At 33.7% G+C, this 144,179-nt stretch overlaps 1 protein-coding gene across 1 annotated transcript; it reads left to right on the forward strand.

Annotated features, from left to right (window-relative positions):
- The first annotated feature begins 11,884 nt into the window (after positions 1-11,884).
- On the forward strand, positions 11,885-112,906 carry LOC140449339 (uncharacterized). The gene is made up of 8 exons (XM_072542474.1): positions 11,885-11,986; positions 52,111-52,507; positions 70,002-70,272; positions 74,949-75,026; positions 101,470-101,545; positions 101,673-101,723; positions 106,096-106,383; positions 112,558-112,906. Exons 2-8 carry the CDS (start codon positions 52,117-52,119, stop codon positions 112,810-112,812), a joined length of 1,410 nt encoding a protein of 469 aa, XP_072398575.1. The 5' UTR covers positions 11,885-11,986; positions 52,111-52,116; the 3' UTR covers positions 112,813-112,906.
- The last annotated feature ends 31,273 nt before the right edge of the window (positions 112,907-144,179 follow it).

Genomic DNA, 144,179 nt, shown 5'->3' on the forward strand with positions numbered 1-144,179 from the left:
ATATTTTAGACTTTCCAGGGATTTGTACTAGATCCACTAGTCTTTCATCTTCCTCGGGAGAAAATTTAGTAGACATCACTTAATTATTACAATAATAATAAGTATATAAAAATACAATTATAATTTCGGTATGTGTACGCTGTGAGCTCAGCTAAACGTTTGCGTCCAAATCAAATCGTTGTTGATTCCAGCGCACACCGTCGACGTACACGGCTATCGGTCTGCAGTGTGCGCAGCTCAGAAGAACCTAACAAACCGTTCTCATATAGAGAACCATTTCTTTGATTTTCATGAACGTGCGCGGCGTCCTACTGACTGTGAGTTTATGCGTCGCTCACTGTTCTAACAAACCATAGCTTTATTGTCAAAGTCATAGTCAACTATACAGCGTTCCACGTTAAGAAAATAACATTGCGGAGATAGGGCCATGTATTTCTTATGGACGATAGAAGCGCAGCGATGCCACGATGAACGCAAGCACGATTCAGGGTTGTATAATTTGTATTTTCGTTTTCACAGACATGAATTAAATTAACGTTTTTTAACGTAATTGACCAAAAGTGCGCATTCGAAACAAGAGATGAAAAGTAGGGAAAATGATTTTAATTAAATAAATAGTATTTACAAAAGATAATTTTATTTTATCTTATTTTAATTATAGTAACGACAGTTTATTTGTTTTTCGGTAAGAATATCATATACCATGAATCATAGAAATCAGTAGAAAATATTGCTTAGTTAAATCATGCACTTTGCCGGCTATTAAAGATTTAAAAACAAATAAACACACCGCTTGGAATGTATATATCTAATTACTAATTGCAACTTAAAATAATACGGTGTGCGTATGTCAGCAATTTTATGTCGTTCTCTGAGACTACATAATGATAATAAGGCTTTGTGGTTCTTCAGTTGTTATTCTGACTTTACAGTTAAATGTTAATTGAAAATGGAAATTCGAAAAATATATCGACAATCTAGTAAACCGCATGCCTGAGAGTTTTGGCAACACTGATCTCCATAAGCCTAATGTTATTTTCTTAACGTGAAACGCTCTATAGGATCAGGTAAATGCTATCATTTCAAATCAGATGCTAAAGTTACCAGTGGTAACTTTAGCATCTTAAAATATAATACCAAATAATGTAAACCAAGTTGTAACAGATAACTTTTAACGGGTTTTTACCCTGATATTTAGTATCTTAAAACATAGACACTGATGATGGAACATGGATTCCGAAAACGTTTTGTCTTCATGACATAGCCCCTTTGGGTTTTTAATTTATATACCTTTTATAAAGGATTTTTACTTAAATTTTTTGAGATAACGGATGATGTCACTCCTCTTTTCAGGGAAGACATTGAAAAGGATCATGGAAGTGAAATGGATTAAGGATTTCATGTGCGAGGAAAGATCGTATGTAGGGATTTGTTTAGGTGAGTATACGGGTTGGGTTTATTTTAGGTTTTTGGGTTGTATTCTGCGGTGTGGACATCTTGGTTATAATGTGGGGTAGCCTCCATTACAGTTGGGACATTTTGGATCAGATATCTGGGGGCAAGCATTAGACCTGTGTTATTGTCCACAGAATGGACAAGTGAATGATTTTTCTCTGCATTCGCTGTTGAAATGTCCGCTTTTGCAACATTTCAAACAGTATTTCAGTCGAACCAGAACGGAATTGCTTGGTTTTGGAACCTCACAATTAAGCCGTTCTCCTTCGATCTTGATGCCATTCGAGAGTGCATTGGCAAAGTTAGTTTCGAAGTTCGTGAAAACTTTGATATAAGAGGTGGGTTGGTTAGTGGAGCGGGCAATTATGCGAACTATTTTGGTGAAAGGAAATTTGTTTTCGGATAGGTTATCTTCGACGATTTTGGGAAAGTTTTTTGTCGACGTCGGCAATGACTACATGAAAGATTTGAGAATCGTTAGGAACGGGTTGCGAATTAGGGGGTTTTCGGGATTTATATCCTGAGTTATAACAGGAAAAATATCTAGTTTTATTTTGTTAACGTATATGTTGCGTGCAATTTTCTTCAACCTAGTTGTTTTGGTATTTTATCTTATACTACATATATGTATATTAATATTATATATGTATATACGTATATTAATATCTTCAAGATATTAACAAGTTATCGGGAAAGAGCTCCGAAAGAGAAAGGTAATTGTTCAAAGATTATCATCCTATAGTTTATAACTCCGTTATAAATACCGGTCAACTTTGACCGGTTCGCGCGTAATTCAACTTTTACTAAGGCGTCTTTCCGAGTTTTTTCTCACACCGTTTTCTAATTTTAATTTAAACTAATAGTTACCGAGATATTATATTTGTTTATAGGCCAAAAAATTTTGGGAGTTTTGGCAACACTGATCTCCATAAGCCTAATGTTATTTTCTTAACGTGAAACGCTCTTTAGCTAGAATATTGTATGTATTAATGTTTTACTTTTTCGTACTTTGAATATACATATTTTTTAACAAACGGAAGGTGACTAACGTTACCTTCGTGTTCGATTTATTACGGCAACAATTTATTTATTACCTAATGACGAATAATATAATATTTATTCTAACACCTAAATTGACATTTAGTTATTTAACCCTTAAGTACTTACATATGAATATTGGAACACAATTACTGACATGTCGTCTGTGAGACTACCCTAAATAAAAAGCATTTTCTTGCACGTTTTTTGTGAAATTCAGTTAAATACATTTTAAAAGTTTTAATTACATTCATTAGCAATAACATTTTCAATAAATATCAAAAACCAACACAAAGTAATTGTAAAAAAATTATTACTTTGGAAACCGAAAAATATAAAGTGTAACACTTGAAAAGTTTACAGTAAAAAAAACTATTGTACCGTTTTTAAATAAAACGAGCGGTTCTTAATTTATATAAATATATTTATTTATAAGTTTACGGCACGAAAATATCTTATCAACTAAACTTTGCTAATATAGGAGCTACTTTAATTCGTTTGTTTGACGCTATGCTGATGTATCGTCTGACAGATTACGCCTAAAATTTATTGTCGGATAATTTCGGTTCAGTTCGGGATCTAATTTTAATATTTAGTAAATACGTTTGTTTTAATGTTATTTGAGAGTATACTGACGGAAAACTAAATATTTGATTAATTACGTTAGATATTACAGTTCTAAAAACAGCCGTAGTCTGGTAGACTACGCATCAGTACTTAAGAGTTATATATATACATCGGTTTAGAACGTCTTTCGACGTTGTCCGATACCTAAACATCATCTCTTCCTATCTTCGCAGTCGTTTGTTTTTAAATTTCTTTCGCTCATGGACTTGTTTACGCCGTGTTGCCATTCTAATCTGGGTCTTCCTCTTTTCCTTCGACCTATCGGTTGCCATTCTACTACTTTTTTGGGGAGTCTTGTTGCTGGCATCCGTTGAACATGCCCATACCACCTTAATTGTTTCTTCTCTATATCTTGAGTTATATTTCCTTCTATTCCCATATGTTGTTTTATTACATCATTTCTGATTCGGTCTCGTCTGGAAATACCTAAAGATCTTCTCATTGCATCCATCTCTACTGCTTCTATTCGCTTTTTGTTCTTTTCACTAATTCTCCATGTTTCAGCGCCATAAAGAAAAGTAGTTTTAATCATGGTCTCATATATATTAAATTTTCTTCCTTTCGTTATTTCTTTACTCCACAGTATACCATTGAGACATCCTAAGACTTTCTTTGCTTGAGTGATTCGTTTTTCTATTTCCCGTGTATCAGTTCCTGTATTGTCAAAGGCAACACCCAAGTAGTCATAGCTCTGACAGCAGGAAATATGTTGTCCGTTTTCGAGGTCTCTGTTATCTGACTCGTTTCCAATACAAAGATATTTGGTTTTTGTTGTATTGACATTCTTTCCCCAGTCAAGTTAAGAGTTAAATATGGGTAAAATCATGTCAACGGAGTGATATAAACATTGAATTCTTAATCACAACTTGTGTTAAATGTATTGGAGTATTTCGAATTAGAAAAAAATGAATGGAGGGCTTTTGCAGTCATTTTCACCTGTTCAACAGGTAACATATTGAAATGTACGTTCGTTTATCAAAATACATATTATTGAACAATTCTCTATTTAAGAGAGTAACGCCTGCATTAAAAATATCACGACGGAGAGTACGCTCAATAAATTATAAAAAGGAAAGAAAATAATCAAATTATTTCAAAGCCAGGTAAAAGTAGGCCTCGTTTGAAAAACAAGACAACCGATCTATCCGAGGGATCAAAAACAGTATTGCGTTATACAGTGTGTAACAACAAAGTAAGTACTCTAATTTCTTTAATCTGAAAATAAATATATTAATACTCCAGTCGTCAGAGACGAGAATGCCACCGAACCTCTAAAAATCATACAAACGGGTAAAAACGCAAAAAAAATCAATTTACCAAGAATTTGTAGACTGTAGAAAAAAAATGTTTCAAATTAAAAATTTAGCTGAGATAATTTTAAACAAAAATGTTTACGCATTTTTGCATGTCAGCAGTGGCGCACCCAGAATTTGTCTTAGGGGGGGGGTTTTGAAATTTTTTTATGCTACCTACCTCTATTTTGAGTTCCTAAAATTTAGGTTTTGGTTTAATTTAAAGTACTGAAGATAGCGGTGCCAAACCGCTATGCATTCAGGTATCTATTATCCTGCCTACCAACTAAAACCACCACTCTTACTTGTGCGCAGTTGACTGTCGCACGTACCGTACTCCGAAAGTGGGGTGGCCACTGTAAGGCTGACGACATTTTTGGAACACTCCCTTCTCTTATCTAGATCTTATCTATTGTTCTGAAGCTATTTTCTTGTGGCATTTTAAAGACATTACTATTTTAATGGGAATAAGCCACAATTGAAGGTTTTAATAAGGTTATTGACGTTTGAAATAAATCCAACTTGTAAATACAATACATTTTGAAGACGGCTATAGCCGTATTCCCGTTCTCCTCCGCCAATCCTCCCAGTCCAAGGTATGCTCCTCCTCCAAACCTCTCGATTCCATCGCTCTTCTAATTCCTTCATTCCATGAGCGTCGAGGTCTACCTCTTTTTCTTCTTCCAGGGGGCTTCCATTTGTGAAGTTTTTGGGGCCAACGTTCGTCAGACATTCTCAATAGATGTCCAAACCATTTTAAACCTCTTCTTTCTATTCTGTCAATGACCGTTTCTGTAGCATTCATGTTATTTCTTATAGATTCGTTGGTCTTCCTTTCCTGCCGTGATGTTCTAGCACTTCTTCTCAAATAATCCATTTCAACTGCCAACGATCTTCTCTTCAGGTCTACATTATTTGTCCATACTTCAGAGCCATAACAAAGAACTGATTCAACCATTTTTTGCCCTATTCTTTTATTGTTCCTTTTGGAAATATTGTGATCCCTCCATAAGGAGTTCAGACATCCTACAATTTTACGTTCCTGATTAATTTGTGTTTAATTTCGGTTTCTCCCAAGCTGTTCTTATTAATGAGTAGACCTAAATATTTAAATTTTGCCACTAGTTTGATTTACACGTCCTCGTCTATCAACACTTCAAACCTTGCATCTGAATTGATAACTAAGTAAATATTCTGTTTTCTTCATGCTGACTTGTAACCATCATTTTAAATATTCTCACTATAACGCTTTATCATAAATTCTAGATCAAAAGAATCTTGAGCTAGGATGACTTGGTCATCCGCAAAGTTCAGGGAGAACAGTACGTCATTTCCTATGGGGATCCCCATTCCCTGGCAGGGGTTTTTCCAATTTTGGAGGGCTGTCTCAATATATAAATTAAACAGTAAGGGTGACATATTGCATCCTTGGTTTAGTCCTTTAGTTACTTTTATTGGCTCTGATAGTCTATATCCGATTTTTAGGTAAGTAGTGTTATCCCAGTATACTTCTGTGATTATTCCTAAAAGGTATAAACTAATGTCGAGTTGTTGTTAAGCTTGCCACAATTTAAGTCTTGGAACTGTATCATACGCCTTTTCTAGGTCGATGAAGTTATCAGTGCAAGATCAAAGATCAACAATTCAAACGTCAATAAACTTATTTTAACCTTCAATTACGACTTATTTCCATTAAAATAGTAATTAGATCTTATCTCTGTCGTTAGCTCGGTTGGTGTTTCTCTTCTTCTTCTTTCTTTTTTATGACTGCTTGGATGTAATTGTGAACACTATTCCATCCCTCCGTATTTTCCGTCATTTTCACGATCATCTCTCTTACAGTCACAGGGTTCATACCTATTTTTTTATACATTCTGTTTCTTTCCACTGTACATCTATTACACTCCAGCATTGTGTGAGTAATAATGTCGGAATATTCGCAGTATAGGTATTTATCTGTATCTGTCTTTCTGAACCCATCAAGATACGCCCTAAAACAGACAATCTACCCAGTCCCTTAGGCTCGGGATCAGCATCTTTGTCCACTGAGCAACATCTTCCTTGTTGTTCCACTCTTCTTGCCATCTTTCCATTGATCTTTCCCTTTCTTCTTTTTTTTATAGCTGTTATAGCTGTATGCTTTCTTCTCCCATAGAGATGTCTCCTTTCTACTGCTAACACATGCAGAGGAATACAACCCGTGATAGTCCACAAGGCCGCCGCAGATACAGTCCTGTAGGCGCATGCTACTCGCAACAGACTCGTTCTGTCTACTTTTTCATAAGCCTAATATTAGGTATCGATATCTAAATATAATGAAAAATATTATGAATTATTGTGTATTAATACAATAATACAATAATTATTGTGTTCTACTTATTTAAAGTGGTAATTTAATTATTCAATCAGCGTTTTGGATTTTTTGTATTATGTGTGAAAGACATAAGGTACATTTTCCTACTATTCTTTATATATTGTTTACTTTATATGCCCTGTGGGGGGGGGGGGTTTAACCCCCCAAAACCCCCCCCCTGGGTGCGCCACAGCATGTCAGTTACGCGCGCGATATCAATGTTCAATAAAATTTGTATCAGCTCGACGGTAAAAATTCGATATATTTTGATCCAAATGTCCTATCGACAAAAATCAAGATGTATTTGAAAGGCAAAGAGTACAGATTTCGTATGCAGTTTTTGTGTTTTGCCGAGAATAAACTCAGTTTTTATAAAGGTGTTAAATAAATAAATGTAGCGCGATTTTTGTCATTTTTTATGATTTTCACGAGATCAATACAATTTATCCCTTTCATTGACTGGCCACTATGAAGTTTCGATTACTAAAGCCTAACCTTTAAAACCTATAGCATGCAATTTTAGGTTTGAATTTTGACAACAAATGTGAGGCATTTGAAATATGCTTAAAAAACGCTGGATTTAAACTTTCACACAACAAATAATCTAAAGCATTTAAAACTTTTTTTTTCAATTACGCTAGTATGTTTTTCAAAAAAACAAATTTTTATAAACTACATCTAAAACCGTCTTCTTAAATGCATTTTCCGTGACGTGTTTGTTTTTTATGTAAAACATTAAATTCTGCGTTTTTTATTCATATTTCAAATGCCTCATATTTGTTACCACAACTCAAAACTGAAATGATATATTATAGATTTTAAAGGTTGATCTCTAAAAATGAAAATTTTACTACCACTGGTCAATGAAAGTGATCAATTTTATTGATCTTCCGAGAATCGTAAAAAATGGCAAAAATCGCGCCAAGTTAATTTATTGAACACCTTTATAAAAGCTGAGTTTATTCTCGGCAAAACACAAAAACTGCATACGAAATCTGTACTCTTTGCCTTTCAAATACATCTTGATTTTTGTCGATAGGACATTTGGATCAAAATATATCGAATTTTTACCGTTGAGCTAATACAAATTTTATTGAACATTGATTTCGCGCAAGTAAGCAAGCGTTTACACAGCTGAACAGTTACCAGCTGAAGTCTGTTTGAAGAGGTTTACTCTCCGGACGCTGGAACTCAATTAAGGCACGGGTGTATGTTACCTTAAATAAAATTTAATTAAATATTAAACATCAAACATTAATAACAACATTATGTACAATCTTTGTTAACCTTATATATTTTAAAGGGTTTTTACCCTAATATTTTGGTGGCTCAGGCATGTTGTATTTTTAACCTGATGATGGAACTGTTGTTCCGAAAACGTTCGTGTTATTTGATGTAGCCCTTTTAAGGGTTTTTTAAATATACCCATTTACAAAGATTTAACCTCTTTTTTTTATAAATAAATTTGTTTAATTTATTAATGTTTTGTATTTTGAGAACGATTTCCGAAGCGAAAATCGAAACTTTAAAAATAAACTTATTTTAAACTTAAATTGTGGCTTATTTCTAATAAAAGTAAAATAAATGTTTCTCTAAAGGATTTTTCACTAAAATTTTTTCTTATTTTTAACATTTTTGGTATTTTTTTAAACGTTTTACCACTCGATTATAGTTGGTTCATCATCAGGATGTCTTGTGTTCTGCCAGATTTTTTAGGTGGTGTTCTTTAATTTAATTTTCTTTATTACACTTTGAGGGCAGGAGCTTCTGTTTTGGGTACTGACCAATAGTGCACAATTAATGCATTAATTCTTTAAATTTTTGTACCTAATTTTCCAATTCTTGCATTTTTAAGTAAATATTTCTGTATTATTCTCTTAGTGGACAATAAATCGCATTTATTGTAATTGACACATTTCAATTCATGATAGCAGAGTATGGGCAAAGAATATAGACTATATGCGTCTATATTCTTTGGTATGGGCCTCTTGAGGCAAATAGCCAGACATATCAGTAAGCGTTGAATCTGCATTACCGGCGCAGCATGGTTAAGAACCAATTAGTTAGGGTTGGAACCGATGACGTCATAGTTTAACTATTATGCGCTAGTCGGCGCCAGGTGTGTCAGGTGGGCAGTTGTGACAGGTGGGTAGATGTGACAGGTGGACAGATCACGTGGCTCGAATCACAGATGGACAGGTGCCAAAAACAAAAAGAAGAATAAGTGAAACCAACAATTGGACTTAGTGAATTCTAGGTTTTTACCCAACGTGACCGGAAGTCGATATTTGAACTCTTTGTGTAATTTGCTTCGATTGATATATTTTATGACTTCACGAATTTTGGGTCATATGTCAAACTTCCGGTCAAAAATTTTTAACTGAAAGTGATAAAAATCTGAAGTATATATTTGTTCTCGTCTTTCTAAGGCGCGTCGTATAATATATCGCTTGCACTATTTCGGCGACTTAAAAAGAGCTCTCGTAACTTTAATACCATCTTTGGATTATAAGCTTTCATTCTGTACATCATTTGTCATTCTGTCTGTTCCAATAACGGAGAAGCTGGATTTTATTGTTTTGAAATTGGTGAAAACAAAAATATAAATAAAATAAACCGATGTAAATCAAAACACCGTAAAATCACGAAGAGTAGATTGTTATGCATATAAAAAGAAAGAAAAATATTAGTTTTTTGAAGAGAATCAGTGCCAAATTTTTGCGCTACTTAATTTATTTTGTTTTTAGAATTACAGTGGGTGATCAAATTATTATGATCAGTCACAAAAATTTAAGTTTTTCAAATATGTTCAAAAATTTTATAATAAAATCATATGCCGATTAAGATATGCCAATATATTTTGTCACCAATAACCTTACTTTTTTGACGTTTACAGCTCTAGAACTGTCATTTGTGTCAAATTACGTGACAACATGCACATTGTGGTGAATTTGCGCTTGGAGTTTACAACTAAATTTGTATGTTTTTGTATTGCTTTTAAAAGATTGTGAGTGAAAAAAAAACAGTTTTAATTTTAAAGTCATTTTTAAAACATTTCGATTTTTGAGAAGAAAATCATAATGGGTAAGGCTAAAGACGTCCCTGTGTGTAAAATGGTGGAGATAAAGACACTTTTATTGAATACAAAACTTCCCCAATGTCAGATAGCTCAACAATGCCAAGTAGCACAAGCAACAGTGAGCAATATCAAGAAAAAAATTTATACCAACAAACCCCTGACTCACCAGCGTGCCCAAAAATGTGGTCGAAAGCATGTCACTACACCCAGAGATGAAAGAAAAATGAGGGATCTTCGTAAACAATAGAAAGAAGCCAAGAAGAATCCTCACGGGACTTCCCTCGTGAAGCTGGGATGCCAGTTTGTCATGACAGTCCGCAGAAGGCTTGCTGAGCAAGGTTTCAAATCATGTCGCCCTGCCAAAAAGCCAAAGTTAACCATCGAATTGATGAAAAAGAGACTGGAATGTGCCAAAGAACACCAAAATTGGACAATTGAGGATTGGAATAAGGTAAATTACATCACTACTAAAGTTTAAATCCCTATAACCACTGTTTTTATCCTAAAACAATATCTTATAGTTTTTTTTATTCACAGGTTTGTTTTTCCGATGAGTATACAGTGGAGATACTCAAGGATAAGTCGGCCTTCGTCCGAAGGCGAGTGGATGAAAAATATCACAAGGATTGCATAGTGGAGCGAGTAAAGCATCCTCTTAAGATCATGGTATGGTCTGTGATCAACAGTAAAGGCGCAGGGAGGCTGTACATTGTGAATGGAATGATGAATCAACATCAGTATATTGAAGTTCTGAAAAGAAAGCTCATGCCAAAAATCAAAGACTGGTTTGGCGAATCGGAGGATTTTACCTTTATGCACGATTCAGCACCGTATCATAATTCAAAAACAGTAACATTGTACCTGGAAAAAAAGAAAATTAAAGTACTGAAGTGGCCAGGTAATTCCCCAGACCTCAATCCGATCGAAAATATATGGGAGTTTATGAAGAGGGGGATTGCCCAGACAACTGTCACAAATAAGCAGCAGTTAATTGAGAGACTCATTGCCACCTGGCACAGAAACGATAAAATAAAAGAAGACTGCCTGAGAAACATTCAAACCATGCCAAGGATGATCAAAGCTGCCATCGAAGCTAAAGGAGGTCACACAAAATATTAAAAGAAATTGTTATTTATATATTAAATTAATATATTTATTATATATTTACATTCAAGGGGAGAAAGAAAGAAAAAAGATCAAAAAAAAATATTTTAAAATTTTGTAAAATAACGTGTTTATGATCTATTTTTATTATTTTTATATTATATTCACATCATTAGACGCTTATATACAGTTTTATTCTTTATTAAACAGCAGAATACAAAGTTTTTTGAATTGATCATAATAATCTGATCACCCACGGCGACTTAAAAACAGCACTCACGTAACTTTAATACCATCTTTGGATTATAAGCTTTCATTCTACACATCGTTTGTCATTCTATCTGTTCCAATAACGGAGAAGCTGGATTATTGTTTTGAATAGGGTGAAAACAAAAATATAAATAATATAAACCGATGTAAAAGCAAAACACCGTAAAATCACGAAGAGTAGATTGTTTAGGACCTATAAAAAGAAAGAAAAATATTAGTTTTTTGAAGAGAATCAGTGCCAAATTTTTGCACTGCTTAATTTATTTTGTTTTTAGAATTATGTAGTTTAAACTGTATGATTTAGGATTGTAACTTTTATGCCATATGCTTCTAAGTCCTCTTGCACTAAATCACTGAATATTGCTGTAGGAGAATATGGCATTTGAAGACGTATAACAATAGTAAAATTCTTGCGCAGTGAACAAAAGCGTGATTGTATTCATGGAAAGTTCAGTCACCGTTAAATAGTTTTTCAAACCTTCCCTTAATCAAAGCTTACAATACAATACACACACACATTGGATTTTTTCTTTAATTTACGCAGAAAATAGATTCCCCGATTTTCGTTTTAAAATATCGATTATAAAATACAAGAAGCAATAAACCTTACATTTTTTCATGAGAAAATCTCCGAAATAATCAATAATAAAACCATACGGAAAACAGCATGCGCTGGTCATTTTTGTTGGCCGCGTTACTGGACAGTGGTCAGTCGAATTACAGCTATTGCCACGTGGTAGTTCTTTAAGTTTTACACCGGCACTTCAGGTAATTACACTTGCACTAATTTATTTTATTATATAATTGGTTCTACGATGTTTTCAGTGATTTATAAACTGTAATAGATACAATTTTTAGTGTCTGTTTACATTCATTTAGTAGGTACATATCTTTATGGCATAGTTTACGCGGTGATATACAAATACAAAACTTAATTAACGAGTTTTAGTTTTTAATATTTGTGAGATATTCATCTTCTTCTTCTTCTTCTTCCTCTTTATAAGCAATTCTGCTTGTTCTGGTGGATTAATACCTCTATGGAAGGTTATTACTCCATCTTTTGCGCGGTCGTCCGATACTTCTTCTGCCGATTGGTGACTTATCTCTTGCTATCTACCCCATTCTGCTCAGGTGGTTATTCCATTCTTTTTTCTATTTTGTATTCATTCATTTATACACTGTACGTTAAATTTTCTTCTAATGTCTGCACTTCTCTTTCGATCTCTGAGCGTATTTCCTGTAATTCTTCTCAGTACTCTTATCTCTGCCGTTTCCAGTAGCCTTTGCGTTATGGCTGTGTTGGGTCTTGTTTCTGAGGCATATGTTATTATTGGTCTTACACTGGCTTTATCAGTTCTTGACTTCATCTCAGTGTTAATGTATCTATTTTGCCTTATAGTGTTATTAGGGCATCCTGCCAGTTTATTTGCTTTTTGTAGTTGATCTCTCACTTCTTTGTCCAGTTCTCCATAGCTGGATAATTTAATTCCCAGGTATTTTATTTCCATTACTTGTTCAATACTGATGCCGTCAATTTCTATTTTACATCCGGTTGGTTCTTTGCTGACTACTATTGTTTTAGTTTTCTGAGATGAGATTGTCATATTAAATTCTTTTGCTCTTTTGTTAAATCTGTGGATCAGTCTTTGCAGACTATCTTCATCTTGGGCTATCAATATTGCGTCGTCTGCGTAACAGAGTATTTTTATTTCTTTGTTTCCTATTCTGTATCCTCTTGCTTCGTCATTTCATCCATGAATAAATTATTCCTCTGCCTATTTCTATAGGTTCTGTAAGTTTTACATATATTCTGAGTGTTTTGGAAGATGTTTTTGATAGTTTTTATAATATTTAGAGGAACTTCTCTATTATACAGAAGATGGGATACATCTTTAAGTCTTACTCTGTCAAACGCTTTCTTTAGGTCAATAAGACACAGAAATGCTGGTCTATTACACTTTAGTGATTTCCCAGTAATTTGCTTTATAACGAATATTGCATCTGTACACGATCTTCTACTACAAAAACCCTGTTGTTTATCTGCTAAACTTATCCTCTGATTTATTAGTACTTGTAAAATTTTAGTTGTAAGTTTTAGGGTAGTATTTAACAAGTTGCTACCTTATTTTTATGCTCGTATCAGTTTCTTTTTGTAATAAAGATGTGGTTCTCAGATCTAGTTCCAGTTGCGTCGATTAAGCTGATCTTATATGTATTTCTTATATTGGTATTTTTCTTTGCGCTCATGTATTTTTTATATATTATTTCTTTATATATACACCAACACTCCGCCATTTTTGCCGCTATATTTGCCTGTTTCTTTACTATACCTGCTCTTATGGTCTCTCCTCCTCTGTCATTTACCTTTTGTAAAAATTCAGTGATGTTTTCCTATTTGGTTGCCTATTTCTGGTCATTCATCTCTTTTTTTGTGCATGTTATTTTGCTTCTCAGAATAAGTAATAAAGTAACATGTTCTTTATTTGGTCTGATTATGGCGATGGAGTTACTCTGCTAGCTACATGCCCTTCAACTATCATTTTTTCCATACCTTATCTTCTTTTACTTATATATACAAAGTATCTCAGTAACTAATCCTCAGCGAAGGTGTGGTTTTGTATTTTTTGTACTGCTAGCGTCTTTCAATATTTTCGTGAAATTAGTATTTCCGTTTTTATGAATGAACATTACATTAGTTTTCTGAATATTTATTTTGAAGTTATAATCTTTGCTTGATACGTCAAATTAACTGTCAAAGTGGTTTCAGTTTTTTCGGAGCTTTCCCAAAAAATATTAATTTTTGGGAGTTTTTGGTAGATTCCAGTCGTGTTTCTACATTTGAAGGCATCGGATCTACGTCGTGTTTTCAGTGCAGTATTTACTAATAGAGTCTACTTTATAGCAATTAGTGAAAAGTTGTGTTTAGGAGACAAGTCTATTGTATAGACCATGGCAGGTTACGGGTGGAATGGACCTGGTCCACTCTCTATTAATATAAATAAGCATAATGATAGTTTAATGGATACAATATCCTCAAATATAAATAATTATTTAATATTTAAATGGGAATAAGCCACAATTAAAGGTTAAAATACATTTATTGACGTTTCAATTTCCACTTCGGAAATCGTTCTCAAAATACAAACATTAGTAAATTAAACAAATTTTGTTTTTGTTACTTAGTGAAAAATTCTTCTAATAATTTAATTTTATCTGACTCATCTATATTGACAATTCAGACATACATTATACATTTTAAAGTAGACGACTTTAAAATGATATTGCCAATATTGTTGAGTTGCGTTCCTGGGACGACTTTACTTATAAGATAGTTCATTCGATTACATGAAACCAACTTTAACGTGAGAATATCCGTCAGAAAAAATCATAACATGTAATTCGTCTTTAAAAAGACAAATACATGCCATGATGACAGTAAAATTCTCCCGTTAGTGATTCCATAGTAAATTATGAGGGAAAAACCAGGAAAAAACCTCATAATACTATCCCGACATGGTAAGTATTTGATCTTGCATTTAGTTTACCTTCAATAAATACCAAATTCCGATTTTATATGTTTGTTATTTAAAAAATATAAATGATGTATTCTTTATATGTTACTGACTTACCAATACTGGTATTTTCCTTTTAATAACTTCCTCTTTCAATATGGGTAACCAGATCCTACTACATTCTGCCGAGGAATTCGCGACGCAATTGGTCTCATTTAGCATAATTAGAGCCGCTTCTTTGATTTTTCTCTTTTTACCATCAGTTTCTTTTAGGACTATATTTGAATCATTCCATTGAACCCTATGTTCATTATCCCATGCATGTTTACATATTTGAGATCTATCAAATTCTCTATTTTTAATATAGGATTGATGTTCACTTATTCTAACATTTAATGGCCTTGATGTTTCACCTAAATAAAACTGATCGCATTCACAAGGTATTTTATAAATGCAATTCTTTGTCCTTTCTTGTTCATTATTAGGTTTGGTTTTGGACAAAATAGATCTCAACGTGTTTGTTGTTTTGAATGTTGTTGAAATGTTAAATTTATTTCCTATCCTTTTAAGCTTTTCCGATATTTTGTTTTTATTAGTAAATTAAACAAAAAAATTTGTTTAATTTACTAATGTTTGTATTTTGAGAACGATTTCCGAAGTGGAAATTGAAACGTCAATAAATGTATTTTAACCTTTAATTGTGGCTTATTCCCATTTAAATATTAATTAATTTAAAATGCCACAAGAAAATAGCTTCAGAACAATATTAATAAATAATTATGACTTTAATAATAAATATCAACTAACTGATTCAGGCCCGTATCGGGTATTTTTGGAACATAATAATGATAAAAACCTCGGTCGCTTTGTTCCCATTATAATTGGTTTTTATTTACAACAAGAAATGAATTTGGAAACGATGTTATTGATATTTATTCTATAGGTTTAACATGTGTTAAGGTTATTTTCAGAACATACAAAATTGCTAATTTATTAATTAACAATGAAATACTTAAACAAAGTTAATCGCCCATATACCAAAATTTTTCACACATTAAAAAGGCTTAATCCGCATTGTTGATACCTTTTTCATTGAGGAGTACTCAAAGTAGTCAATTAATTCCAGTGGCTGAGGTGCGAAGAATGAAACGAAAAATAAATAACACTGAAACTAAAAAAGAAGATTTGGAAGACAGTTGGTACTAATCAATTTTATAGGCAATAAAATTCCGTCCTACATTAACATCAATATGGTTAATTTCTCTGTAGAACCATATATCCATCCAGTTGTACAAGGTACAAAATATTTGCGTTACGGTCACAATATCTCCCAGTGCAAAGGCATATTTCGTTATTCTCGATGCGCAAATGACCATTCTTCCACTGCATGTAATTCTGAGTTCCAAATGTGCATTTATTGTAAATCTTCTAATAATCCGTCAATATCAAGAGATTGTCCAATGTACAAGAAACAACATTACAAAAAACGGTAATAGCTTTCGAAAATAAGAGTTTTAAGGATGCTGAATCATCAATTAATAATACAGCTTACTTAAAAATTAAAACGAACAATAGGTTTGATATAATAAATACTGCTGGTTAGCATCAGCAAACAAAATAATTTATTATGCTTCTATAAATAAACCAAATATAAAAGCAGCTAATGCAACCGCGTTAGAATTAAAAACAAATAAAAGGCGGAGAACACAGGCTCCTCTCCAGACTACAAGTACGAGTTATCCAGAATTTGAAAATCCCAATAAAAGAAATAAGTTTTTCTTCCTCCTTCTTCATCCCCAACAGAACAGAATAATTTCATATTTTATCAAGATAAACTTTTCTCAGAGATATATTCACCAATTACAAATATAATTAATAATCAAGAAAATATTGAATTAAATAAGATCAGAGACAATATTATTTCAATTTTCCATAATAAAGAAGATAATTTAGAATCCGTTCTTACAGATAGTGAAAATGGCTTCTAAAAATATTCCAAAAATCTAATTATATTACAATGGAATAAGCTTTTCTCTACGATAAGTTTACCAATTTCTTTAGGATCTCTATGGATCAGTTTAGATAAGTTATTCCACGTAGCGTACTGACTAAGGAAATTTACAATATTATTTATCTAGTTGGGAATTGTTTTTTAGTATGCCGTTAATAGCTATTAAAAATAAAGTTGCACTAATCGTTTGTTGATTCGCAAATACTTCATTGCTTTCAGATTCAAAGTCAATTAGGTTATCGGTAGCGAATCTGTGTTGACGTAAACCACTTTGTTCAAGAGCTAGTAGTTTATTTTGCTCAAGGTATCAGAGAAGTCTACGGTTTATCATTTTTTCCATAATTTTACATATGATGTTTGTTAGGGATATTGGTTTATGAGTTTGATTTTGTTCTATGTTTGTCTGGTTTTAGTAAAGGTATTATTATAGCATCATGTCAACTACTAGGAAATACATTATTGGTCCATATGTAATTATACATATTTAGCAGATAGTCTTTGCTTTTATCAGAATTTTTTTGTAAAAGATAGCCGGTATATTTAAACAGTCAATAATTACAAATACCTTCGAGCTATAATAAACGCGGCAAGTGATCAAAATATATTTTAATAATATATTATTATCAAAACGTATTTTAATTGCTAGCACAATTTTCGTAAAAATGGAGAAACTGTTTCTTCTTAGCCTTCTATCGTCCATTTTTGATAGACCTCTTCCATCTTTTTCCATCTGTGGTTGTTCATTAAAATTTTTTTTATGCTACCTAAGGTTTTTTTAAAGATACTTTTTTTTATCTTTTTTCATGTTAATATTTATTTTCGCTCTAAATATACGATGGTCACTACCAGTTGATATGTTGTTAGTCTATTTCATTTTTGGTAGTTCCGTTAGATACGATCCATGTTCACTTTGTGTTGGGTTTCTTTTTGTAAAAGATATTCATAGCATACATGTTTTCTTCTTCCAGGAATTTCATAAGTTTCTCTTTTGCGTTTCTTATGCCGAATCCGACATTTCCAATCTTGTTTTCGGAGGCTTCAATCTTTCTTTCAATTTTGGCGTTAAAATCTCCCATGATTGTTGATCCGTTGATCCGTCTCCGTTGATGTTGTACACCATATAAAAATCAACGTTACGAGATAAAGAAAACTATAATATATTTTTATGAATACATGGAAAACACATTGGGGTACATAAAAAATATTAAATAATACAAAATATTACAAAAATTCAAAATTTAAAGGGACATCATCTTAAACAGTACAAACAAAGAAACTGCTACAATAATGCTAAGAATTAAAAAATTTAAAAACAAGCTGTACGCAACAGTAAAATATTTTTGTAGGTATTCCACTAATCGCTGTCTTCATGTTCATCGTGTGCTTTGCTGCATTCTGGACAAGCAATTTTGGTAATCGCATGTTTTTTACAGACTTACTGCAGGTACTACAAATAATTATGGTTACTCTGTTTACTCGTCTCCCACAAAAACAACAGCTTTTTCTTATTTTTGCTGGTGGCTCTTTATCAATCTGTGGATGAGATATTTTACATTTAGAAAGAAAGTTTTGAATATCAGATGGAAAACTTTTCATTTTTGCCTTTTATGAGAGATGGTGTCATCAGAGATATAGCTAAAGCTTTTAGGTAACATTGTTCTCAAGCTATTTTCTTGTGGCATTTTAAAGTAATTATTATTTAAATGGGAATAAGCCACAATTAAAGGTTAAAGTACGTTTATTGACGTTTCAATTTCCACTTCGGAAATCGTTCTCAAAATACAAACATTAGTAAATTGTTTAAATAAATTTACTAATGTTTGTATTTTGGGAACGATTTCCGAAGTGGAAATTGAAACGTCAATAAACGTACTTTAACCTTTAATTGTGGCTTATTCCCATTTAAATAGTAATTACTTTTAGGTAACGTCGTCGGTATTTCTGTGGATTTTCATGATTAACAGCGTTTTATAAAATTTGGCTATTTATACCGAGTATCTTCTAGACCTTCGAGATACTGAATCTGACCCACACATATGGACAGTATCAACCCTTGTTAGAGTTAAAGTCCTAAAATAATATTTGGTTTGTTGGTATCGAGATCGATAGAAGAATCGTTGTGCATTGTGGAAAGCAAGCCTTGTTTCGTTTTGGGAGGTACTTCTTCTTCCTATGCCGTCCCCATTAACGGAGGTTGGCGACCACATTTTTAAAGGCTCTCTATCTTTTGCAACGTGGAATAATTCGTCTACAGTCATGTTTGTCCAGTCTCGAATATTTCGCAGCAATGACTTCCTCTTTCTACCTATTCCCTTTTTGCCATCGACTCTACCCTGCATGATGACCTGCAGAAGACTATATTTATTATTTCTTAGTATGTGTCCAAGGTATGCAGTCTTGCGTACTTTTATCGTTCTCAACAATTTTTTGTCTCGACCCATTCTTCTCAGCACTTCCTCATTGGTGACCCTGGCAGTCCATGGGATTCTCAACATTCTCCGGTATATCCAAAGTTCAAAGGCTTCAATCTTTTTAACTATTTGCGCTTTTAGTGTCCATGTTTCTACCCCGTACAATAGTTGCGACCAGACGTAACATTCAACAAACCTCAGTCTCAGCGCAATATTCAGATTTTTGTCACAGAACAATTGTTTGAATTTTAAGAACGCTGCCCTTGCCATTTCTATTCGTACCCGGATCTCTTGGTCTGGATCTAATTCTGTGTTGATGTAAGCTCCCAGATATTTATATTTTGTCACTCTCTCTATTTGCTGTCCACCAAGAGTTAGTTGTTCATTATTTATTGGACTCCTTGATACTATCATAAATTTGGTCTTATCTGTGTTGATGTCAAGTCCCATTTGAATGCATTCACTATTTATTGCATCTAGTAAAGTTTGTAGATCTTCTATACTCTCAGCCATAATTACCGTGTCATCTGCAAATCTCATGGTGTTTATGATTTCTCCACCAATTCTTATTCCCTCTTTTCTTCTTTCCCATACGATACAATAGAAACATCCTTTTGAAACCTAAATATAGATTACCCTGTAGATCTTTCTTTATTTGGTAAAAGATCCAATGGAATTTCCCTCTTATTTTTTTACTGTTCCAATCATTGTTTTTTCTTGTTAAAAGCTCTTTTCATAAAGATTAGTTTGTGTACCAGTTGTCGCAAGTTAAGTTTCTGTTTTTGCCTGCCCATAGTTCTATCAAGCTCAGTGTAATAGCAGTTGGACTATTGGATTTTTGATATGGCCCTTCAGGCTGTTTACTGCAATATATTTCAATATCATTGAATCACATAAAACAAAGGCCTTAATACCATTTTTGGCTGGCTTACTTGGTATAAATTAAGTAAATCAGCATCTGCCCCGAAGAGAAATTAACATTTCATCTATTGTCATTGGTGCACTTAGGCAGTAATTATTTTAACAGTTATCTGCAAAACGGTCAAGGATAAAACAGATAGGTGCAAGTCTATCTGTTTTTTTTTTCTCAGGTCTCGTTATCCTTTTCTCAAAACCAAGTACTCTAAAAATAAATAAAAATCTGTCACAACCCATAACAGCCCTAAATATTATCGATCCAGTTCCATCTTTCGTCCATAATTCTAGAAAATGAATATGCAGATAATCATCTAATTGCAGATAAATATAGCAATCTTAAAAATGTTAATAACTTACTCTAGATATAGATTTTGCATCTCGGGGTCTATCGTAGTTTGACCGTACATTTTCTACCTCTATATTGGTCTTCTTCTTCTTCTTCGCGCGACTAGGATTACTCCTGTTTGTCTGCCTCTTATTCTGTTTCAGTCGTTGTTGACTGTACATTATCTTTCCACCTTTTTGTCGGCTTTCCAACGGGTCTTCTGCTATACGGCTTGTTGTTTTTACAGATGTTCGCTAATCTATCTGGTCCCATTCGGTTTACATGTTCGTTCCAGTTTTTTTTCTTGTTTTTACCCACCTGTTAATATTTTGAATTTTGCATTGTTCGCGTATACTTCTGTTGGTTTGTCTGTCTCTTAATGATATGCTCGCTATTGATCTTAATACTTTCATTTCGATATTGTTGATTTGTTGTTTCGTCTTTCTTGTATCGGTCCTTGTCTCCGCTGCATATGTTAGGATTGGTCTTACTGTTGTCTTGTATACTTTAATTTTGCTTTCCGTGGTCAGATATTTGTTTTTCCATATGGTTTCTCGAAGGCAGCCACTTACTCTTGCCGCTTTTGATGCTTGCCTTGTGGTCTCTGTTCTTCCCTGTCACTAGTGATCTCTACTCCTAGGTAATTGAATTTCATTACTTGTTCTACAATTTTGCCGTCTATTTCTAGTTTGCATCTACGCGGCTCTTTACTGATCACTATACATTTAGTTTTTTCTACTGATATTCTCATATTAAGTTTGTTTGCTGTGATATTGAAGGTGTGGAGCTGCCTTTGTAGGTTATCTTCGTTATCAGCAATTAGTACTGCATCATCGGCATAGCATAGTATTGTGATTTTATGCGCTCCCATGTGGTATCCGTGTCGTTTTCTTACTTCGTAAATTATTTGATTCATCACCATATTGAATAACAATGGGCTGAGCGAGTCTCCTTGGCGGATTCCTCCTTTTAGTTATATGCATTCTGTTTCCCATGTTGGCATTATAACTCTGGTCTTGTTGTTCTTGTTAATTTCATTAATATTTCTCTATATTGGTGCATTTAACAATTTGTTCAAGCATGTCAACGGTAAAAAGTTTCTCAAACGCGCTTTTTTCATCGGCAATATTTCGAGCACATTATATTGGGCTAGGAAATATTCTTACAATATTTTTCTTGCAGTTTGGGAATATCTACTATTAATTGGGTGCTTATTGCAAAGTGTTACCTTGTCTTTTTCTATAAAATAATCCTGCTTATTTTCAGTATCGCTATCGCTGTCTGACACCTCAATGTTACAACGACAATGACTTAGGCCTATTCCTGCTCTGAGGCTGAGCTGTGGCCACTATTCTCCATAACCTTTTCGTCCGAAGTATCTTGTTCTCCACTTACTTTCTCTTCACAACTCTCGTCGAATATAGCTTGCGCTAGAACCTGAAGTTCATCATCTGTGAGCCTATTTAGATTGTTTATTTTTACTCGGTCTCTAAAAATATTTTTTTATTATTTATATAGTTATTTCCTTTAAAAATAATGCCCAAAAATGCATATACAGGGTGGTCCTTAAGTAATTGTACAAACAGAAACAGTAGATTCTGCACTTTAAAATATTACGATTTAAGCCAACTTGCTTTTATAAAATGTTGATAGTAAGAAAGATACAGGGTGTTAAAGTGGAAATTTAAAATTTTATTTTTCACTATAACTTTTAAGTTTGTAAATATTTTTGGACAAAAATTTACAGTTGGATGCTTTTGAGTAGGATAAATTATAATTTTATACTTACTTTAATGTAACTAATAGAGGGCGCCACATATCCGACATGTGTGGCATAAATTTGCGCTGAACTTTTTTGCTCTTTAAACTAGCTCTATTTGTCTTCAAAAATATTAAGGATACATTATTTTTACAAAGAAAAGGTATACTTGATAGTAACCTGAAAATTCAACTGTTTTCGAGATAAATGCATTTTATAAGTCAGCTGCACAATAATTCTTAGTTTGATATTTGTGCGGTAAAGCACTGAATACCTGTAGATAAGCATAATTCATAGTTTATTCTTATTAAAACAACTCAAAGATGATAATGTAACATCACAAAATGCTATGTTATATGTGCTAAATGTCTTATTAGAGAAACGATATTTCATCTTCTTCTTTTGGTGCTGTGTTCGTATTCAGACGTTAGCCGTCATCATGTTTACAAGTTCCCTTTGCTATCGCTTCTTAAGTTTCTATAATGGCGTTGTATTACTTTTTCTCTATTGTAAAATGCTAAAGTCAAAATATGTGGTTTATGCAAGATGGTACACAACCACATTCTAGAGAGAAGGCAGTTAGAACATACTTAAATATAATGTTTCTGAACGTTGGATTGGTCATGGTAGTCATATTCCTTGGCAATGTGGTGAGATATTGATACATTTATTTAATTCATAAAAAATCCGAAAAGAATACTTTTTGTTTATTACGTAAATTGTTTACCCATTTTTATTAGGACAAATAGAAACTAGAGCACAGGTATTGAATAACACATATGTGTCCTGTTTCATAATACTTTTGCTACAAATCTAACCTGAAAGACTTAGCATTTTTACAAAAACATCACCGTTGTCCTAATAACCGATATTGTTATATATAGTAAACACACAGGCAATTTAGTTCAGCATAATATTAGTTCGTTAGTAAATCATAATAGTCCATTTGTTCGAGATGTAATTATACTTACTCGTAAGCTGGAACGTAATCATATAAATAAGTAATGTCATCGATATATTCATCCATTGTACATTATAGCCACCACATAGCCCCGAATTTAATCCGCTTGATTTTGGTGTATGGGGCGCATTAAAACAACGTGTCTATAAGAATCCCCTAAACATTCGCAACCAACTATGGGAAGAAATAAATACTGCAGCAGTTTATTTAGAACCAATCATGCTATTTAATATGAGACGATCTTTTATGGAATATATCTTTCTTAATATCAACATTTTATTAAAGCAATTTGGCTTAAATCGTAATATTTCAAAGTGTAGAATTTACTGTTTCTTTTTGTACAATTACTTAAGGACCACCCTGTATAATTAATAATAATATAATAAATTAAGAAATATAACAGGTAGCTGGTATATTTACATAATTACATGCGAGCTGTATTCTGTTCACCGTGGCGATCGAAAATACTTAACAAACGACGTTATTCACACAGCACTAAAAGGTAAACTAAAAAGCATAGAACTACGAATACAGAGAAGCGAGAGTCCTTTGAAATTTCGTGGCCAAGCCACAGTATAATGCTAAAGAATTATTTAGCGATATACTGTGGCTAAGCCGCGAATAACATTATCACAACCAGGAGAACTGAGAAAACACTAAACTAAAGTATCTACCCTAAGAGACAAAGCACTAATAGTCAGTAGGCATATCACACAATATTAATTCTTAAATAAAATTAAGCATGTCATGTTTGGGCTTTAGTATAAACACTTACTTTCAATAGATATAAAATAAAGTACTACAATAATAATAAATGAAGTTATCTATTGATGAATATGTACTTAAGGCAAAACTGTTAAGTTGGCATGGATTAAAAGCCACTGTGGAATAACTGGAAATGAAATAGTAGATGAATTGGCAAAAAACGCGGTTACACAAGGAGTATTAACTCATTATCTTTGTACATCTAGAGATATAGAATCAGACATATACAAAGAGCTTAAGAAAGAATGGAAAGAAAGGTATATTAATGAGAATATAAATACAGGAAACCATTACAAAGCAATCAGAAACTATATTACGGATAAATCTTGGTTTTCTAAAATGAAGTCGACAAAGGATATGACAAGAACTATATGCAGAATGAGATTTAACCACTGTCTTACACCATCATATATGTTTAAAATGAACCTAGCTGACAGTCCACAATGTACTTGTGGTCAGATAGGTAACCTACAACATAAAATTTTGGACTGTTCTCTTATATCTAATAAGATTAATATTTTTTTAAATTCGCTGTATTCTTTTACCGATGTCCACCATCCCATTAATTTAAATTATTTATTAACATTAGAAAACAATGAGTTTTTATATAGATTATTGTATAAACATGTTTTAGATATTAAACTCAAATTGTAATTGTAAATATAGAGTAAGTATTTCTTTGTAAATTGTTAGAATAAAAAAAATTAAAAAAAATAATAAAAAAAAAGAAAATTAAAAAATAAATAAAAAAGTAAAATAAAAAAATATAAGAAATAAATAATAATTAAAAAAAAATAAAAAAAAATAAAAATAAAAAAAAAATAAAAAAATAAAAAAAAAAATAAAAAAATAAAAAAAGAGAAAAAATGAGGAACTTCGACAGTCCACAGTAAAGTAGCTATTGAATTAAGTAGATAGCTGCAGAAGAGTTTGCTGTGGAACTCTGAGGACCTCATCACCTATTTTATATATAAATAACTAAAAAGCACCTGATAAAAAAAAACTAGAAACAAATTACCAAAAAAAACGACTATGTATTAGAGATCAATACTACTTATTAATAGATTTAGAATAATATTGTATAAGAAACAATGACTAATGAAAAATGAGTAAAAATTGTAAGATTGGCGAATGGATTTAGTGTCCGCAGTCATATAAACCCAAACAAACAACAACAATATGTACTTAAAAATATTAATTAAAAATTTTGTAATATTTTTCTTTTTCTTTCTATTTTATTTTCTTTATTATTTTTACTATTGACGTCGGGTTTACATTATTTCCACTCTGCTGTCTAAGATGACCAAAAAAATTTTCAATACAGTCGGTATTGAGACATCGAGTTTTCAAATATTTGAAGTTTTGTTTTGAAAGATTTTCCCATAATTTTAACAAACTGTTAATAGTTTTTCTCCATTTACTCCATTTACGGCCCTGGACACTGCGACATTTTGAAGTTTTAAATAAAATTGCTTGTGTTTTGGAGGGATTAATGTCACTCTCCATTTATTGCACCACCTAATAACTCTATCAATGTAGTTTTGTGCTCTGTCGAATACAGACATCCTGACGTGAGGAGGGCAGTGTCATCTTAGTTAACTAGTCAACATCAGTTGTAAACTGTGTATAATATTGGTGCAAGTATTGAGCTCTGGGGTACCTACTTCAGCTTTTGGAGTGAATGGTGTGGATAAGTGGTCTGCTACTTTGATCCTGATCGTCCGATTAGAGAGATAGAAATTAAATGGCTTAACGAAAATCGTGGGCAGTCCAGCAAGGTGGAGTTTTTCGATCAGGCCTATGTGCCAGACCTGATCGAATGCCTTCTGGACGTCTAGAAATATGCCTATGATGTGGTTCCTTTCGTTAAGTGATCGTGAGATGAAAGTTGTTGCTTCAACCAATGCATTTTGCGTGGAATGTTCCGCCCTTAATCCGAATTGGTAGTCTATAATGGCAAAGTGAGAGTCTAGGAATTCTACGAGTCTTTTCTTGAGGATTCTCTCGTAGACTTTACCTAGGGTGCTTAGTAGAGAAATAGGTCTGTACGATTCAGGATTGGTGAGGGTTTTCCCTTGTTTGGGAATCATGATTGTACTGGCAGCTATCCACGATTGATTGTACTGACTGTACTCCGGTCGAAGGTTACGTGGTGCGGTGTTGCCATTCAGATAATTTTCTGGAAATTTATGGCTCATTTTCTGCACCACCGCGTGTAGTTATAGGTTAAAATACTTTTATTATATTACCACTTGTTTGCAGCAGGTAATTATATTAAAATTTTCTTTTTGCTTAATTTCAGTATTCCAAATTTAAAAACCTCAAGAGTTACATGTATATTATGAACATACTGACCTAAAACATCTACCTAAGTCGATTATAATGAATTTTTAATCAATGTTTGCACGATATTAGCATATTTTTCATAGGTATCAATTTAAAAATCTGATAAAATTCAAGATAACTTTAATATTAAAGGTTTAAAAATGAAAACATGTTTTTAGTACAATGTATGTTGAAAGATGTAAGGAAAGAACAAACACTAAAAAAAATATTTTTTGCGTCATTACATATTACTCGAGAGAGGCCAATTATAGTCCAGTTACTGAGGCTTAAAATATGGTAATACCTCCGAATTTTTTATAACTGCATCGATTTCTTTGAAAATTTCAAATTAAGCTTATTTTACCCTCCACTTCAAAAGTTATATACGCTCTAGGTGCGCTTTTTGTTTTTAAGGGGTGAAAACTACCCCTAATTGAAAAAACTGGGAAAAACAAGGATTTAATTATTTTATGCACTTAAATCTTGTTTATTCGCATAAGGTAAATATTGTAATGTGTTCTCTAATATTAAAATTAATTATTCATAGTTTTCAACCCTTAAAACCCTTTAAAAACCCTTAAAAGCTACTACTTTTTATAAAAATAATATAAAAAAAAAGTGGTAGCAGCTTGAGACATTTAAGTTATGTATTTAAATACAAATAAAAATTAATACCCTAGCTGTACAATAATATTTTATTTATTGGAAATTTTCAACCCTTATGACAAAAATGAATTAAAAATGAATTAAAAATGAATTAAAAAATATTTTTATCAGTTTGAAACATTTCTTGAGTGCATTTTATTTAATGAAAATTAATTTTTTGCATATGAAATACAGTAGACTCCCTCTATAACGAGAACTGAAATGGCAGACTAATTACCTCGTTATAAGCGGATCTCGTTATATCCAACAACAATAATATTGTGCATACATATGAATATGTAGTTTTCTAAAACATTAACTTTCTATAGTGAAGCCATTCGGAGCAATATAAGATGCTAATAAATATTGTTTGAATGGCATTTTTAAAACAAAGTTGTTTACTTTTATTGTCAATGAAATAAATTAAAACAAAAAAGAGTTGTTTACTTTTACTGTCAATGATATATGTTAAAACAAAAAATTTGTATTCTGTAAATATGTATAAAGCGTATAAAGTTATTTTGTCATTTTTGACTGCTTTAAATTGTCCAGTATTCTATCTACCATATTTTCTAAAGATGTGAAACAGTTTTATGCTTCTTCATTTGCGTTTTGTCCTTGGATAAAGTTTCTGACAACCTTTAAAACACTTTCCACATCTTGTCTATTAGGACCATTATTATTAGGTGAATGGTCAACCCAATACAATGACACTTGTGAATCATAAATTTTACATTTCCGACTAACAATCATAAATTGTAAGAAGTTTATTGCGGGCGGCCCTCAGTTAAATTGCGGTATTTATTTATAGCTACGGCCGGGCCAAAACGTAAAAAACACGTTTTGCAATCTTATTTTCTCTCGTTATAAGCAAATTTACCTCACTATAAAGGGTTATAGTTCAATAGAAATTTCACGGGACAACTAATGTACCTCGTTATAAGCGAAACCTCGTAATAACCGTGTTCGTTATAAAGGGAGTATACTGTAACTTTTTATTATAATTTCAACATTTCATCCCTCACATCCAACCCCTTTTTTAAAAAATTAATTTATTATATTTTTATTGGTCTGAAACATTTCTTGAGTGCATTTTATTAAACAAAAATTAATTTCTTGCTTATAAAATAACATTTTATTATAATTTCAACATTTCAACCTTCACAACCACCCCCTTTGTCAAAAATGAATTAAAAAATATTTTTAATGATTTGAAACATTTTTATAGTGCATTGTTTGTAGACAAAAATTAATTTTTTACTTATAAAATGAGCCTACTTTTTTCAACCCTTACAAGCACCCCTTTTGATGAAAATAAAATACTTAAATCCTTAACTTAGACATGGACATAAATAGAAAAAATTTAGTTTATAATATATTACAATTTTTTATTTTCCAAAAAACTAAAAATAAATAATATTTATATAAAATTATAAAATTTTTCCATGCTCCAAAATTTATTCTAAAAAGTACTATTGGTTTTTTTACAATAACTCGGTTAATTTTGATGCTACAACATGCATACAAAAACGATTTTACAGGTAATTTAACGGGCTATAAGTATAGGAATGTTAAAATATTCTAAAGTCCTTCATGCTTAAAGGGTGAAGGGTCAAAGGGTCGGAGACCAGTGGTTCATGCGCTATAAAGCAAACTTCAACCAACTATATCTCCGTTATTTTTTAAGCTACAAAAAAAAATTAAAAAACGAAAATTTTTGTTGAAAAAAAAACCTATTTTTTTGTATTGTGTCATTTTTTACGTATCTTTTATAGTTTTGAAGTTATTATAAAAAAAAGATTTTTTTTTTAATATTTACAAAAAACATGTAATCATACTTTTTTCAAAAACTGGGTATTCTAAAGTGGCTAAACTTCTGGATCATACAAAAAGCACTAAAATAAAGTGAATTCTATAAGGAAAACAATTTATTTCAATCCTAGTGAACATGACGTTAGTTTTATTGCGATTTTTTTACAAAAATTTGAGAAACCCATCGTTTTTTTGATCGTATCTCACGTACAGTTGGTGCAAAAAACCACCACTCATTTTAAAGGTCTTTTCAAGCTCTTTTTAAAATATTATATGAGTTTTTGTCGAAAAATGTACCCTTTTCCGTTATTTAACTTTAAATACTCGTATTGAAAGACAAAAACAAAAAGAAACCTTTGAACAGCCATAACTCAGTTAATATTGAACTGAAAATATTCATTAAAAAGCCTTTTTTTTTGTTTTTTTAAGAGCTTTAATTTTAGTCGTTACACTTTTTTTGATAAAACTCCTAGTTCCAGAGCTATTCTTAAAAAAACCTTTGAAAAACATTTTTTTTTTAACGAAAAACGTCACTTTTCAACAGCGAATAACTCAAAAAGTATTGATCTAACGAAAAAATGTTTACCACATTTTTTGTTGGAAATTTGTCATTCTATCGAAGAGCGTGGTTATTTTGAGTGAAAAAATTTCCACCCTCGAAAAGGGGTGGCAAACACCCCCAGGGTGGAAGTGCACATCGGGACTATATAACTTTTGTTCCTTGAGTAATTATTTACCAACACACAAAATTTCAAATGAATCGATTCAGTTATAAAGAATTCGGAGGTAAAAACCCTCAGTAACTGATCTATTAAGTTACTTTTTACTCGTCACAACTGTATAGACGGGTTTGACAGTTAAAACTTGTAGTATTATATATCACAAAAAGACTCTCATCTAGGGATTAATTATTTTTAGTGGAACTATTTTAAATAAATAATCAAAACGTCAAACTCATTATTTTGCTCATAACTTAAAAATTTGTCTATTTAGGGATTTGAAAAGCTAACATGTTTCAAACAATCAAGATTTTGTTTCAAGAGAGGTGATCATAATTTCACAATAATCCATTCGTCGGACTGGATCATCTTCCGTTAGTTTTTGAACCATTTGCAGTTTATATGGATGGCTATTTACTTTTTCTGGTATTTTTAAAACTGTTTTTTGACAGTCACTGCAATCACGAGCTACACTACTGCTTGATAAGGATGTATCTACTACGAATTGTGACAAGAACATTTATCTGCGTCTTCTCTAGTGTCTTTTGTACTAGAGCAGCTCTTGTGTTGAATGCTGAGAGTTTCAAAAAATTTAGAAACAATGGATCTAAAATAATATCTATCAATTTGACGGCACTTGCAAGAAAAATAAAAAATGATCCCTGGGATTGCTTTTCGAAAGAAATGGAACATGATTTTTACGGTCTGCAAATGGAAATATGGCGCTTCATAAGAGGTCAAAAAACGTAGGTAAAGGAACTAATAGAACCAAAACACAGAGAAAAGGATACGTGGATTGACTACCTAAAAAAGCTCTATGCAGAGGAAGAACAAACAACGCTAGAATCGAAAACACCAGAAATTATCACAAATGAAGAACTTAATATAAATGTACAGGAGCGAACTAATTTTACTATTTAAAAAAGGAGATAAAAACAGCCAGAAAACTACAGAGGTATAAACTTGTTAACTACTACCCTAAAACTTTACAACTAAAAACAACTAAAATTTTACAAGTACTAATAAATCGGAGGATAAGTTAAGCAGATGAACAACAGGGTTTTAGTAGTGGAACATCGGGTACAGATGCAATCTTCGTTATAAAGCAAATTACTGAGCAATCACTAAAGTATAATAGACCAGCATTTTTGTGTCTGATTGATCTAAAGAAAGCCTTTGACTATAGTAAGACTTAAAGATGTAATCCATCTTCTGTATAATAGAGAAGTTCCCCTAAATATTATAAAAACTATCAAAAACATCTACCAAAACAACAAAATGGGAGTCAGAATAGATGGAAAACTTATATAACCTATAGAAATACGAAGCGGAAAGGGACAAGGGGACTCATTAAGCCCCATGCTCTTCGATTTAATCATGGATGTAATCATCAAACGCGTTAACAAAGGAAAAGGATATAGAATGGGAAACAAAGAAATAAAAATAATCTGTTACGTAGACGATGCAACATTGATAGCCCAAGATGAAGATAGTCTGCAAAGACTGGTCCACAGATTTAACATAATAGCAAAAGAAATTAAAATGACAATTTTATCTCAATAAACTAAAACATTAGTAGTCATCAAAGAACCAACCAGATGTAAAATATAAATTGATGGCATCAGTATTGAATAAGTTATAATAATAAAATACCTGGGAATTACACTGTCCAGTCATGGAGACCTGGACAAAGAAGTAAGAGATCAAGTACAAAAACCAAATAGACTGACAGGATGCTTTAATAACACTATATTGCGAAACAGACACATTAACACTGAGATGAAATCAAGAATTTATCAAGAATTTATTCAAGAAGCCAGTGTAAGACCAATAATGACATATGCCTTAGAAACAAGACCCGACACAGCCACAACACAAAGGCTACTGGATACGGCAGAGATGAGAGTGAGAGTACTGAGAAGAATTACAGAAAATACGCTAAGAGATCGAAAGAGAAGTGAAGACATTAGAAGAAAATGTAACCTATAGTGTATAAATTAAGGAACGCGGAATAAAAAAAAAAGAATGGAATAACCACATAATCAGAATGGAGGAGACCCGTGTCGTCAAAATAGCAAGAGATGTCACCAATCGGCAAAAGAAGTATCGGATGACCGCGCAAAAGATGGAGTGACAACCTTCCATAGAGGTATTAATCCGCGAATGAACAAGCAGAATTGCTTATAAAGAGGAAGAAGAAGAAGAATTTGACGGCCAGAAAATCGTTGATTATAATTCTTACGGCTTCGTGGTAGTTCCGGCCTGCCCCTTCAAAAATAATAATTGGTTCTGTTTTACTTTTTGTGAGTTTTTTAGTAAACAAATAGTAGACCAAGTACATAAAGTAAAATAGTATAGGTCAAAATGGTACATATATTTTTTTAAAGGATTATTGTCGTTAGTAAAGAATACTAGAAAACAGGTTAATTTTTACTATTTAATTAGTTAATACACTACCGAGCATAAAATTAGGGTCACCCCGTAATTTGAATTTATTTTAGAAATTATTATTCTGTTTTAACTATTTTCGGTTGTAACATAGTTTACTAACGGATTGCTTAAAGAAAACAACGTTTTTGTCGTTTAAAGTTTATTAAAAATAATGGAAATGAAGAATTTTCCTTTGATATACTAAATATTGAAAAGGGACAATTTTAATTTGATGTGCTTTTTGTTGAAAAAAAGAAATTTTAAGAACTTCAGTAGCGAGTATTTCCTCGACGAACGACGAGGCATGCTTTGGATCAGATTCTGGATCACATTCTGCGGAAGATTATTCCATTCTTGCACCAATATGTCGCGAAGCTCTTTCGAATTTCTGGGGGCCGGCACATGACTCCGTAAACGTCTTTTCATCTCATTCCAAATATGTTCTATGGGATTGATATCTGGACTGCGAGCAGGCCAAACAAATCGTGTGATTTGAATCTCGTCAAGATACTCAGTAACTATCCTAGCAGTGTGGGGCCGTGCATTATCATGCATAAATGTTGCGTCGTCTCCAAGAATAACCATAAACGGTAAAACATGGTCTTCCAGAATCTGTGTCAGGTACCTATGCGCTGTCAATGTCCCATTCTCGATAAAGACTAACTCCGTGCAAGCATCAAACGATATGCCTCCCCATGCCATAACTGACCCTCCACCAAATGGAAGACGCTCGGCAACACATGCTTGAGCATATCTCTCGCCTGGACGTCGCCACACTCTTACACGTTTGTCTGAGCCCGTAAGACAGAATCTCGATTCATCGGAAAACAATACACGACTCCAATCCTGCATTGTCCAAGCCAAGTGTTCTCGTGCAAAATTCAATCTGGCAATTCGGTGTTCACTGGAAAGCGGCGGTCCAGTTACTCTAGTTCGAGAAGATAAACCAGCAGCATGAAGTCGTCTCCTAACTGTCCATTCACTAATGTTTACATTTCTCACTTCTTGCAGATGATTTCGAAGAGAAACTGCCGTGACCGTTCGGTTTCTCAAAGCACTAGAAACGACAAAGCGGTCATCTCTAGCTGTTATAATCCTGCCTCGACCTGAACCAGGACTTCGAGTATGCAGACCGGTCTCTTCGTACCGTTGCCATACTCGTTGCACACTCGAGAGACTTACACCAACGTTTCTCGCAGTTTCGCGCTGACCGTGGCCATCTTCTAACGCCGCCACAATTCTTGCCGCCACAACAGAATTTATGCTGATTGCAATACACTGACAGTGATAACAATACACAAATAATTTACAATTGACGTTAAAACCATAGAAACAAAAACTGAGCTGATAACAGTTTTTAGGAATTAGGCTAAGGGGCCCTTTTTCTCTTAAACGCTTGTCGAAACAACAACGACAACATTTTTTTTTTCAAGAAATCCATTAGTAAACTATGTTACAACCGAAAGTAGTTAAAACAGAATAATAATTTCTAAAATAAATTTAAATTACGGGGTGACCCTAATTTTATGCTCGGTAGTGTATATAGTTCAGGCAAAAAGGACAGGAAGTTAAGTCCTCAAAATCTGCTAAATTTGATGCCATTTATACTGAAGACTCTAGAAAAACTGCTCGATAAACATACGAGCGCTGGTGTATTGATTAAAAGTCCGATAAATCATAAAACATATTAGTATACGGCAGGATTCTCTAAGGAAGCGGCACTGGACCGTCTCACACAGTGTGTGAAAATCCAAGAAGTGACTCTGGAAAACCAATAAGTGATGTGGATCCATTTCTTGATATATAGGAAGCAATTCACTACAAATTCTATGAAGTAATTCATTGCAAGACGATTCTCTAAAAGGAATAGCAGAAATAGAGTGCAAACTAAGTAATAGAGTAAGAAATAGAATAAGTAAGAGAGCAACGACTATGTTAATGGTAGCCAGACGTACTCATGGAAAATAAAAATGGATTGAAGTGAAGTCATATGTATTGAATTTATAACAAGGTGGTAAAATCAACAATTACATATGCATTAGTGGTACGGCGGCTAAGAGTACAGCAAAAAGAGCTATCCTTAAACTAAGCAACTAAAACTTGTTTGTCTTGGAATCACAGGGATCTGGGAGACACGCTAACAATAGATATGAAGGTGCTACTGGACCTTTCTCTCCTGAACATCCTTATAATGTTGGAAGCGAGAATAGGATAACGTATGGTCCTAAAGTTTTGGGAAAAATTTCACCTGGTCTGATTGAGAAGCAAAATGCATTTAACAAAGAAGGCCATGAAATTGAAATGTCATCAGTTATTGACATTTAATAAACAAAGCAGAATATTTTGGTTTGTGCTCTGCAAAATGTCTTATAAAATTGATATTCGTCGAGGTGTTTATAATATGGTTGGGTGAATGTCGAAACGAGATATTATTAATATTTATCGAGATCAAAACATAAGCAAATTGACAATTTATCGCACAATCAGAGAATGTGCAGAAGGGATACCATGTGTTAACTTGCGTAAAAGTGGCCGACCGCGGATTTTGAATCATATAAGAGAGGCAAGACTGATTGAAGCAGCTAAGAACAAAATTGGGGTCTCACAGCGAAAAATGGCCAGAAGATCATGTTGGAAAGACTACAGTATACAGGAGCCTATCGAGTAACAATATTATCTACCGGAAAAGAAGGAAAGCTCCAAAATAAACAGAGGATCAATTAGAGAGAATTCCGAGATATTGCCGCGCGTTAAGGCGAGTGCATTTCGTCAACAAGTTGATCGTGATGAACGATGAAAAATATTTTACTTTGTCCAACTCTGAGATGAAGGGTAACGATGGGTTTTACACGAACGATTACGAAAATGTACCTGATGAAATAAAATTCAAAAGTAAGAAAAAATTTGAGGACAAAATTTTGGTATGGTGTGCAATTTCTGAGGCTGGCTTTATCTCACAGCCCTACATTGGTGTTGTTTGAGGCGAAGCCTTAAACGCAAATATTTATATTCAAAGATGTCTCTCTAAATTGCTTCAGTTTGAGAACACACATCATGCAAATGATCAAATAGTCTTTTGGGCAGATCTTGTTTCATGTCATTACGCGAGGATCACAAGGGACTGGTACGAAACTAACAACATTACCTTTGTACCGAAAGCAGACAATCCTCCCAACCTACCTCAGGCTCGTCCAGTTGAAGAGTTTTGGGCAATATTAAGTCGGAAAGTCTATAATAACGGATGGGAAGTACAAAATCAGGAACAATTAAGACGCCGCATATATACAAAAATTAGAGAAATTGACGCCGAGGTCGTCCAAAGGATGATGCAACGTGTCAGGGGAATTATTAGGCAAATCGAAAATAATGGTCCCTTGTCTGTCGTTTGAATTTTGATTTATAATAAGGATAGTTAAGTTAAATTGTTAAATAATTTAATAAAAATATTATTAATAAGATTATTGTGGTCAGAGTTATATGCTTTTGAAATTTTTCCCAAAACTTTAGGACCATACGTTAATATAGGTTGCAAGAAAACCTGAATAACTATATACGGGCCTTTGTACGTGAGCCTCTGCCCACAAGAGGGATGGGACAGAAGAAACACACAACCCAGATTGCAGGATTATACCTTTTTTAGAGAAAGGTCTAAAATTGTAAAAAGATTAAATGTAGGAATAATTAAAACTAATGGAAATGTAAACATTTCTATTTTACTAGGAAATATACCTCTGTATTCCAGACAGAGGTTTGTGCAATCTTGCATTGTACAAGAGAAATTAACACCAGAGTTTTCGAAGTTAAGTAGAATTATAAATGAACAGATAAATATTCCACATGCAAAATCCACGATACCAAATTAAATTCACAAAAGGCATCAAATATAATGACACTTGTTATGGTAAAAAGAAAACGAAATATACAACTGAATATATTAAATTAAATAAACTCAGAAATTCAGACAATTTCTGTCGTTCAAATAAAAATTCTTAAAAAATATTTTTTATGAAAACCTTTTATGAAAAAGCAATTTAACAGAAATATTTAGAAATCGATATTTCCTAGTAATAGTGGATATAAAAAAATGATCGATGACTGAGAAGTGAAATTTGTTTTAAAACTCGTTTGCCGTGTTTATTCTCAATCTGCCATCGAATTTTCATTGGTTACAAGTTAAAAACTGACTCTATTTGAATTCTTTACAACCTCCTAAAAAAGAAACCTCCTCTTTCTTGAGTTTCTAGATATAGATTCCTTTGGCTTACAGTCTCCCTTGAGCTTCCAGAAGTAGTCAGCTAACACAGTAGTATTCTACCTGCCTTGATAACCTTGCTCTATTTAATATCTTGATGGAACCTCTCATCCTGCTCTTCGCTGTAATTTTTTAAGTTAGACCTTGAGATAGAAGATGTAAATAAAGTTATTAAGAAGATGAGAGGTAGTCACGAATAACGGCTTCATAGTCATGTAAACATCGAGGCTATCCAGCACCTCGATAATACTGGGTTAGAAAGAAGACTCAAACGAAGAAAACCATTTGAGTTAGTGTAAAGTGTTAAGTAGTGTAAAAGCAGAGCATAGTGCTGTGTTGTGTGTTAGCATAGTTGTTAGATAAAATAAGAGGACTCCATAGGGTTAAGCTCTTATAATTTACGTATGATTTAGTAATTTAAGTCAAAGAAAAATTGATAATTAATCAACTGTGACCAGATTTCAGTGGTATTAACGCAGCTTAGGTATTTAATAATAAAAAGATAGAAGATTAGAAACCCTTACTAGTTCAGACCGTAAATTTCAGAATTGAAGGTGAATATTGTTCTGAAGGTGAATACATCAAATGCGTGCAAATCGTTCGTGGAGTTGTAACGAAATTATTTTGCCTACCTCAGGGTAAGAATATGGGGTAGAAAATTGGGGACAGAAACTATGGGGGCGAAGATAAGGCAAGCAAAACAATCGTTACTAGTGCGAACGACACTCAGTTGGTTGTTGGAGAGCTGGGGTCGTGGATAAGTTGAAATAAATGGGTCGGGTTGGGGTATCTACACAATGAATAAAATAAAAAGGTTACTTGCATAAATCTCCTGGACAAATGGGCAAAAAAAGACAAGAAGAAATACCTCTAGCTATTTAAAAGGGACGCCGCTTCGAGAAAACTTCCTGCTGGAGGAAAGAAAGTTTCTTCCTTCCTAAAAAGTAAACATACAAAAAGGTTAGGAGATTTTCTAAAATAAAAACAAAAATGGATCAGAGAAACAAATCAAAACGTTTATTTTTGTCTCATACAAACAGTTATCAACACATAAATGGCATAAAAAATATACTATATAAATAGTTGCCAAATACAGAATAAAAAAACTTACATGTGTCCGTTTACAAACTTCGTTTACAAAGGGGTTGGAGATACTACAAAAACTTACAAATATTACCGCACAGAGATTAACCTTTTCTTTTAAAACAAACAAAACAAATAAATATCGAAACAAATGAAGCTAGCTGTCATATGTTAGCATTAAATTAAAAAAAAAACAATTAAAATGACAACTATGTTAAACCATAAAATTTACAATTTATTAATTATTACAAAATCCTTTTAAATTTTAACGAAAGCAATTATTAATAATTATCAAAAATAATGTTTGTCTTTACTTTAAAATTAATATGTTAAATGTTACCTTGATTTCACTGTTTAGCACTTAACTTTCAAAAAAACTTGTTAACATCTATGGGACTCTATCTGGACATATTCTCCAACAGGGACAAAGCAAACCATTTCCATACTCAGGGACGAACAATCAATAGATGTAAAATTAGGTTCTGTGGAGGAAGCTAGCCGACAACGGGGGCATCCTATATAAACATTTTAGAAAATTTCTTCAGTGCCGGTTCACAAATCTTATGGTGATTACTCTGTTCTAAACTGCCATATTGCAACGAGTATTATCACCTTAACCGGTCTTAAAACATAACACAAAGAAATAATCGACTCGCAATTCTTAATTACTCAAACATCTTTCTACTCTGACTTCTCTTGCTTCACTCCATTGTAGCACGTCTGCTCTGCTTGGGGCTTAAATGTCGACTCCTCAATGCCTTACATTTTACAAATTTCAACGCAAAATAAATTTCCCTTTACGTCTTACAGCTACTTTTTGCCTACAAGCTTAAAACAAACAATCTACCCTTTTTTGACCTCGTTCTTAGCAACGAACCAACAAAAAAACTTCTTGATTATTTACTTTTAAATTGGTTAACTGGAAATTTTTTACCCCACAATACATACAGAGAATAGGGGAATATTAATGTAAACAAAGACAAAAAAAATATTCTCAGTTAATACGTCTTAGAAAAACCGTATACCTGACTTGCAATATTATATTAGGAGACTCGAAACAACTTTTAAATATTCCAGTTTATTGCGTTTTAACGACGAAAGACAAAAACAGCTGAATACCAAAACTTGATATTTAGAATCTCAACTTAAAATGCCATAATATATTGATCGTTTTAAAATTCATTTGCAAACAGAAAAACGAAAATATTCCACCAAATTTAAAACGCTACAGAGTAAGGCGGGGCTGTATTTTGTCTCTAATGTTCAATCTCTACACTAAAAGAATATTTAGCGAAGCTTTGCACGAAACTGAAAAGGTATTCTACTGGACGGGTACGAGTTAAACAATATCAAAATCTAGATGACGTATTACGCAAGACTTTTTACAATTTTATCTATGCAAATGGTAGCTGCAGTTTGAAATAAACGCTAGTAAGCGATGAAAAATTAATTGTAAAAACTTCAAAACGCTCTTGTGAAAAATGTCTCTTTTGCATTTATGCCGGTTTGATTTAACCCCTAAATGACTAATTGTGGTTTGAATTACTATTTGGTATTTGAATTCCACCTATTCTCCAGATTTCTATCCTTCTGACAATTGTATATTTTTAAACCTCTAGAAATTAGTAAACGAAAAGCATTTTTTTTTAATATAACCTTATTTTGCATTATTAAGCCGAGAAGTGTCCGTTTTCTTTTGGTACATCCCTTTCTTTATCTCAATCCCTTTGCTCCCTTGGTATTATTTGAATAATCAATCTTTCCCTGATATTTTATAGTATTAACTTCTATTTGTAGATTGCCTCAAAGTTAAATTACTAAATAATAAATAATCAAACTCTTGACAAAAGTTCGAAGCTATAAATACTTTCCAGAAATCAATATCGTAATTAAATATTAGAGAACTATGAAGTATACTTTTAACCTGAATATATAAATGTGAAATCCTATTTTTTTGTTGAATAAAAAAAACTTTATAACTATAGTTATTATTTGGATTTGAAAATAATATATTCACGGCTGTGTTTCGGAGTTGATAACCTTAATATAGACCGCTAAACTATTGTTTTGTAAGATTGATGAGGGGTATCTGGCCTTAGAGTCAATCAAGGTTATTATAAACTACGTTTAATATACTAAGTGACATAGAAATCCGAACACTAAGTTTAAATGATTTTAATTTAATAAAGTTTTTTTATAAGTATTTAATGAAGCATAATAAGTAAATGATTAAAATTTCAAAATGATTGCATTGCTTTAAAGCCCTTTTATCTTTACTAATGTGTGGATGTACCCCGATGTGTTACGCATTCTCCAACGCGCCTAGGCATGCTTCTGATCAGGTGGTCAATGTCCTCTTGTGGTATCTCATTCCAGGCAACCACCAACTCCTCTCGAAGTGCTTGTAGAGTCTGAGGAGGACGTTGCAAATTGAGCAATCTCCTACCCATCATATCCCACACTTGGTCAATTGGTAATAAGTCGGGAGATCTTGGTGGCCATGCTAACAATGTGACATCATTATGTTGAAAGAAGTCTATTGTGACTCTTGCAACATGTGGTCGGGCATTATCTTGTTGGAAAGTTAGATTTGCCAGGGTGTCAAGATAGGGTAAAAGGTGGGGTTCTAGAACTTCTTGGATATAACGCTGCGCGTTCATGTTACCTCTGATGAAGATTAAAGGTGACCTGGAACCATAAGCTATAGCACCCCAAACCATAACTCCAACAGTGTGATGAACATGTCTTTCAACAAAAAACTGTGGATTCCTCCTTTCACCACGTCGTCTTCTAACCGACGACCGTGCACGCTCGACCATCGTGCATGCCTAAACAAAATCGAGACTCTTCACTACAGACAATACTGTTCCATTCCTGATTCCAGAGTGACCGTTCTCTGCACCACTGAAGGCGATTACGGCGGTGTTCTGGAGTTAAAGGGAGGACCCAGTGTGGTCGGTATGAAAACAGGCCAAAACTTATCATTCGTCGATAAACACTTCGCATGCCAATAGGTCTTCCGTGTTATGCAAACCATTCATTTGCAATGGAGCTGGTAGTGGAGAAACGGTCTCTTAAGGCCAATAATCTTAGGCGGCGATCTTCACGGTCTGTTGTTCTACGGCGGCGTCCAGTGCCCCTTTCTCTTTGCGTACGGCCTTCTTGAAGCCATGCCTGACAACACCTAACCACGGTGTCTACACTTCTTTGCACTCTAACTGCAACTTCCCGAAAAGAAAGTCCAGCTTCCCGAAGTCTCATTATACGGCCCCTATCAAACTCACTAAGTTGACGAAATCGTAGAGGTCTCTGTACTCTAGGCATCGTAACCAATTGTAAAGAATGTCAAGAACCACAATCCGCCAAATTTGGATCTTTACCGCGGCTGAAATATTCATTTTTAGATTGTTAGTGAATTTAAAAACAAAAAGTATAAAAACCGGGATCTCCAACTGATAAGGCTAAAAACTTTATCACTTGTTTTTTTTTCAGTAAGATAAATAAATTACACCAAATTTTATTAAAATAAAATCATTTAAACTGGGTGTTCGGATTTCTATGTCACTTAGTATATATTGGAAAGTGTTAATGAACTTTTGAAAAGGGAATTAATTTTAACAAATATTACTTAAAAAAAAAAGGATTTCAAGAAGCGCTTACCAAAAATACATACAAACATAATTATTATGCTTCTCCGACAATATACTTAATATTTCTCAGAATTTAATCATACCTAATCAAGCCCCGAGTGTAATATTAAACTAAAATACTGTAATTCATTCACTAGATTAAAACGTTTACCATTTAGAATCAGATGACCCAATCGCCAAATCTAAAGTCCTCCTAGAAAATTTCATAATTTTGGACTTCTAAGGACTTATTTTAAACCCCACTTAGTCCAGAAAATGATTCCTCTCGTTAGTGAGTATAGCTATCGGTCCATCTGTAACCAGATTCCACAAGAGAGGAGATAAGACCTTTTCTGCGGAGAGCTTCTGGTTACTTATGCAGACACTGTATTCCGCAGTAACGTTGCGTATATTATACAGCTCCTCAGTATGAAGTCTATCCATATCGTTTCGTCTATTCTTTTTAGACGAATCGAAATCATCCCTGTGTCGAGTGCTCCGTCTATATCCAGAAATGTACTCAATATAACCTCCTGGTTTGTACAAGTTACTCCACTCTCTATACGAGATAGTGCATTCCTAATGTGTCTAATATCATAGCCAACCGACTAACACATAAGTTAGATTTCTATCAACCTATCGAGCAGGCTGGATTCAGAAAACATTTTAGTACCATAGACCACTTGCATACCGTAAGAACACTGCTAAAAAAATGCACCGAGTATAATGTTCCAATTCATATGGCGTTCGTCGATTTCCATCGAAAGCATTCGATTCCATCGAATTATGGGCAGTGCTTGAATCTATAGAAAATGCACGTATAGATTCAAGATACACTAACATAATTAAAAACATATATGAAAATGCCACCATGCAGATAAAGCTGGACGAAAGCACAAAAACTAATCCCATAAGACTACAACGGGGAATAAGACAAGGAGACACCATCTCTCCCAAACTATTTACCCTTGCTCTAGAAGACATTTTTAAGAAACTAGAATGGAACAACAAGGGTATCAACGTCAAAGGATCATACTTAAACCACTTGAGTTTCGCAGATGACATAATTTTAATAGCCGATAATATCCAAGAACTAAATGCAACAATTAAATGCAGTTTTAGGAGCGGTAGGCTTAAAAATGAACTACAGTAAAACAAAAATACTGAGCCGAGACCAGACAAATATAACAATACAAAATTAGATAGAAAATTACATAGAAAATGTTGAACATTATGTATATTTAGGTCATGTCATCAAACTAGGAAAACCAAATCAAGATGCTAAAACTAAAAGAAGAACACAACTGGCATGGGACGTTTTCGGCAAACTAGCATATATCTTGAAAAACACCTCCATTCCTGTAAACTTAAAGAAAAAGGTGTATAACACATGCATACTACCAGTTTGTACCTACGGCTTGGAGACAGTAGCCCTTACCAAAAAATCTGCTAAAAAATTAGAAACAACGCAAAGAGCAATGGAACGAATCATGCTTGGAATATCACTGAGAGACAAGATTAGAAACACCGAGATAAGACGTAGAACGAAGATTAGGGATATTGTGGAAGAAGTTACAAAAATGAAATGGCGCTGGGCAGGTTACGTAGCCCGATATAATGACAACAGATGGACACGGAGAATTCTAGAATGGAGACCAAGGACGACAACAAGAAGCATGGGAAGACCTCAAAAAAGATGGGTAGATGACATAAGAGCAGTGGCAGGCAAACAGTGGATTAAATTGGCGCAAGATAGAGAAAGATGGAAGCAATTGGGAGAGACCTACATTCAGGAGTGGATGGAAAACGGTTGACAACGAGAAAGAGAAGAGAATGTGTCTATCGAGCAGTTTTTCTGTACGAATTAAATCAGGCTTATCGGCCTCGGGACCTTTTAATGTTCGGTTTTGTGAGGTTTAGGTATAAAAGTTTCGTGTATAAAAGCCATCCTTACAAGCCTCCATACATTTGATGTACATCAGTCCTAAGCTATGCTGTAGTATCATACATTTTTTTTCTACAGGTAATTTTCCTTCTTCCTAAAAGTAGGTCTCTCCGTCCGAACTCTGTGATTTAAGTAGATAATATCAGGGGATCTGAATTCATCCTCTAAATCACAACCCCTAAAATCGAAACCCCCGGTCGTAGATGCCAAACGGCTTAACGTAGGATGACGTGTGAGGTACCGTTAAAAAGGAGATAAAACATGTAGTTGGATGCAGTATGTGTCGTGCTCATCAGCTGATTGCTAATAACCCTGGATAACCACAAGAACGTATAAGCGACCTAAATGCAGCTAGCAATGAAGTTGGTCTAAAAATGAACTTGCTAAAAACAAAAACCATGTACAACGAGCTAGTTGATGTTCAAGATGTAATAATAAATAACACTGCACTTGAGACAGTAGATGAGTATGTATACCTGGGACAACTAATACATAAATACTCTAAATCAGAAATCAATAGAAAAATGAAACTGGCTTGGGCATCTTTTGGTTGAAATGTAGTTATATTCAAATCTAAAATGCTAATCTACCTGAAGAAAAAAAGCATTCGATTAGTGTATACTACCAATCATAACATACGGCTGCGAAACTTGGACACTAAAGAAAGTGATAATATCGAAACTCAAAGTCACTCAAAGGTCAATCGAGCGATGCATGATAGGTGTAACAAAGAGAGATCAAAAAAGAATAGAATGGATCGGACAGAAAACCAAGTTTACTGATGTAATCCACAGAATTAAATATTTCGAAGTGGGCGAGACATTTAGCGAGAAGAACTGCCAATAGGTGGTCCGCTAGAATTTCATTGTGGTATAAGGTAAGAGGTGTCAAGAAACCAAGAAGACTTCCAAATTTAAGATGGGACTATGACATAAGGAAACAAGCCGGTTCAACATGGCACACAAAATGCATGGTTATAACAGCAAATTTACTAAGATGTAAATTGGAGCTGGAAGGTCAGATAATAGAACAAGCGATGGAGTTTAAATATCTAAGCATCACATTATCTAGCTTCGGAAAGCTCGAAACAGAAGTAAAAGATCAAGTGAATAGAGCCGCAGGTGTCTGAATGAAAGAATATGGAGAAATAAAAATATCGGGAAAGAATTGAAAGACAAAAAATTTACAAAACAGTCATTATATAGAGCAATAATGGCATACGCGGCAGAAACATGGCCTGACACAGAGAGGACACAAGGATGTTAGAAACATCAGAGATGAAAACACTTAAAAATCAGAGCTAGAAGTACAGATATTCGAAGTAGATGCAAGGTAAAGAACATCAAGAACGGAGTAAGAAATAAAAGAGTAGAATGGAACTATCATAAGACGAATGACAACAAGGAGTGTAGTAAAGACAGCAAGATACGGTTCCCAATAGGAAGACGATGTTGCAGAATTGAAATATCTGCTTATGACTTCCTCTCGGTGTGTTTGCAAAATGTAATATGAGAGAGGAGGCTTGAGAAGCAGATGTATTGCCTTGGTATATTTCGAAGTCGAAGTAGTCATTACAAATTTTTTCAAACCCACAGGCCTAGTTGTCTGGTAATTGTTTATCAATTGAGTAATTTTCCTGTGGTCTTTTAATTTCCCTACATCTTTTTCTAATAAAATTTATCATGGGTTGCACTTTACCCAATTAATTATTTTTTTTGTTTTCGTTGGAGATTCTGTTTTTATCTTTAACATAGAAGTTTGTGCATAGTGTAAACAAACGAGTTCTTGACATCGCATCAACTACAACAGGAAATCTAAAATTTGATTGCCAATATTTACGTATTCTTGGATATTTGATGAGTCTAAGAACTGCATGCATTCCAAAAAATTAACATTTGGTTTTATTAGATTATCATTTTTGTGTACGTAGTTGTAGATAAAATTAGTATCTACACAATAAAAAAAAAACATGAAGAATGTCCTAAAATGAGATAGAGAGTATAACATAGATTGCTGGTTACAAAATATGAGAGCTCTTACCTGTAATATAAGAATGTCTTAAACACTAATGGTTGAAAAAGCTATCCAAAGGTACAAAACGATTTATTAAAGAGAAAAAGAGAGAAAAACAAATAGCATAAATAAAATCAGTACAAATACATAAAGAACTAAACAAAATTCCTACTATTAGATACTACTTACTAGTTAACAAGTCTTTCAAAAGTGTATGTACACTATTGTCTATCCAAGTCACTATCACGAAGATCCTGGATCAAGAGGCGGAGATGTGGTAACCATGTGTCAGAGGCCACCCAGAGAACCATGCGAAAAAAACTTTTAACACTTCTAGTGTATACAAAAACGGGCACAACTGTATGATAATCAATATTTATATATCTGTGATTATAATTGATTGTTGTTATACCAACAACGGGACAAATCGTTGACCGATTTGGAGAGCACTGTATACTTTTTGAGGATTAAATCCTTGACAGATTTTTAAGGACTTCTGCCAAACAGAGATGTTGCCTCGTCCAGGTCTAAATTCGTTCTGGGTTGTAGGCGGGGTGCCTGATTTTTCGGGGAGTCTTTTTTGGAAGACTTTTAAGCGCACAAAAAACTAACACTAATAACGGTTGACAAATGTTTGACAATAGTTTGACATTTTTCATTTTTTTTAGAGTAGGTGCATTTTTGTCGAAAGTGAAGTAAAATACTAAATTAAAAATATTAATAAATAGTTTTATATGTTCGAATGGATTTATTTGAACGGTAATATTGATTTGTACGTACTGCGGCCAAATCAAAAAATGCTTGTGGTAAATATTTATGAAAATATTGAAATGGTGACAATATTTCTCAAATAGCCTCAATTGCTTCATTTAAAACATCTATTTGGTGAAATGTTTTTTCTCCCATATAAAACTTTGCTCCCATTTCTTGTTTCTATTTTCATGTTTTTTGCGTTTGAATTTGAAGCAATACTTGTTGAAGTAACATTTCCATTTATTGAATTATCATTATCAGAATCACTATTTTCTGATTCATAACAGGACATGTAGGTTCAAGTGTAGGCTGCCACTCATAGTCGTCTTCATTTTCGAACTCAAAATCAGAATCAATATGATCCAAAAGGTCATAGATTCCATCCGGATTGGCTCGTATGTTGTCTAAGTGAATTTTGGAACTCGATCCTGTAACAATTAATTGGTTTACACATATTTAGGTAAGCTACGTAGTCGTTGCGACAAAAAGATCATAATTGTGACACTAAGGCCGGTTCTGTGAGACCATATTTGAAACTTGTTATATGTTTTTTACAACGCTGTAATTAATAACCATTTTACAATATTTATATCTATATCAACACTAAAAGTGAATCACTTATTTGAGAAACACCATAAGTCACAAAACTAAAACTTTCGGAAAACGAGAAAAAACTGTGTGACGAAAACACAAAGACTGCTACATGTTAAAAACTGTCCTAATTCCATTTAAAATACACATAGTACTATAATTTATATTATAAAGTACAAAAAATATTATTACAACTCAAAAAAAAAAACGAAAAGTGTGATCATTCATCTTCTTCAGGTATATTATTGGTCGTGGTGGGCCAGTTGAACAAATTCATTAAAATAATCCTGGATATTTTCTTCATCTTGTATATAACTTTGTAGTTTTTATATATCAACAATCTTGTAAAAATACATGAATTGGCTTATTTTTAGTTGAACCTTCTGATTCCTTGGAATATTTTTGCCACTGGATTCCGCGGATAACATGGTTTTTTTGTAGTACTCTGGCCACCAACTTTTGTAATCAATTACGTCTTCAGCATTGACCAATACCACATTAAAGCGGTTATTTTTATATGAAATATTTATCAGCTGTCCATATTCTTCCATTGTGTATATACAGTCTACTTTTCATTTAATCACCGCAAAATCCCCATCACAGGGTAGGGAAGGAATGATCCCTAATAGGAAAATAACAGTAAAATAATGGGGTAAAAAAACTTAACACAGTGTGTTTTTTATTTTCCACTCCACAATCGTCAGAGAACACATGAAGATATTTTACTAACGGCATGTTCTATATAAATTACCTCATTAGAAATGAGCAAACTTCATTCAACCCCTTCGTACCGTTCCCCTTATGATAGAGAAAAAACGTTGCTTTTTCTGTTTTATTATTGTTGATACAAACAAACGTTCACTGTTACCTGGTAAAGACAGAAAACTTCTTGCACCGGAATTTGTGGCAGTTTAAGATTCTGCATAAAACACAGAAATAATCCCAATTTTCTCGCTAGCCTCGGTCCTTTCTTTTACAAATTTCATTTGAGTTGAAAATTTCTTAGCTTGACGTAGATGAATCATTTTTTTGGCAGCTACAACTCTCTTTGCATTATCGTTCAAATGTGCACTATTTATTTTCAATACAAGCTCCTCACACACACAACATATGTCTACCTGAGGTCTTCCAAATGATAATTCAAAATCTTCTTCAAAAACTTTTCTGTAGTATAAATACTTAACAGTGGCATAATCCGGAAATTTTTCTGTCGACATTTTGTACATAGGAATGATATATAGTTTCTCATTTAAATAATACTTTTCCTTGCTAGTATAGTAAACTTAGCTTGTGGGATATAATTTAATATGTTCACGAATAATATCTGTAATAATACCAGAAATTGCATTGCCTGGGGTATTTTTTTCGCGTTTGTCGAATGGTGATTTTTCTGCACTTAGAAAAAGTACAAGCTGCCTCACTCGGTCAATTGTTACTCCGTGAAGAAAACAGAAGGCTAATTTACAAACGATAATTTTTTTATTAGAGGTTGATATGGAGTATACATAGCTACTACTTTTATTAGGTTTTGAAGACTCACCAAGTTCTTTTCTTCTACATCGTTGCTTAACTTCAGTTGCGGAAATTAAGCTTTTTAAGTAACAATCTTACTCATTTTTTTGTAGTAAGTTTCCTAAATCGTTGAATAATCTGCATATTTTCATCGTTACTCATAAATGAAAAGCAGTTTTTCCTCCACATAAAAATTAAGTGCTTATTAACAAATTTAGAATGACCAGACAACAAAAAAATGTTTTCAATGAAAACTTTTTATTAGAAAAGAACAAATTATCAACTTACTTGCAATCTTTGGAGGATGGAGAAGGAACTGCAGGAACATTCTTCCCCTTCCAATTGATTTATTCGTTTCTTTTTACTTTAGCTCGTTTTATTATTTCATTTCTATATTCGTAGGGTTTTTTTTATTCCTTTCTTTCTCTGATTAGGCTAAATTAATATCGTTATGATCACTGTCGCCTTCACTCATTTTAAAATATTTTTGTCTAGATATAATACAAATAAGTAATTCACAATATTATTACTACTGTATTCGTATTCACTACACATTTATTTATCTACGTGCATTCACGACACAAGCTTGAACTTGACTGAAAATTATTGGCATTATTGCGCCAAATTATAACGACATACGCGCTGTATAGGAGAAACGCCGTTAGTCATGGACTTACAGTGTTTCTCTAATACATCGCCAAATCATACCGCTGTAAATAGATTACGAATGCACTGACTGAAGGCGTTTAAAAGCCCATATTACTGATGATTTTGGTAAAATTATGACTATGAAGTTTCTCAAATAAGTGATTCCAAGTCCACGTTGAAAATTAAACAAAAGCAGTACTTACGTTTTAATGCCATGACAACAATAAAACACTATTTTTAGAAACATATTCTTCGTTGCATTTGCAAACTAACGACATTTTCGCCCAAAAACGAAAGTAGTGGGTATATAACAAAATAGTACGATTCGTGTCTGAACCAAATCATAAATTATTTTGACCATTTTGACCTTTCTATAACTTTTAATAGTTTCTCACGATTGTGAGTACAGAGTCTCTAGGGGTAAAAAGTTATAAAATTGCAAACTTTTTAAAATTTTATAAAAATATTAAAATTTTTAAAATTTAAATTTTTATAAAAACATTCAGATGTGTTGACATTTTTTGTCATACTTGATATAAGCCATTCCTATCAAGGACTGGTTCGGAGAAATATTCGCCAGGCAACCAGTAATACAGATATGCACTACAATTGCTGCCTATCAGTCGAAACTTTATTACAAGAAAATCAAAAATAGTTACTTTTGACTACATGAGTAACAACTTAAATCAATGTTCTCCTACAATTAGCAACACCATGTCTGGAACCAACATCATCAGTAATAATCCAAATTCATATGCAACTGCTACTATGTCAAAACCCAAACCGAAATATCCCAATATACGGCGAAGATCAAGCCGTATTAATACATGCTGAACCAAACTTATTACTACTCGACTACGTCAAAGCCATAGGTAACATTGTTAGCCCCAAAAACATATGCTTCGCCTCAAGAATTTCCAATAATCGGATATGCATGTACTTAACAAATCCTGAACTTGTCGAACATATTTTAACAGAATACCCTACGATTACAACCAACTCTGTAGAACTACCCGTAAGAAGACTGGTTACCCCAGCCAAAAGACTAATAATCTCCAACGTCTGTCCATCAATACCTCATGAAATTATAGAAAAGCACCTTCAAGATCTAGGTCTTTAACTTGCTTCACCAGTGTCATATATTAAACCTGGAATCTCTGATGATGAATTTACGAATATTAAGAGCTTCAGAAGACAGGTATACGTTACTCCAACCACAGATAGCCTCGAAATTGAAACTTCATTAATAATTCCATATATATATATTTAGGGATTCTACAGTATTCACTGCCTTCCCTCGCTCAACCGTTTCCATCTCTCTCTGTTGTTCCATTCTCCATCGTTTAGTCCTCTCTTACTCATGGCGTCGTCTACTTCGTTCCTCCAGGATTTTCGGGGTCGTCCTCTTTTCCTCCTTCCTATGGGGCTCCATTCGGTTATTCTTTTTATCCATCTGCTGTCGCTAGCTCTTCTTACATGTCCATACCACTTTAGTCTTTTTTGTTCTATATATGTTAGTATGTCTGTTTCTATTGATGTTCTTTGCTTTATTTCGTCATTACTTCTCCTATCCATTCTTGTTACTCTGCAGCATCTTCGCAGGCATTCCATCTCTGTTGCTATTATCTTACTGCTGTTTTTCTTGTTTATGATCCAATTTTCGGCCCCATATGTCATAATACTTCGCACTAATGTTTTATAAATCTGCGTTTTTGTCTTCATATTTAGGTGTCTATCCCACCATACTGAGTTAAGTTGTCGGATTGCCGTTCTTGTTTGTCCTAATCTTTGTGTAATTTCTTCCTCTGTTGTTGCCTTTTTCGTGATTATAAACCCCAGGTATTTGAATTTATCCTTTCCTTTGATTGTTACGTTGTCATCAATCTGTAGATCTTCTATGTCTTCTTCACTTGTAGATAGGTACTCTGTTTTCGCGAAGTTAATATCTAGGCCAGCCTTGGTATATTCTTCTTGTAGTTTCTTCATCATGTAGCTGAGGTCGTCTTGGTCTTGTGCAATCACTACTTGATCGTCTGCAAAACTTAACGTATATAGGTATTCGTTCCGTACCGGTACTCCCATGCCTTCGCATTTTCTTTTCCATGTAGTCAAGGCTTTCTCTAAGTCGCTAATAATTCCATTCGACAATAATTCGTACAGAATATTTCTCTCCACCGACAAAATGGTATGGTTTCTATGCAAAAAACATGGACGTATAGCAAATAACTGTCAAAATCCCCCTACAATCCTTTCCCAAATGAACAATCGTTCCCAGCTGACCCCATTCCTGCTACCCCAATATCAAACAATATGGCACCACCAAATACAACAAAACATACGGTTTCCAGTCAACAGATAAAAATTGTCGATATATCCACCACTTCTATTGCCGCAAAAATGAATTTCTTCCTCCTACCACTAGTCAGAAACGAACTCGTTCTGACTTCAGCGATTCTACCTCCCAAGAAACAAACACATCTACTAACTTACCCATCAAAGACATAAAAATGCAAAAGTGCATAAAAAGAATAAAACTAAAAAATCCAAGAAAGTCGCACCCGATCAATCTAAATTAACCGCCTCCTCTGTTCTCACAATCAATAATCTTTATCAAGAAAATCCAAACTTATTCTCTTTATCGGTTGAAAATTTTCTTTCCTTTCTGGAAAACTCATTCGGCAGTAATAACCCTCTTCAAAAAGCACAGCAGTTCACTTAAAATGTTCGATCAATACTCGAGGACATGTTTAGAATATACCCTTCATTGGAAGATAGAAAAATCAAGAATAGATTTACAAGAGTTTCTAAGAAAATTAAACTGCAACTTAATATAGACAATTCAGAAATTAGAAGCACAACATCGCAATTTACAAATAATGATGAAGATTATCTAACCGACTCTTCTCTAACCTCTCAACGATCTCAATGTTAAATATATTTTAGTGCAGTGGCACTGCGATAGGTTCTACCCTTGCTTAGAACGCTTACAACAATTAATCAATAATATAAAAACAGATATCATCTGCCTTTAAGAAACCAATTTCAAGGAAACTCATAGACGCGATCTTAAAAATTTTGAATGTTTCCATTTCCTTCGGACTACGTATACCAGAACAAGTGGAGGAACATATATCTTCGTGTCTAATGATTTATTTTCTATACAATATATCCTAACTATCAATTTAAAGGCCATAGCAATAACTGTCTGGTGTCCCGACCAAATAACCATATGCAGTACATATATTCCACAGAAACCGAGTTTTTTTTTTGAAAGACATTCAGTTGTTGAACAGAATATGACCCCTTGTTTTCCATGTACTTTACCTTTAACTTATAATTTAGTGATAAAACTATTGTATTATTTAGTCATAGGTTCTAAGCTTATAGATTAACTGTAGCAATTAGTAACATGTGCTTTTTGTAATTATTGTATACAATATTGTTTGTGTCAATGGTCTTTGCAGCCGAGACACATTAATTTAAAGTAAAAAAAAATAAAACTTTAAAATTTTATGTATGGAATACTATTTAATATACAAGGTGAGAACTTAAAAACTTCTCAACTTTCTTAAAATGGATCACTCTATCTATTGTGACGTTATTGGAAAGAACTTTAAGATTTATTAGTTAATTCCTCTACCTAAATCTAACAGTTATGAAGATATTTAGATTTAAATGTTTATATTATAATTTTGATTACTATGGTATAGCGTGTCATGGAAATAATTATAGCTTGCCATGTAGTAAAAAGGCGTGTTTATTATGCTACTTTCATTGCTTTATAAACTTAGTTATAACATAAAATATTAATGATTGACTTGTTGACTCACCAACACAGTAAATCTAAAGACTTTATGTACATTTTTTTAACAGATCTGCATGACCTCACCAAGAAAGATGGCTCCTACTCTTTCAGAAACTTCTGGAGATGAAGACCAACTAGCATTTAAGGTTATAAATCAAGACAATTTTCCAATAGTAGTAGTAGGTCAACCAATTTTAAAACCGTTTGACCAATCAGTTCAAAAAAACAAACCTAACCTCATAGTACATCCTATTCGAAGGATATCCAAGACAGTAGAAGATGCTAAGCAAAAAGTTACTGAAAGGCCTACTGGATTATTAAGCAGTAGTAATGAAAATACCGTCAAAGTGCGCAAAAATCTTAGCTCTTCACATGGAAATTTATGTCATAATAATAGTACTGTTCAAATGAAATTAGAGGATTTAGGGAATCAACTAGAGTTAGAAAATTTTAACAAAATATTAGGTTAGTACTATTTGTGGTTATTAATGCTTGCCATCTTTACTTTAATGCTTCTTTTATTTCAACAACAATTATTTCCACCTAAAAACTTTCTTTTATATATATTTTAATTCTTATTACATCTTTATGCCTGATAATTTTTATATTTATTTGTTGTACACGGCTTTCCTATAAGCTTGATTGCACACAAATCTTAAACTTTATGTCGTCACTGCTAAACGGCGTTACTACATTACCAAAATAACGGTCGATGTAGGATAATTAACCCTCTATTGCATGAATTATTGCAAACATAAAATAAAAAATATTTTTATGTATTATGATTTTTATTAAGGGTAAACCCGTGTATGGTTTCATATGTAATAACTACAAACTGGAAGATTTTTCGCAAATCCATATGCGGTTTCGCATGCAATATACGAACATATTTTAATAAAATGTTAACATACAAAAATACATGAGTTCTGAATTTGTGATAGATAATTCCTTTTTTATTATAACATAAACATTTTTTACACTTAGTACATTTGGTGTTCGTAATAGCGAACGAGCATATAAAGGCGAGTATAAAGCAAGCAGCATTCGAAGCCCTTGGGGAAAAAGAACATATAACAAATAAACAGCACTATTATGAAATAAATGAACCAACAAAAAGAATAATTGAAGAAAAAAGCAACTATACAGAAAATGGCTGACTACAAACAACGACGAAGTTTATAAAGAATATAGAGAAAAAGATAGAGAAGTGAAAAAACAAATAACACAGCAAAAGAATGAAGAATGGGAAAGAATCTGCTTAAATATTGAAACATATATAGGAGGTACAAGAACTTCGGAGTCATGGAAAGTACTGAGAGAATTGAAACAAAACTCAAAAGAAAAAATTAAATTGGGAAATATACAGGACAAAGAATGGAAGGATTACTACAAGGAACTATTAACAGAACAAAGACCACAATTCATTGGAAAAGAAAACAGGCGAAGACGAAGCAGATTCCCACACCTGAAATAGAAATAACAGATAGGGAAATGAGAACGGCCATAAAAGCAATCAAAAATAAGAAAGCACCGGGACCTGGAGGCATCTCACCTGAGCTTATAAAATACGGATCAAAAAAATTACACCGGATGATACAATGGATATTTCAGAAAGCCATAAATGGAGAACAGCTCCCAAAGGAATGGACGGAGGCATATATGACATCTATATTTAAGAAAGGAGATAGAAAACGATGCGAAAACTACAGAGGAATAAGCGTAATATCATCAATAGGAAGATTATATGGGAAGATACTGCGAGAAAAGATAGAGCAAGCGATAAAAGGCAAAATCGGGGAGGATCAGGCAGGCTTCACGGCAGGAAGATCATGCATAGACCACATATACACACTGGAACAACTGCTGGAAAAGAAAAAAGCAAAAAATAGAGATATACACTTGGAATTTGTGGACCTGAGAAAGGCGTATGACTCTGTACCAAGGTCAGAACTATGGGAGGCAATGTACAAATTAGAAATACAGACGGAGCTCATAGAAGCTACAAAAGCTCTATATAAAGAAAATAAAGTGTCCATTAAAATGGGAACAAGAATCATAGGAGACATCACCACAACAAAAGGGCTCCTGCAGGGTTGTTCCACATCTCCAACCCTATTCAAAATATACTTAGAAAAAGCCTTGACTACATGGAAAAGAAAATGCGAAGGCATGGGAGTACCGGTACGGAACGAATACCTATATACGTTAAGCTTTGCAGACGATCAGGTAGTGATTGCACAAGACCAAGACGACCTCACCTACATGATGAAGAAACTACAAGAAGAATATACCAAGGCTGGCCTAGATATTAACCTCGCGAAAACAGAGTACCTATCTACAAGTGAAGAAGACATAGAAGATCTATAGATTGATGACAACGTAACAATCAAAGGAAAGGATACATTCAAATACCTGGGGTTTATAATCACGAAAAAGGCAACAACAGAGGAAGAAATTACACAAAGATTAGGACAAACAAGAACAGCAATCCGACAACTTAACTCAGTATGGTGGGATAGACACCTAAATATGAAGACAAAAACGCAGATTTATAAAACATTAGTGCGAAGTATTATGACACATGGGGCTGAAAATTGGATCATAAACAAGAAAAACAGCAGTAAGATAGTAGCAACAGAGATGAAATGCCTGCGAAGATGCTGCAGAGTAACAAGAATGGATAGGAGAAGTAATGACGAAATAAAGCAAAGAGCATCAATAGAAACAGACATACTAACATGTATAAAACAAAAAAGATTAAAGTGGTATGGACATGTAAGAAGAACTAGCGACAGCAGATGGATAAAGAGAATAACCGAATGGAGCCCCATAGGAAGGAGGAAAAGAGGACGACCCCGAAAATCCTGGAGGAACGAAGTAGACGACGCCATGAGTAAGAGAGGCCTAAACGATGGAGAATGGAACAACAGAGAGAGATGGAAATGGTTGAGCGAGGGAAGGCAGTGAATACTGTAGAATCCCTAAATATATATAAAAAAAAACATTTAGTGTAAGTTTTTTTTGTGCATATTTGACATTGTTTGCGATATTTTTCGTTTGCAATGTTGTCCGTACGCACAAAATTTAACGATATCTCTTGATGTAAAGCAGAAGTTTTTCTTGTTCTTTTTGTTGGTGTTGGGGTTGTTCCATTTTTTAACACAGGTGGAGTTCCTTGACGACTAGACGTTGGAGTTCCCTGATGACTAGACGCTGGAGTCCCATTTTGTCCTACTGGATGACCTCTCTTTCTTGGTAGTGACTTCCCAGATTTATATAAATGTTCAGAAACGGCTTGTTTAAAATCACATAATGCCATATAATAATTTGGTTAATTTGTAACAATAAAACACTGAAAACTTTGTTTTCAAAACTTCCACAAAATTTATTTTTATAGAAAAACAGATTCTACATACGCATTTCACCTTCTAGATCATAATAATTCTTTTAATGACGAATATAAAATTCTCCACATTCAAAATAAAGGCTTTAAGCTATCTGTATTAGCATCTATGGAAATCAACGAATTAAAAAACACAGATATAATTCTGAATGACCAGCTTGAGACAAATAGTTCTCCCCTCCTCAACCTATTTCATTAGAGACTATGAAGTGTAACCCCATGCCAAAAACAGATCACTTGAGAAAGGCAATCAGCCGAAACATTGTAGTGATAAGAATTTAAAATAAATTTTGTGGAAGTTTTGAAAACAAAGTTTTCAGTGTTTTATTGTTACATAAAATGAATTTCCATCAAGTAACGGTCGAATCCTTCAATTATTTTGTTAATTTTTTCTACTCCAAAGTATCTATGCAATCACAACACATAGATCCAACATATGAAAAAACATTCGTTTATACCATTTTCTTGATATTAGATAAATTCTGTAAAGCCCCAGCATCGACTCTAATAAGTCCACTCCTTCCATCAGCTGATTATAAACTTCAACAGCTTGTGGGCATGGAATCTCTTTGTATGTTTTTTTCTTTTCGGAAGTACCTACGTTTTGTGGTTCTAGGTTCACTACCAACGTAAGTTGATAACATATTTACTGGCTTATTATCGAACTAAGTTATTAGACTTATGTTGTACGTCTTCAACAAGGGGAACTTTTTCTACAATGAAACCACTAGGTTTTATAAACAACAAGATTATAGAAATCACCAAAGGCTACAGTCCTAGGCACGAACATTAACTAATTGAGGGTAACGGACGGACAACAGCAGGCAACGAATCAAAAATACGAACATAAAAAGAATATACAGAAGGCCTCTTTCAAGATGATAGACTTGGTCCAACAATATCAGAAGAACTAGATAGCGGACCAATAATAATAAATGACGAGGTACTTAATACGCTAAAAAATATGAAAAATTCTTTATAAGCAATTCTGCTTGATCATTGGCAGATTAATACCTCTATGGAAGTTGTCACTCCATCTTTTGAGCAGTCGTCCAATACTTCTTCTGCAGATTGATAACTTATATTTTGACGATACGGATCTCCCTTATTATGCCTATGCGGTTTCTCCATACTTTTTTTTATTTAGTGCCCCTTCGTTTATACACTGTACGTTACATTTTCTTCTAATGTCTTTACTTTTCTTTTGATCTCTCCGTGTATTTCCCATAATTCTTCTCAATACTCTCATCTCTGCCGTTTCCATGAGCCTTTGTGTTGTGACTGTGTCGGGTCATGTTTTTGGGGCAAATGTCATTATTAGTCTTACACTGGCTTTATAAATTCTTGACTTCATCTCAATGTTAACGTGTCTGTTTCGCCATATAGTGCTATTAAGACATCTTGCCAGTCTGCTTGATTTTTGTACTTGATCTCTCACTTCTTTGTCCAGGTCTCCATAGTTAGCCAGTGTAATTTCAAAGTATTTTATTTCCATTACTTGTTCAATACTGATGCCATCAATTTCTATTTTACATCTGGTTGGTTCTTTGCTGATTACTATTGTCTTAGTTTTCTTGGATGAGCTTGTCATGTTAAATTTTTTTGCTCTTATGTTAAATATGTGGATCAGTCTTTGTAGTCTATCTTCATCTTGGGCTATCAATGATTAAATTAACGAGCGTAGGGCAGTGTTCCGCTGTCGATTTCTATAGGTTCTGTAAGTTGTCCATCTATTTTGACTTCCATTTTGTTGTTTTGGTAGATGTTTTCAATAGTTTTTATAATATCTAAGGGAACTTTTCTATTATACAGAAGATGGATTACATTTTTGATTCTTACTTTCTCAATGAAAATGCTTTCTTTAAGTCAATCATACACAGAAATGCTCTATTATACTCTAGTGATTTCTCAGTAATTTGCTTTATGACGAATATTGCAAGTGTACACGATATTCCACTACGAAAACCCTGTTGTTCATCTGCTAAACTTATCCTCTGATTTATTAGTTCTTGTAAAATTTTAGTTATAAGTTTTAGGGTAGTATTTAACAAGTTTATACCTCTGTAGTTTTCTGTCTGTTTTTTATCTCCTTTTTTGAATAGTAGAATGCTTTTCTGTTCTTCAGCTTTTCAAGTATTTTACGAACTCCTTGTTTATTTATATTAAGTTCTTCATTTGTGGTAATTTCTGGTGTTTCCGGTTCTAGTGTCATTTGTTCTTCCTCTGTATAGAGGTGTTTTAGGTAGTTAATCCATGTTTCCTTTTCTACGTGTTTTGGTTTTATTAGTTCCTTCACCTCCGTTCTTTGACTTCTTATAAAGCGCCATATGTCCTTTCGCAGACCATAAAAATCATGTTCCATTTCTTTCGAAAAGCGTTCCCAGTGATAATTTTTTATTTTTCCCTTAAGTGCATGTGTTTCGTTTCTTATTGGTTTGTAATTATGGTACGCCTCTTGTGTTTTGGTTGACATGTATTTCAGGTAAGCTTTTTTCTTTTCTGTACATTTATCCTTCTCTTCTGTACAAAACCATGGAGTTCTTCGCCTTCCTTGAAGAACTTCTTTGGCCGAAACTAAGATATTAGACTTGATTCTTGCCCAACTTTCTTCGACCCCATCACTTTCTGTGATATATGTGTTTCTGCTTTATTCGGTTATTCTTTTTTGGAATAGGTATCTTTTGGAGTATTTTAGTAAGCTTTCGACTCTTATCTTTGTTGTGTATTCTGGTATTTTGTTATCACATATATGTGTTTTCATTTGAATTTTGCGCAATACTAATTTATGATCGCTTCTTATTTCTACTGATGTTAGTGCTCTTATATCCAAGATTTGAGAGGGGTGCAAATCTCCATTCGACAGAATATAGTCTGTCATAGATCTTTGTCATATTGTTTTCAAAACTGTATTTTTATTGTTCTTTGTGAATGAAAAACGTATTATTAATACGTATTTGGTTTATGCTGCACAGGTCCGTCAAAAGGTCTCCGTTTCCATTTCCAATATTTTCATTATATCGCTGATTTATTTCTGGAATTATATCATTGCCAACACGGCCGTTAAAATCACCCATAACAATATAATATACATAGAATATACATGTGCTTACTAAACTTTTTAATACAGTTTATGAAACAGGAGAAAGACGAGATGACTTCTCGCATTCCCTAAGAAAAACAACGAGAAATAATGTAAAGATCATAGAATAATAAGTTTATTCAGCCATACGCTGAAATTTTAAAAATTATACACAACCAAATTTATTAAACAAGAGCAACTAGACAAGTGAGATATAATAATATTAGAAAACTTATATTATAACCAGACAGCGCACAGCAAATAGATAGCAACTGGAGAACATCAAAATTAAAAGAGGGGTACGGCAAGGTTACATTCTCTATCCATTACCATTTGCCTTTTACTCGAAAGCTATTATGCAAAAAGTACTAGACAATGAAACCTAGAAGAACCGGGATGAACAAAATACCAGCTTCTGCATGCAGGGAAAGATTTTAATAAAGCGTTTTGTTGGAAAGCGACATCGTGGCTGAATAATCTCAGGGAGTGGTCAACTAAATAGCTTTTTAGAGAAGCAGTGAATAGAGTTCAAATAATTAAGATAATCTCCAAGCTTTTTTCTTCTTCGTAAGAAGAAGAAAATCATATTCTCTTTTTATTCAGTAATTATAGAAAAACCTATATATTATCAACAAAAAGGGACAATATTTTGGAAAATATTAACGTACCTTTTTTGCTATAAATATAACAGTTTTTTCTCTTGAACATTTTCTGTTAAAATATTAAAAACTCTATTTTGTGTTAAAAATAAAATATTAAATATTTTTTTAGAAAATATATGCTGTGACAATCAACCAAATAAAAATAGAGAAATCAACTATAGATATTCGGTAAACATAAACTGTTATTTACATAATTTTCAAGCAGTTTCGTTGTATTAATGTTATTGGGTCCGGATGTTATGTCATGTGTGGAAAATAAACTAGATTCTACGTTTCGAACAAACAACCATTACTATGTTTAAATATTCAACCATGTTTATTGATTAAGGAAAGTAGAAAATGAGGATTAGAGACATAAAAAACTAATAGATTGTCGACTTTTTCAAAGCAACTTCAATTTTCTAAAACACTTAAAAATCGATCAGTCAAGAACTAAATAAAAATGACCTACTCACTACTAATGCATGTTATTTCACCTATAAGATTATTTTTCTATTTTCTAGAGAATAATTAGAAAAAGAGGCTAGAGAGAAAATGTAGTGAAGATAGATGATCCGCATCTTCTTCTTTTACCTTTACCTGGGTGCATCTTTGGCTATTTGACTCTATTCAGATATATCAACTGTACCCTTTTTCTTCATCCTATGTTGTTTCTAGGGTTTTTCTTCCTAACCATATTGTTGTGGATCTTTCCCTCTTTCCTCATTCTTTCAGTTTCTCTTGATCTTTTTTTTTATGTAGATATGACTGTCTGTTTTTTAATGTGTCTCCAAAAAGTTGTTGTTCCATCGTTTTCTTGATCTATATCTATTGTTGTAACCATTCCTATAACATCGGCTTCAGTAGAAAGAAATTTTTTAGCACTAAGAAGAATTAAAACTTAGAGCCGCAATTCGATGAGTCAAAGTGAATTGAGTAATGTATCTCTTTTTTCAATCGAAAAAGAGTACGTTAAAGAAATAATATCCAATTCCAAATCAGTATTTTATGACGATGTGATAGACTATCTTGCAAACTTAGAAAAATGGAAAAATTCTGCTTATTTTTAAAACAGAGTAAGTGTTTTCCTAAAAATACATGAATTATAGATATTAGTTTATTTTTAATATAACAACCTTCTCCATGATCCACAGAAAACAGTGATGACTTGACAAAACAGCAGTTCTATGAAACACTAGAAGAAAATGCCGAGAATATCCCTGGAGAAAATATATTAATCCTTATAGGAGATTTAAATACCCAGATAGGCAAAGAAAATTGCTTCAGAGGGGTTGCAGGTGCAAATTCACTACATGACACAACAAACGATAATGGAGAAAGACTATATAAATTAGCAGCGGCATTAAACAGGACACAAGTAGCATAAGATATAAACAAAAAGACATACACAAAATAACATTGATGAGATCTGGAGTCTGGAGGGAAATCAAATAGACCATGTACTGACTAAAAGAACACAAACATCGTTAGATCTCACAGAGGAGCCAACATCGATTGAACCATATGCCAAAATGTAAAATAAAAACAACGAAGACTGAAAGACCAAAAACACAGAGAAAATTGAAAGACAAAGAAGTAAGATTTGTATAAGAAGTAAATACACAGATGCAGTTCAAAGAACAACAAATGGAGGAACAGTGGAAAAAATCAAACAAGGAATAAACAATGCAGCAGAGAAAGTGGTTGACAAAATGGAAAATAAAAGAAGAAATCATTGGTTTGACGATGAGTGTAAATTAGCGGTGGAGAAAAGAATAAAACAAGATTGAAATGGTAAAGCACAAGGCAAGAGCAATTGAAAGTTTTTGAGAGGAAGATTATCAGAAAAATACTGGGACCAAAGAGGGACAACAAAGAGAATGCAAGACAATTGATGACTCACGAAATACAAGAATGAATGGGTCAAGAGAACATAGGTAGATCAATAAAAGTACAAAGAATTAGATGGTATGAACACAAAATGAGAAGAGAGAAGAGCAATCCGTTAAGAGTTATAACGGAATAGATACAACTAGGTAAAAGAACCAGAGGCAGACCTAAACTGAGATGGAGACAACAAGTGAAACAAGACTACTTCTTCGGGAGCATATAGCTTGTATATAAATATGTACTCCATGATCCAAGTTTTTACCAGAGATACGTTATTTTTTTTTGAAATTTTGCTAAATAATTATGTTTAAGTTTTATTTTTATTTTGTTATCTATTTTATTACACTGAACGTTATGTTCAAACAAGTGTCCATAACCAAACTTTTTACCAAAGAGAATTATGCTCGAGAAGATAATGCGATTTTATCGTCGTGTGCAATACAACATTTTTTTCTATAGCAAGTTCAGGTGAAAAATAGAATTTCAAAGAAAATTGTAATTTTTAGCACAAAAATCGCAATTGTGTTGCTCCGTTGCTAGAGATATGAATTACTCTGTCAACAAATGTCAAACAAATGTTACGTTTTGGTTTTTGCGGAGAATATTGTTGCATTTAAGTGTTTAAGCAAACGAGTACAAGTTGTGATGCTCCAAAAATAGATATTTCTAATAATGTTAATTGTAAAATTTCAGTTGTTTTTAATCCTTAATGTGTTTGAATTTGTAAATTTTATTGAATATAAAAAAGTTAAAACATTTTCTTCTCTTGCTGTTAAAGTGCCACTTTATCTACCCTAGCGGTTAAAGTGATACTTTATCTACTCAAAACAGTTGTTATAGCAACACTTTAACATTAGCTATGGAAAAAATAAAATTAAGTGTATAGTATTTTAAGTGATTCCTTGTTAATTGTTGCGTTGTATAATTAATATTCCGACAAATTACAAGTGCAATAAAGAATCTTGTTTTCAGAAAGTTGTTATATTTGTAGATTTTGTATTTTTAAAATATATAAAAAAAAGAGCGGGGATATGCTTGCATTTTTTGCTGAGTTTTAAAAATTTTGAAATGTATACTTACGTTAATTTTAGATTTAACTCTGTTTTTATAAAGTTCTTTTAATATCAATAATCCTAATAGTACCAAAAGTAATTACAAAGGCTATTCTACATCAGTTATCAATGCAAGCATGAGGTAAGAGGGAAGGCCCCTGTAAGGTAAAATTTAAATAAATTTATGCTTTATTTAAATCACAGTAAAATTCCTCTTTCATTTCTGCATTCTTTTCCTCCGATGGTGCGTCTTTGTTCACAAGTGAAATCGTCTCAAATTTACTTCTAATTCTAAAAATAAATACTCTTTCTGAAATTGCTTTTAACTCAAAAATTAACCGCTTTAATTGATTGTTTATTAGAAAGCCTGTTTCTAACATTCTATTTGTACCTCTATTTTTATAGTTTCCTGTAAAGCTATAATATTAAAATTATATTTATTTATTTCTGCAGCCAAGTATTTTAGCTTTCCTTCCTCAAACTACCCTTTGATATTCCACGTCCCTATCTGTATATACTTTCCTTTGCTATAGTATAAGCGAGAGTTAGAATGCAGTGTAGGTCTTACGACGCGCATCAATGCCTCTCATGTCGGCACAGGGGTAGGTGTGTGGTAGTTTCACGATAGACTGAGAAATCAGCACCGTACGTGCTTCGTTTCAAAAATCTTTACTCATTAATTTAACTAAGTTAAATATTAGAACAAACAAAAAAAAAAACAAATTAATTCTATAAAAAATATCTATATACATAAAGTATCTAATACTTCGTAAATACTTAAATTGATATATACAAAAAATGCAAGTAGTTTACCCTATACGATACGATAAGTATATATACATAAAATACACAAGATCATAACTTAAATGTACTGTACGTACATTACTAAAAAAAAACAAATTAGCATTAAATCTGAAATATTTCTCGTTAATTAATACTAATCGGAATCCATATCTAAATTGTCTTCATCCTCTGAATCATCTCCTATATTCATTATCACCGGTTCAATATCTTCCTGCAAATTATCCACCGGAAACATTTTTTCTTCAACTTTCTTGACGTGGTGTACATAATAATGCCACTGCTCTTTAGATATGTGTTGGTAAGCTTCTTTTATTTACCATTGTACAGTTTTTTCTTTAAAATCGACGTTGTTTGATTCCACATACCATTCACTTCACACCATCTTAATCAGGTTCAGCTCGCAATGGTAAGACGGCAGTCTCAAAATCTTAACGCCATATTTTTCCGCAATTGCTCCAATTTTGTACTTGTCGTACTTGTCTTTAAATGCGGCCGCAGTATCCAGTAATTTACTTTTTAGGTAATCTTCCTCGAAGAAAATATTTTTTTCGATTAGCCAATCTTTGATTTGCATTTTGTTTCACAATTTTTTCGGGAAATTAAATTTGCGAGAGTTTTATGACGCGTTATCCAAAACGACAACGTTTTCTTTGTCTTTCGGCAAATTTGGAATTAACGTCTTCTCAAACCATTCTTCATATAGATCCCCGCCCATTTCGTCGTGGGAATCAGCGGTTCCCTTCTTGGCTAAGGAAGTTAGTTCGGCCTATGCCACAAAACCAGTTTCGCTTCCAGCATAAAGAAAAACAAACCAAGGACCTCTTTGGGTTGGAGCTTTCAGTCCAGGAGAGAGCCCTTTTATGAAGGCATCTCGTGGATTATTGATCGTTGTGTCCCTGCAATCCGTTTTGATTGAAGCACCGACATTAGTCCCAGACTCATCTATATAAACAAGTTTAACATTATCCTTCTTCCTCAATGTATTTATTTGTCTGAGTTACTTGTATCTCCAGGATATGATATCTTTTCTTTCCATCATTATCGAATCTCGACCTCTTTTACCATATTCAAAACCCATGTCATTTAGTAGCCTACGAAATGTGGTTTTTGAAAAAGCTGTAGGTCCTCATTATTCTTCATTCTGTTCATTATGCTGTGAACGGTTGGTGGTATGATTTCCAAAAAAAAAATTATAGACAATTTTCCTTATTCAAGATTTCACTCCCTCATCGTAAGTATTCTTACGTGAATTGGACTGGAAACTGTTTTTCTTCCTTTTCTGTACCGGTTTCAGTTCGCCTTGCTGGGCCTCTTCTCAGATGTTCTAAATTTTGTACCCGGCACATTTTCGAAACTTTTTTCACAGTAATTAGTCAAGCTGTCACAATTTTTTTAGTTTAGATGATAGTGCAATACATTTACCACCACAAGTTTGACTTGCACGCTAAGTTTACCTTATTTGAAATTCATGACAGATACTGGAAACAGCTCCATGATGTAGGTATTTTCATCCGCTTCTGAAAATAAAATAGTACTAAGCTACATAGTTTTTGCCAACAAGTTTTTGGTCTAATGGCCAGTAGCTAAATCGACAAAGAGACATGTTTGCTTTTCGTGGACAATGGGGATCAAAACTGATTCACTTCTTCTAATGACTTTATAATGATCTTTATTTCCCAAAGAATGTGTTTACAATCGGAGCTATTGAATAGATAAGCTATTGACAATGAGTTTTTGATATATTTTACTTTTTGTTATAGTATTCTTCTTCATGTTATTGTTTAGTTCGACAATGTGACTCTCTTATTTATACATCGATGATTGAATCGGGCTTTACCCTACTTACGGTACTTGCACTGCATTCTAATTGTGGCTTCTACATACTATAGACTGTTTTTATTTTTTGAACAATATATGCTGCTCGTTTTCCTTTTCCATGCCTTGTCGTTACCGTTGATTTGTCACTTTTTATTTTATTTGCTAGTTTTTAAACAAATTTTGCTTATTTTTTCCAGTCTGTATTTTTCTCGATTCCATTTCCATATTTTATTGTCGATAAATATCTTTTGAAATCGAATGTTAATACGCTTTCCTTTTGTTCTTTCGTCCTTTGTTTAGTTCCTGATTTTTGCATGTATATCTTTTTCTACTTTGGTCATATCTTCGTTTATATAGATCTTTTCTTTTAAGTTCTTCGATTAATTTTTATTTTTCATAATTTATATAATATTATAATATTATATGAATTATAATATAATTAATTTTTCATAATTTTTTTTCTCTACTACTTAACTCAACCAACCATGTTTTCTATCTCAATTTTTTCGATACATTTACTGTTATTTCAACTCCTATTTCTCTCCTGATAAAATTCTTCGTTGTCTCTCGCAATTCTTTCTGCATATTATGTTTTTATTATAAGTCCTTATACTATTATAATGTTTACTCGTTTTTCATTTTTTATTTTTTTTCACTTTTTCTTTCGTCAAAGCGAGCTTTTTTTTACTTGCTCCATTTCTTTCATTGCTTGTTCATTAACTTACGTCAGATCTTTTATTTATTTTTTTATATTTTTTTGTTGTTCTTTAATCTCATTGATGTCTTGGACTATATTTTTTATATTTTCACCCTGTTCAAGTATTTATTCCTTTATTTTCTTCATGTCATTCGTTAGCTGTTTTATCATTTTCATCATTGTCTCTAATAAGCTTTCATTTTATGTTTTTTTGGTGTTCTTGGTATCATTTTTGTTCTTTTAAATATATTAAGTTTTTACTCACCTATTATAGTAGCTTCCCTCATACTTTCATCTGTCATGAAATCATCCAAATTCATTTACTTGTATCGCGATAATAACCACTGCCCAGGTCGACCCTACAGACGGTCGACTTTCAGGTTTTCTTTTCGGGTTTCTTTTCAGTACTCTTTGTTATCTAATTTACTATAATTGTTTATTTTTAATTACAATTGTATATTTTAGTTATTTATTGTGTACTTATTTTTTCCCGGTATTCACTGAGTTAGTCTGTACATATTGTTAATCAATATACAGGGTGAGTCATGAGGAACTTTACATACTTCTACCATATGTAGAGTCCCTCAGGGAGCATATCATGTGGCCACTAAAAAATGTCAACTCCTCTTCTTTATTAATTAACAGGGTGATTTGTGTAATTGACCATTTATTTCATTTTACTGTAGTGTTTATACGTCTCATTTGATTTTTTTAATTTTTGCATGATACAGTACACTACTATCAAGCATTCGACTGGTATTAGCTAAACTAAAAAATTCCAGGACTGGCTTTGGAAAAATTAATTTAGGGATTCGTATTAAATATTACACCCTGTATATATATTTTTTAAAATGCAATAAGTTATTTTCAAACTACATAAATAGCCAATGAAAACGACATATGCGACAATGTTGTCGCACTTTTATTAAATTTTTAGTGAACGATCAAATCTTACCAAAAATAGAACAACCATAATAAGGTATCAAATAATTATAAGGGAATTAATTTAAACAAATCTTATAAATTTCAAACATTTTAATTGAAATGATAAACTGAGTCACTGCACAATAAAAAACAGTAACTACTAACAATAACGAAGAACAATTAAAAAAAAAAACTAAAAATATCTACATAGTTATGATAAACCCATAAATTAGAACTGGAAAAGATACAATAACAGTAACAAAATAAAAATAATTTAAAATAGATTTTCGAAATGGAACCCTGCAGCGCCTGTACACATTTTTGTTGCCGAATTGTTAATTGACGTATTGAATTATGGATACTCTGGGGATCGTTTCTAATAGTATTACAACAATGTATAATTCTATCAATTAATTGTTGTCGGTTATTAATATTCACTGCGTAAACTAGTTGCTTCAATCGTCCCCAAATATGGTAATCAACGGGATTGAAATCAGGGGATCTTGAAGGCCACGAAATAGGACCTGCACGTCCTATCCACCTGTTGCCATAAACATTATTGAGATGTTGTCTCACTGCCAGTAAAAAGTGTGGGGGTGCCCCATCATGCTGAAAATACATCCCTCGGATAGCAACGTTCGCGTTGGCAAGCAAATTTGGCAAAATATTTTGTAGAAAGTTCAAATAGACCTGCCCTGTTAAGGGATTATCAAAAAAGTGAGGACCTACTAATTGGTTATTTATGACACCAATCCACACGTTAACCGAAAACCTTAACTGAGAACGACGTTCTCGAATAGCATGGGGATTTTCTTCTGCCCACACATGTGAATTTCGTGAATTATTTATCCCGTCTCTGGTAAATTGGGCTTCATCTGTAAATAGTGTCCTGTATAGCGTTGGTCGATTATTGTTAATCCATCTACAAAATTCCAACCTATCGATCTCATCTCCAGCATGTAGTCGCTGGACCATTTGGATGTGATATGGGTATAGATTATTTTTTTGTAAGACTCTACTTACTTTTGATTGAGTAACATTGAGTTCTCGACTTACTTGTCTAGTGCTTATTGTAGGGTTCATAGTAACGGCGTCCATAATGTCATCTTCCTGCGCTTCATCTACATGTCGCTCTGTTGTTCCACTAGGAAAAGTGCCATTTTCTCGCAAATAATTAAAAACTGACCCAAATGTTGGATGACTGGGAGTTCGACGATTAGGAAATCTCCTGCGATATTCTCTACTAGCAGCCCTACCATTCCCATTACAGAATTCATAAACAAATATTATGTCATACAATAATGGCAATGGGTATAAAATATCAAGAAACGTCAAACGGTCAACGCCAACCTTCATTTTAAACTTCTTTAGAATTATTTTTATTTAGTACAGTTGATGCAATGTATTATTATTTGACATAAAATTTTAATCATTTACAATCAACAAAAACTAACACATACAAGAGGTTTGACTTTTTAATCAATTTAATTTATTATTTATCGAAAATAATGCCCCAATACGATCTATGAGTAAAAATTTAAAATTGAAAAACAATTGATTCTATCGTAGAGATAATACAAAGTGACAATAAAGATGTTAATTTTCTACGTATTAGATCATGTTGTAGGAACTCATTTTAATTAAAATGTTTGAAATTTATAACATTTGTTTAAATTAATACCTTATAATTTGATACTTCATTATGGTTGTTCTATTTTTGGTAAGATTTGATCGTTCACTAAAAATTTAATAAAGGTGCGACAACATTGTCGCACCTATGTCGTTTTCATTGGCTATTTATGTAGTTTGAAAATCACTTATTGCATTTTAAAAAAAATTTATACAGGGTGTAATATTTAATACGAATCCCTAAATTAATTTTTCCAAAGCCAGTCCTGGAATTTTTTAGTTTAGCTAATACCAGTCGAATGCTTGATAGTAGTGTACTGTATCATGCAAAAATTAAAAAAATCAAATAAGCCGTATAAACACTACAGTAAAATGAAATAAATGGTCAATTACACAAATCACCCTGTTAATTAATAAAGAAGAGGAGTTGACATTTTTTAGTGGCCACATGATATGCTCCCTGAGGGACTCTACATATGGTAGAAGTATGTAAAGTTCCTCATGACTCACCCTGTATATTTAATACTTAAATTGCTAAAATATATTTATGTTTTTTACTTATTTCTATACGTTTAATCACAATCACTAGCTGCTACTGTGCGTTTAAAACACTCATAATTGCCCAAAAATGGAGATACACTACGGAGTGATTTTTAAATACCTTTTTACTTTGATTAGAGATGGTATGAAGATGGTGTTGACTTAGAGCTGAAAGTGAATCCGAATTGCAAACCGAAATGGAATGGTCATAAATCCTATTTTGATTTTCCTATTTGATTTTACGATTTGTTTGGCCTATATAGGATCGGGAGCAGTCTGCATAAGAAAGTTCATAAACTCCGTGTTGTTCATTTAGAATGTTGTCTTCGATTAATCGGACAAGAGATGAAAGTTTTTGTTGGGGGTTAAATATTGTCTTTATTCCTCTTGATTTAAGAATTTGTCGATTTTGTCAGTGACACCTTTGATGTAAGGAAGAAAAGCTTTTATGTGATGAGGGTCTGAGTCTTTGGATTAAGATTAAGTGGGAGATTGATGTCTGTGGACGCTTCTATTGATGTTATTTTAGCAGTAACCGTTTTGGATGAGGACTTGTTTTAAACTAGAGAGCTCATTGGGTCTTCTTGCATCATCCCAAAGGCGTATTGATCTGGAGACAAGGGTATTATTGACTAAATTAATTTGTGAAGGTGAACGATGAGAGTTGGCATGCAAGTGACGATTGGTATGGGTTGTTTTTTAATAAACAGAGTGATGAAAACCTTTGGATTAGTTTTCTTTATGATAACGTCGAGAAACGGTAGGGATGAATCAGTTTCCTTCTCCTTCGTGAACTTGATACTAGGATGTATGCCATTCAGACGGGTTTGAAAATACACCAAAGCATCCCCACCAGTGGGGCCGAATGACGAATGTGTCGTCATCATATCGTAGCCAACATGTGGGTTTGATGCCAATATGTGGATAGTGCTCGGGTCTCGAAGTCTTCCATAAAGATATTGGCAATTACTGGAGATAGTAGGGAGCCCATTGAAACACCATTTATTTGTCTGTAGAATTGATTTTGGAAGATGAAATAAGTGTTTTACATACAATATTTAATGAGAGATAAGTGGTCTTCCTGGATACTGTATTTAAATTTCAGAATATTTACAATTTCGTTTATAGAAATGTTTTAAAAAATAAAACGATATCGAAACTTACTAGAATGTCTGACGGTGATATAGGGAATTGTTTAAAAAGTTTGATGAAGTGAAAAGAATTTTTTTTTGACGAAGGATGAAGCATTTTTTTGGCGAGAGGTTGTAGAGTTTTGGCCAATGGTTGTTTAGGGCAGTTGTATGCATTGACAATAGAATGTAGAGGAATATTTGTTTTGTATCTCTCGGAACATATATATATATATATATATATATATATATATATATATATATATATATATATATACATTCCTTTTTACGTAAACATACTAGGGTGTTAGCTTGAAAAATTCATTAAAAACTATAAAACTCTCCGTTTTAGATTCCAAACTTAAGAGACTGCAAAAAAATGAAAATAAACAACAAAAACCTTCATATTCGGACCCACCAACATCTAGAAAGCCTTTTGTAACAACCGTTAAAAAGGGACAATTTCTAGAACCGCCGCCTGAGATAGCATTACTCATGGGGGTCAAAATAGAAGAGCCAAAAGTTGTAAAGAAAAACCCAAAAGAGTTAAAAAAGCTGTATGCTTTTGCCAGTCAACCAAGACTCTTAAGTCGCACTCCGCCTAGAAGTGTGCATCAGTCTAGGTAAGTAATATCAAAACGGTAAAAGTTACTTTTCTCTGTTTTGTGTTAAACACCAGTTTTTTCCCACTTTTGCTTTGATACCCAACTCAACACTATTATGTCCTGTATAACAGATAGCCATTCGGGATTTAACTAACCACGCAAAAACTAGTGTAGCTTTAATGATTTACTGGTATTAGGATTCCACAGTCGATGTGCACATCTATTTAAAAACAAGGTAAACCACCATCTCCATCATGTCACTATAGTGAGGTCATTATCATAGTCATTCAATATTCGCTTGTCCACTGCTGGACATAGATCTTCCTAATAATTTTCTATCTGTTTCGATCTTGTGCCTCTTGCATCCAATTTCTGCCTCGTTAGGCATCATGTCTTGGTCTTCATTCCAATATCCGCTTTGTCCATCTCTTATCTGTCATTCGAGCCACGTGACCCGTTCAGTTCGACGACAGTATTGCTATTCTCTCTACAGCATCAGCCACTCCTGATCTTCATCGTTGCTGGTGGTTTGGGATCTTGTCTCGTATTGAAACGCCCAACATAGCTCGCTCCATCGCCCTTTGAAGCACACGGATCTTTTTTACTATTTTCGTTGTCATAGTCAACGATTCCACTCCGTGAGTCAACAATGGTAAAATACACTGATTAACAGTTTTTCCTTTAAGACATATTGGTATGTATATATATGTATATATATAATGAACGATAACGGGGAGAGATTGATTGAGCTATGCGAAATAAACAACTTAAAGATCACAAACGGCTTCTACAAACATAAAGACATACACAAATACACTTGGACACAAGAAACAAGAAAATTGAGGTCTATTATTGATTATGTTATAGTAAATCACGAAAGCTCGATAAAAATAAAAGACGTGAGAGTAAAGCGAGGCGCAGAATGCGGCACAGATCACAAACTAGTAATCGCTTGGATGGAATTCCCCTTCATATGGACCCAACAGAAACCGACCCAGGGAGAGTCTGACCAAGTTACGGCTCCGGCTACACCTGTCAATACGTGCTCAACACAAGAAAAGAAATTCAAAATCAATTTATTAGAAGAAGACTCAATAAAAGACCTATATAAGCGAAGATTGGACCAAAAGCTAGAAGAGTTTCGGTATGAATCATTAGAACAAACATACGAACACATAAAAACCTGCATGAAGACAGCAGCCCTAGAAGCTCTTGGAGAAGCGGACCAAAAATACACCCACCAAACTACGAAATTAACCGAAGACACATTAACATGCATAAAAGAGAAAAAAGAACTTCATATAAAATACCTGAACACAAAAAACTATGAGGACTTGGAACTATACAGGAAAAAAAATAAAGAAGTGAAAAGAAAAGTAGCAAATGAAAAAAATGAAAGATGGGAAAAAACATGCACAGAGATAGAACAGCACATAGGAGGAACGAGAAATTCAGAGTCATGGCGCATCTTAAAGTCGCTCCAAAGAAATAAGACAGAGAAAATCAAGATCGGTCAAATCAAAGAAAACGAATGGCAAGAATACTATAAAAAATTGCTAACCGAAGACCGCCCTGAATTCAAACAATCAGAAATAGACGGAATAGAAATCTATACACATGACGAAATCGAATTAAGCCTAGCTGAGGTAAAAAGAACGATCAAAACTCTAAAGAACAAAAAAAGCAGAAGGTCCCGGCGGAATACCAAATGAATTGATAAAAAACGGATCGGAAAAGTTATTCCGTATGATACATAAAATGTTTGAGAGAGCACTGAATGGAGAAGACTTACCGGCAGAATGGACCCAAGCATATATGACATCAATATACAAGAAAGGAAATAGAAAAAACTGCGAAAACTATCGGGGAATCAGCATTATATCGTCTATAGGCAGACTGTATGGAAAGACCATAAAGGAAAAATTAGAAATATATGTACAAGATAAAATCGGAGAAGACCAGGCAGGTTTCACAGCGGGGAAAGCATGCTTAGATCACATTTACACGGTCGAACAACTAATAGAAAAAAGAATGGCCAAAAATAGATCCGTCCATCTGGCTTTTGTTGATCTTAAGAAGGCATATGACTCAATACCTAGAACCAAGCTATGGGAAGCAATGGAAAACATCGAAGTTCCACGAACATTAATAAACGCGGTAAAAGCACTCTACAAGAATAACGAAGTAGCTATCAAAACGGGCAATAGAATATGCAGTCCATTTAAGACGACAAAGGGACTACTACAGGGTTGCTCCACATCCCCCACCCTGTTCAAAATATTCCTGGAAAAAACCCTGAAACCATGGAAAAGAAAGTGCGAAGGAATGGGTATACCAGTAAGGAACGAATATCTATATACGCTAAGTTTTGCCGACGACCAAATAGTGATCGCACAAGACGAGGATGACCTCAGTTTTATGATGAGAAAACTGGAGCAGGAATATACAAAGAATGGGATGGAAATAAACCTAAAGAAAACTGAATACCTAACAACGGAGAATACAGAAATAAAACAGCTGGAAATAGACGAAGGTAAACAAATCAAAGGAACAGACAAGTATAAGTATTTAGGTTTCATAATATCAAACAAAGGAACAACGGAGGAAGATATAAAAAATAGACTAGGACAAACAAGAGACTGCATACGAAAATTGAACCCGGTACTATGGGATAAGAACATCAGCATGAAAACAAAGAAAAAAATATATAATACCATGACAAGAAGTATCCTCACTTATGGGTGTGAAAATTGGACAATAAATAAGAAAACCAAAAACAAAATAAGAGCAACAGAGATGGAATTTCTAAGGAGAAGCTGCAGAGTAACAAGAAGAGATAGGATAAATAACATGGAGATTAAGAGGAGAATGGGCATGAACTCCGACATAATAGACTACATCGAACAGAAGAGGTTAACCTGGTACGGACATGTCAGAAGAGCAGACCAAAATCGGTGGATAAATAGAATAACAGAGTGGAGCCCGATAGGAAGAAGAAAGAGAGGCAGACCCCGAAGATCTTTCAGAGATGAGGTGGACGAAGCAATGAGTGGAAGAAACCTACAGGAAGGGGACTGGCTAAACAGGAAAAATTGGAGAAAACGGTTGAGTGAAGGAATACAGTGAAAACTGTGGAAATCCTTGTATATATATATATATATATATATATATATATATGGTATATCAGATGATTTGAAAATGTGGTTCAACTTGCCAAAAGCTGCCCAAGTTTTATATGACAGAGAAGCTCAACTGTTTGATTATCTTTTCCTATGCAAATCTCGTGACCTAGGTATTTACAGGCCATTACCTGGTCTATGGGTTTTGTTCTTACGCATATATCTTCGTTGACTACAAGATTTGTTATCATCTGGTTTTAGATATATTTATTTTCAATCCCTCTTCTAGCGGAGAAAGGTAGAGGTGATTTAAAAGTTCTTTGGTCTCATCTACCCTATCAGCTATTAGCACAATATTATCTGCAAATCTCATTATGTTTATGTTTACGCCCTTGTCGGTCAGTTTTGCCCTTTTACATATATATTCCAAAAGCGCAGTGAACGGTTTCGGTGTCTCCCCCTGACGTACTCCACGTTATATCGGGGATTTCTCAATTTGACGATCACCCACTATAACACTAGCTGTTGCGTTTTGGTATATGTGTTTAATTATATTTATATACCTATAGTCAATTCGGAATTCTGTCAAGGCTTCCAATATTTTTTGTCAAAGACCTTTTTATAATCCACAAATATCAAAGCTAGTGGTTTGTATTCAATACATTTTTCTTTAAGATTTTTTATTACCAATAAGTGATCGTTTGTTCCGTAGCCTTTTCTAAAACCCGCCTCTTCTATGGGCTGATAAAATTCCAATTTATTTTCTAATCATTTCATCTACTATTTTTGTAAATTGAGTATAAATATGGGCCTGTAGTTTCTGAGGTTAATAACGTCTTCTTTTTCATGAAGTAGGATAATGTCTGTGTTATCCCACTGAGTTGTGTTACATCTTCCTGCAGACCTCTAGTAAATAGTTGAACAAGGACCTGCTATAATCCTTTTTCATCCACTTTCTCGGCATCTGCCCCTATTTTATCGTCTGCAGGGGACTGTTTTATATTTCTTGCACTAACCTTCGAACTTCATTGGCTGTTATGCCCGGAAAAATTTCAGATCCCTGAATAATAATCTTTGGTAATGATCCACTCCGGATACATTGTTGTTCTTTGTATAGTTGGCTATAAAACTCTCTATAGTTTTCATAATTTAATCTCGATTCTTAATGATTTGCATCTGTTCATTTCTTAAGTTGTGGATGTTTTTTCTTTTTGTTTTCTTTTATAACTCTAGTTATTTACATCGCATTGTATATAGTATCAGCTCCTTTCTAACCTCGTTTTTAATTGTCTTGTTTATTAATGAGTGTGAGTGATGTACAAACATTAAATATTATAGAAATTATAAGCATAGAAGATTTCCATCTTTGATCATATGAAGATTTTCTTCAAGATTTTCTGTTTTTTTTTGGCATCAGAGTCGATAAATCGTATAAATCTCGATATGTGTAAATTTAACAAGATGCTTATTTTATAAAATCTAAATGTTAATTTTTCAAATTTATTAAAGATACTTTGAAGTATGTCAAAATGCTATAAGTTCACTAAATAAAAAATATCTCTTTGTATGTTTAAGATGCGAAGCCGCAGCTTGGGCAGCAGCAAAATTAGTAGGTACAGTTGTTGGCGTTAAGAATGAAAATGAAAAATTCAGGTTTGTAAAATAAATTTTTAATGGTGTTTTGGTGTTTTGAATTTGATAAGTGTCCTTAGCTAAAATAGGGTACGTTGATTCTGAATGTGAATTTAGTTTGAGCCCATCACGTGAAGATTTTTCACAAAACTAAAAAAAAACGCTGTGGGCTATTTTATACTAGAGCATAGACATACCTTATTAATATTTCGTAAATTGCATTAAAATTATGTCTTTAAAATGCTTGATAAATCGATTAAAAATATTTTAGTATAATATTACGTTTATTTCATTCCATGGCAACACTGCCAATGCCGTCAACTTGGCGGCATCGGCAGTTGTCTACGAAATAGTTAGGTAGCGCCAGTTGTTTATAGCATCGAGTTGTATTTTGTTTTCTGAGTGTTAATACATCATAATGTCACCGAAAAAGTGTAAAATCAGTCCTAATATATTTTTGTTACATGTATGGTGTTTTAACGATAGCAAAGCATCAACAAAGTATAACAGAATTTATCAAGAAAGCTTATCACACTTACTTCAGTGTAAAGCTTGGTGATTAGGACAATCCTTGGGCTCTACACAAAGTATGCTTTTACTGTGTTGAGCTACTGAGAAAATGGACACAAGGTACAAGTAGCTCTTTACCCTTTGGCATTCCTTTGGTATGGAGGGTATCAAAAAACCACGAAGACGATGCTCCTGCGATGTCAAGGGTTTCAATTTGAAAAGTATAATACAATTCAGTATCCTGCTTCACCATCTGCTTAATAAACTGTACCCACGGACCAGGAATTCCCATTGCTCCACCTTTTCTTTATACCATTCAGATGAAAGTTAAAACGAAAAAACCGACGAAGATAAATTGAATCCTGACCAACCCCAACAGTTTATCCAAGCTAAACTAAATGACTTTGTGAGAGATTTGTACCTATCGAAGGATGCTGCGTAACTATTGGGATCACGAGTAAAAGATAAAAATCTGTTGGCTTCAGAAACCACATTTTCGTGGTATAGGCAGGTATATATGGTAGCCATCGTGAAAAAGAGTTCGCAGAATATTTCTCTCAAGAGGGCTCACTGGTGAATTTTATTAATATTCCTGAAGTAGCCCATAAAACTGAAAGCTGACAATTGCGATACCACATCATCATATCGATTCTTCTAAGAGAAGTTTAAAGTGTCTTGTTGCACAATGGTAATATTTATGCCTCGGTGCCAGTTGATCACTTTGTGTATTTCAAAGAAACGTATGAGAATCTTGAGCTGTTGTAAAATAAAATATAACAATTATTGTTGACAACCCTGGTAAGACCTCAAAATAATATACATGCTTTTGGGGCAGCAGTCTGGATTCACAAATTATCTATATTTTTAGTGCGAGTGGGACAGTCGAACACGAACTTTAAATTACGTTAAGAAAGATGACTACTCAGAGAAAGACTTGTATCGGGACAAAAAAAAAACTTTGCAGCGTGATGCAATAGTTGACCTAAAATTAGTTCTGTTTCCTCCCATTCACATAAACTTAGGATCTATGAAGCTGTTTGTCAATGGCCCAGGATGAATCTGAAGCATGGAGTTCTTTAAAGAAGTCATAAGCCGTTTCCTTGAAAACAAAAAGTCTCCAAACTACAAAGAAATTGTAGCCAACATGGTCGAAATTTATAAAAAACTGGGATGTAATATGAGCATCAAAATTCATTTTCTGGATTTTCAAGTTGACTATTTTTCCAAAAATCTTCTGCTTCTTCTTTTTATATAGACATGACTCTGTCTGTTTTTCAATGTGCCTCCAGTAAGTTGTCATTAGTAGATGAACAAGACAGCCGTCACTATAGGTATAGGGAAAACAATGTGTTAGAGAGAGAGGTGTGTGACGTCACAGCATATAGGGAATTGTGTGTATTGGAGAGAGAGGTATGTATACGTATATACGTATATACGTATCTCCGTTGTTAGTGGTCCGATTTTAACAAACTGAGGCTCATTTGAATGGGGGAGGGGCAAGGAATTCAAATATGACGACGTATTGCCAAAAGGGCGCACGGCGTCCGGACGCGTTCCGGCGTCCGAGCGCTGATCGGTGCGCGAACCAGATGTGCGGTCGGTACCTTAATTTTTCAACGTCCGAGCGGGCGGCATCCGATCGGTGCGCGAACCAGATGTGCGGTCGGTACCTTAATTTTTCAGCGTCCGAGCGGGCGAGCTGGCGACGTCCGAGGGCAAGCTGGTGATGCGCAAACCAAATGTGCGATCGGTACCTTAATTTTCCATGGAAAGATCTTGGAATTTAAATAAAACTATATTTAATTTTTTATTAATTTTTATTAATTATAAAAATTATAAAAATAATTATCAGAACAATCTTTATTCGTATATAGTTACAATTTTGTTTAACAAAGTTTTTAATTGTTTTAATAGACCGTCTTCAGGACAGGGTATTCCAAAAAGCCCCCAACTAAACGTTCCTGCTGCTACAACTTTACGTGTGTATTCGCTGTACTTATAATAAGTATTGTTTTGAAAAAAGTAAATAAACCCATCTGTGTACCGGAATGCTGATGTTATTTTATTTGGTATTCCGGGGAAGAGATAATTTAATGGTCCTCGGTTTAAGACATCTCCAGCTTCATTAAACTCAATGTACGAATTATCATTGTATAATAAATACATTTGCCCTCCGTTTGTTTGAAACAGAGCATTTATTTTTGTTCTCATAGGTATAGAAGGAAACACAAAACTTTTTTGAATTTTTAAATTAGGGAAAGATGCGGCGTAATACCGATTATTGCTTAAAGTTATTAAGTGTCCATCGGAATTCTGAAACACATGGGAAACTAGCGTAGACCTCAATTCTTTAGGAAGATAATCGGCAATTAATTCTGGATATTTTGGGAGACGCATCTCATTTAAATCAAACTTCCATAAATATTTGCCGGATCCAACGTACATTCGATAATTTGGAAACTGAGGAGATGTAGCTAGAAACATGACATCAGGATACTGAATTAGGCATATATTTTTAGGCGTCAGAGCCTGGTGCGAAATTGTTGTTTGCGTAACTGGTGTCGGTGTCGGTGAGGAAGTTCTTTTTTGTCCATATAGCTTGCTCATTGCCTTTTTATCATCATCACTTAAACGTACATCTTGTTGATACCAAGGATACATAATAGACGAATCAATATTACTATGTTCTAGTCCGAGGGAATGGCCAATTTCATGCATTAGGACTGCCAAAAAATTGGTTTCGCCATCAGGACTCCTGCCATTTCCTACATACCACCGTTCAGTAGCATCAAGATGGATTTCAATGCATTCGTTTGCACCAGGATAGTATGCGTGAGCTAATACTTTTCCGGGACCGTCGAAATTAAATGGGCATTTAGAGTTTCCTTGACAACTTGCTCGAAAATCATGATTATTTGGTACCACAGTTATAGTAATATCAGGCTTCGGAGAAGGTATTATTATTTGTTCAAATTTTAAATTAGATATGTTCTCCCATCTATCGAAAGCTTCTGAAGCAAGATTTATATAATTAGGATTACTAATAGCTTGAGGGAAATACCAACGCAATTTCGTCTTATTCCACTTCGAATGAATTACATAGTTATTGGCAGCAACAGAACATCGGGGCTTATTCCTCATCATATTCATAGTATCATTATTTAATGTTCCGGTCACCGGAAGATTGTATTTTTCTTGAAATTCAACTAAGATCATATCTATACTAGAAATGGCATTACTTGATGCATTTAGATATCCGAAACGCTTAAGAAAAGAAGTAGCATACTCTAGAGTGCTATTCTCTGCACAAACAGTTACAGAGAGCAACAATAAGACATGTAAACAGACAAACATCTTGATTTATACTAATGCCCAAAATTTTTAATTGAGTTATTTATATAAATTAAGAAAATATTTGAAAAAACATTAAATAATGAATTGTTAGAAAATTATCAGCCCATATGTATAGGAAATTGCGGGCTGGTAATCTCAAAACACTACTTTGCAATTTTGTTATCACACCGCATTTTGTCATTGAAATGCATTTTTTATCACGTGCATGGTGAATGCAGGTTTTTTCCAAGTCAAACACAATGATAAAACTGCGTGGATACAAACATTCTAAAACTATGTCATAGGGTGGGGCACGGGAACCTATAAATTAGAAAGTGCACCTCGGTTTGGTCTATTCCATGCTGTTATTGTGCTTCCATTTCCATACTGTTATTGTGCGTGTTTTGTCAACTAGTTTGCAAGGTAAGTGTTCTCTTAATTCTTTAAAATATTTTTTGGTGTCCGATTTTGAATAAAACTGTTTTTCTGCTATAAAATCTTGTGTCTACAAAGCAAGCATTTTGCACTTATTCTTTTTACTTTTTATGTTTTTTTCATTATTGTTTTATCCGTTTTCCGTGGAATTTGCAGTAACTACAGAAGCCAGCATTTTCGACAATTATTCTTTTTCATAATTCTTAAATCTAAGGAATTTGCAGTAAATAACTGAATGCAAAAAAGGTTATTTTGAATGCCATTCTTTTTGTGTTTTTTCAAGCCGGCATTTTGATAATTATTCTTTTTCGTAATTATTCTTAAATCTGTTTTCCGAGGGCGGTGCCCCCCTTCAGGAGAACTCAGAGGAATTTGCAGTAATTGCAGAAGCCGGCATTTTCGGCAATTATTCTTTTTTCATAATTCTTAAATCTAAGAAATTTGCAGTAAATAACTGACTGCAAGAAGATCATTTTGAATGCCATTCTTTTGTGTTTTTTCAAGCAGGCATTTTGATAATTATTCTTTTTCGTAATTATTCTTAAATCTGTTTTCCGAGGGCGGTGCCCGCTTCGGGAGAACTCAGAGGAATTTGCAGTAACTGCAGAAGCCGGCATTTTCGGCAATTATTCTTTTTTCATAATTCTTAAATCTAAGAAATTTGCAGTAAATAACTGACTGCAAAAAGGTCATTTTGAATGCCATTAGTTTGTGTGTTTTTTTTTTTTTTTCAAACCGACATGTTGATAATTATTCTTTTTCGTAATTATTCTCTTATATCTAAGGAATTTGCAGTAAATAACTGAATGCAAAAAAGGTCATTTTGAATGCCATTCTTTTGTTTTTTCAAGCCAGCATTTTGATAATTATTCTTTTTCGTAATTATTCTTAAATCTGTTTTCCGAGGGCGTTGTCCCGTTCGGGAGAACTCGGAACAGTTCGGTAAGTCAATCTTCGCAAAATTAACAAGATCTTGCATGTCTATGCAGATTACGTCACCAATATTTTAGGCATAGATAGTGGCGTGGGCAAAATTATTCACATCTAAGGTGTTGTAACATTCCTTTATTCTTGTTTTCCTTATCACAAATCTTTTCAATATTTCTCTTTTTTTTTACAATTTATTTGTTCTGCTCTGTTAGTTATAATATTCCTCATTTCAGATGGATTTAACTAAAATTAATGAAGCATCTCTGGTTGCAGAGAGGAAACCAATCAAAAAACTTAAGGACCTGCCCCTCAACATTCCGGTGCCGATTAAGGAGGCCAGACTAGTCGAGTCAAAATTTGGTCAAGTCGTTCTTCTGGATGTGGGAGAAGAAGTGGTTTTTTTGCCCGGAAGAGTGACAGAGACCTATAAGCCGGTCATCAACGAGTTTGCTGGCGGCAAATATTCAATAATATTTCAAGGTGTTGTGGACATCGGAAGCAAGTACCAGCCCCTAGCATCCTTCAAAATAGTCTAATTGGAAATACTGAAAGAGAGAGGTAAGCATTATGGATATTGTTAAACAATGCGAAAATTTATTGTTATTCATCAAAAGAGTTAGAAAGATAGTTTTTGATAAATTTACAGCTAAAGACAAAGAAATTTGGTTGAAACGCTTAACGAAACAAATCAAAATTTGCAATAAAGTAATAAAAAAACGCAATTTGCCTATAGGTACAATTAGAAAACTGCAAACACATATAGGACATTTTAAACATTTTAAACAGATTATTTTAAATAGACATGTAGGTATGGGTCTAGACAACAAACTAAAACATAGAGTTAAATGGGAAAATGTAGTTTCCGCGTTTAATAGTCGAATTAAAACTGGAATTATAGTTAATTTATGGCATAAGGACTTAGCACATTTCCTAAATGATTGTTATATTATTTTTAAAAATAAAATCAGAAAAATTTTAAAGGTAGATAAACTTGTTAAAGTTAATGTTTGTTTTTGTGGAGAATTTATTAAAAAATCGGGGGAGAATGAAATTGTGACTTTTAAATATTTTAATACAAAAAATGCTATACTAGACATATCTGCCGATACAGAGCGGTGGTTTTTTGAAAATGTTAAAGATAAAATAAATCTTAAATTATCTGAGTTTCAGGAAAAAGACTCTGGTTTTGCATTAAATAGAATAATATCTTTAGAAGTAAATATTAATCGATATGAAATTGGAAATGGTTCATCTTATATTAAACTCCCAGAGTCTATTCAAAAAAAGCGTGCTTGCATTAATATAAAAAATTCAGATCAGGCTTGTTTTTATTGGGCAATAGTTAGTGCCTTCTATCCGGCTAAAGCAAATAAAGAACTTACGTCCTCATATCCATTTTATAGCACAGTATTAAAAACAGAAGACTTGGAGGCACCGATGCCGTTACATCAAATTTCAAAATTTGAAAAAATAAACAATGTATCAGTCAATGTATATGCTTAAGAATTGATAGAAAATAATAAAAATTCCTTTTTCACAGTATACCCAGCAAGATTAACTAAAAAAGTAGTTGCCAAACATGTAAATCTTCTTTTAATTCAAAATCACTATTTTCCTAAATTAAACGATTATGAGGCACCTCCAGTGGATACTGATGATTCTGAAATTAAGTACCACTACTGCTATATTACTGACATATCTAGATTAGTTTCTAGTCAAGTAAATAAAAGGAGGCGCAAATTATTTCTTTGTAATAGATGTCTAAATTATTTTTCAACTGCAGAGAAATTGTCTGAACACGAAAAAATGTGTGCAGATATTAATAATTGTAAAATGTCTTTTCCTAAATATGATGTTGTTAGTTTTAAAAATTATACTTATAAACAAACAACGCCATTTGTCATATATGCAGATTTTGAGTGCATGTTAGAGAAAGTTACAGACCACAAATCACTTTTCACTAAAAAATATCAAAGACATATTCCGTATAGTGCTGGATACTATGTAAAATGCAGCTATGATGAAAAGTTGTCTTTTTTTAAAAGTTATAGAGGCAATGACTGCATGGAGTGGTTTGCTAGTGAATTACCAAATTTAGCTCAAAGTATTAATTCAAAAATTAAGACAATAATACCAATGGAGGAAAAACCAAGTACCTGTGGGGCTACAGTGTGCCACATATGCGAAAAATGTTTTTCTTTCACAGATATCGTTGTCAGAGATCATGATCATTTTACGGGGGAGTTCAGAAATTACGCTCACCAAGCATGTAATTTAAATTTTAAAAAATTGTTTGTTGTCCCACTTATTTTTCATAATATGAGCGGATACGACGGCCACTTTATAATTTCTGAGTTAAGTAAAAAAGGAGATATTAGTCTACTTCCTATCAATAAAGAAAAATACATTTCATTTACACTTAACGATAAAGTTACTAATATAAAATTTCGATTTATTGATTCATTAAGATTTTTAGGAGCTTCTTTAGATGAATTAGCATCAATATTAGATAAAAATGACTTTAAAATTTGCAGTCGAGAATTTAGCAGTTTAAGTAGCGAAAATTTTAAATTAATAACTAAAAAAGGGGTTTTTTGTTATGATTTTATTGACTGTTGGGAAAAATTAGACATTACCGATTTACCTCCGATAGAGGCATTTTATAATAAACTAAACGATAAGAATCTTACAGATGAGCAATATACTCATGCTAAAACAGTTTGGGATGCATTTAGCATTGCAAATTTAGGTCAATATTCGGATTTGTATTTAAAGACTGATATTTTGCTTTTGGCAGATGTTTTTGAAAATTTTCGAAAAAAATGTTCAATAACTTATGGTTTAGATCCCGCATGGTACTACACAATGCCTGGTTATTCTTGGGATTGTATGTTGAAATACGTGGGGTGTAAGCTAGAGTTATTGCGTGACGTTGACATGATACTGTTTATTGAGAAAGCAATTCGTGGAGGAATTTCAGTATGTAGTGGCAGAATGTCGGAGGCTAATAATAAGTACATGCCTAAATATGACTCCACAAAGCCCTCAAAATACTTAATGTATTTTGATGTTAATAATTTATATGGGTGGGCTATGGGAGAGCCCTTACCCTACGAAGGATTTGAATGGATGGATGCCAACGACTTTAATGTTATGTCTATACCTGATGACTCTCCAGTAGGGTATATGTTACAAGTTGATTTGGACTACCCCCACAAATTACACGATCTTCACTCAGATTTTCCATTCGCTGCCGAACACCGCAAGGCTTTGGGTTCAAATCATACGAAACTAATGACAACACTTTATAATAAAAAAGAATATATCGTTCATTATAGAAATTTAAAACAAATGCTGGCTAATGGGTTAGTTTTAACAAAGATTCATAAAATTTTGAAATTTAAGCAGTCTGCGTGGCTGCGACCCTACATAGAATTAAACACTCGACTTAGAGCTACAGCTACAAACGATTTCGAAAGAAACCTCTATAAATTAGCAAATAATAGTGTATTTGGAAAGACAATGGAAAACATTAGGAAACATAGAATAGTAAAACTAGTCCGATCATGGAATGGGCGATATGGTGCCAAAAATTTAATTTCTAGTGCGCGGTTTCATAGCCGAAAAATATTTAATGAAAATTTAGTAGCTATAGAACTAATTAAATCAGATCTAGTTTTTAATAAACCTTTATACATTGGCATGACTGTTTTAGATATATCAAAATTATGTATGTACCAATTTCATTACGACTATATGCTCCCAAAATTGGGTGCAGATAAATGTAATTTAATGTATATGGATACCGATAGCTTTATTTATGAACTGTACTGTCATGATGTATATGAGGAAGTAATAAAACAAGATTTATCAAAATTTGATACATCTGATTACGCTGTAGATAATATATATAATATTCCTCGCGTAAATAAAAAAGTTTTAGGAGTAATGAAAGATGAAAATAAAGGAGAAATTATGACAAAATTTGTGGGATTACGATCAAAAATGTATACTTTTAAAGTTCAATCCGGCCGAATCACTAAAAAAGCAAAAGGGACTAAATATAATATAGTAAAAAATGTTATAAAATTCGATGATTATGTAAACTGTTTAAATGATTTTAAGGAACAAACTGCTACTCAACGCTCCATTCAGTCATATTGCCATAACGTTTATAGTATAGAACAAACAAAAATTGCGTTAAGTCCTTATGATGATAAAAGATATTTAATTTCAAATAGTTTTAGAACGCTACCATGGGGGCATTACAGTATTTTAGAATAGATTTTTTTATTGCAGAAGAACGTTGAAATGTCTCACAGGTGTGTTACACCAGACCTATGGACTCCCGCTAATCTGCAACAAATAGCAGCCAATAAAATTTATTGGGCTGTAGTTGATGCTCATACAAAGACATTTCCGCTTTCAAGTGGAGAGTTATGTCAAATTCATCTTCACCATAATGTGATTGGTATTCAACGGGAGTTCAGTAAGCAAGAGCATGGATGTATCCTGAATTTTAAGATTCCCAAGCAAATACGATCTAGTTTAAACGTAAATTGTATAAGAGAATTAAAACTACAAATTGTGAAGAACTCTGAAAAAGTGATGTCATGTGGGTGTCAAAGATGCGGGGCTCCCTATGGATTCCCCCCAATTTACAAAAATAGCGAATACAATCCTAAGTAAATTGTCTAAGAGAAAACTACAAATTGCAAATATATAAAAATTGATTTTTTGAGACGAATTATGTTTATAAGCTACTATCTCTCTTTTGTACTAAACGCATAACAATATCCACGTGCTATCTCTCTCTTTCTTGTATATATATATATTGTAAAATAGTTTGAAATATATATGTTAAGGTAAAATAAAAACTCTAAATTGGTATTTGTATTATTTATTTAAAATCATTAATTACCTTAATTTTATTAAAATGAAGCAATTCCCTAAGAGCATTATTTGTCATATCATCGGGCATTATAGAACAAAATGCATGCAATATTTGCATGGGACTTAAACTATCTACAGTATTTTTACAAAAATCTATAACATTATAATAATATTTACAAAAGTTCATCTTTTTTAAACACTTTATACGAGGCAATATCACACTAGTGTTAAGTTCAACAATTTGCTTCACTTCTTCTTCATCCATATAGTACTCCACACCATACTTCTTAACAATAATGAATTTGCAATCATCGTAAACTATTGTGGTAACAGTGCAGTATTCTTCGCATGGAAAAGTTTGGGTGTTGTTGTCTTCAGTTGATTGGAAAAAATCAATTAGTTGTTGTGTGATGATTGAAATAAAGGATTTCCATTCGTATACGCTGAGTGATATTCTGCTGCTAGTTTTATATTGTTGAGATAAAATCACTGCAGGCATAAATGATCTTGCTGGGCTTATACCACATTGTACTTCATAGCCCGATAATGTGTATTTTGTTGCAAGCAGGTAGAAAAATTCTGATTTGGAGGCATCCTCATAATTTTTCAAAATTTTATTTAATCCATGACTATAGTCTAATCCATGACTGTCTTCTTCGCAGATAGACATATCATCGCAATCACTTGAATAAGAAGAATACCCACTATCTTGAGAACCCATGATAACTTTACTGACTTTGATTCTGAAGCATGAGTTCTTTTATATCCCCCTACTCCTTGTGGTATCTACCTCTTTTTTTCAAAAATGTATTGCTACGCGGCGGATTAAAAAGTAGATCTTAAACTGTGTCATTAGCGTTAATCCAGCTGTTATGTTTGCTGTCCATACCAAGCCATTTCACATACATCTTATTACCTTTTCGTCTAAGTACTTTTTCAACGAGGTATATGTCTGGGCTTGATGTCTTCTGCATCTCTTCTTCGTAGAAGCCTCCACTTATCGGTGTACCTTGCATGTCTTCAAGCAAATATGTTATAGGATTTGTTATCTTAACTTGTACAATTTTAAATAATTCTGTAGTCCAATTAGGAGTGTAGGCCTTTTCGAAGAAATGTTTTGCCTTTGAAACACGTACAATGTCACCAACTTTAAATTTTCTCGGACCTGCAATCTTTAAATGGCTATAACTTTTGTTTAAAATAGCTTTTTCGTTGGACTTGTTGACCTGGGATGGTTTGTATCCTGTTTTGCTGTGTTTTGTATTGTTGTATTCTTCGGTGATTATAGGCAGAGCATCTAACCATTTGTATGATCCATGTAAACTAAAATACTTGTATAACTTTGCTTTTAACGTTCTAATAACTCTTTCACAAATGGCAGCTTTTTTGATCGTGTAGGTGCTGTAATGATTAATTCCGTGTTTTTTCATTAAATTTTGAAATTTTCTGTTGTAAAATTCGGTTCCCTGATCAGATTGCAGGTTCTTCGGAAGTCGTCGAGTATGAGCGAGAATATCCGAAAATGCCCGAGTAATTTCCTCACAGGTCTTTGTTTTTAGAGGACGTGTCCAAACAAATTTTGAAAAACAATCAATTACAACTAGTATTAGTTTGTAATTTTTATTTTGGTGTGCATAAGGACGCATTTCAGCTAAATCCATCTGCCACAAATCATCGATTCCTTTGATTATTGTTCGTCGACGAGGATAGTTTTTTCGTGTCGGTTTATGCAATTCGTTCACCACTTGTTGCTTTTCTTTAGACATTTTCTGCACATCTACTATATCTAGATGAATATTACCTACTAAACTCTGTAATGTTTGCTCCACTTGTTTTAACCTCTCCATCTTTTAGGGTATATTTTTTACTGCGTTCTCTACATTTTTTAACCTCTCTTCCATCTTCATCTCGTTTATCATATTTTTTGCAATTGTTTCTGCAAAATCTTTTATATTTGTACTCATATCCTTTTTTAGTGTATTCAAATCATTTGACAATATTTTAGTAACCTTATCTATGTTGTTATATACTTCTTTTTTTAATACAACCATATCGTGTGCCGATGTTTGTATCAACTTAATTATCGTGTCATCCATATAATTTTTTAGTGTATTTTGACCATCTATAGCAGATTTTTGATTTGTATCCATATCCTTTTTTAGAGTATTAAAATTTTCATTAATTTTTTTTTCCAATCTTTGCTCGACAAGTGGAACTCTAGTTTTATAAAGGCCTGATCTTACTTCATTTATTTTGTAGGTTAAATTTGGAACTATGGTTGTATGAAACTCTTCTCTTACATCGTTTAGTCCGATGGTTAAATCCTGTATGCTTTTATCCGTATCCGTTTTTAGTGTATTCAGATCATCTTTGATTATTTTCTCAAACTTTTGTTCGAGAAGTGGAACTGTGGTTTCACGTATCTCGTTTATTTGATTATCGACATATCTTTTCGTAGCAGCATCGTCATTGTCTGATGGATCCTTGACATTGCAAATTTTCACGTTTTCGGCATTAATATTTCCGTCAGAAGTATGTGGAAATGTGACTCGCGCCACCTTTTGGGTGTTACTACTACTACGGGAGTGATGACCGAATTTGTCGACACTCATGATGGAAATGATACTGACATTCCCAGTTACTCTATTATATTAGCTTCTCTTAGTTCATTGATGATGGCTACGATTTCGTTGTCGAGAGACGTGTTGCCTGCGTCTTTCGAAGCCACCAAGAGTTTAAGACGTTCAACTAACTCATTTGGATCATCCCAATAAATATACTCCATGGGTGCAGTGTTGTATGTTAAACGAGAGTCATCCAATCCCGTTCCTTTGGCCGTAGATGAAGATGATCGTGTTGTTGTTGTTGTTTTCGTTTTGTGTTCGAGTTCTTTTTTGGATCGAGTTGCATGCTTTTTCATTGCTGCATCAGATGGTTTGAATAGAGGTTTAATAATAGAATGGTATTTTTCTCCACTAGAACCTTTAAGACGTCCTAAGGTATCCAGATGAATCTCTGTGTTTTTCAACAGTGTTTTATACTTTTGTAAATCCTCATCATTATACTGTTCAGGGTTGGCATAAAATAAAAGTTGATATAGACCTGGCGTACCACCTAACCTACGTTCTTCTAAATCACGTTCTCGAATTATTATTATGTCTCCATTGCGTTTGTCAAAGTTTATTCGACGTTTTCCCATTATCCAGCCACTAATAGAATCGTAAAATGGACCATAGTTTTTATCAATTTTATCGTCTTTTATTAAATATTCTTTTATGTACTTGTGACTTATTGAAGGATATTGATCGATATATTCGTCTGTGGCATCCATCGGAATCTCGATTGGTTCTCGAATAATGTTTTCATCAGGTATCGCTAGATCAGGTGCATCAAGAAATACATCATCACCATCATCACCATTCTTCTCCTCCTCTTCCTCCTCTTCCTTTTTCACTTCTTCTTTTTTAACTTGTTCAAACTTGTTAGTGATAGTATGATGTAACGTTTTTGATGATTGTGCAATATCTTTGAGAGGTTTCGAGAGTGGTTTAAACAGTTTATTTAGGGACTCATCTTGTTCTGTTCGGCCTAATTTTAATGCCAAATATTTTTTGCGAATTGATCTAGCCAATTCGGCGACTTTCTTCTTGCGAAGCGCAATGGCAACCGTATCATCTAACATTGTGTTGACAACTAAACAATTATCTTACAATTTTATATATTTATCAAATCCTTTGCGATATCGGCCATTATTGAGAGCAAAATCTTTTATAATTACCAGAGTACCATACCTATCACGCCAACATTCAGAACAAATTTTTTTAAATTCATCAAATGACATGTCTGGTGATACATGCTCATCAAATACATGCTTTAAATTTATCTCATCTTGCTTGAATAGTACAATCATGTTACAGTTGTCTCTAATTAACTGCTTCGGTATTTTTGAATATGTTTGACATAAATAAGCGGCATCGATATCTTTATGTCTGCACATGGAATAATACTCGCGAATCTTTTGCTGACCATCGCATGCAACATCGTCAAATAAAAACACGGAGTGAGGTTTAGCTTCGCTGGGACTAATAATTTCTTCGTTGTCTTTAAATGGGTAATATCCTACACCTTTAACTTGCGCTATTACATCTTGCAGTAGTTGGTATTTCGGTTGAAAGAGGGATTTCGAATAAACATAGACATTTTTAAACTTGACGCCATTCGGATTAAATAGAAGAGATAGCATAACATTCGTTTTGCCGCACCCACTTGGACCGCAAATAATCGCTCTGAATGAATTCGGTAGTAATTTACCATGTTTACCGTTGGTTGTTTTCTGGGCAATGTCCAAATTCTCAATTGGTAGCGTCTGCTCTTGCTGAACGACCTTCATCATGTGACAAGTGTAGTACATAAGTACGGTAATATATATTATAGATGTCACCACTTGCATGGTATCAGTCCAATGTTGGTCGTTGAAGGAGGAGGTCTCGTGAACTCTCTAATTAATAAACTTCCAGTTGAACTACATATTCCTGGTTATCAGTATTGTGGACCCGGAACAAAACTAAAAAAACGTCTTGCACGTGGAGATCCAGGAATTAATCCATTAGACGCAGCTTGCAAACGACACGATATCGCTTATTCGCAGCATTCATCTCTCGAAGAACGCCACAAGGCCGATAAAGAATTGGAAGATAGAGCTTGGGAGCGCTTCAAGTCGAAAGACGCTAGCTTTGGTGAAAAAAGTGCTGCTTTAATTGTAACTGGTGGAATGAAAACGAAAAGAAAGTTGGGGATGGGATGCTCTCGTCGTCGTGGAAGACGGGGACGTTACTCTTTCAATCGAGATGTTGTCCCAAAAATTGCAAAGTCCATGAAAAGAGGAGCATCGTTAACAGATACTGCTTTGACGGCTGTACGAATAGCAAAATCCATAATCAAAGGACTTGGTGGTCGTAAAGAAGTTGATGTTCCACGAGTGCTACCACTAAAATCCGGAGGTTTTCTACCCCTCATACCTCTATTTGCAGGCCTTTCCGCTTTGGGGGCTTTAGCGGGGGGTGCAGCTGGGGTGGCGAAGACAGTAGTCGACGCTAAGAATGCTCAAAAGAAATTGGAAGAGGATATTCGCCATAACAGGGCAATGGAACACATCGGTTCGGGTCTGTACCTACGTAAGAAACCCAGAGGTGGATTCGGCTTATATTTGAAAAAAAACTTCCAATAAAGCTACCCAATCGTCCGCTATATGATGTGGAGATTGCACATTATGCGAAGAAGATCCTTAAAATACCACATTTTCGAGGTGTTTTCATGAATGACGCTCTGCCTAGAGACGGTCCTCGACAACGAGAATGTGCAATAGTAAACTTGGATGTGTCCACACATAACGGGACACATTGGGTAGCATATAGAAAGATAAACAGCGACGTAGAGTATTTCGATTCATTTGGTAATTTGAAGCCGACCAAAGAACTTGTTAAGTATCTGGGTGGTGCACGTGCCAACATTTCCTATAATAACCATCAGTATCAAACATACAATCAAATTATTTGTGGACATTTATGCTTAAAGTTTTTATATAATGGAGCCTACTAAAAGTACAGAACTGCTTATGGGCCATATGTTTTACAAAAAATGTTTTACAGAATTCAGTAAAGAAGAACTAAAATGCATACCGCTAGATTATATTAAACGAACTGTACGACCTTACGAATTGTTACAAATATGGCATAAATTGCCTGAAGAATATCGAAGAGAATTTAACCTACAGATACTACTTCCTTGCTTCGTACATTATAACAGACCGGATTGGAGGACTCACTGGGATGGCCCACCTGATTCTCAAGCTTCATGTTATTTTTGTAAACTTGCTTTGGAACAAGTAAAACTATTAAAGTAAATATTGTTGTTTTTTTTTCTAATATAATAACCTATTAATACATTGACGTGAGTCAGTCATCATGTCGCAGTTGTTGAGAGTAGACAGCACCAATTACATATTCTCATTTCAACCTCCCACACCGATCGTGTTGGATCCGAACAAAGATTATGAGATAGCTCTTCGATTTTTCCATTCCTACAACAGTATACCAAACATTGAAAATAACAAGTTTTATTACTACAATGACAAAAACAAATTGCAACAATTTGATATCCCCGATGGATGTTATGAAATTGCCGATATTGAAGAATACATACAACAGAAATTGGGTGCTGATAATGTGCTTAAACCCGAAACGATATTTAGTCTAAAACCTAACCATAACACGTTGCAGTGTCAAATTTTCAGCAAATATAAGATTTCGTTTAAGCAACCTGACAGTCTTGGTACAGTATTGGGATTTTCTCCTGCAATACTAAATCCAGGACAGACGCATTCTTCAGATCGACCTGTTAGGATTATTAAAGTATCTAGCATACGCTTTGAATGCAACATTAGTACCGGAGCCTTCGATGGTAACAGACCTGCTCACACGATCTACGAATTTGTCATACAATCAAATCCTGGGTACGCAATTGACGAAACTCCACACAATTTGTTGTATTTACCTGTTGTACCGCAACGAGAAATTACCAATATCACAGTGTTGGCTGTCGATCAAGACGGACGACCTGTAAACTTTAGAGGAGAACAGAGCACATTGGTGCTGGAACTTAGATCAAGAAGGAAATGGGATTATTAATAAGACAATCTACTGCCCATAGTACACCATTAGTTGAGCAACCGTCTAAGCGGCAACATCTTACGTCCTTATCTAAGCGACCACATCTTACGTTTGCAAACAAATTATTTTTGCAATCACTTGGTTTTAAACTGAAAACATGACAACTATGTATGGAAAACGATCACGTTCAAACAGCATAATGCCACCAATATTTGATATTTATCGTAAGCCGATGTTTGACGAGTCGATTCGAAAGGCCGAATACCGAACATATGCACCATTCATCAAATCATTCAATTGCAATGACATTGTGGAATTTAGCATCAATCAAGTCGACTCGTTCTTTGCAATGAGCGAAACCTTGTTATGCATTAAAGGATCGCTCGCAATTAATGGAACTGGTGACGTTAAACTAGCAAATAATGTTGGTGCTTTTCTTTTCGATTCGTGTACGTACAGCGAAAGCGCAAGGGAGATGGAAACAGTGCGGGATCCTGGTATCGTAAGCGCTGTACGTGCTATGACATGTTATACTCAAGAAGATTCCAGTCATATGGCAATGGCAGGCTGGAATTACCCTAGGGATCCAATTCTACATGCTGCTGATCATTCATTCAACATACAGATGCCTCTTAAGCATGTGTTCAACATTTTCAATGATTATCCTTTGATTACGTGTGGTCGTCAAACAATAAGACTAGTTCGAGCTCGAAACGACAACGATTGCATAATTGTCAAAGAAAAAACTCAAGGCCAAGTTACAACTGTTAAGATTAACATTACCAATATTGAGCTCAGAGTCAAGCACATATTTCCCAATGATGATATTAAATTGGAACTTATGAAATCCATTCAACAAGATCAACCTATAGTTATTCCGTTTAGAAAGTGGGAATTGCATGAATTACCAGCACTTACCAAAGGCGCTAGACGTGAAGTTTGGGCTGTAAAAACTAGCAATGCAGTGGAAAGACCCCGTTATGTCATTGTTTTCTTTCAAACCAACAAACGTGACAAGAATTCAGCTGATCCCACCTTATTTGACAATGTCGATATTCAAAGTATTAGATTATCTTTAAATGGTGAATATTGGCCAAACGAGAGAATGCAGTTGGATTTTAGCAAAACTGACTACAATGAGGCCTATTTCAACTATACCGAATTTTATCCTAGCTACATACATTCCCAACAAAAGCGACCTCTACTCGATTTCTCAGCTTTCAAGAATCACGCATTGTTTGTCATCGATTGTTCGAAACAAGAAGAAAGCATGAAAGCATCCACTGTTGACGTAAAACTCGATATTGAAGCGAATAATGGTTTTCCCGAATATACCAAGGCTTATTGCATTATAATTCATGATTGTGTAATGGAGTACTTCCCTCTCACCGAAATTGTAAAAAGTCTAAATTAGATGCATAAATTGTCAGTAGTGAACGAGAAGTCATCATGAGAGTAGCATTCGTAGACATTCAGGGATTCGATGTGGACGGATGGTTTGTTCCCAAAGAACTTACCATTGAAATAGGTTTTAAACGAAGTCATTACATCTTTTTGCCTCAGAAACCATTTAATGCGCTAACTAATAGAGATAGGAAGACTGCCTCATACGTGGAGAAAAAACTGCTTGGAATTCGATACTCTGATGGTCAAGTAGAATTGTCCAAACTCAATGAAATACTAGAAACCAAGTTGTTGTATGCAGCAGATTACATCTACGTTCGAGGAGAACAAAAAGCAGAATATTTGGATAAGAAACGTCACGTTTTTGGAGTTTTTCCCATTATTATTGATGTTTGCAAGTTTGATGGTACGCCTCGTGCTACTGGAAACGTTGGCCCTACTGCAAACCCATGTCATGCCGCTGGATTATTTTCATGTACCGAAAGAAATGTGGATCGTCTACGTCACTGGTTTGCCAATAACATAATACCATTGTAATTTTTGTATATGTATAAATAAATATATTAGAAATTAAACGCTTTTTTTTTATTTAAAACATCTTTATTGATTGAGTCTTATATTACATGAAGATTCAAATTTTCTTCTTACAATTTCAAAAATAATTTTTAAAATTAAGATAAATACAGATGCTAATATTACACAGGACATTGTAAAGACATTATCTATTTCACTTTTCATATACTCGCTGGTTGTGTTGTTGTTGTTGCTGCTGACCCCCGTGGTGTTGTTGTTATTGTTGCTGACAAACATGGTATTGGTTGAATACGTCTTAATGGATATGTAGCTGGTGGTAGTTTTCTACAGGCCCAGGTGTCTTGCTGCTGCTGCTGTAGATTCAACTCTTCGGGTTTCCACGTTTTGTTGTCAAAATGCAGGCTATCTAATTGTCTTGTAATATGTTTAAAATCCTCATATGATTTAATGTCTTTCTTTAACCGATCAAGTTTTCTTTGAAATTCTGTTACTCTATGTATGTAATCAATGGAATTCATATTACTACTAACTATGTTCTACGTAGAATGCCACATTTTATGTTAAGCGACATCTTGACTAACACATAACTGCCACGTCCTGCGTCGAATGTCACGTCCTGCGTCGAATGTCACGTTCTACGTCGAATGTCACGTCCTGCGTCGAATGTCACGTGACATTTCGCGTTCTACGTCGAATGTCACGTCCTGCGTTGAATGTCACGTGACATTTCACGTTCTACGTCGAATGTCACGTCCTGCGCTGAATGTCACGTCGTTTCACGCGACATTTCACGTTCTGCGTCGATAACTATCACATTATTTCACGTGACATTTCACGTAGAATGTCACGCGTTCTGCGAAAATAATTGACAGTTAATATTGAACTCTGGCAGAAGAAGAATTATTCTTATTAATAAAATAATAAAATTAAATATAGTTTTATTTAAATTCCAAAATCCGCGCGCTTCTTATCTACAAGATCTTTCCATGGAAAATTAAGGTACCGATCGCACATTTGGTTTGCGCATCACCAGCTTGCCCTCGGACGTCGCCAGCTCGCCCGCTCGGACGCTGAAAAATTAAGGTACCGACCGCACATCTGGTTCGCGCACCGATCGGATGCCGCCCGCTCGGACGTTGAAAAATTAAGGTACCGACCGCACATCTGGTTCGCGCACCGATCGGATGCCGCCCGCTCGGACGTTGAAAAATTAAGGTACCGACCGCACATCTGGTTCGCGCACCGATCAGCGCTCGGACGCCGGAACGCGTCCGGACGCCGTGCGCCCTTTTGGCAATACGTCGTCATATTTGAATTCCTTGCCCCTCCCCCATTCAAATGAGCCTCAGTTTGTTAAAATCGGACCACTAACAACGGAGATACGTATATACGTATATACGTATACATGCCTCTCTCTCCAATACACACAATTCCCTATATGCTGTGACGTCACACACCTCTCTCTCTAACACATTGTTTTCCCTATACCTATAGTGACGGCTGTCTTGTTCATCTACTGTCATTCCATCGTTTGCGTGGTCTTCCTACTGATCGTCTTCCTATTGGGGAACCGTCTCTTGCCGTCTTTACTACTTTATTTGTTGTCATTTGGCTTATATGATCGTTCTATTCTACTCTTCTATTTCTTACCCAGTTTTTGATGTTCTCCACCTTGCATCTATGTCGTATATCTGTACTTCTAGCTCTGTCCCATAGTGTCTTACTATCAATTTTTTTAAGTGTTTTCATCTCTGCTGTTTCTAACATCCTTTTTGTTCTCTCTGTGTTAGGCCTTGTTTCTGCCGCATATGTCATTATTGGTCTGATGACTGTTTTGTAAATTCTGCCTTTCGTTTCTTTCCCGATATTTTTATTTCTCCATATTGTTTCGTTTAGGCAGCCTGCTTCTACTTCCACTTCGGTTTTGAGCTTTCCGTAGCTAGATAATGTGATGCCTAGATATTTAAACTCCATCACTTGTTCTAAGATCTCACCTTCCAGCTCCAATTTACATCTTAGTAAATTTGCTGTTATAACCATGCATTTTGTCTTTGTTGGGGAAATTAACATGTTAAATTTTCTGGCGGTTATATTAAATTGGTGCAGCATACGTTGTAAACCATCTTCACTTTGAGAGAGTAGTATTGCGTCGTCTGCATAGCAGATTATTTTAAGTTGTTTTTCTCCCATTTGGTACCCTTTTTTAGTCCTTACTTTTTTTATTATTTCATCCATAATCAGGTTGAACAATAGAGGACTCAGGGAATCTCCCTGTCTTATCCCATAGCCAGCTTCAATAGGGTCGGTTAGTTCTTCTTCTACTTTTACTTTTATTATGTTGTTTTGGTAGATATTTTCGATCGTTTTGATTGTTCCTAAAGGTATGTCTCTTGCATTCAGTAAGTGGATAACGTCTTTTAATTTGACCCGGTCAAATGCCTTTTTAAGGTCCACGAAACATAGATATGCCAGTTTGTTGTATTCTAATGACTTCTCTTGCACTTGCCTCATTATAAATATAGCGTCGGTGCATGATCTTCCCGACCTAAAACCTTGTATTTATTTGTTATCACTTTGATTGTTAATTTGAGTGTTGTGTTTAATAAATTAATTTCTCTGTAATTTTCCGGGTACGATTTGTCTCCCTTTGTGAAGAGAGGTATTAGGATGCTTGATCTCCATTCTTGAGGAATTCTGTTTTGTTCCATTTTTTTTGGGATTAGTTTTAGTGGTTGTTTGGTCTGATCTGGTCCTCCGTACTTTAGGAGTTCCTTCGGTATTCTGTCCTTTCCTGGTGATTTTCTATTTTTTAATTTCCTTAATGCTTCCTTTACCTCTTCCTCCTCAATATTTATTTCTTCGTTTGTCGTCACCTCTGGTGTTGGTGGTTCATCATCGTCACCTTTAGCAAACAGGGATCGAAAGTAGTCTACCCACGGGTCCTTCTGAATGTGTTTCGTTTTTATTAGTTCGTTCATATCATTTCTTGGTCCTCTAATCATTCTCCATATTTTGTTTTGTCTTCCGTAGAAGTCGTATTCCATCTGTTTTGAAAAGCTCTGTCAGTGTTCCTTTTTTATTTGTCTAACTAAAGTATTCGTTTTATTTCTAATTCGTTTATAGTGGTTGTATGCCTGTTGTGTTCTGTATTGTAAAAAGGCTTTCTTCTTTTCTTTACATTTTGTCTTCTATTCCTCTCTGAACCATGGTGTTTTCCTTTTTGATAAAATAAATAAAATAAAAAATAAAACAAAACTTTATTTATCCTTGCAGATTATTTACATAATATAGGACATGTCAAAGTAAAAGGAAACGTTAAATACGATATGTTAGTGTTTGTTACTTTCCTCTCTCCAAGTGATTCTGTTCCTGCGTTAATTATATTATTTTTGAGTTTTTCCCAGCTTTCCTCGATGTTATCGTTTTCTAATATTTTATTCCCAGCGATCTTCTCTGATAATCTTTTCCTGTATAAGTATTCCGTGGATTCCGTATTTAGTCTTTCGACTTTGATTTTTTTACACTAGGCTATGGTCGCTACTTACATCTGCTGAGTTGAGGCATCTTACGTCGATTATTTTTGATGGATGTATATTTTTGTTGGTTATAATATATTCTATCATAGATCTTTGTCCACGGGTGTTATTGAATGTATATTTGTGTTGGTCTTTGTGGTCAAAAAATGTGTTGTTTATTCTTAGTTCGTTATTTGTGCAGAAGTTTATCATCAGTTCTCCATTTTCGTTTTTAACATTGTCGTTATGTTTTTGTTTGATGCCGGGTCTTACTTGGTTGCCTATTCGAGCGTTAAGATCCCCCAATATTAACATCTTCCCTCTGACTTAATCTACTACTTGTTGTAATTGGTCGTAAAACGCTTCCCTTGTTGTTTGAGGCTTGTTATTTTCTAGGTCGTATACTCCGATGATGTTCAGGTCTTCCTTCTCCATTCTTATCTTTGCTGTTACTATTCTGTCTGATATGTATTGACACTCCAAAAATCTTGAAGCTGTAATTAAGGAATAGGGAGAGTGTTTCAATCGAAATTTAAAGAAAATGGAGAGACGTTATCAAGGAAGATAGGATATTAGAATGATGGCTGATTACTACTGAACCTTGAAGAGTGATTCGCTCACAAAAATCCACAAAAACAAAATTACAAAACGCAGTTTTTACGGAAAAAGACAACGTTTTAAAACAAAACCAACGATTGTCTGACGGAGATTGCTTTTTTTATGAGCAACTTAATTTTTCAGTTTAATTTGCTTTTAAAATTAGCTTCAATAAAGTATGTGTGCTTGTGATTAGTCACCTTAATATTACGTTACAGATACAGGTACAAATATTCATCATTATGGTTCTTTCAACCAAAGAAAAAGGTATTTTATTTTAAATTATAAGAAAATATATACAAAAATATAATAAACAATGTATAGTACGCACCTCGTCCGGCGTATTCATTCGACTTAGACATTCGCTGGTTTTACTCACTTGAGTTCGTTCATTTCTTACTTTTGCCTCGTATTATGCCATTTTACAACACTTTTTTGTATGACTATTTTATACTCCGTGTAGTTTGTTGCCTAATAATGCTTTTACTTGCATTCAACTAAATCTTTATCGATTATATCTATAAATTTGTTATGGTATTCAACTTTCGTAATAATTACGGAAGTTCTCTCTATACATTTTTCTAATGGTAATTAATGTTCTTCTACTCCTCTTCTAATAAATGAAGTTATAAAAATTCTTATATTAGTTGTTTACTGAACTATGTTCCTTATATCCTCGTCTATTTCGTCTTTATAATTTAAATAAAACATTGTTACATAAAACATAACTGGCACTGTTAATTAACCCTAGAGTACTAACGTACGTAAATTTTACGTACCGATTTTAATTTGACAGCTACTGAAAGAAAACTAAACGTGGCAATAACTCGCTTTGATTTTTAGTTTGGGCACAGTATATTGCTTAAAAAAAAGCAATATACTGTGGTTTGGGTTAGGCTTTGACCGTAGTAGTTATAACACTCTGTACGTAAAAGATACGTGTGGTTAGTATCCGCGTAAAAAGTTTTGTACGTAATTGTAACGTGTTGTTATTATTAATGTATAAATAAGATGTCTGCAAAATCAAATGTTAATCTAAAGCATCCTCTTACTGAGAAAGAATTGGAGTAAATTATAAATAAAAGTGACTTCAGTGATTTAAGTGATACAGAAGATGATCTAGAGGAGTTAGAAAATCCATTTGACAGCGACGATAGTATTGAAGATAGAGACTATGATCCTACACAGAACGAAGAAAATTTCTTCACAAAATTAGCTAACAGGGCAGATACACCAGCAGAAACTCACAAAGAAACAAGAAATACATGCTCTCGTAAAATAAATAAAATTACGCAGCAGCCTTCATCAGAATCAACATGATAACCGTATTGAACAAAAATCGTCTGTTATAATATAGGATAAACAGTCTTTAGTAGGTAAAAACGGTTATAAGTGGAGTAATAAAAAAGTCGCATCCAGAAATATTGTTTACATCCGTCCAGGTCCAACCAACTTAGCTAAAGATGCTATAGATGCTAAAGAACTTATAGATGTTTTTAATTTATTTTTTACAGATCAGATTCTGGACGAAGTTTTGCCACGTACAAACGAAAAAATTGCAGAGTGACGAGAGAAATACCAGACAAAAAAAGCTACTGTTTTAGAAATGACATTGCCTGAATTGAAAGCACTGTTAGATTTGTTATTTTTATCTGCGGCTTTAAAATATAACCACCTCTACGCTGACGTTTTGTTTGATAGCACTTATTGTGGCCATAGATGAGTAAAAAAAGGTTTAACTTTTTGATCAATTCTTTACGATTTGATAACTTCTTGACAAGAGAAGAACGTAAAAGAGAAAGTAGTTTTGCTCCAATATCTAAAATTTGAAACTTGTTTATTGAAAACTGTCAAAAATTACAAAGCTAGTTTATATGTGACAATCGACGAACAACTCCTAGGATTTCGTGGCAGGTGTCCATTTCGCATGTATATGCCAAACAAACCTAGTAAATACGGCATAAAAATACTTATGGTTTGCGATGTGGCTACGAAATTTGTAATAAATGCAACACCGTATCTGGGCAAATCTACTGTAACCAACGACATTCCTTTAGCAGAACATTTTGTTACAAGCCTGACGAGACCTTTACATGGAAGTAGACGTTATGTGACAATGGACAACTGGTTTTCCAGCATCCCTCTTGCGAATAAATTCTTCCTCTTACAATTTGGAAAAATAAAGGAGAAATACCTCCTGAATTGCTCGATAACAAAACTTGGAAGTGAGGTTCAAGTATGTTTGTGTACGATGAAAACATGACTTTATTATCTTATAAACCTAAGCAAAATAAGACAGTTCTTCTACTTTCAACTATGCATTTTTCTGGAAACATTAATCATGAAACAACAAAACCCGAAATAATCCATACATATAATTCAACTACAGGGGCTGCAGATACGTTTGACCAAATGTTTCAGCACATTTGCTGTAATACGAAGACTAGAAGGTGGCCGCTATGCATATTTTACAATATGATGAATATTGCAGGAGTAAATGCTTTTGTAATCTACCATCACAATGCAACTAAAAACAAACAGGAGCCATTATTAAGATTAAATTTTATGCTGAAACTTTATGAACAATTAACGAAGCCGTGGCAACAAATAAGCACCAACTTTATCAAGAAGTCTCAAAGAGAGTCTTTCCATGCTTTTGAATTTAACGTATGTTGCTGAAGACCGCCGAGGTCTCAAAGGGAAAGGAAAATGGACTTACTGTAGTTTATGCTCTACAGCAAAGAGTTCATACGCATTCCTATCGAGTCGAAAGTAACCGAATGTACAAGGGGATCTTACCCGATTACCAAAATATCAACATCCACATTTCATCAGCACACGTGGCATGTGTTTTTTCACATTTGTGGTGAAGTATATTTGTTTTAATTTTTATAAATAATGGAAAGCAGTAGAAAACGACTTCACGTCAGCAATGAAGATGATTTGTTTTTATTGAAGGAAGTCGTAAGTCACAACCCTTACGAGCATCCAGACAGGTGAAATTTAATCCAAAAGCGAAAAAGATTTTTATATTGTATATCAGACATGGTATCTAAATTAAAGCGGCCGTATAGTCGTGCAAGATGTGGAGAAGAAGCGCATTTTCTATGTCCTCGTCTTCTTCATCATCAATAAAGGCACCTACATTTATTATTGCGCCCATCTCCAAAATTAAAATGTGTTCAAAAAAATATTTGTTATTAATTTTGAATATCAAAAACAGAGTTAAGTGACGAGGACAAGACTGGCAACTGGCACTGACAACTTATTAGTTTACCACTTGCAACACCATCGTTACGTTACGTGCAGAACTTTAACTCCCAATTTAACGTTCATCTTCTTCGATACGTTAGTTCTTTACGTATAGGGAGATAAGTTACGTTAGGTAAGTTCGTCCGTCGACTTTTGTTTTCCTTACGTATACCCGGTTCATTTCTTATAACATAAACTCGTTGGTCTGCATCGCTATCCAGGGTCTTTATAAACAGTAAAGGTAGAGGTCTTTACAAAAATAAAATGGGAAATAGAAAGTACTTAATGAAATATTCGTTGTTGTATATTTTAGTAAAATATACAATTAATAAACACATAAAATGTAGTACATTTATGTTCCGGTCGATTATTTGGTTATTTTTCAATTTTTAGAGATGCATCAAAGCCGCGCTCCACCATAGAAAAAAAAGTACATAGGGAACACTACGTATCAACTCTGGAAAATCAGGTAAAATTATATCACTTTTTGGAACATTCCTTATCAGGTACACATTCGGCTCATTATGATTTCTAAATTATAAACAATCTCTGTGTAAGTTGTAATTTTGTAACATTTGTGTCGTACTGTTTGGCAGCCAAGATGGAACCCTAATTTTGCGTTTGCCAAACTTCTGTCATGTGACGAGGTACGTAAAGTAACATACCTACATTTCATTTTCTGTGTATATCAATCATATTTTACATCATTCTTATTTATCTTATAGATGTTTCCATTTTGCTTATGTGTGCACATGCGCTTATAAATAGTATTAAATATATAATTTTTGCATAATTGAAAATACAGGGTGTAACAAAAAGGTAGGTCATAAATTAAATCACATATTCTGAAACCAAAAATAGTTCGATTGAACCTAACTTACATTAGTAGGAATGTGCACATACAAAAGTTACAGCCCTTTGAAGTTACAAAATAAAATAGATTTTTTCCAATATATCGAAAAATGTTAGAGATTTTAAATTAAAAATAGACATGTGACTTTCTTATGGCGACAACATCTTAAAAAAACATTGAAATTAGTGCATCCTATAAATATTTTATGGTGGTTTTGTTCCCTTAAACTCCCCAAATGTTTATGTACGTTGCAATTAAATTATTATTGTGGTATCATTAGTTAAAAACAATGTTTTAAATTTTTATTATGTGTTAAAACTTCTGAAGCTAGCTGTGTAACACTTGTTGTTGCTAGGGATACTATGTAGTAAAAAGTAAGATTATCCTAAAAGAATGGGATTTTACGATTGGTTCAATCACTCTAGTTATATACTAAGGCAGAATATTACCTTCAAAAGCTACAATAAGAGTTCGTTTTGCAATACAGGTGGAGACCGGGGTTTGTTGACTTATTTTTTTAATAATTAATTTTTGCTAATTTATTATTTGCATACTGTTAAATTCAAGTATGTCAGCTGGTTCTATACTCCTTCAGGTATTGTAGGTACATTTTTAATTTATTCTAATTATCTATAGAAAAAAAGTTTCAATCAAATTTTGACTGCCTTGCAAAGTTAGTCAACTAGCCCAGATTATATTTTTCACTTTTATTTTGACCGTCGACATTAATAAAATCTAACAATTAAAAACGAAACTCACAAATCATCATCTGAATTACAATTGATACATATGAAAAAACGTGATATTACTTTTGTTCGTGCATTTGATGTGAGCCCATCTGCTACGTGCATTGCACCCAGTCATCACCTCTAGTGCTATTTCGATAGGGTTCTTCACATACTAAGCACTCAGTTTTACCCTCAGATTTCGAGCATGTAGGGTCATGATAAGCTGCAGATGTAGATGGAATCGGGCTTTCTTCCCGGAAAAGAAATTTTTGACCTTCTCTTATTTTCGTGTTCTTGATGTCTTTCTTTTGGTTGCATGTTTTTCTTTTAGGTGGGCCTTTCTTTTCTTTCGAATTTTGTCTCTCTTCCGCAAGAGCATCTTTTATTGGAGTATCGGTTAAAATAGCAGTTTGTCTCTTCTTCCGTGATTTTCTTGGATTTTGTCGAAGACCTGCTTTTGGAAATGGCCTTACTTCTTCAGGGGAAAACAATATCGAACTTGGAGGTTCTATTATTGTCATTGCGACTATGTTTGTAGACAAATTTTAGTTGGCATCTGCGAAATGTTCTAGAATTTTCGGTGGATTCTTCACGATTTTAGTTTGCTCCACTGTTGAAATATTTCTGTTGTTTTCGGAAGCGTTTCCTCCTTTATTTGTTGGTCTAGGCCTGTCTGTCACATATGATGCCAAGAAGTCACTCTCTGTGAAAATACCCTCATTTAGTGGACATATCCCTGTTTTACTGAACCCAGCCATTATAATGGTCGGCGTAGCAGGTAGAGGCAGACTCAATTTTACAATGCCAGGAACATTATATATCGAAAATATCTTACCTGGGTTGTTCACCATCCAGTTATCCATAGCTGAATTGCAGTATTTTTTTAGGGGTCCACAAACACTGCTATCTATAGGCTGCAATTTATGAGAGGAGTGTAAAGGGAAAGATAAAACTGTTACTCCGTTTTCCTTACAAATATCTAACGCCTCGATAGAAAGGTGGGATTCATGGTTGCCGATCAGTAAAAGTATGGGGCGCTCCTTAGAACATCTTGTGTGAAACACAAAATGCTTGACAAATTTCACAGAATGTTGTTATTCCATCCATCTTGATAAATTTGCATCTCCTAGGCTTCCGACAGGTACATCTGTCGTGGTCCCTGTAGTTTACCCTCGGGAAAATAAAGAACGGAAGAACAGTTTTGCCACTTGCTGAAACTTCAACAGTGAGGGTTACAAGGGTTTCTCTTTCTGAGGACGTGAGTTTGCTTATCTACTTGAAGCCACGTCGTGCCACTATTCTATCAGGCTTCTGAACAGTTGTGATACCTGTCTCGTCAACACTCAAAATATCCGATTCAGACGCTTATATACCGTTTTCAAATTGTTGAAAAACATGTCTACATTTGATTTGTTGAATGAAGGGGCTCTTGACAAACTGGTGGCTTGTGGTGTCCTCAAGGATAATGTTCTATTTCTCTTGATATAAGACATATACCAATCTGGACCTGCCAGTTTATTGTTTGTCCAGCTATCTGGAACTCTTAGATGGTTCGCACTGGCATACTGGAAGGCAAATTTTCTAAGCTCCTTTGGGGTTAAACCGTAATACATATACGAAGCTTGTTTCAGGTAATTAGCTAGAAGTGTCTTGTTCCTCAGAGAAAATATTACGCCCATTGAAATAACCTACACGTTCTAGCTTTACATTCCCACCATCTGATCTGGCTTTAACTACATAACGCTGAAGTGCCACTTCTGCCATCATTTAAAACTGTTATAACTGCCCGTTGAATAATATCGGGTGCTGTCTTGCCCTTATCACTTTTTCTCTTGTAGGTTCTCATAGTTCTGCTGTAACAAAAATAAAAACGATTGACGCTTTAGATATATTTACATTTGAAGAAACATATGCAAAATAATAGTTGCTAATAGTTTCCAAATGCCTCGATATCAATATCAACTTATTAATCCATTGTGAAATGCCAATTTAGTTCACACATTCTGAAATTTGAGTACATAACGAGGTTTGTTGACTAAGTCAACACACCCCGGCACAGCTTAGTCGACAAGCCCCATGCGTCACACTGTTATTTCGAGTTCCGTATGATAAACATGTGTTACAGTAGATACAAATAAGTCACGTCAAATTATAGTCAATGTATATTAGTTCTTAAAAATATTCAATGAAATTTGTGACGGACGATTTTATATATAATAATACGAATATTTTAAGAACCAAATTAATTACTTACTATGGATGATTCTAGATTTCTCGTTCTCACCGACACAAAACACAAGCGACCATAAGAGCGATATTCTAAAATGGAGGCGCAGGAGTGGGCAGTTCAGGTATCGTGTCTAGAGGCGACATCTGTTATACATAAGAGGAAGGAGAGGCAATTAGTCAACTTACCTCCTTAGTCAACTAGCACCGGTCTCCCTACTCAATTGTACTATTTTTTCGATTTTTTTATGCATTCATATAATCTTTAAAACACCGTCTACACTCTCGATCGGAGTATCGAAGTTCTTCGGACGAAGTGTCGAAGTGAAGTTAATCGAGGGAGGTGACTCTCTACATACTCGTGAAGTCGAGTAATGTAGTGTGACACTTCGTATTCGAACTTCGTGCCATTTGACAAGGACGCGAAAAACCGACACAAAACGGTAGTAGAACAAGGTGAAGCGAAGTCGCATGAAGTACCTGTCTACACTCTCGTGTTCGCTAAACTGCGATCAACTTTGCGAGTAGTATAGTGGCCGCTTATGACACGTGAAGGATATTCAGTATTTTCCTGAAAATATGCTGTATCAAATTGCAATCGCAGGCACACCCTTGCTCTCTAATAAATAACCCAGAATAAGGTTCTTAAGGCTCTTAATTTTCTTCCTTTAGTTTAATATTATTTAGAAGACTCTTTACATTATCTTCAGAACTAGTACCACCTTAATTATAGTCCTACCAATTCGCCTTATTTGTAGGATATTAGAAATTCCTAGTTTCTTGTACAAAACATGACTCATTGTAGTTTGATATAAACTAGCAAGATCGGTGTTATTTATTATGTTAACATTAATACATTTCTAGTTTATAATTACAACAGGAATAAAGTTGTATTATACGATATATATATATATATATATATATATATATATATATATATATATATATATATATATATATACATATATATATATATATATATATATATATATATATATATATATATATATATGACGTTATATATATATATATATATATATAACGTCATATAAAAACATAAATTGAGACGCCACAAAACAATTTTGAATAACATAAAATAAAGCTTTTCGATGAAAAATTAACATTCTCATTGCCTCAATAGCTTAGCTTAGAACTTACTGTACAAACACATATATAATTACAACTGTGTACTAAACTATATTTTTTTCTTAGGCTGATCGAAATATTTCCAATACCAGAGCTGAGCAAGCAAAAAGAAGAGCATTGGCAAGGAAAAGAGCCATCAACCAACAAGTCAAACCTCCTAAACCAACTATAGTGCGTTACGCTGTACCACACCACTTACAAGAGAAGATGCTAGATATTAGTCAACTACAACATCTTTTGAGGACCAAAGAACTAACAGACGCAGCCACTCAGACTGACAACGATCAGTGTTTGAGCCAAGAATCGATTAGTATTGAAAAGACACACGTACAGGTTCAAGTGCATCCTACGGACGTAAGTATTTTCTTCTTTATATTTCTTTATACAGCAAAAACTAATAAAAAAATATTGGACTAGAAAACTACTCAGTTTAAAAAAAGATAAAAAAAGTAAAAAAGGTTAACAGTTATAGCGAAAATGATAAAGGGATACAACGAATTGGATACAGATTGATTGAGCCTATTAGAAAACTAGAAAAAGAGAGATAAGACTAGGAATAAGAGATAAATAAAAAAGCGCTAGAGAGATGTGACGATCTATTGAAAGATAATTAAAAAAGTGGTACGAGAGGTGAATTTAGTTCCGAATTATAAAGCAGTAACAAAAGAGGCCTTCTGGTCAATTTCTAAATGAAATTGGATTTTCCTACATTCGAAAAAGCAGTATGTTATTAGAACAGACATAATTCAAAGAGCATAATTCATTTTAATTTGTAAGAGCGGTCAAAAGTAAATGAGTTTCTCCAAGGATTCTTAACCTTGTCCTGTCGAAATCGAAGATTTGTACAATTCTCCATTACAATCTCTGACTACTCGTTTGTTTGGTTGCTTTCCAATTAGGAACTCAGCATATTTTCGATGTCTTGATTCGTACGTCCAACATATCCTTGCGACTGACTGTGTCTTGGCTTACCGTGTGCTTCAAATCTTGCCACATGGAGCACAGTTCTTCCGTAATTCTTTTGGAGAATTTTCGTCCATTGTCGCTTTGAAGAATGCTAGGAGCTTCAAAGGCACAAACTATGTCAAGAAGAACTAATGCAACTCCTTCTGCACGTTTAGTTTTCAACTGCCGTAATTGTACAAATTTGACAGTATAGGTTTCAAACTTTTTTTTGTGAACTTTAGATTTTTTCTGGCAAGTTCCACACAGATCCAAATAGATCATTATGACTTCTACAACTATGTTCTTGTACTTTTTTTTAATGGCATAGACATTAGTCATTCAGCCAGTTGCAATAGATTCTCTAGTCTTAATAGAAGAATATACGACAAGGAAACTTATACTTATATGGACTCACAGTATTTAGAACCTTTCCGGAATTAAGGATAGGAACGACTAAGATATTTTTGAAGGAATCGATAACTACAAATGTTATTTTGGATGATATCATTGAAGATATGTAAAAAAAGGTTTTTGCAACCTTTGGTAGGTTGATTAACATGGGGTATTTTACATGATCGGTTCCAGGAGAATTATTAACGTGGTTTTTAAGGGCGAAGTCTAATTCAGTTTTAGTAAAAGGTTTTAACCGAAAGTGATTATTTGAATGATGACTTTGTGTAGGCTGTGTAGGCGAATGTTGAACCCGTGGAGGAGATACTCTATTAACGAAGTCGTCTAATAAAGTATCATTAAAGGGTTTTGTACTATTATGTGATTTTCTGTTCATTTTGTTAGCTTGTGACCATATTTCTTTAGAAGAAGTATTTTTGCTTAAATTAAAACACCATTTGATACAACTAGTTTTGGCTTTTTGTTTCAGCTGCTTTTTAGTATGAGCAGTAATTTTCTGACATTTTAGATAATTATCAAGGCTTGGTGAACGCTTATAAACTGTTAATGCTTCTTTTCTGTTATTAATTATCAGATCACATTCTAGGTCCCACCAAGGCGGAGGGGATCGATTTTTGAATTTAAAAATTTTGTATTGAGGAATAGATTTAATAGCAGCATCATTAATGCAATCTATTAGAAAGTTATAATTTTCATAAGTATTAAGGGAGCTACTTTTATTGGAAAACATGTTTTCAATTAAGAATGTATGCAGGGACCAAAATTGGCCTTTTTGATATTCGATTTGCTTTTTGGATAAATTATTTCCTGCGATGTGTTGATTATTAAAACATTCATAGTTATAGCAAAATGATTGGAGCTTAAGGTGTCAGATAAAACTGACCAAGTGATTTTACTAGCTATATTAGCTGTGCAGAGGGAAATGTCAATCATCGATTTTTGCGTACCATATCTAGGAAGATATATGTAGGTTCTCCATTATTAAAAATTACAAGATCTAGATCCTCAACACTACTAACAATTTGGTGACCAACTGCATCATTTTGTAATGAGCCCTACAGTGAGTTATGAGCATTCATATCTCCTCCAATTATAAAAGGTGATTTGACTTGTGAGAAGATATTTATCCAATCGTTTTTGGAAGTACGAATTTTGGGTGGTCTATATATAGATAGAAAACTTAATTCTGTTGTATTAATTTTAACGATAGCACCGCAGACTAAAATTTCATCGTTAAAATTGTTTCTAATATTTATTTGACAAAATGGTACGATTGTTATAATTAAGATTGCAACACCCGCGTACCCGTCGTACCTATCTTGGCGAATTACATTATAACCTTTAAATATATAATTCTAATTTGGTTTGAACCAAGTTTCACTTAATAAGGCAATGCCAATATTTTCAGTTGTTCAAAAATGAACTAAACTGTTTTTATTCGAAACAACGGATCGAGCGTTCCATTGCAAAAATTTTAATGATTTAAGTTCTGTGAAGATGTTATTTATTGATATCCTTCAAAATCGTTTTTATTCCATGGTAAAAACTTGAATCTTGACTTATTGTTTTTATATCATCTACAGTTTGAATATTTCTGTCTTTCTGTATTTTGAACACTCTGTCTGATCTGGTTTATTTTGACAATTAGGGATGTTTAAATTAGCAGGAAGGGGTCTAGTGGGCCCAAAATTAAAAGGAAACATAGGTGCATTATGTGGGGACTGTGGGGTAGGAGAGATTAATTTTGGTTTTTCGCTTTGCTATAGTGACTTGAGGAGGGTTGTGATGTGTTATTTGATGATATGTTTTGGTTTCTACGCGTGATTACTTGTGTGACAGCAGAAGGGGTTGAATTTTTTGTGAATGTTGGCAGGGAAGGAAAACTGTTTCCAATATTGTCTAGTGTGGAATATCTATTCTGAGTGAACAATCCCGAGAAGGATGATTCACAGTAAGTTTTTGCCTCGATGAAAGAAAGTTATTTGCTCAATCATTACGTTTTTGATCTTCTTCTGCAGTTCATATTTTGGACATTTCTTGGAAATGGATACATGATCCTTACTATTGCAATGGATGCATTGAATAACATTATTCTGGCACACATGATCTTCATTTTTGGTTTTTCCGCATTTTATGCAATGTGCCTATGTACTGCGACACTGCTTAGAGATATGTCCAACAATTATAACACTGAGTGACTTTGAGAATATAGGTTTCCACAGGAAAATATACACTATTTATTGCAATGTAGCTAGGTAAAATATTTCCCTCTAAGGTGACCATTACAGTCATTTTCGGTACATAGTTAGTTTTTCCATCCGTGTCAACCCTTCTAAAAGTTCTTTTGAAAACTAATATGATGGAGGGAGATTCACTGTTATCGAATAAATAATTTTCATCGTATTGGATATCAATATCTCTGATTAGACCTTTAATTTCTAGTAGATGATTAGGAATATAAGTACCAAATTTTCATTTTTCAACTTTAAAGTTTTAACCAAATTATTTGCATCAGAAATTGACCTTAACAAAACTTTAATTCTGTTTTTTCCAATGCCTTTATGTTCTTGTACTTCTGTTGTAAATCTTTCAACATTCTTGTTTTATCTCCATACCCAATAGATTTTATGTATTTGCTCCGTCAATAACTAACTGGGAAAGAAAGGTGCTGAAAAAGACCTTCGGAGGAATAAAGACGGCAGAGAATATTTGGAGAAGACGAACGAATAAAGAAATAATCAGGATGTATGGAAAAGTATCAATTATGTATTTATATATGTATATATATTAATGTGATATTAAAAGTCAGAGATGCGCCAAGCAATTAATTAGTTAATTAGTTAATTAATTAAACTTATTTAAATGATTCAATTATGATTTTATCCCACTATTTAATTCTCTTATCTCAGGGTTATATTCGTGCATCAATATCTATGCTTTACATATGATAGGTAAGGTCTGAGGAATACCGAAATAATAAACATATATGATACAAAATTATATATTGAAATAAAATTCACACTCAAATATCTTAAACAAAAAATATCTCATACAATGATTATCAAAATTTTGTTCTACGTACGTGAACCTTCAAAAATTAATGTTATATACTATATAAATTAAAATTTCAAATCAAAATTGTTGTTCTATATCTCCTGATAAATATTTCTATCTTTTCTGAAGCAATTAAAAAAAAACTTTGTTGATAAAGGAAAAACTGACGAATGGTAAAAAAAACTATCTTTCTGATGATGAGTTGTCCAAATCCTTGTTCCTTGTAGCCTACACTATCTATTCTTAGCAGTTCCCTAGGTAATCAGCAATCTTACAACAAATTATTGCGAGCCTCTCGTCTTCAATGATCTCCTTCAGATGCACGTATCGTTCAAAAGATGCTAGCCTCTTCTCCTCTCGATAAACTGAATCTCTCGTTCCGGCCTGAACAGTTCCTCTTGGAATATATAAGTAGAAAAGTATGACTTACAATATTTTACTGGATCAGCTTCCGTCCGGATACACTTAGTCCACGAAAACTCACAAACATTCACTTCTAATGCTTACTATCACTTGGGAACCGCCAAAGAACAACGACTGTTCGCCTTGCACCCTTGGAAAACAACTCATTCTATTTTCTCCCTCAAAAATCCAGCTAAACTCTCATTCCTACATAGCTATCTACCTCTTTTTCAATGTCCTCCAATCAGAGTTCCTCATACTTCCCACCATCTACCATTTAGATGACAAACAACAATTTTACCTACAATTATAAATTTCCTACAAACTATTAACATGCTAATCGGTTTCTACAAATTCTTAAGAACTAACGGAGAAATATAATTTCTAAATTTTACCCTATTGTCTTTATTCACTGTACAAGTCCATTTGGAAAACCCGGTCGTATTGTTCAATTCACTACGTTCACTCAAATATATTTTACAAAGAAAATAATTTATGCATATCTTAAATTTTGTTTACTACAGGTAATCCAAAGATAATGGACTTTCATTTCTTTGAAATATATTTGATAGTTTATTAGGTGAATTATTTGACTTATATTTTGTATTTTGAAATATTTTAAAAATCAAACCAATATTATTCTGTATTTTTACATAGCATAACAACTCTCCAGGATATCTTGAAAATTTATTTAGATGGTCTATTTAGTAATTTTAATTTTATCTTTGGCGGATAAAATGAATCATAACAATATATATATATATATATATATATATATATATATATATATATATATATATATATATATATATATATATATATATATATATATATATAATGGAATTTGGTGTTACTGAGAATAACGATGAATTGCAGCCAGTAAACAGCACGAACCAATCTATACATCCAAACTACTTTCAATTACTCTCAATAATGTCAAATTAGAAAAGTACTTGTTAGCGATAGGCGCTCTAGTTAGTCCAAAACATATTCTTTGTACATCAAGAATCACCAACAATCGTATCTGTATTTATTTCTTAAGTAAACAAATCGTAGATGAATTTTTTTCTAATAATGGAGCTTTCACCACTGTAAACAATATACAAATTCAAGTCCGTAGATTAATTACTCCAAGTGCTAGACTCTTAATAGGCAATGTATCTCCCACTATCCCCTATAAGATAATAGAGAAAGAACTTTTATATTTAGGGCTAAAACTAACTTCATCAATATCATTTTTCATCAATGTCATCAATCCGGAATGCAAACATGTGCTTAGTTTCCGTCGACATATTTACATATCCCCGCCCACAATCCCAATTCCAGATTCCATTGTTATACCGACCATGTTATGTTTCCATTGCAAACAATATGGCCAAATTTCCAGTACTTGCTCAGTTACTGTAAATAACTTAGATACAGCTGTCCCAACTACTACGTTTTCAAACAGAAATGAATTTACTACAGTATCTTCAGCAGCAACGACTGCTTTAACACTTTAACAACGAGTACCTCTACAAATATATCAAATACCTCAACGTTATCTTCTTCTATCTTTGTTGTTCTTCTTCTACTTTACCGAGGAAACAACTTGTTTATCCGCAACTTATATTGCTTTTTATAGCAGTTACATTACAAACATTATAAGCCTAGCCTCTATCCCTTTCTTTAAAATTATATATATAACCTATAAATAATTTTTTTATATCTTTTTAGCTATTTGACTTTACCGTCGAAGTCCAACCAATTGTGGAAGTTTTGGTAGCAAAAACCATCGAAGAAGCTCTAATAGAAGTACTGGAAGAAGAGGAACTAATGGCAATGAAAGAACAGCAAAGAAAATTTTTAGAATACATGGCTACCAATACCAATGATGAAATAGAAAATGACTTCAACGAGAACATCTTTAAGAATTTTTCACAAAATATATTTAGGAATAATTATATGCCCAATTTGATAACGTCAGTTTAAAGGATACAATTATGTTACACTTTTGTTTAGAATCTATATCAGCTGGTTCTATTGTTTAATATTTTAATGTTTGTTACATAAAATTTTAGTGACATCAAAAGTTTTGTAGTTTTTTTTATTTAGAAAATAATCGCATTAACCATGAAGGTTATCATTAGTGGGGTAAAAAAAATCAATAGGTGTGTGTTCGGATTTGATCCAAAACTGTCGCTCCCGCGTCCTACCACTGACCACCCTTTGGTACAGACCAAAATTTGACCCTGCGAAAGACTGCATAGAATTCTTTCTCTTTTACGTACAACTGCCTAAGAAGACAGACGGCTCTTAATTTTCAACTGCTGCATTTTGTGAATCATCCGATCACGTGTTAAAAATTCTAAGTGACAATATTTCTTATATAAAGCAGAGAGCAAATAAATGGTAACTATTGAATGATCTAAAAGTATACTGGTTATAATTGAAAAAATACATTTCTACTGAGTAAGAAGTACTTTATTTAAATATACACAACAAAAGAATCACCGCTATTCAATAATCAGTTGCTATTTTGTTCATTCTCAACTTAACATTTGGATATTTATGAGATCTTAACGGAAATTTTGATATACAAATCAAATATATTCAAAATACAAACAAAATTTGGGGTGCTGATCATAAAATATTAATTAGGCTTTACAAATCGCTCATTAGAATTAAAATCGATTATGGTTGTATGTGTTACGATGCTGCATGTAAAACCACTTAAAAAAAAAACTAAACAGTATTCAATCTACAGCTTTGACATTAGCGATGGGAGCTTTTAAAACTAGTCAGGTTAGTACTATGTAAGTTCTAACTGGATAACCTCCCTTACATATAAGATGACAGCAACTATCCTGGAACTATATTGCAAAGATATCATCCCAGAAACAGCATGCTGTATTTTTCCACATCTGCAACCCTGGTCTTCCTCCTAACAATAAGACTAAAAACTCTACACCCCTCACAGAAAGAATAAAGTTCACAACTTTCGATAGGAATCAACTCAATGTATCGTTAAATATAAATGCAAACTATTCCCAATGGACAAGCCACCCATTAACGATTGACTTAACACCTAAAAAGTATCCCAAATCAACTATAAATTCCACAATAATTAAACATCTATTCATGAAAATTGTTGACCACTATTCTAATTATTTGCAAATCTTTAACGCTATCTATGCCTCTAAAACTCCCAATGGTCACGCTGTTGCCTACTACTGTACAGAACATGTTTATAGTATATCGATATCAACAAATTGCAGTATACTTACAGGCAAGGCTATAGCTATTTTGAAAGCCCTAATTTTCTTCAAAAAGAGTAGAACGTTGAAGTACATTGTCGTAACAGACTCATTAAATGCATTAGTGGAATTGAAGCAAATATATACCAACAACCCTATTATACAGACTATAAAAAACGAACTAGAAAGATTATGATTATTAGGAAAGGAAGCGGCTATTATTTGGATACCTTCACATGCAGGTATTTACGGAAATGAAAAAGCAGATCAACTGGCAAATAAAAGTCTAATGAGCTCAAACCGTACTGCAAAATTGAAAACATATCCGTACACCGATCTAAGGAACCTGGTTAAAATTTACTGTACTAATACATGGCAAAATCATTGGGAAAAATTAGGTACAAAATTTAATTTGCCCAAAAATAAATGCTGTCCTGGAGACTCCTTCAAACAGAAGAAACCAAGTTATTATTAACCGTCTGAGAATTGGCAACACTGCCTTAACACACAAAGACACAAATACTTATTAACAAAAGAACCACTACTTATCTGCTCCAGCTGCTCTAATCCACTGACTGTCAAACATATCCTGCTTGATTGTCCTCAATTCATGGAAAAAAGGAGATCCCACAGATTTACAGATGATGATCTCAAAACAGTTCTCACCAAAAAAACTTCAACAGTGTTAACCTAAAATAAAAAGACATCCAGTTATTCAATTGTATTTAATGTAATATTTCTTGTATTTGTTATATTCACTAATAACCCTGCGCGATAACCCTTGTTTTTAATAAAAAAAATAAGTCAAATAAGGCAGCAGAAACACGGGCGAATACATCCAAAACATAAAAAGACAGGGCATGTACGCATATTTATTATATCAAATCTACCGGTGAGACATTCAGTGATGGATTGACCCATTAAAGAAGATTGAAGACTATTAAAAAATATTATTAAATTGATCTGAACTTTCAATTTAAAACTTTTAAGTTATATTTAATTTTCCCAGACAGCCTTTTTATAAATTTTATTTTAGGTTAATTTATTTCACTATTTTACTATGCTTGAATTACAAATTAAGCACTTAAGTGGAACAGATAAGTATTATTAGCGATAAAGCTATCACTCGAATTTTTTTAAACGTTCTCTGACAATTTCTAGTCAAATTCTACGATATATTCTAGAATTTGAATATCGCCTACATACAAATTTATTTTTCTTTAGAATTAGTTTAGTATGCAGTATTCGAATTTTTTAAATATGCACTGACAGGTTCTGGTGAAATTATGCAGTCTATTTTAGAATTTGAATATCGCATAGGCACTTATTTATTTTTCTTGTAAATAATTTAGTTTTATCGATAAAATTATACGAATAGTCTTATAATTAAGCGACATGTTTAATTTGAAATAAGCAGAAAATATATGATGCAGAAACTTACGAAGAAACAGTGTTGAACATTGATAATAGCTTTTGTTAGTAGATAAAAATATTCGTCGAAAAAATGAAAATTAAAAAGTAAAATTGAAAGCGAAGAAACTAACATTGACCAATTGGATTACAACGTGCAAATGAAAGTGGTAAATAGATACTTAAAAGAAGACTAAATCCATTTTATGATGATACTGATTCAAAGTTTTAAAATTATAATATCGTATGGCATTTTTGCCAGGAAGATCCTTTAAGATTGGTCCGGCGCCAATTGCATATTTAACCCTGTTTCAAGTAACTAGTGTCAATGCACACTACCTCAGGGGGACAGACGGCTTTACGTGCCCTCCGAAGAACAATTAACGGCTCGTATGAATTTTAGAAATAAAAATGTCGTTGTTGGTGCCGAGATTTGAACTCGTGCGCTCTGACTTACAAAGCGAGTATCTTGCCATTGAGCTACGGCCGTACACTCAAAGTTTAGATCACCTAAAATAAGGATATACTATTATAGAAAACAGTCATATAATTCTCCCTCTTGAATCCTGACTCCCCGGAGGGAGTGAAGTGGTCATCTTGATGTCATGTATTGTCGGTCTCCGAAGATCTCTGCCTCTGGTCATTTCTTTTAACCCATGCCAAGGTATTTTGTATATTCCTGTAATTTGATCGATCTATCTTGTCGAGGATCTTCCTCGTGATCTTCGGCCTTCTACCTTTTCTTAGATAATAAGTCTTTCCATGCTTGCTGTATCTGCTCTCATAATATTTTTACAAATCTTGACATATTTGATTCTCTTATATTCAATCCTCATACATCTGATCATACTGCTCAAAAGGTAAAATTTGAATTAAATGAATTTGAGTCAAATATAATAAAAAAACGAATATTTAGCAAGGAGAATAAACGTTTTTTTAAATTCATGTTGGGTAATGTAGACTGGGTATCTGTTTTTGAGACATTAGATGTAGATAATCAGTGGGATGCTTTTATGAGTATAGTTCAGAAAATTTTTATACAATGTTCTCCACTCAAAGAGAAAAATACAGCAAATAAAAAAATCACAAAATACTTTAAAAATGATGATATAAAACATTGTAAATCTAGGCTTGATGTTTTGTTTACACTGTCTACCAATAATTTTGATTATAAAGATATTTACAGGACAGAAAAACGCAAATACAATTCTTTACTCACTCAATCTTGAAAAAATTGTTATAAAGAACGAATTGAAAATAGCGAAAATAAAACTAAAATGGCTTGGCAATTGGTAAAAGAGATTAAAGGTAATTCCAAAAATCAAGGTAATTTCTGTTTAGAGGGTGATCCTCAGGTTCTTTCTAACGAAATAAATCAATTTATGACAAATGCAGCGCCAGAAGCTGTAAAGAAAATAAAGCATGTAAAAAATTTTCAAATTAATATCGAACAAACTAAATCATTGCATGTTTTTAACTCCCGCTTCAGAGAAAGAAATAAGTCACATAATAAATAACTTAAAAAGCAAGCAAACAACAACCAACTTAATTAAATATGTTTCATCAGAGATTTCTCTTCCTTTCTTTTATAGTTAATGCTTCTTTCAGGCAAGGTAAATTTCGTCAAAGTTTAAAACTGGCAATTGTGAAGCCACTACATAAAAAAGGTGATGTTACTAAGATGGAGAACTATAGACCAATAAGCCTTCTTCCATTATTCTCAAAAATATTCGAAAAAGCAATATATTTCAGACTACAAAACTTTTTTACTACAAACAACTTATTTAGTAGTTCACAGCATGGTTTTCTCACAGGGAGATCTGTTATGACAGCTACCTATGATTTTATATCAAAAATTTTAGAAAAACTGGAGGCAAAAAACTTTTTTGGACCTATCTAAGGCTTTCCATAGCCTAGATCATGTTCTTTTATTACAAAAATTACATCTTCATGGAATACAGGGACTGGCATTAAAATGGATAAAATCATTTCTCACAGATATGTCGCAAAAGGTATGCCTGGAGAAAAGGGGATGTAAGGTTTACTCTAATCCTATTAATTTAAAATTAGGCATACCACAGGGGAGTGTCCTGGGGCCTTTTCTCTTTTTGGTCTACATAAACGACCTTCCAAATGCGGTGGTTAGTAGTTCCTCAAACCTTGTAAATTTCGCTGATGACTCAAATGTGCTTTTCTGGGAAAAAACTTTAAAAACACTCCTCACAGTGGGAGAGCAAATTCTAAGCAAGGCTGAGCAGTGGTTCAGTGGAAATCTGTTGTTGCTTAATACTGAGAAGACAGTTTTTGTCTACTTTAGAACCAGCCAGTCACGAGAACAGTTTAAGATACAATTAATTTTCTATCACAAAACATGAAACCTGCTAGATCAGTTAAATTTCTTGGTATTCATACTGACCAGAAGCTGAATTGGGGGGAACAAATACAAAATACAACAAAAAAAAACAGGTGTGGCAGTCCAGTGTGACTGCCGATGGAAGTTACACTTCTATACACGCATGTTACAAATTTATTTGGGAGTCAATCTGCACAATCATTACATATGTAATTCTATAGGTAAGACATAGCAGAAAGAGAAACAGAATTAATAACAACTTACTAACAATGAAGGATTGAATCAATATTTTAATGAAAATGTATATTTTTATTTTCATATATGTATAAAAGGATTTGAATGCAAAAATTTTTTTACACATACTCTGCAGTAAAATTCATTGTTTATTTTGTTATTAATATAATAATACAATACAAATTAAACTGCAATATTTATAAGTATTTAAAAATGACAATAATATACATAAAAAAATACACTACAATACAGTGCAACATAATTCCATATAATAATACAATACAAATTAAAATGCAATATCCATAAGTATTTAAAAATAACAATAATGTAATAATATTAATAAAAAAGTCCTCCCCGACTGGGAATTGAACCCCGGTCTCCCGCATGACGGGCAGGGATACTGACTACTATACTACCGAGGACACAACAAAGAAATATTTCAAAATTGATAGTTCTGGATCATACAGTGATTTATTGAGATTATTATTTTGAAATACAAAAGTCTAATATAATTATGAACATTTAATAAATAATACAAAACATATCACATAAATAATAATATTAATAAATATTTTATTATATGTATAATATTATATGATATATATCTTTATATAATATATATATATATAATGTTATATATATATATAATATATATATATAATATTAAATATATATACAAAAGGAACATTTTTATATTCGAGAGAGGAAGAGAGAGAAAATATATCTTCTGTCTCTCTCTTACTCATTATCTTACATATGTAATGGTTTCACAGATTTACTCCCATACAAATTTCCAACGTGGAGCGCGCATATAGAAGTATAACTTTAAAAACTGAATAGAGCCTGCTACTCATTATGAGTGTTAAAGAGCTATCTAGACCAGGGGATTTTACTATCAGTATATCAACTGTCTTTATAGTCCAAAAAAGGCAGTCCGTGTGATCTTAGGATTGAAGGCGGGAGAATCCTGTAGAGGCCGATTCAAATCACTCAATATACTCACTTTTTCAGCCATCTATATAATTGAATGTATTATGTCCCTTTTTAAAAATTTTTCTTTGTTTTGTCACCTGCTTCCCAATCATGAATATAATACAAGAAGCCTTAATTTGAATTTGCCACTTCATAGATTGTGTATAACAGAGAGAAGTCCTTTGTATGCGTGTGTTAAATTTTATAATAGTCTACCATCTGATATTCAACAGGAAACACACTATAGAGCTTTTAAAAGAAAGGTTTTTCAACACCTAATTGACATTGAGCCCTATACTGTGGCGGAGTACCTGGCCTATCCTTTTCCTTGATCAGCATATTTAATTTGAAATGTTAATTCATTTTAAATGTGTGATGTCAATACATACTTTTTTAATCTTTAATGAATAATGTGACGTTATTTTTACAATTATGTTTAAAAATTTATGCAAATAAAAATTTACTCTACTCTAGTCTAATATGTCCAAAGTATTTTAATTGTTTCTTTCTACTTCTACTTTAGCTGCTTGATGACTTTTAACTCATTTAAAATTTAAATATTTGTCATGTGGTCGGTCCACGGAATTCGTAACATTCTTTTCGACAGAACCTTTCAGTGGTGTCTATCCCTCTTTTTTTCTACTTGTCGTAAGGTCCAAGATTCAGATCAGTATGTCAGTATTCGGAATATTAAGCAGTTAATCAACCATATTTTTAAAGTTCATGAAATTTGAGAGTCCCTTCTATATTTTGGCCATCTTTCCTACGAAGACTTTTGCTAGATCACATTTATGTCTTATTTCTTCTTGTAGTGACCCTAGGTTTGTGATCAATGATCCCAGATATAAATATGAGCTCACAAACCAGTCAATCGTGGTTATGTGTGGATGATTGTTATGTAGTCTATCCACTATTATGATCTTTGTATTTGATGTTTAACTGCAGAACAAATATTTAATTGACTTTCGTTTTCAACCAGTCGTATGAGGTCAATTAACTCTTCTTACTATATTGCAAAAAGGCCTGCAAAACGTACGTTTTTTATTTTTCGGTTATTTATTGAGATTTTTCCCATCCTTCAAGCGAAATTCTCATAATATCCTCTTCTTTTTGTGCCACTCCTATCGGAGATTGGAAATCATCAAGGCTATCCTGATCTTATTTTCAACTTACATAAAGAGTTCATTAGTGGTACAGCCAAACCACTCTCTCAAATTACTCAACCATGACATTCTTCTACGGCCTGGATTCCGTTTTCCTTTTATTTTTCCTTGCATAATATTTAGAAGTAATGCGTATTTGTGTCCTCTCATCAGGTGACCCAAATATTCGAGTTTTATTCGTTTGATCGTTGACAAATTTCTTGGTCTTTTTCTATCCTTCGCATTACTTCAAAGTTTGTGATTATTTCAATCCAACTTATCTTCAGCATTCGACGGTAGCACCACATCTCGAAACTTTCAATATTTTTTATGTTGTTCTGTTTGAGAGTCCAGGCCTCTACACCGTATAATAGCGTGTTAAATACGTAGCCCCTTAGCATTCTTAATCGTAAAGGGATGCTTATATCTCTGTTGCAGAAGAATTTCCTCATCTTTATGAAGGTGGCCCTGGCAAATTCGATACGTCTTTTTATTTCATTGTTTTGGTCTCCAGTTTCATTTGTAACTAGATACTTTTTCAATTTGAATGCCGTTTATACTAATATGTGCTGGTTGTGTCATGTTCTTACTGAAAACCATATACTTGGTTTTTTGATATTGATACTTATGCCATAATTGTTGCAGGCAATATTTATATTTGTAAGTAATCGTTGTAATTCTTATACTGTTCTTACAACTAGTCAACCTCTCCATTGATTATGATTCCTTCGTTTGCTTGCAAAAGGATTTCCTGGCAGGTGATTTCACTATAAACATTAAATAGCAGCGGTGATAAAATGCATCCCTGTCGTACTCCTCAACGTATTTCTATTGCTTGTGATATCTTATTTTCTATTTTGATGCTATGCTCCCCATATATATTAAATAATTGTGGTGACAGTATACATCTTTGTCTGACAATTTGTTCTGAATGGAATATGTTTGAGAGTGTGTCAAGCTCTTTAACTGTTCCAGTAGCATATAGTTCAGTTATAAGCGAAATTAAGTGCTGTGGTATGCCTATTTCTTTCATCTGCCATAAGTGTTGCCATTTGACCATTTGGCCATTTGCTATCGAAACTCAAGAAAAAAAAAATAACCATCAAAGACTTAGAAATTCAAAAACTTACACAAAAATTATTTGAAACGATGGAAAAAATGACAAAGAACCTGCTAGCAAAAGCAATAGTATACATAACAAATTTAATCAACAGCATCCTAAGATTAAGATATTTTCCTGGCAGATGGAAGGAAGCTCACAAAAAAACGATCGAAACAGCAGAGAAAAATGTCACATTTTCACAGAATCATCGAGCAATAAGTTTATTACCAGCAATAAGCAAAATTGTAGAGCGGGTCATCCTAGCTACACTAAAAGAAGAATCAGAAGAAATCAGAACAATACCTGAAGTACAGTTCTGATTCACCTTTTTAGATGTCAGTAAAGCATTCTTACAGACTCTGGCACCAAAGCCTGCTGTATAAAATGAACCATTATGGTTATAGTGAGGCGATGACATGTCTTTTCTCGTTATATCTAGCCGACAGGAGGTTCAGAGTTCAAATAGGACCAACTCTGTCCGAAGCTGGAGCCACAGAGGCTGGTGTGCCACAGCGAGCGGTGTTGTAGCCATATCTATAGAACATATACACTGCAGATACCCCAACCGAACCCAGGTAGTTGCTAAGTCTATATCCAGACGATACAGCCATAGCTGCTAGCAGTACCAGATCTAGCAACAAGACACCTACAAAGAGCACTTAACGAACTACAAGATTGCAGTGAAAGATAGCTGTCAACCTGACAAAACACAGGCAGTCATGTACCAAAAAACAAGAGGCGGATCAAATGGGGTTTTATCCCTATTCGATGCGCAAATCAAATCAAATTAAATGGTCAAATTAAGCCAAATATCTAGTCGTAACGTTAGACAAAAAGAGTAAACTCCAATTTAAAATGAAGATTAGGATGGCAAACTGTATAATTGTTCTAGCACTGACATATGCCTCAGTTGCATGTCCCCCCTCGGGGTTACACTTGCAAATCCAACAGAAACAAAACACAAATAGTCCACAACCATATGATCAGAGAGGCCCTAAATGTACCTAAGTATGTTTCATTAAGGTACGTATTTAGGGACTCAGAACAAAAGAGAATCCCAAGAGCAATGGACGAAAAAGCTTAGGTGATTTTCAAGGATCTCAGGAACCATACTAGTAGACTATTAAGAGAGTTGACAGAATATAATGAAAACCAAGAGGACAGTACATTGCCGGCCCAGACAGCAGCTAGCTGGATATAGAGAAGACCCAGAAGAACAGTGAAGAAATGACAGCCATGCAGTAGCAGGTCCAATGTATGCAGTAACATAATACCCAAAAAATCCTCCTCCTCTATCCTTTATCCTTCGTAAGGATGTGGTGATATTATGGTATTTGACGAATGGTTGCTATTCATTATTCTCTCTCCTGGGCGCGGTGTTCTGCCTCAGACAGAGAGAGTAACCGGTAGCGCACTTTATTTGGTCTGACCATCGAAGTTGCGATCTTCCTCGGGTTCTTTTACCATCTACCTTGCCTTCAACAACCAACCTCTCCATGCCTTCCATTCGTCTAGTAATGTCCAAAGTACCTCAATATATTTTGGTTGATGATTGTGGTAAGCCTAGTATTGATGTCGAGTTCTGTCAATATTAAGACATTTGTGCGATGTCCTGTCCAGGGTAAGCGCATCATTCTACGATATACCCACATTTCAAAGGCCCTTATACGTCGTGAGTCGGACTATTTTCTGACGCATAGGTAGCGATATGAAAGATAAGCGTCCGTACTAGGCGCAGTTTCGTGTTCCTGGTTATGTCCGTACCTTTCCAGATTTTAGTAAGTTTGACCTACCCAAATAATACCATATTCTTATATTTTATTTCTTTTATTTAGTTACTTATATTTTTAATTATAATAACCTTCTGTTACAGCAGTCATGCAGCGCCAATAAAATACAAAAAAGTAGAATGAATGCTGATCAGTAGTACCAGAAAAACCGTTCAGGTAAAAGGCCCTTTAGACACCTAATACCCTTCAGGTAGGTCAAAAGGACCAAGCTCGCGGAACTTGAGCATCGAGGTCAAGTACCGACAAACGTGGATTCGATGGCCAGACCCTTCGGACGCTCAGCCGACGAGGGGAACAAAAATTATTTTGCAAATTCGTCGGTTAAGTGACTAAAAACATATGTACAATCTGGGCGGGGAGTCGATGTCCGGAACACACATTATGGTACATAAGTCCAAAGTCTTGTAAAAATTAACTTTAGTCATTTATAGGGAGAAAAGCTCTTCTAGCTACCCCTAAAATCAGGTGGCTTAACCACATAAGGTAAAATAGAGAATGTCACATTACCCAGGGATCCAAAGTAACTTTCAATACAAAGCATCCTTATTCGTTATGCATTGCGATAGGAAGGGGTGGTTAGTTATAGCTTGGGGATCAGATAGGTAGCACTCCTTTACGGAGTGTGACCGGTTTGATCTTCCTACATGTGGGTCCCACTGTTCCATTGGAACACACATTTCACTCGGAGCTGGGATTCTACAAAAATTGTTAAGGCTATAAATTAAAAAAAGATCACCAGAGACCTAATCTAAGCCGAATTCTGTTCTTAGAGATATGATTAAAATAAGATTAGTTCTAAAAGTTCGTATATTTATATTAGATTAGCCTTTTTTGTTTGACCAAAATTTGACTTGGCCAACACCTGTCAAATTTTGGCCAAACAAAGAGCGTTAAAATTAATAAACAACCATAACTTATAACAAATAACTATTTTAAAACAATCTCTTTAAACGTAAAAAGTAATTTTTATCATAATCAATTGAGGTTTAATCCCATGTGAATACAATATGTGTTGTTATTGTGTTTAGAATATTAACAAATTCCACAGATAATATTTGCTTATATCAGAATTCAAGTAATTTTATTTAAATCTCTGTACTTATTTTTTTATAGATGAATCTTATATTAGTTTGCAGATAATATCAATAACAGAGCAAATATAATAATGAATAAACAGTTTTTTAAAATTTCAATAATATGATATCAATTCACAATAAAAAATATGTTGTTGCGTTGTTCTGTGGGTTCAGAGATTAAGTACACAATCTGGTTTAACTAACTTTAACTAAAAAACTCATCGTCGTTGTATCGTCTTAGTCAATAACTACTTCTAAATTGCTTCTGATTTGAAAATATCTATTACGTATCATGGCTTGTGCCAAACTGTTAACTTTTGTTGTCTTAGCCCGAAACATTCTAATTTGTGGATACTTTAGACAGAACATTAGAATAGATATTCCAAAAAATTGTTTTACCTTAGTTAGAGTAACTTTCAAAGGTTATCCTTTTTCTTGTAAAAATTTAATATTTGTACATTACAAATTAATTACAAATATTCTCAAAATCTGAATCATCAAAATACATATAATCGTTTTCATCGTTCTTGGCGTGTGCGTGTAAAAACACTTGCAATAAGTTGTTTCATCTGTCTTTCCTTGTCTAAGCTCGATTCGTTTACCTCCTCCAGTGGTGGAGCAAAATGTAGCATGTCAAACGAAATAATAGTTATAAAAGAAAATTATAAATTATTTTTCATTAAATTTCTAATAACGGAATATACGTATAAATTGCGAAGAAGTATTTTTCTAGCTTGCAGTACAATAGGACAGCATATAACGAAAAGTACATTTTAAAAGGGTTTTGAAATATACCCAAAAAAGTGTTAATTATTTAACCCACTTTAATTAAAAAATGATACAGATTTTTTAAGTTTTAAGCACTGTAGCAAATTCTGAACTGTTACAACGTACTGACCTTGATTAATTAGCTAATCAGTCAGCGTCTTCACTGGAACTGTCTTCATCATTGGAATCTTCCGCCAAATCGATGATAATCCTACTTTCATTTTCATCATATGTGACCATTTTTGCCCAGTCGTCCTGAATTAATTTTTCAGTATGGTTAACACAACTCGCCCACACTGCAGGTGTTGCCTCAGCTAATGCATCGCCCCAAACTTTTTTCACTGTTTCATCTCCACGTCCATGTTCTCCAATATGACGATCATAGTATTGTTTAGAAATACCCCAGACCAACTCAATCGGATTATATTGACAGTGATATGGAGGCAATCTCAAAACCTGATGCCCATGTTCTTGGAGTAGCTCGTCTATAACGTACCTGGTATTTTGTGGTTTATTCTGGCGACAAAGACTCAATAGCTCTGTCTTACCCGAATCGTCGTCAAAAATTATTTTTTTCGCTCGTAACCATTCTTGTAAGTCCGATTTTTTCCAACTGGCATTCGGTAACTTTTCTATTAAAGAGCTATGGTATGAGGCATTATCCATAATAATTAGAGATGGTTCCTCCAACATTGGTATCAGCTTTTCGGAGACCCACTTTTTAAAAGACTCTTTATCCATAGAATCATGATAGTCTTCGATTTCGTAGAAAACGAAGACTATCATGCACTCTTCGATTTCGTAGAAAACAGTAATCCAGCATCTTTAACAAATCCTTGCCTACTTCCGGCATGTAAAACAACAAAGCGTTTACATGTATTTTCGTGTCTTTTTCTGATGCTTTTCACACAGTCATCTTGCCAAGTACGTTTATATGCCCCTTTTAGGTATATCCATGTTTCATCTAAAAAAACGAACTGAAGTGAGCTTGGACTTAAAAAATTTCTCATATAATGCCTCAAAAAATACAGTCGTTTGGACACAATACATGGTTTCTCACATAGCACTCGTCTACTATTTTCTAGTTTGTATGAAAACCCACAATTTTTCATAAGACGCCACAAACTTGTATCAGCACCGTCATAGAGATGCTTGTTTCTTAATTGTGTATTTAGAACTTTAATTGTAACGTGCTCTCCTTTTGCTTTCATGCCATACAGTACATTTCTAATCTTTCCTTTTATAGTATCGCTGACATCATTAGTCTCTTTTTTTGTACATTACGTGACTCTCCTGGTGTAGTAAGAGCTGCCCCTGTCTTGTATTCACTCTTTATTCTTGTCACTGTGCAAAGACTGATTTTCAAAGCGTCCGTTACTCTTTCATGTACCGATGATAACGAAAGCAAAGGTCCGTTGTTTTCTTTTTCTTTTTTAAAATACTCCAATAAATGAACTACACATTGTCGCATTTCTCCTGTTATCGATTTTCCCGGCATTTTTTTTATTAAATAGAAACATTTAGTTATTCACAACAAAAAATAATAAGTAAAACTGTTCGGAACAAATTCCAACAATGACTGACTAAAATCGACTAAAACAACATAAAATATCAATGGTAATTGCTACAATTATAAACCTATTAACCAGCTCATTCAAGAACAATGCCACAAGTCATTATTGCAATGGGTATCGGAAGAGAGAGAGTTAATTTGTAATAAACTGGAATTTTTAAGGTGTCGAGAGTATTATTTTATGTAATGGAATTCCACACAGTAAGAGCTCAAACTATTAATTAATTAAAAACTGTTTACTTATAAAAACTATTTCATCAGCTACTTCAAACCTGCACAGATCAGGGTAACATTTAAAAAAAAAAACACGTCACTGCCAGCTATCTGTATTCGTAAAGAGGCCGAACTTATCACCGACACCGTATCGGCCAAACGCATCGGAGTTATTGCTACAATACTTAGAGACGTGAGTGGTCTCTTCATTCCCTTCTCATCGCACTTTACCATGACAAACGTAACTCGCACAATTGAATTACGCATCTGTGTATCAGAGAGAGACGAATATTAAAAATTCCGTAGTAGCTTATTTCAGGCACACGCCAAGAACGATGAAAACGAGTATACCAATGTAGTTTTTAACTTTTCAATTTTGCCTCTCGTGGACTGTATCGACAATTCCAGTAAAGTTTACATGCTGAGGGACAAAAATCGTTATGACGAATCGGTAACAAAAAGGGATCTGACCATGTGTGTTCGATTATTCATCACTTTGTGTATAACGTACTGTCATCTCAGATTTAAAATTTGATAATATTTTGCGATTCTTGTGGATGACAAAATAAACATTATCCAGTTTTTCGGTTCCTTCATTATCTAGTTCAGACAGAAGGACGGTTTGAGTTTGGGAAAGTAATTTTTCCCATCAGAGGACATTCCTATCTAGAGTGCAACCCGGACATGAGTTTAATTAACGACAAAGCTTATACGGAAACTCTGGATGATTGGAGAAAAGTCCTCCGCAACAGCAGAGTGAAACCGAAACCGTTCGAAGTGGTGGACTGTGGGAAAGATATCAAATTTCTGAATTATACTAAGCATTTCTCCAACATGTATCTCAAGAAATGCCCAATGCCTACGAAACCTATTCGAGTGTTGGTGTTGGAAAAATAGCCTTAAATTTTTCTTTCACAAGAATACCTATTTTGAGTTATTTGCAAGCTTGCTGTTTGAATGCAAAGTTAAACGAAACCCGAAAAGAAATTTAAGGAAAACTCATAATATCACAACTCCGGAAGTTACTAGCCACAATCATCACGAAGCTTTGTACAACGGTCAACTTCCGGTCAACTGCTAAATTACAGGATTTTCTCCACTTGACCAAATATTTGAAAAAAGTGAACTCTAGAAAGTTCTGCACTGATTTACAAGGTACTAAACAGGAGAGAACTTCGGGGGAAGAAACATTTTGTGACGCAGAAGCTTGGAGGTACTGTGGAAGAACGTTCATGGTCCATACCAGCACACTAAATTGTTTGTATGATGTTACGCAAATAAAACATTTTATTGTCTTCTCTTGATTTTTCCTCTGTAAACATGTCAACGTACCACTGAAAAAATTGGCCGATTTATACGGTTGAGTTAAAACAATTTGTTTTAATTTGAAATATTAAATTTCGATTTTCTGAAAACTGTTTTTGTGGACTCAATTGTCAATATTGTGATCTTAATAAATGATAGTTAAACAACAACAAAAAAGATCTAGAGACTAACTTATTTATTTTTAGATCTATTTATTGATAAATAAAATACGGAATTAAATAATGTTGAAGATCTTTAAGTAATCAGTGTTGTCGGCGTATTTGATATTATATAACTTGATCTAACAGCATAAAATAAATCTCATTAAATTTATTTGATTACATTTAGTATTACGAGGACTTAAATATATTACTTTATCCAACACCATCAAGTTCCAGGTACTCCATCGCTTTGTAAAAATAGAATGTGGTTTAGGATTTTGAAAAATGTGAAATTCCATAAATTATGTATCGCAAAAACAATATATTATGTATAACAATGTTATGGTAAGTATATCAAAACCAATTATAACAATTTATACACATTTACGCGACAATGCTCGTAATTAATTTTTATTAGACGTTTATATTAATGTTAAATATTTAGTTATCTCTAAAACAATACTTGACATTACACAATATTTAGAAATTTAGAATAATATTGTAAATATTTATGTCTGTTGTTCATGGTTTGTTAATTGTTTAATTAGGAGAGTATTACCAATAAAATGTACACAAAACAAAATCTTATAGGCCCTTAAGAGATAATTAATAATTTAATAGCAATAATAATCAAATAAAATTTATTAGACGTTTCAACATTACATGTTAAAAAATCTAGAAATTAGGTTATGCATTATAAATTAGACGTACTATTAAATATAAAATAATAATTGATCTTAGAAGAATAATTAATATAAAAAAGAGATTAGCAAGATATGATTTAAATTTATTTTTTAAGTGTGGTATAGACATAGTGGGCCTCTGAACTATATTTGTTTGTAATTTATTTTCCACAAAAAATTCGAGTTTTCGTTAAATGTCTTTTTAAATTTTATTATCTCATAAATCATACTCTTGTTTGTATATTACTTACATAATATCTGAGGGGTCAAATCTAAGCGTCAGTAATCTAGGTAAAATTTTATTTCATCGGTATAAAAACCAATTTAAAGCGCACCTGTATATACACACCTGTATTTTTTTAAATCTTTTCTCACTAAAATGGTTTTTATTAGGCTGTCGTAAAATGTTTTAAATGCTTTTGAATTACAAACTAGAAAGCTGTAAAAAAGATCACAAAATCTCCTCTCGCTTTGAAAGTCTCTATGAAAGCTGTTTTTCGCACCCTCTATCATTAGAATTTATATCATCCTGCAGGGCCGCCGCTACCATGTGTGCCAAGTGTGCATCGCACACGGGCGGCCAACAATAGGGACGGCCAAAAGCAGTGCACTGATGATAATACTTTTTTAAAACGAAAATAAATTCAAATAATTAAATAGTAATGATTCAGATAATTCTGTGAACTCTAATATTCCAAACAATAATAATTATTCAGTACGTGATAATACTCAAATGCGTTTCATTTATCATGTATACTTTTTTTTTCATCCTAATCTAAAAAAAAATGTCAGAAAATATTATTTTTTGTATGAACTTGCCGCCCTTTTGCAGGTACAGTCATAAATCAGTTTCGGGAATACTTTTTAATACAAAGCGGCTGGCGGCTTTCGGACTTCAGTTATTTGGGATTTCACACGTAGATACTTTACAAGAATTTAGGCAAGTTGTTGTAAAGTTTTTGTTATAATATTGTTCCTATGGTTATGTTTATAGATGGGTTATTATGTCTTATGTTGAGTTTTAGTTGAGAATTCGATGAATTTAGACACGCTTTTGATAAACTATTTTGTTTGTAAAATATAGTAGTGTACCCGTTTCTTTTGCACAGTAGGTACTGTATTTCGAAGTAACGTCGAGATCAGAGCAATTTTATAAACGCGTTACTGCTACATAAATATTACTTGAAGAAACATTATTTGGACAACTTATTTGAAGTGTTTTTGGATTTATTTTGTTAAATTCGCCCGGCTTCGTTCTTAAGTGACAATTTTAAAATGTCCGAAAGAAAAAGAAAATGACTTTCAGGCTTTTAATATAGAAAAATAAAAGAGGCCAAAACTGAGGAGAAAAAAAAAACTTAGCGGTGCACTGGAATCATTTTTGATGAAAAACATACATGAAAATATACAAGACTCAGATATAAATTTAGGACCTTCAACTTCAAGCGAAGTCCAAACCATAAAAAAAGTACCAAACAATTGAATATTTCTGCGGATAGAGGCGGAGGATATGATGACCATAATAGCGATAGTGCGAGTGCTGATGCTGAAACGCCTGAATCTGAAACCACCAACCAAGACAGAACAATTAATGTTCCAGTTAATCTGCATTGTAGTGTAGGAAGCTCCAGCATATACTTGGTTTCAGATGATCGCGGAAAATGGCCTGCAAATATGAATCCAAGTGAAGTTCAATTTGTTGTTGAAAATTTTCTTCAACAAATTACAAAAATTAACTTCTCCAGAGATAGAAATAATAGGAAATTTTCAGAAACTTATTATTATCGCACATTACCTAATCAAGACCAAATTCATCGCCCGTGGTTACTTTACTCATTATCACCAAATAGTGTTTTTTGTGCACCTTGTAAACTGTTTTGTTGTGATGAAAGCAGCCGACAATTACTTAGTGGAATTAATGGGGTAAGTGACCGGCAACATTTAGCTATTATTTTAAAAAGACATGAATCCGGTGCAAACTCATATAAAATATTCTCAAAAACTGTTTGAACTATCTACAGCATTAAAAAAAGGATTAACAGTTAACTCTGCTCATCAAAAATTATATGAAATGGAGAAAAAAAATGGGGCGTGTTGTTGAAGATTATTATCAATTGTAAAATTTTTATCTAAACAATGTTTAGCCTTTAGAGAATCATCCAATAAGGTATTTGAACCAAATAATAGAAATTATTAGTTAGTTGAAATGATTTCTAAGTTTGACGCTGTATTATCAGAGCATCTTCGTCGTGTGGAATCCAAGACTACAAATATACCACATTATTTAGGATGGCAACATCAAAATGAATTGATTGTATTATTGGCAAACTCTGTTCAGGACTAAAACAAATTCGAGAATCTAAATATTTTTTTATCATATTAGATTGTACCCCTAACGCACGTAGAACAAATAACAATTGTAGTAAGATGTGTTCAACTTCAACACCAGTTCAGATATTTGAATACTTCTTGGGCTTTTCTCCTGTAACTGACGTAACTGGACAAGGTCTGTTTGAATTTATAGAAAATAAACTGAATGAATTAAATATAAATATTAATAATTTCCGTGGACAGGATTACGATAATGGAGCCAATATGCGTGGTAAACACATTGTGAATCTGGTGGTGAATGATGCAGTAAAAATAAGTTTTGAGTCAGTGGAATTGTTTAATACTGCACAGGAACTATATGTATTTTTTTCTTCTTCCAATATTAGATGGAACATTTTATTAAAGCACCTTCCAAATATGACATTAAAGGCATTGTCGGACACGCGATGGTAGAGTCGGATCGATGCAATCGCACCATTAAAAACCCAAATTAGTGAAATATATGATGCTTTACAAGAATTGCAAAATGATAACACAAGGGATATGAATACTAGGACTTTAGCAAAATCCCTTAAAAATAAAATTTGGAAATTTAAATTCATGTGTTCTGTTGTAGTGTGGCAAGATATTTTAAGTAAAATAAACGTGGTTAGCAAAATCCTTTAAAGTCCAAAATTTGTCATAAAATCTTCACTTGATGCACTTGATAATTAAAAAAAAAATATTTCATAACCAAACGTTCTGATGAACATTTTCAAAATTTTGTAACCGAATCCAGAGAGATATCTACAAAAGCTAACATAAAAGAAGATTTCCCTAGCTTCTCTATCGAACGAATTCGAAGAAGAAAAGTGCATTTTAAGTATGAAGGAGCTGATGAACCTATATTATCTCCGGAATTGTGATTTAAAATAAATTTTTTATTTCAATATTTTGGATGCAGCAATTGAAGAACGGTTCCAATTACTTCAACAGCACACAAACATTTTTAGTGTAATATATGGCATAACCAAAGTTAAAAACGATGATGAATTTAAAACCATTTGTGAGAAAGTGAATTAAGCCCTTACAGAAATAAACAGCTCAGAGACTGACATTAGTGCAACCGATTTATATGAAGAAATTAAAGCTATTCAACCATTTTTTTTAGCAGAAAAAAGTCCTAGTGATATTCTTGAATATAGTTACGAAAATAATCTTGTATCAACATTTCCCATAATAGTACGTATATTCCTAACTCTACCTGTTACTGTAGCTACGGGTGAGCAGTCGTTTTCAAAACTTAAGATTATTAAAAACTATTTGCGATCCTCAATGAAGCAAGATAGACTTTCTGCTTTAGCAATGTTATCTATAGAACATGAAGTGTGTGCGACGTTGGACATTAAAGATATTGTCAAAAAGTTTTCCGACACGAAAGCCCGAAAAGTGCGTTTTTATTAGGATATTAGGATATACATTAGGATAATATATGGACGTTGGATCATGGAGATTAGTCTAAATGTTCAAGTAAGTATTTATTTATTTACAAATTATTATTGTTATATTATGCATCTTCTGCACATTTCTTTAAATAATAAGTATGTATGTCTAAAGTGTTGGAAGGGGGGCGGCAAATATTAAGTTGCACACGGGCGGCCAATACCTTAGCGGCGGCCCGTTATACAATTATCTCATCCTTAGTAAGACAATCATATCGCGGTTCTAAGTTAATACAACTATATCTTGTCATAGTTAGCGCACACATAATTAAATAACCACCGACATAGCAAAGTATTATTTAAACTAAGTTTTTAAGAAAAATTGTAACAAAACTGTTATAGAATAGAATAGAATAGAAGAGAAATATGCTTTATTGCCACTAAAAATTGTACAATTTTATGGACAAAGCTTACAAAAAGTCAGAAAAATAACAATAACCATTTAAAATTTACCAAAATTACATAAATCGTCAATATTACAAAATAAAAGATAATAAAATACACAATTCATTGCAAAATTTAAATAAATTGGAAATTGCATAATAAAACCTTAACAACTAATAAGTTAGATACTTTGGTTACTTGTACCTAAACATACTGTAATTTCTTAGTTATTGGTTAAGAAACTCGTCCACTGAATAATATGGTCTTTCAGATAGATAAGTTATTGTCAATTTACGAAACTTAAAAAAGAAGTTGTGGATTTAAGTTGAAAAGGGAGATGGTTGCATAATTTTTTTGCCGAATATAATACTTTCATTACTAACTTAATGGACGGGATCGGTAAATACAATCAAAGTTTGAATTTCTGGTGGAGTAGTCATGATTGCTGGAAAAACATGTAAGTGTTTACGAATTAAGCAAACAATTTCTAAAATATACAAAGAGGGAAGAGTTAAAATCCCGTGATTTTTGAAGTAGCTTCTGCGATGTGTTATTCTACTGGGGCCAAAAAGATACCGTATTGCTCGTTTTTGTAATTTAAAAATAACATCAGATTGAGCAGCTGTACTGGGACCCCAAAAAGGAAGACTATATCGAAGATGAGACTCGAACAAAGAAAAATATGTTATTTTGAAAGACGCTAAATTGATTTCCTTCGAAACAGATCTTATTGCATAGCAGACTTGTAACGATTATTTTGCCTACCACCTAGGGTGTTACTATAGGAGGTTGAAAAATGGAGATAGAAATTACGGGGTTAGAGATAGGGTAAGCAAAATAAATCGAAACGTTTGCGAACGGCTACTCAGGGTTTGTTGTAGAGCTGGGCTGTAGATAAGTGAATAAAATAAGGGGACTGGAATGAAGTAACTACAAAAATGAAATAAAAAGGGGTACCTACATAAATTTCATGGACAAACACAACACAAGAAGGTTCTTAAGCTATTTAAAATTAGGACGCCGCTTAGAAAAAGCTTCCTGCTGGATGAAAGAAGGGTTTTTCCTTCAATATAAAAAGGGTTAGAAACTTTTTAAAGGAAATAATACTCTTTTTTAGGGAAAAAATTACATATTTATTGTTGTCTCACCACAAACAGTGTAACGATGTTCTGATCGTTTAACAGTTCGAACCGTGGGAGTGTCAATATTTGCGCATCCACTTCTACAACGTGACGGTGAAGTGGGATTCGGAACGGCTATTTAAGGCGTTCCTAAAGTCCTATAACATAAATCACATTCTAACACCGCCGTACTCACCTCAATGCAATCCAGTAGAACGAATGAACAAAGTACTAAAAACGATGATAGCTATTTACGTGGAGGATAACCATAAAGACTGGGACAAATTCATACCAGAATTTTGCTACGCCATAAATTCGTCAAGACACGATTCAACAGGATTTTCACCAGCGCTTCTTAATTTCGGAAGAGAATTAGACACAACAGAGGCGACAAATGGACAAGATATACAGGGGTATGCAGAGAACTTAAACGAGTTAGAAGCGTTAAGAGAACTGGCGAAAGTGCACATGGAGCACGCTTTCAAGGACCAAAAGAAACATTACGATCTAAGACGAAGAGACTGGCGGCCACATCCAGGAGATCGAGTCATGAAAAAGGAACACCATCTATCATCGGCTAGTGCAGCTTTCACCAGCAAACTAGCGCCAAAGTACTCAGGACCATACATAGTAACGTCATTGATATCAACAGTAATAGTAAAACTCAAATTGGCCGATAGTAGTAGCCGCAAGCAGATGACGGCGCATGTAAAAGATTTAAAACCATGGGGAGGAAGATTGTGATAAAGATACCGAGAGGGATGGATGGCATCACAAGGTTGTAGACACCATATACAAAAAAAGGTATGTTACTTTTTTTTTCCAAAGAAAAGGGGGTGTAACGATGTTCTGATCGTTTAACAGTTCGAACCGTGGGAGTGTCAATATTTGCGCATCCACTTCTACAACGTGACGGCGAAGTGGGATTCGGAACGGCTATTTAAGGCGTGTGAATAGCGGATGCGGAATTAGACAGTCTTGTAGCTAGCGCTCTAGGCTCCCTAACTCGCCGGTGTAGTGAACCTGCGAGCCAACCCGGACAGAGAGATTTCCGTATTGAGGATCATACTCTGTCCCTAACCAAGCGGAACCCATCGGTATTGTGTATTGAACATTACCGTGGATCTGCACAGAGCCAACCCGGACAGAGAGATTTCCGTATTGAGGATCGTACTCTGTCCTTAGCCGAGCGGAACCCATCGGTATTGTGTATTGAACATTACCGTGGGTCTGCTATTTTATTTCTTTATTAGTAATAATTAGTTTCTTTTCTTTTATAGACGTTCGCCGGGGAACTCATTCATCGCGGGACCCAGACGGGGACGTAGAATTCCTTTTTTATTTTTATTTATTGTATATATACTAAATTAATAGATTTATTTTTATTTCAAACCTGTGTTTTACTGAGTCTGTCGCCCCGAAAGAGCTACCCATCACAACAGTTACAAATATAAATAGTAATACAAAATAACAAAAAACAAACTTACTATGTTACTACCGGTTTACAATCTCCAGGAGTTGGAGATTGTAAACCGGTAGAACCGGTAAGACTATAAGAACTTACAATTGTTAATGGGCGATATTTTGTAGCAGAAATAAATTATAACAAATGAAAAATATCTTTTTAAAAGGAACTATGCATAGAGGTTAACCTTAAAAAAAAACAAAACAAAACAAGATCTCAATTTATTGTTGACATCTTGATTCTTCTCTCTATGATTGAGGTATGTACCAAATGTCAAAAACTAAAGGTAACTGTCATGTCAATACTAAATTCTAAACTTTGGGAATAATTAATATGACAGCTTAGCCACACCCTAACATTATATAATTTTACTTATTTCAATTTCTCAACTTGTCATGAAAGCAATTATTGATGAAAAATGTCTATTTTTACTTTAAAAGTTCAACAAAAAAGTTACCTGTATTTCACTCAATGTTATCTTTTTTTCTTTAAAAATTCTGGGGTTGGAACAACAAAGCTATTTACTGGGACGCAAACTTTGAAACTCGGCTTCTTAAAAACTCAGACACAATGGAACCATGTGGGTATCCTTCTAAGTTGTTGGAAACGCCGTTTTACAAATCTCTTAGGTGAGAGGCGGCATAAAAACAAAAACAGTGATTACTCTTTCAAACACTGACACATTACATTCGAGTTCACTTTTTTACAACAAATTTGCCGGTTTTTTAACGCCGACTCACGCCGCGTCTGCTCTCTATAAAATTTTTCCAAACCTAACTTCACTTACTGCACAATTAACTGCCACAATACTACACATTTTCCCATAAAAAAGACGAACAACGAAAATCCATTACGAATTAGATGAAAATTCGGACCAACACCGAAACCAACTGCCTTTGACAGCGGCTCTTCTGAGAGTGATGTCATTCTCTTTAAAAATCACTCGCGCAACTCGGTATAAACAAAACATATACGGTTAAATTCCTATTCATTTGACGCGCAAAATATCCCAAAGTGGCTCTCGATAAAAAACTACCGAAGAAATACGCATCTGCGATAAATAAACAAACTTTAAAATGTGTTTATTATAAATCTCGGCGACGCAAAAGGATTGAAAATACTTTTTCGGTGTTTTAACAAATACAAGGTTATTTGAAATGCTACAGACTGAGGCTAGTTTCTTACTTAACAAATTGATATGAAGGGACCATTTAAGGTTGCTGTCTATAAAAATACCAAGAAATTTTACAGAATCAACGATACTGATCTGGTTGTTATTAAGAAGCAAGGGTTAAAGAGCTCCTTTATAGGATAATACTACTGTCTTAACCGCGTTAAAAGAGAGTAAATTAGAGACGGACCAGATTTTTATTTTAAGCAGAACAGAAGTTATAGTAACATGAATAGTTGCAATATTAGAGTTTCTTATAGATGATACTGGTATCATCAGCTAAAATAAAAAATTTTTCATCGATTTTTAACCAATACTGTACCTTGTGGTACTCCACATACAACGCTTTTATGACTAGAGTCAGTATCATGTCTAACTAGATTTTAAATATTCCTCAAGTAAGATTTGAACCAATTCAAAGAAATACCTCGAACTCCGTAGAAATTTAGTTTTTTTTTTATCAAAATATCGTGATTTACACTATGCAAAGCTTTGGTATAGTCACAAAAAATAGTGGCAGTGTTAAGATTATTGTTTAGTGCTTGATAGACCTCATGTAATACAGAAAACATAGCATCACTGGTACATTTGTTAGATAAAAAGCGGAACTGACTTTGTGATACAATGTTGTTTTCAACGAGAAAGGACATAAGTCGAGTTTTTATAAGTCTCTCAATAACTTTGGATAGGACCGGTACTAAGGCAATAAGTCTATAATTGCAGACATTCGATTTTTTACCACCCTTATGAAGAGGAACAATGGCTGTCCTTAGGGACTCTGGAAACATTTTTTGGGAGATTTAAGAAAATTTTTATGGATAGTCCATCAGTACCACAGGAAAATTTGCTTTTGATTCTAGTGATTGTTTGCATCAGTTTAGATTTATCAACTGGTCTTATGAAGAATGAATTTGAGACCTTTTTTGAATTGGGGAGATAGGAAATAGGATCTTGTGGCAAAATAGTTGATGTTATATTTTTACTCACATAGCAAGACATAATAACATGGCAGTTACAGAAACAATACTAACGGATGACCTTGCCATTATGGGAGAATACTTTCGCAAATGGAGGCTACGGCCTAATGCGACGAAAACCGAAGTGTGCTGTTTCCATTTAAATAATGCCCAAGCCAACAAAAAACTGTCCGTTCACTTTGAAGACAGACTACTAACTCATAACTCAACACCAAAATATCTTGGAGTGACTCTTGACAGAACTTTAAGTTTTAAAGAACACCTACAAAGAACGGCAGCAAAACTGAAAACGCGAAATAATATAATCCAAAAGCTATGTGGTACCACATGGGAGTCCTCAGCCTCCGTACTCAGATCATCTGCTATCGGACTTGTATACTCGACAGCTGAATATGCTTCCCCAGTATGGCTCAATAGCAAACACACGAAGATTATTGACACCCAATTAAACCAGACAATGCGAATGATTTCAGGTACAATTAGACCAACACCCAACTATTGGCTTCCCATCCTGAATCACATTCCACCGCCGAAACTACGAAGAAGTCACTCCCTTCTCAGAGAATATCGAAAAATCCAGTCTAACCATCAACTACCCATCCACCATGATAGGCGTGATATCGAAATGAACAGACTGCGCTCCAGATATCCGGTCATGTTAAGGGCTACCTCCTTACATCAGGAACATTTCGACCTCACCAACGCTTGGAGAAGACAATGGGAGCGCGACTCACCACAGGAAGCACAGCAAATGGCCTGTATCGATCAGAAACCGCCAGGCTTTGAACTGACCCGGAGTACATGGACAACGCTAAACAGAATAAGAACAAGAAGCGGTAGATGTGCTGACAGCTTACATAAATGGGGAAAAGCCCTTACTCCGGAGTGTGACTGTGGTGCGCAACGACAGACCGTCCGTCACATTGTTGAAGAATGCCCTCGAAGGCGGTTCCCTGGAGTTTTTGACGAGTTCCTGAATGCGACCGAAAATGTTTTAGACTATATTAATGCATTAGATGTTCGTTTGTAATACTCCATGTAATATTTATATTGCTTTTTAAATATGTGTTCTTATTGTATGCCATACGATAAATAAAAATAAAAAAATACTCACATTTACGAAGTATTTATTTAGATTTTCAGGGTTCTGTGTTAGTTTTATTTCAAAGATTGTTTATTATGAACCAAGTTTCTCTTGCAACAGTTTAATTTTAGTTTATTGAGGTTTTTTAATGATTTTTCATCATGACTTACTATGGGATCACTAACAGGACAATTTTACTATCATCATTGCATGTGGTTGTCTTTTTAAAGACAAATCACATGCTATGATTTTTCTATCCAATATTCTTAATTTAAGGTTGATTTCATGTAATCGAATGAACTGTCTCACAATAAAGTCGTCCCAGGAACGGAACTCAAAAATATTGGCATTATCGTTTTAAAGTCATCTACAATGTACATGTACTAAGTACTATGTAAATGTATAATATATGTAAACTGTCAATATGAATGAGTCAGATAAAATAAAATTATTAGAAAAATTTTTTACCAAACAACAAAAATTATTTAATTTGTTATTGTTTTGTATTTTAAAAACGATTTCCGAATTGAAAATTGAAACGTTAAATAATCGTAATTTTAAAGTAAAATTGTGGCTTATTCCCATCAAAAATAGTCAATAACGTTATAAGACTTTATTAATACCAGTTCATACACGGAAGGTTTGACGATTTTTCGGTGTTTGTTTTGTGACTCTCTCCAATATGTCTCTCTCTGATATAGTCCTCTACAGCCCTAAGAACTGCAGCCTCTGGTACTCCCAGAGTTACAACCAGTCATTCAGTTTATTCAATCTTTTGATGAAGTCCCACACCAGCCTAGACGTCACTTCCTGACACTCCAGTGCATTCAGTGCCGTTTGATTGTCAGAAAATATAAAGATCACGGAGGAAAAACAAGGAATGTAGGCACATTTTTGTCTCAAATCAAAGTAATAATGCCATTTGACGGAGAAACTAGCTAAGTTAGTAATGCATAAGTTATCAGTAGGCAATAACAAGCGATGTTAGTTGAAAACTGACCATAAACTTTTATTATACTTGCTAAGATCCAGAAATGTTAATCTCGGGTACAGTGCAGCCGGTACGAGACACGTGTTTTTGTTTTGTTATTCATTCCGGCTTTTGTTGTTTAAGAGGTTATTGTGTGTCGTATTAGTTTGAATTATCTAACTAATTTACTGTAACTAATAAAGTAATTAACTGTTAAAAATGTCAAGTAACGATAAATACGTAAAATCACCAAAACAAAAAAAAAAAAAAAATCTAAAGAACGAATGACTGACCTCATCCGAAATTTTCAGAATTATGAGAGCGGCGATAGCTGTAATTTTAAGCATTTAAAATGTTATGAAAATGTGACCCTAAGCGAAAGAGTTAAACTGAAAGAATTTTAATGTTCTAGATTCAAGTGCCAAACAGAACTCCCATATCGCAGGTCTAATCTCGATCAAAATGATCGCACAAAGACGTTCTAGGCAGCTCAATTCCGAGACAGCAAAACATCACGACTGATCTTTTGGCTATATGGTTAGGGTTTTGAGAGATGCTCAAATGCAAGTGACATCTATTTGTTTTAAAGCATTTTGCTCAATCCATGGCATCACTAAGGGAAAAGTTGAGTATATTCAAAGAGGGCTTAAAATACAAACGCGTTGAACCCTCTGATCTAAGAGGTAAGCACTCTAATCGGCCATAAAAACTAAGCATTCTTACTAAAGATTCCATAAGAATGCACTTGAAGTCATTTAAGGGCAGATCAAGCCATTATAGTAATAAAAAGACATCTACTAAAATTTACCTTCCTAAAGGGTTCAATGTAAAAAAACTTCACAAATTAAAGGCCCAGGTTTTTATGACCGTTTTGTTAAAAATGCAATGAGGCGTAATCTATTTGAGCAAATGATAAAGCATGGAAAGTCCGTCCCCTTATGGATTATTTACAAAATACTCAGGTTTATAAAGAACGTCGTGCCAGAAGAAGAAATATGCTATGAGGAATCAATGGTTAGATACTATGGAAAGCATTCTTGTAAACAGTTCATAAGGAGAAAGCCTTAGAAATCAGATTTGGATTTAAAATGTGGTCGCCAAACACAAAAGACGGTTATCTAATTTATTTTGATATATATCAGGGAAATAACCAAAAATCCAGCGAAGTAGATGAAACATTATATGAAAAAGCTTCCACTGCTAAACATGTTGCGTGAGTTACCCACCGATAAGAGAAACCTACCATATAAACTCTTTATAGACAACTTGTTTTCCAGTGTTAACCTACTGTCCAATATGCGAGAAAATGGTTTTTGGTGCACTGGTACCATTCGTGAAAATCGTTTACCTAAGGGTATACCTTTACCCTCTAAATCTGATTTTCAAAAACAGACAGATCGAGGTGATTGTAGTGGCGGTATTGAACGTAACACCGGTATAATTTTTGTACGTTGGGCCGACAATAATATTGTTACTGCTGCGTCTACCTCTTATAGCATTCAACTCATGACACATGCAAAAAGGTTTTCTCAGAAAGAGAAAAAAATTATTCAAGTACCTCGTCCGTGTCTCATAGGAAAATATAACTCATCGATGGGAGGGACGGACTTGATGGATCAAAATATAGGAATGTACAGGATTGATATAAGATCCAAAAAATGGTGGTGGCCATTATTTACATGTTTACTAGACGCATAATTGGAAAACGCTTGGCATATTTATAAAAAGACCGGCAATTCTATAAAACAAATCCATTTTCACAGTGATATAGCCACCTCATATCTTATGATTTTTTTCAAGATGGCTCCTCAGAGAAATGGTCGTGTTTACGATTCGGTAGTTAAGTGCTGTAAAAAGTGCCTAAAAGTTGCACAAAGTGGTCTGTTATATGCAAAATGTGGAACCTTATCACATAGTGGCTGCCTGAAGCAATTAAAATGTATTAAATATATCGACGATGAAACAGTTATATGCTGTGCAGAAAGTGTTAGGTTAAGTGATATCTACATCAAACGAAATCTTGGATAAAGGGGCTGACGATGAGGATCCGAGGATAACTGAAATCAGGTGCTTAAAGAAAATTATTAATCAAAATAATATTATAATATCAAATCAACAAATAACGATAAATTTACTGAAAGAACAAATAGATTTACTTAAATATATGCAATTAACCGTCCAGTCGCTATCTACTCAACAAAATATGAATTTAATAAACCATTCTAACGGAAACCTCAATTTTGAACGACCGATACAGTCTAGCAGTAAAGAATACCCAAAAAACAAAAAAACTACACCCGCAAAAAATATTGCTGTTAATGAAAGTCTAGCTGTTGATAAAGAAAGGAGTTCCCCAACAAAAACTGTGTTTAAAAATGTTACCAATAAAAATAAAAAAGTTGTTTCCTTAATCGAAAATAATAAACAATTATCAGCTGATATTTTAAGAATACAAACGGAAGCAAAATGTTCAGATATTATTAATTTAACAAACGATGATAATTTGATAAATATTGAGAATACAAATTCGGTTACAAATAATAGTGAGCAAGAATGGAAAATGATTAGACACAAAAAAGGAATGGACGTTTTATTATAGGTAATAATAAGAACTCAGAAATCAGTGGTGTCCCAAAATTTAGCCATCTCCATGTTACTAGAGTAGACCAACATACAACGGCAGACAATCTTAAGAAGATGTTAGAAAAACACTTTCCAGAAGTAATATGTACGTCGTTAACGGCTAAGCATCCCAACATATATTCATCTTTTAAAGTTTCAATTTTTGAACAAAATTTCGGTAAAGCGATGGACTGAAAACTATGGCCAGTAGGCTCCTATGTAAGTAGGTTTTTTATGAAGCGCCCAACACATACGCAAATAAAGTGAAGTATGAACAAATGACTTTTAAATAGGAAAAAGGAAGGGATGAGTACGATCTCCTACTGTCAAATATTCAGGGACTAAATCAATTTAAATGGATTGTTTATTTGCTGATTATAAGGAGTCTGACTTGAAATTTCTTTGTATGACTGAGACGTGGTCAGCATATGGCGAGGTGATTCATTATAGTTTTCCAAATTTTAATATTGTAAATTATTTTAGTAGATCCCAATATAAATGTGGTGGCGTTGCAATTTGGGCAAGGAATGATATGAAGGTTAGTTCCATTTTACTCGATCAGTACTGTGTTGAAAAAGACATTGAGGTTTGTGGGCTAAAGTGGCATTATAATTCAAATCAACACACAATTTTAGTTTGCTACAGATCTCCTAAAGGTAAATTTGATCTATTTTATGAAAAACTTAATCTTATTTTAAATTCAAATTTTAAACCAAATCAATTCATATTTTTAACAGGCGATTTTAATGTAAATTCCATGACACTAATAAAAATAATTCACACAGATTTTCTGGTCTTCTAGCATCTTATGGTTTGTCACCCAGGAATTTTACACCTGCAAGGTCGACTTCCACATGCGGAAATATTTTGGATCAGGTATATACAAATTGTGATGATTGTATAGGTACTGTAAATGTAAATACTGAATCGGATCACGATATATTCCTTTTGAGGTTGAATTTTATTAATCCAACTATGACATCAGTTCGAAATACTTTCAGAGTAACACATGAAGGCGCTATAGATGCATTCAACAATCTCTTGAGTAAAGAAACATGGCAAGATGTTTATCATGCAACTTATGTTGAGAGTAAATATAATGCCTTTCATGATAAATTACAGTTCTATTTCAATATTAGTTGTCCTATTAGAAAAACCAAACATTACCAAAACCAAATAAAAAAAAACATGGGTCACACAAGAAGTAAAATCTTCTTCAGACAGTCTGAAGGATTTGTATATTTTGAGTAAGGCATACCCTAAGCTAAAAACTCTATACAGACAAAAAAAATATCAGCACAAAGTTCTTGTTGAGGCCACAAAGGGTCAGTTTTATTTTAACAAAATCTCTGAATCCTCTAACAAAAACAAAACCACATGGGCTGTTATAAATGAACTTAATGGAAAACAAAAAAATCACAAAAATATCTGTCTAAAAATAGATGATACTAGGATTACAGATTCAGATATAATATCTAACAAATTTAATGATTACTTTATAGATGCACCAATAGATATAATTAGTAAAATAATTAAACCAGATTTAAATTTTCAGCATTCCAACGATTTTGTTCAAAATAGTTTGTTGTAACAGTCTTATGTAACAGAGGAAGATATCTTAGACATAATAAAATATAAAATTAAAAACAAACCATCGTGTGGTTTTGATGAAATATCAGGTATAGTAATTAAGAAAACTGCGTCTCACATTTTG

This window comes from Diabrotica undecimpunctata, chromosome 9, assembly GCF_040954645.1.
Source record: "Diabrotica undecimpunctata isolate CICGRU chromosome 9, icDiaUnde3, whole genome shotgun sequence".
NCBI classification, from domain to species: Eukaryota; Metazoa; Arthropoda; class Insecta; order Coleoptera; family Chrysomelidae; genus Diabrotica; species Diabrotica undecimpunctata.

What these genes read in the sequence shown, in the direction of transcription:
- LOC140449339 (XM_072542474.1), top strand. Translation starts at nt 52,117, where the DNA reads ATGACCTCACCAAGAAAGATGGCTCCTACTCTTTCAGAAACTTCTGGA. An exon ending in AAATTTTAACAAAATATTAG is followed by an intron (nt 52,508 to 70,001) that starts GTTAGTACTATT and finishes TCTCCGTTTTAG; the next exon opens with ATTCCAAACTTAAGAGACTG. An exon ending in AATGAAAATGAAAAATTCAG is followed by an intron (nt 75,027 to 101,469) that starts GTTTGTAAAATA and finishes TTCAATTTTTAG; the next exon opens with AGATGCATCAAAGCCGCGCT.